This window comes from Stegostoma tigrinum, chromosome 22 (genome assembly GCF_030684315.1).
Source record: "Stegostoma tigrinum isolate sSteTig4 chromosome 22, sSteTig4.hap1, whole genome shotgun sequence".
NCBI classification, from domain to species: Eukaryota; Metazoa; Chordata; class Chondrichthyes; order Orectolobiformes; family Stegostomatidae; genus Stegostoma; species Stegostoma tigrinum.
This window is the reverse complement of record NC_081375.1, coordinates 13,541,207-13,685,385: the sequence shown is the minus strand read 5'-3', so window position 1 is coordinate 13,685,385 and position 144,179 is coordinate 13,541,207. Positions and strand designations below refer to the sequence as shown.

Below are 144,179 nucleotides of genomic sequence, written 5' to 3'. Positions count from 1 at the left end.
ATCAATGTCTAGGAAATCAATAACTATCACTTAAGAAAAAAACTGCTAGGGAAGCTAATGGGACTAAAGACTGATACACCTGGTGGGTTGCATCCTATGATATGAAAAGAAATAGCTAGAGAGGATCAGAAAACTACCAAAGTAATATTTTTGTTTAAATAGGGAAGGAGACAAAAGCAGATACTTATAGTCCAGTTAGCTTAATGTCTAGACCGATGAAGGGTCTAGGCCCGAAACGTCAGCTTTGTGCTCCTAAGATGCTGCTTGGCCTGCTGTGTTCATCCAGCTCTACACTTTGTTATCTCAGATTCTCCAGCATCTGCAGTTTCTATTATCTCTGAGCTTAATGTCTAAAGTTTTCTAGAAGATTTGTAGCTTGGTTTGTGGATGAGGTTACTCACCAAGCTGGTGAGATTGGTTGCAGACATTTCATCACCCTGCTCGGTAACATTGCCAATGTGCCTCTGGTGAAGTGTTGCTATTCTGTCCTGCTTGTTATTTATACACCTCAGTTTTCTGGGATGATTGGTATTACTTCTGGCAATGTTTCCCAGCGGTTTGTACACAGGGTCTAATTCAATGTGTTTGTTGATGGAATTCTGGTTGGAATACCAGGCCTCCAGGAATTCTCTGGCATGCCTCTGTTTGGCTTGTGCTATTATGGATGCGTTGTCCCAGTCAAATTCATGTTTCTCATTGTCCGTGTGTAGTGAGACAAGTGAGAATTGGTCGTGTCTCTTGGTAGTTAGTTGGAGTTCATCTATCTGTCTTATCAGTTTTCTTCCAGTTTGGCTTATGTAGTGTTTCTCATAGTCCTGTTTCAGTGAGAAACTGAGAAACAGAATCGGAAGTAATGCCACCCACCCCAACAAACTGAGGTATATAAATAGCAAGCAGGACAGAACACCGACACTTCACCAGAGGCGCACTGACAATGTTACCTAGCAGGGTGACAAAATGTTTGCAACCAAACCCATCGGCTTTGCGAGCATGTCGGCAACCATAGCCCAATGTCAGTTATTGTATAAAAGGCGAGTGCAACGGGACCTTGATCATAGGGCCAATGGGGCAAGGAGTGGCAGATGGAGTTTAATTTAGATAAATGTGAAGTGCTGCATTTTGATAAGACAAATCAGGGCAGGACTTATAAATTAATGGTAGGGTCCTGCGAAGTGTTGCTGAACAAAGTGACCTTGGGGTGCAGGTTCATAGTTCCTTGAAGGTGGAGTCACAGGGAGACAGGATAGTGAAGAAGGCGTTTGGACACTTGCCTTTATTGGTCAGTGCTTTGAGTATAGGAGTTGAGATGTCATCTTGTGGCTATACAGGATATTGATTAGGCCATTTTTGGAATACTGCGTTCAGTTCTGGTCTCCCTGCTAAAGAAAAGATGAGGCTAAACTTGAAAGGGTGCAGAAAAAAATTACAAGGATGCTGCGGGGTTGGAGGGTTTCAGCTTTAGGGAGAAGCTGAATGAGCTGGGCTTAATTTCCCTGGAGCATTGGAGACTGAGAGCTGACCTTATGGAGGCTTATAAAATCACGAGGGGCATGAACAGGGTGAATATCCAAGGTCTTTTTCCTAGGGCAGGGGAGTCTAAAAGTAGAGGGATAGGTTTAAGGTGAGATGGGAAAGATGTAAAAGGGACCCAAGGGGCAACTTTTTCACGCAGAGGGTGGTGCATGTATGGAATGAGCTGACAGTGGGTGCGGTGGAGGCTGGTACAATTGCAACCTTTAAAAGGCAACTGATTGATAAATGAATAGGAGGAATTTAGAGGGGTAAGGACCAAATGCTGGCAAATGGGACTAGGTTAATTTAGGGTATCTGGTCGGCATAAATGAATTGGTTCGAAGGTTGTTTCTGTGCAGTGCAACTCTATGCCTCTCTGACCCTAAATACATACTTATTTCTTTACTTTTCTAAGTTTTTTGTTTCCTAGGAATTTGACCTTAGGTATCTGCACCTTTGTACTAAGATGGCACTGTAACACGGCAACTGTAAACTTTTCACTGTACTCATCTGAGTACATATGACAATAAAGCGAATTCATTTCAATTCACATAATATGATCAAACAGAGTCAGCTTGGCTTTACAATTTATTGAAATTCTTTGAGGAAATAGCAAGCAGAATCAATAAAGAGGAAGCAGTAGATGTAATATATATGGATTTTCAGTATACATTTACTAAGGGAACACATGTTAGGCTACTTAATAGAAAAGAACCCAAGATGTTAGAGGTAGTATATCAGCATGGACAGAGGATTGACTAACTATTAGAAGACAGAGATAATGGGCATTTTCAGGATGGCAAACTGTTTAATTAGTGCAGTGCCACATGGATCAGTGCTGGGCCCAATTATTCACAATATATATTAATGACTTGGATGAAGAAAGTGAATGTACTATCGGCAAGCTTGCAGATATTGCAAAAATAGAAAGAATGCAAGTGGTGCAATGATTCAAAGAGACTGCTGAGGGCATGCCTGAGGCAATGTTGATAAGGCAGGACCCTCATGGAAACCTCAGCCAGTGCAGGAATTCAATCCAAAATTTTGGTATCACTCTTCATTGCAAATCAACTATCCACCCAAATGAGCTAACTGACCCCATTATGGAGGAATGTCTTATGAGGAGAGATTGGGTAGATTGTGCTTGTTTTCTTTGGAGTTTAGAAGAATGACGAGGTGATCTTATTGAAACATATAAGATTCTTACAGGATTTGACAGCTTAGATGTGGAAAGGACACCCCTTCTGGAAGAGTCTAGGAGCAGATGACATAATCTCAGAATAAAGAGTCATCAATGTTTAACAAGGATAAGGAGAAACTTCCTTTTTCAGGAGGTAGAGTATCTACAGAACTCTTTATCACCGAGGGCTGTAAATGCTGTGTTAAGTGTATTCAAGGCTGAGATAGACAGATTTCAATCTAAGGAATTAGTGATCGTAAAGAAGTCAGCCAGGTGGACCTCACAGAGTGTGAGTTCCCTGATTAGGGTTGTTAGTCTGGTCGAATCAAGGAGACCTGTCTGACTGATTAAAAAATGGAGTGCCAGACATTCTTACACTATGAGAGCTGGCTGTGAGGAATCAGTGTCAAGGACTTTCCACGTGTGAATAAAGGGTGGCTTGGTAATGGACACTGGCCTCTGCAGACTTATTTCAGTGGCAATGAGAGCAAAGCACATTCCTCCAGAAACTCGCTCACAACTGTTGGTCTTTGAGTTGGGGTTAGCATTTATGGCATAATGCTGTTATTTGGGAAGCTTGTTTGATTCTGCCATCGAAGGCTGGGCCCAGTATGAGGAAAGAATGCTTTATTTTTCGGGGCAAATGACAATGGGGCAGATGGAAAGCAACGAGTAATTCTCCTGACAGCTTATGGACCCGTAGTGTTTTTGGTGATTAGGAACCTAAAGTTTTCCTGAGGCACCAGATACTAAGCCCTTTCAAGAGTTGACAGATTTGGCTAAGGAATATTATGACTCCAAGCCTCCTCTATTTTGGAGATGCTTTGTGTTTACTCGGCGATTTGAGAACCAAGGAAATCCATATCAGGATTTTTAACAAGGCTACGATGACTGGCAGAGGCATATGACTTTGGTCTAACCCTTAATGAGATGCTGAAAGACCAGTTGGAATGTGGGATTAATGATGTAACCATGCAAAAATGCCTTCTAGCTGAAGCCCAACTGGACATCAAATAGATACCAGAACTGGGTTTATCATTGGAAAATGCGTATGAGTTGCAGAGTATTCTGATGGAAATGGACACCTTTGCCAGTCTGACTGGACAAGTCCAGACACCACTTGACTGAAGGTAATTGCATAGCCTCACTCAGAACATATCCCAAACAGAGGGACTCGAGGTCAGCCCACAGCAAAATCCTAAAACAAAGCCAAGCCTTGGTCGAGTGGTTAAAAGTTACTTCAGGATCCAGACTGGCAAGTCATTGTAGTTGCTGTCAGTATGTGGACTTCAGACAGCAAAGGAGTCCTACCAGGCCTAAACTGAGTCAGAGAACTCATAGATCGGTATCCACGAGAGTGTACGTTCTGAAAAGTCTACCTACACATGGTTTGGAACAGTTAAAATGCTTAGCAACATCCAAATCGGGGCCAATCAAAATAAACTTCCGGTTAAATGATCACCCAGTTCTAATGGAAGTTGATACTGGTACAGCCATTTCAGTGATGGCAGAATCAGGAAAGCAAAGGAATCATCAAACAAGTCCAGTTTGCAGAATGGGCACCACTGGTCATACCATTTGTGAAGCCAAATGGGTAAGTTCATCTTTGTGGGGATTTTAAGGAAGCGCTTCTTTTTCACAGCTGGATAAATACCCATGCCCTCGCATAGAGGATTTATACAAAAATGTGGCAGGGGGTGCTGTCCTTCACGAAGTTGGACATGAGCCATGCTTTCTTGCAATTGCAGTTAGATGAGGATTCCCAGAAGTATGCCACAATTAATATCCATAAGGGTTTGTACCAATATATGTGACTACCATTTGGGGAAATGTCAGCCTGTGCAATTGTTCAGCAGACAATGGGGAACATTTTGCAAGGTATACCCCAAGTTGCCATTGTCTAGATGACATGCTGATAACAGAGAGGAACAATAGGGAGCACTTAGACATCTTGTACATAACCCTTAGACATTTCTCCCAGGCAGACAGACACCTTGGAAGGAAAAAATGTGTGTTCAAGGCACCCTAAGTGACCTACTTGGGCTACAGATTTGACAAGATTGGGTTACACCCATTGGAAGATAAAGTGAAGGTGATCAAAGGTGCCCTGGCTCCCAAGTCTGTAACAGAGCTGAGGTCTTTCCATGGGCTGGCGAATTTTCATACATAACCTGGCCTCCATCCTGACACCTTTGCATTAACTTTTTAAAAAGTGTTAGCCTTGGAAATGGTTGAGTAGCCAAGTCAAACCTCTTGGGAAGTGAATAAACAGCTGTCATCCTTTCAGGTGTTGGCATACTACAATCCCAAGTAAGATCTGGAATAGACATATGATGCCTCCCCATATGGCATCAAGGTAGTATTGGCTCATAGGTGACCCATTGGAGAGGAATGCCCAAAAGCATAAGTATTGGCTTGCTGAAAGAAGACAGAGGGTGGTAGTTGATGGGAAATGTTCATCCTGGAGACCAGTTACTAGTGGTGTACCGCAAGGGTCGGTGTTGGATCCACTGCTGTTTGTCATTTTTATAAATGACCTGGATGAGGGCATAGAAGGATGGGTTAGTACATTTGCAGACGACACTAAGGTCGTGGAGTTGTGGATAGTGATGAAGGATGCTGTAGGTTGCAGAGAGACATAGATAAGCTGCAGAGCTGGGCTGAGAGGTGGCAAATGGAGTTTAATGCAGACAAGTGTGAGGTGATGCACTTTGGTAGGAGTAACTGGAAGGCAAAGTACTGGGCTAATGGTAAGATTCTTAGTAGTGTAGATGAGCAGAGAGATCTCGGTGTCCATGTACACAGATCCTTGAAAGTTGCCACCCAGGTTGACAGGGCTGTTAAGAAGGCATACAGTGTTTTAGCTTTTATTAATAGAGGGATCGAGTTCCGGAATCAAGAGGTTATGGTGAAGCTGTACAAAACTCTGGTGGGGCCGCACTTGGAGTATTGCGCACAGTTCTGGTCACCACATTATAAGAAGGATGTGGAAGCTTTGGAAAGGGTGCAGAGGAGATTTACTAGGATGTTGCCTGGTATGGAGGGAAGGTCTTACGAGGAAAGGCTGAGGGACTTGAGGCTGCTTTCATTAGAGAGAAGAAGGTTGAGAGGTAACTTAATTGAGACATACAAGATAATCAGAGGGTTAGATAGGGTGGATAGGGAGAGCCTTTTTCCTAGGATGGTGACGGCAAGCACGAGGGGGCATAGCTTTAAATTAAGGGGTGAAAGATATAGGACAGATGTCAGCGGTAGTTTCTTTACTCAGAGAGTAGTAAGGGAATGGAATGCTTTGCCTGCAACGGTAGTAGATTCGCCAACTTTAGGTACATTTAAGTCGTCATTGGAAAAGCATATGGGCGTACATGGAATAGTGTAGGTTAGATGGGCTTGAGGTCCGTATGACAGGTCGGTACAACATCGAGGGCCGAAGGGCCTGTACTGTGCTGTAACGTTCTATGTTATGTTCTATCCAGGAGTCTGGTTAATGCAGAGCATAAATATGCCCAGATAGAGATTGGCGGTCATATGTGGAATCAGAAGTTCCACTCAAACATTTACAGATGTAAATTTGTAACAATAATGGATTATTAACCGCTGTGAAGTCTGGTTTAAGCGGCAAGGCAATGCCGCCCATAGCTTCAGGATGAATTCAGTGATGGGCTCTAATACTAAGTGCTTATAATTATAGTTGGAACACTATCTTGGAGGTTAAGTAGTGAATGTGGATGCATTGAACTACCCCCCATTGGCAAATACACTGCCAGTGGTACCAGCCCTGGAAGGATCCATAACGGTTTTAAATTTCCTGGACACATTTCCAATCACAGGTGACAATATCAGACTTTAGATGCAGAAAGATTCAGGGGCACAACTGAAACAGTTCGTGGTGATGGGGGAAACCAAAGTGCCGTCATAAATAGAATTGAAACCATTTTAGACTCACTGAGACCAGATCACAGTAGAGGACAGGATATTACAAGATAGTGCATGGCTTAGAAAGGGTGGACGCCAGAAAGTTGTTTCCATTCAGTGGGGAGACTAGGACCCATGGGCACAGCCCTAGAATTAGAGGGGGTAAATGTAAAATGGAAACGAGGAGACATTTCTTCAACCAGAGAGTGGTGAGCATGTGGAATTCATTGCCATGGAGTGCAGTGGAGGCCAGGTAAATGCCTTCAAGGCAGAGATCGATAAATTCTTGATCTCACAAGGAATCAAGGGCTACGGGGAGAGTGCAGGGAAGTGGAGTTGAAATGCCCATCAGCCATGATTTAAATGGCGGAGTGGAGTCGATGGGCTGAATGGCCTTACTTCCACTCCTATGTCTTATCGTCTTATTAATATGGGGAGTGAGAGTGATTGTCCCGAACAAAGGTTGCTGCCAAGTACTAGCTGAATTCCAACAGAGTGATCCAGGGGTCTCCAAAATGAAGGTTGATGAGAAGTTATATCTCGTGGCCAGGCTTGGATGCAGGCAAAGTGCACAGAGTGCCAACAAGGACAAATATTACCACCAGCAACTCTGCCTCATTCATGGAAATGTCCCAGTCATCCCTGGACTTGGTTACATGTTGACTATGCAGGTCCTTTCATGGGCTCAATGTTCTTAGTCATTGTGCACTCTCACTCAAAATGATTGAACGTGCAGAGAGTTCACTCATCAAACATGGGAAAATAGAAAAACTGCACGCATCTTTTGCAGTACATGGACTCCCACAAGTTTTGGTCGCAGATAGCAGCCCATTGTTTACCAGCAGGGAATTTGAGTATTTCCTAAAGTTGAATTGGATTATACATTTAAGGACAGGTCCATACCATCCATCATCAATGGCCTGGCAGAAAGAGTAGTCCAAACTTTAAAGGCAGGTTTGGAGAAACAGCCTTTAGCTTCAATAGATACCAAACTGTCCCGGCTCCCATTTGATTGTAGGACCACCCCTCATGCAACTACATGGATAGCTCCAGCAGAATTGCTACTGGGGACAATACTCCGCACCAGATTAAATCTGATCATCCCAGACATTGGGTAGGGCGCTGTGAAATGGCATCAGGAATGCCAGTGACGGATGCCAGACTGCACCAAGCGAGAGTGAGTGTTACTACAGGGGTTGAAGTTTGGTGTATAAGCCATGGAAATAGACCTGGGTCAGATGATTGGTTGATGCTAGGTCTGGACCGGTGACATATAAAGTTCAGTTGGGAGTGACAGTCCTGAACAAGCATGTGGACTATATGAAAGCCACAAACTTGCAAATGGTGCAGGAGCAAAACCTGCCCTGCAACTTGGAACCTTTGGAAAGGCTGTCAAAACCTGTGGGCTTTCACTATCCAATAAGCATTGAAGAGACCTCTGAATCTGAAGTGGAGATGGTGGATCTCACCGCATCAACACCTTTACCACCAGAAGAAGAAAGCAAATTTCTCCCAAAATGCTCCAGGCCCATGAAGCAAGCTCCTGTGCATTACATGCCGCCCATATCCGACGCAGTCAGAGGAATGTGGCCTAGTGCTAAAATGCCTCAGGAGGCGCTACAAGAAAAAGGACTGTTGTCCTCAGATTCAAAGAGGGAGGAATGTAGTGATTGTAACGAGGTAAACTAGGTAGACCTCATAGAATATGAGTTTCCTGATTAGGAGTGTTAATCTAGTCCAATCAGGGAGCCCTGGCTAACAGATGAAAGGAGAAGTGTCAGATGCTTTCACATTCTGAGAGCTGGTTATGAAGGAGCTGAACCAGTGTCGAGGACTTTCCATGAAATAAAGGGTGACTTGCTGATGGGATACTGGCTCCTGTGCAGTTATTTCAAAGGGAATCAATGTTTATGGGAAAAGGCAGGAAAGTAGAGTTGAGGATTATCAAATGAGCAATGATCTCATTGAATGGCAGAGCAGATTTGATGAGCTGTACAGCCCACTTCTGCTTCTGCATCTTATGGTCTTGTGATTAATTCAGTGTGAAGCTGGTGTACATAGGGGTGGGCATGTTGAATCTCATCACGGTAATCTGTAATCAGTCTGTATCCTAATCATTGACTAACTTGCCAAAGAAATCTGCATCAAATCTGCAGGCCCAAAATACAAAGTCTTATTGTAAGCAAATTATCCTTAAACTGTGAACATCCACTCTCCCATTTTGCTTCTTACACAGAAATGTTTAACACTTTACTTGGAATACAGAGAAACTAACACTCAAAAGCTATTTCAATTTTTGTCTCTTTTGGTTATCAGGTATCTGAAAGCCATCACAATGCAGAAGAGTCTTCAAAATAAGCTAACTCCTCCCCTCCAAAATAAATAACATTTTCATCAGTTTGACTATGAGGTGCATCTTTGCTCTTTATAAGAATTTGTATTTAACAGTAGCAAATTATCAGCAGCCATCGTTTGTTTTCAGGGATACTACAGTTTAAACAGCTTAAATTGAAGAGCATCTGCTTATCTTTCCAAGACCTATTTGCTATTGCTCAAGACAAGTGGGAAGAATTCCTGATCACAGTAATTTGTTTGCCCCAGTGATAAGTTTACTTATACAGGATCCATTAATGAGCAAGTTTGTCTGATTTAGCGTCAGCAATGCTCTGGAATACTGCTGACCCAAGATGTTTGAGGTGTTGGATTACCAAATCTGCTGTCGAGAATTGATTTTGTTTTAATTGTCCCATTTTTCCTCAGTCATGAAAAGCACAATCAGCTTCAGGTGATCTCTGGTTGAGTTTAAATAGTCAATTGTCATACATTTCAGACAGCTTTTGCAATAATTTTACCCAAAGAAAAATGTATTTTTAAAATGTAAATTCTGGTAAGCTATTTAAATGTTGTAGATGCAATGAGGATACTCTTGATTCACCTTCATTGGCTCAGGCAAACTAATCAAAAAATTCTCTGGAAGGATAAAAGCCATAGAAAGTGTGTCGGAAGCATACAGCTGCTCAGTGTACTGAGTGTGGTTTTATGGTATATAACCAGGACAATAGTTTTCTTTGAATTTCTCATCTAAATGCTGCTCCTCAGTGATGTCATCCAAATATGTTATGTTCCATGTGCCCATTAAAAACATCTAGCTTTAGCCTGGTTTTGGGATGCAGTGGGGGAAGGGGAGATTTTGAAACTTGTGAAGTCCACGTTGATACCTTGGGCTGCAGGGTTCCCAAGCGGAACATGAGTTGCTGTTCCTGCAACCTTTGGGTGGCATCATTGTGGCACTGCAGGAGGCCCAGGATGGACATGGTGTCTAAGGAATAGGAGTTCGTCCCCGCCTCCCTAACCTGTTCTTCCTCTCACCTATCCCCTCCTCCCACCTCAAGCCGCACCTCCATTTCCCACCTACTAATCTCATCCTGCCTCCTTGACCTGTCCATCCTCCCCAACTGAGCTATCCCCTCCCCACCTCCCCACCTATACTCTCCTCTCCACTTATCTTCTCCTTTATCCATCTTTGGTCCGCCTCCCCCTCTCTCCCTATTTTTTTCAGAACCCTATCCCCATCCCCCTCTCTGATGAAGGGTCTAGGCCTGAAACGGCAGCTTTTGTACACCTAAGATGCTGCTGGGCCTGCTGTGTTCATCCAGCCTCACATTTTATTATCTTGGATTCTCCAGCATCTGCAGTTCCCATTATCTCTGTAGCTTTAGCCTTACAATTGACTTCTTCACTGCTCTACCCTTTATACCCTTTATTTCTTCACTGTTTCTGATTTCTTATACCACTTGTCTAACATCTAGTATTGAAATGATTAGTCTTTTAATCAAGATAAAAACTGAAAAATCTGAAGCCATTATCTTAGATCTCCATCACAAACCCATTTCCTTAGCCATTGATCCATCCCTTTCATTGCCTGTCAAGGGTTAAACTGGATTATTTTCTGCCTTGGAATTCTATTTGATTCTGAACAGAACATTTGATGCCATATCCTTTCTCCTACCAAGACTACCTTCTTTTTTACTCCCATAAAACCATTTGTTTCTGCAACTGCCTCAATTCAAATCAAACCCTCAATAATGCTTTATTAATTCTTCACTTGGCTATTTCTATCTTCTTCTGGCCAGTCTTCCACTGTACATTTTCATAACCATGAGTTCATCCAAAACTCTGCCTATATCCTAACTTGCACCAAGTTCCATTCACTCATCAATACAGCAACAATTTGATTTTAACCACAACCAGCCCTAAAATTATTGAAATGTCTGTGCTCATTCAATTCTGGGCTCTCACCTATCCCCAGTTTTCTTTGCTCTATCATTGATGGTTATGTCTTCAGCTGCCAAGAGCATAAGATCTTGAATTCTCTCCCCGAAGTTTTTACATCTCTACCTCTCTTCCCTGTCTCTTTGATTAAACTTTTGGTGAGCTGTCTTAATATCTAAATATGTTACTTTGTGTGAACCTTTGCTGCTGTGAATTGCCTCGGGGCATTTTACTGTGTTACGGAGAACAATAATGGGGAAAAAAATGGTTTTCTGGGGAACAATTGCTTTGTAGGAACATTACTAGTCTTCAGTCCTTACTGTCAAAGGGTTTCAACCTGAGTCTGCTGACTCTTCTAAGCTGCCTCTTCAAACAAAGGTCCATTTGTCAACAGGGCAGCATATATTAAATGCGCTTTTTATTCATTACCCTCAACTAAATCAAGGAGACTTGGTGTACAAACATTGGCATAGGCTTTTTGGATCAAGCTACCTCTTTATGTGTTATAAATTATCTCTAAAAGGTGCCATGTAAATGTAATGATTGTTGTGCAGGGTTAATGATCTAAATCTCCACCTCAGGTAGTACTTGAGTAAGAATGTTGATAAGTTGTCCATTTAGTCCAACATTTCTATTTCTTTCTGCTCATCCTATGAGTTTAAGGAAATACATGCCAACATTTTGTAGCAGTCAATAAAGTGTGGAGCTGGAGGAACACAGCAGGTCAGGCAGCATTTGAGGAACAGCAAAGTTGATGTTTCAAGTTTACACTCTTCATCAGGACTGTCATCATACACTCCTCATCTGAAACGTCAACTTTCCTGTTCCTCTGATGCTGCCAGACCTGCTGTGTTCCTCCACCTCCACGTTGTATTGACCTTAACACTTTGTAGCAGCCTATACGATATCACCAATGCAGTCAGCCAATGATTATCTTCAACAAGTGAGAATCTAACCATCATCCCTTGACATTTAATGGCACTATCATCACTAAATCCTGCATTATCAACAGCTTGGGGTTACCACTGACCAGAAACTAAACTGGTCTCGCCACATAAACAGACTATTAGAGCAGGTCAAAGGCTAGCAATCCTGCAGAGAGTAACTCACCTGTTGACTTCCCAAAGCCTGTGCACCATCCACAAGGCACAACAGAAGAACATGAGACGGTAAGGACTGCAGATGCTGGAAGCCAGAGTCAATAAATGTGGAGCTGGACAAGCACAGCAGATCATACAGCATCAGAGGAGCAGGAAAGTCAATGTTTTGGGCCGAAACCCTTTGTCAGGACTGGGGAGGATGAGGGGAGCCCAGAAATAAATAGAAAAAAGGTGTGGGGCTGAGGAAAGATAGGTGGGATGATGAAAGGTGGATGCGGATAAGGGATTGTAGTGATTTGTCAGTAGGAAAGGTAGAACAGATAGGTGAGTAGGAAGATGAAAGGGTTAGGATGGGTCAGGGAGGTGGGAAATGGGAAATGGGATAAGGATGGGGTTGGAGGAATATTGAAGCAGGTGAAGTTAATGTTCAGGCCCTTGGGCTGTAAGCTCCCAAGAAGAAATATCAGGTGTTCTTTCTCCGTTATACATTTGGCCTCACTCTGACAGTGAAGGAAGCCAAGGATGGGCAAGTCACCGGGGGAGTGGGAGGGGGAATTAAAATGGATGGCAACTGGAAGGTCAGATTGGTTGGTGTGTGCAGAGGGCTCTGTGAACTGATCCTCAAGTCTGCATTTGGTCTCCCAGATATAGAGGGGACTACATTGGGAGAAACAGATGCAACAAATCAGGTTGGATGAGGTGCAGGCGAGTCTCTGTCAGATATGGAAGGATTGTTTGGGGCCTTGCATGGAGTTGAGACGGGAGGTTTGGGGGCAGGCGTTGCACCTCATACTGTTGCAGAGAAAGGTATCAGCTGTGGTGGACTGGTTGGTGGGGAGTGTATAGCTGACATAGGAGTCGCAAAATGAACTGTCCCTGCAGAAAATGGACAGGGGTGGGGAAGGAAATATCTTTGTGGTGGTAGGCTCTTATTGTAGGTGGCAGAAATGTCAGAGGATGATGCACTGGATTTGGAGGTTGGTGGGGTGGTACGTAAGGGAGTTTATACTTATTGTTGTTGGGGGAGGGGGTTTGAGGGCAAAAGTGCAGGAAAAGAAGGAGACGTGGTTGAGGGCATCCTTAATTACATAGGAGGAAAAACTACTTTCTCTAGTAGGAGGATATCTAGGAGGTCCCCGGAGTGGAACATCTCATCCTGGGAGCAGATGCAGCGGAGATGGAAGAATTGAGAGTATGGGGTAGCCTTTTTGCAGGATGGTGGGTGAGACGAGGTGTAGTCGAGGTGGGTGTGGGAGTCAGTAGGTTTCAAAATGGATGTTAGTGGTGAGTCAGTTTCTGGAGATGGAGACAGTGAGGTCCAGGAAGGGAAGGGAGGTGTCAGAAATGGTCCAGGTGAATTTGAGGATGGGGTGGAAGGTGTTAGTAAAGTTGATGAACTGCTCGAACTCCTCATGGGAGCATGAGGTAGCACCGATACAATCATCAATGTAATGAAGGAAGAGGTGAGAGATGGAACCAGTATAGTTGCAGAAGAGGGGCTGTTCCACAAATCTTACAAAGAGGGCAGCATAACTCAGGCCCATGCGGGTGCCCATGGCCACCCCTCTGGTCTGAAGGAAGAAGAAGAAATCAAAGGAAAAATTGTTGAGGGTGAAGACCAGTTGTGACAAGCAAATGAGAGTGTCAGCGAAGGGGGACTAGTTGGACCAATGGGAGACAATGAAGCAGACGCCTTCTAAGGCCATCCTTATGGAGGATACAGGAAACAGGGACTGTATGTCCATGGTGAAGATGAGCTGTTTATGGCTGTGGAATTGAAAGTTTTGGAAAATGTGGAGAGCGTGGGCTGTGTCATGAATGTAGATGGGGGGTTTCTGGACCAAAGGGGAAAGAATGGGGTTAAGGTAGAAAGAGATGAAGTCAGTGGGGCAGGAGCAGGCAGAGACAGTGGATCAACTGGGACAGTCGAGTTTGTGGATTTTGGGTAGGACATAGAAATAGGCAGTGCCGGGTTGGGAAACTATCAGGTTGGAGGCTGTGGATGGGAGATCTCCCAAGGTGATGCGGTTGTTTATGGCTGGGAGATGGAGGTGTGACCAGAGGTAGGTCATGATCGAGGGGTCAGTAGGAGAAGGTGTCAGAGAGTTGGCATCTGGCCTCAGTGGTGTAGAGGTCAGTTCGCCATCCTACCCCAGTGCCCCATCATTGCTTGGTTTAGGAGTGAGGTTAGGGATGGAGGAAAGGGAACAAAGCGTTGTGCATTCCAATGAGGAGAGATTGGAGTAAGTGAGGGGGTGGAGAAATCTAAGCAATCGATGTTGTGGTGGCAGTTTGAGATGAGGAGGTCAATGGAGGGTAGGAGGTTGGGAGGGTGTGTCCAGAAGGATAGAGTTTGTTGGAGGTGGGAGAAGGTGTTGTTAGAGGGTGGGTTGGATTCACATTCAAAGAAATAGACGTGGAGGTGGTGGTGGCGAAAAAAGAGCTCAACATCGAGACTCATGTGGAATTTGTTTACATGTGGGCGCAGGGGAATGAACGTGAGCCCTTTGCTAAGGACTGACTGTTCAGCCTCAGTAAGGGGTGGAGGATTGAGGATATGGTGACTACCCGTCAGGGCTCAGGGCTGGGCTTGAGTGTAGAGATGGAGCAGGGAGCGGTTTTGGCCCAAAACTTTGACTTTCCTGCTCTTCTGATACAGTTTGACCTGCTGTATTTGTCTAGCTCCAGGTTTGTTGACAAGAGAGGAGTATGATGGAGTACTCCCCACTTGCCTGGATGAGAGCAGTTCCAACAACACTCAATAAGTTTGACACCATCCATAACAAAGCAGACCATTTGATTGGCACAACATCCACAACCATTCATTCCCTCCTCAGCTGATGGTCAGTAGTAGCATGTAAAACCATCGACAGAAAACGCTGCATGCCGAAATCCACCATGTCTCCTTAGATAGCACCTTCAAATCTCTTCCATCTAGACAGACAAGGGCAGCAGAGAAACAAGAACACTATCGCCTGCAAGTCCAAACCACTCACTACCCTCACATGGAAATATATCCTGTTCCTTCAGTGTAACTGTGTCTAAGTCCTGAAACTCCTTCCCCAGTAACATTGTGGGTCTACCTATAACACTTGGTTGCTGAGATTCAAAAAAGCAGTTCAGCACTACCTCTTAAGGGCAAATAAGGATAGGCAAAAATTGTTGGTCAAGCAAATGGCCCCCACATCTTATGACTGAATTAAAAAACACCCTGACATCCTGCCAAATATCATAGGTTTTGTCCTATTCATTCACAGGATGAGGGCATTGATGGCTAGGCCAGCATTTATTGCCCATCCAAAATTGCCCAGAGGGCAGTTAAGAGTCAACCACATTGCTGTGGGTCTGGAGTCACTCGTCAGCCAGCCAAGGTAAGATGGCAGTTTCCTTCCCTAAAGGGCAATAGTAAACCAAATGGGTTTTCCTGAAAATCAACAATAGATTTGTGATCATCATTAGACTCTTAATTCCAGACTTTTATCAAATTTGAACCCAGGTCCCCAGAACATTACCTGGGTCTCTGGATTAACAATCCAGTGATAATACCATTAGGCTGTCACCTCCCTCTCGTGAGGGCTTTGATTGATGGCCCAATGATAATACACATCATGGATCTTTCACATATCTTAACTACAAAAACCACTGTCTCCCAAAATGGCATCTACAATAAATATATTGTACAGCCAAACTAATGTTACAAGACTACACAATAGTGATTCCAATGTGTATAGAGTATTGAATAGTTCTTTTTAACAAAGGAGGTCTACGTAGAAAGATATTTGAAAATGAATGGGAATCTGTCTGTGTACAGTCTCCACCTCCAAAAATGAAACTGGAACAACTTAAAATAAATCATGACCTTCATAACACATTGTTGCCCTGGCATAAAGGGAATCCTGAGCTCTCCAATGACATTAGAGTGGGAAGCCAGGGTAGCATACAAAGCATATTTTTTGAACATACTGCAATAGGGAAATTGCCAAAAAACAGTCTTTACAACTTTAAAATGTAAGTAATTAATGACTAATTGTTAAGCTAGATATGTCACACTATCTTCACCATTTATACACAATGATTCTCCTGGATCCAAATTACCAAAACTTCTGGTTTACTCCTAACTCAGCCATGCATCCCATCGAAATGATAGTAAATGAGTTCCTCGAAATCTGTCAATATAGATTGAATCATTATGCAGTTGCCCAGTCAGAAAAAATTATGTGTTCACTATTATAATCAAGAGGAATTCTTCGAAGTCTGGATTCTGCTGTTGGCTTACTGCCAGCAACATATAGACAAATCAACAGCAAGCAACCAACTGTTGTCAACGCGAGAGCCCAACAGAAAAGACACACAGCAACTTGATGAGGTGAAGAAATTACAGAAAGAAAACAAGGAATCATAGGCCAGAGATAATAGGAAATGCAGATGCTGGAGAATCCGAGATAACAAGGTGTGGAGCTGGACGAACACAGCAGGCCAAGCAGCATCTTAGGAGCAGGAAAGCCGATGTTTTGGGCCTCGACCCTTCATCAGAAATGGGGGAGGGGAAGAGGGTTCTGAAATAAATAGGGAGAGAAGGGGAGGCAGATCGAAGATGGATAGAGGAGAAGATAGGTGGAGAGGAGATAGACAAGTTAAAGAGGTGGGGATGGAGCCAGTAAAATTAAGTAAAGGTGGGGAGGTAGGTCAGTCTAGGGAGGACGGACAGGTCAAGGGGGTGGGATGAGGTTAATAGGTAGGAAATAGGGGTGCGGCTTGAGGTGGGAGGAGGGAATAGGTGGGAGGAAGAACAGGTTAGGGAGGTGGGGATGAGCTGGGCTGGCTTTGGGATGCGGTAGGGGGAGGGAAGATTTTGAAGCTCATGAAATCCACATTGATACCATTGGGCTGCAGGTCCCAAGCGGAATACGAGTTGCTGTTCCTGCAACCTTTGGGTGGCATCGTTGTGGCACTGCAGGAGGCCCAGGATGGACATGTCGTCTAAGGAATGGGAGGGGGAGTTGAAATGGTTCGCGACTGGGAGGTGCAGTTGTCTATTGCGAACTGAGTGTAGGTGTTCTGCAAAGCAGTCCCCAAGCCTCCACTTGGTTTCCCTGATGTAGAGAAGGCCACAACAGGTACAGTGGATGCAGCATACCACATTAGCAGATGTGCAAGTGAATCTCTGCTTGATGTGGAAAGTCTTCTTGGGGCCTGGGATGGGGGTGAGGGAGGAGGTGTGTGGGGCAGGTGTAGCACTTCCTGCGGTTGCAGGGAAAAGTGCCGGGTGTGGTGGGGTTGGAGGGGAGTGTGCAGCAGACAAGGGAATCACGGAGAGAGTGGTCCCTCCGGAAAGCAGACAATGGTGGGGAGGGAAAAATGTCTTTGGTGGTGGGGTCAGATTGTAGATGGCGGAAGTGTCGGAGGATGATGCGTTGGATCTGGAGGTTGGTGGGGTGGTATGTGAGGGTGAGGGGGATTCTCTTTTGGTTGTTATTGCGGGGACAGGGTGTGAGGGACGAGTTGTGGGAAATGCAAGAGACACAGTTGAGGGCATTCTCGACCACTGTGGGGCTTCAGAATCATAGGCCAGTCAGCTTTCCCTTTAGGGAAGGAAATCTGCCATCCTTATCTGGTCTGTCCTATCTGTGACTCTAGATCCAGAGGAATGTGGTTCACTCTTCACTGCCCTCTGGGTAATTAGAGATGAAGATAATGTTGGCCTGGGAAGAGATTCCTGTATTCTGTGAACGAATTTAAAAAAAAGAAAAAATAATTAAACCCTTACAAAAGGTAGGAGTGGAAGAACAAGTGACATTTAGAAAATAAAAGAAAATGTAATAATTAATAGCATGAATTATAAAGGGGAAAATTTTGGTGACCAAATTGTTGGATTTTTGAAAAGGTAGCAGACAGAGTTGACAATGGGAATCCAGTCGACGTGTCTAGATTTCCAAATGAATCTTTGGTGAAGTTTCCATGGCTTAAATTACACAATAAGGTCAAAGTATGTGGAGTTATGGGACATGTGGCAGAGTGGATTGCTAGTTGGCTTCAAGATAGAAAACACAGAGTGGGAGTAAAGTGTAATTATTCAGAGTGGCAGAGATTGGAAGTGGTTTACTGCGAGGATTTGTGCTGGGGTCATAATTTATGTTAGTATTTTGGACTGTGGAATCCAAAACTGAATTTTGAAATTTGTTGAAAATACTAAATTAAAGGAAATATTCAATATTGAGTGAAACAGCTACAAATTAAAGGAGGGCTTTAATAAACTGGTGAAACAAGCAAGTAATTGGCAAATGGAAATCAACACAATAAATGTGAGGAAGTATGTTTTAGTGGGAAGTTTAGAGACGTCATATTTTACTTGCAAGGTATGAGTCTACGTGAAGAGGAGGAACAAAGAGATCATGGAGTTTAAATACACCAATTACCAAAAGGTTAGGAAGGTCATTAAATAGTCAAATCAACCTTTTGGTTTTATTTCTAAGGAGGTGCCATTAAGTGGAGGCTGAAAAGAACATTTTGTGGAGAAAGTGATGGAGGATTATAATGTTCGATTCAGATGAGGAAAATTGGAAAAGGGAATATAAATGTTAGCATGGACTGGTTGGGTCAATCAACCTGTTTCTGTGCAATCAGCCTGCTTCTGTGATCTGTTTCCTATGTACCCAAATAATCTACTGTAATCAAAGGAACATGTTCAAATATACAGAATTGGAATAGGAGGCTTCAGATTTTGTGCTGGATGTCATACTCCACCCTCCCTAAAGACTACCAAGAGTCAATTGAGTACAATATATAATTTAACATTTTCCTTTGTTGTAACCATCTGCATCTGTTTCCATACTTTTGGTAATGTTGGCAACAATTAATATGCTCTTCAAGGCTATGCTTGTTAGCACTTACTTCAAACAAAGGCTAGTTTTAAATGTTGGATAATAAAGTGTGAAGCTGGATGAACACAGCAGGCCAAGCAGCATCTCAGGAGCACAAAAGCTGACGTTTCGGGCCTAGACCCTTCATCAGAGAGGGGGATGGGGTGAGGGTTCTGGAATAAATAGGGAGAGAGGGGGAGGCGGACCGAAGATGGAGAGAAAAGAAGATAGGTGGAGAGGAGAGTATAGGTGGGGAGGTAGGGAGGGGATAGGTCAGTCCAGGGAAGACGGACAGGTCAAGGAGGTGGGATGAGGTTAGTAGGTAGGAAATGGAGGTGCGGCTTGGGGTGGGAGGAAGGGATGGGTGAGAGGAAGAACAGGTTAGGGAGGCAAAGACAGGCTGGGCTGGTTTTGGGATGCAGTGGGGGGAGGGAATGAGCTGGGCTGGTTGTGACTGACCTATCCCCTCCCTACCTCCCCACCTATACTCTCATCTCCACCTATCTTCTTTTCTCTCCATCTTCGGTCCACCTCGCCCTCTCTCCCTATTTATTCCAGAACCCTCACCCCAACCCCCTCTCTGATGAAGGGTCTAGGCCCGAAACATCAGTTTTTGTGCTCCTGAGATGCTGCTTGGCCTACTGTGTTCATCCAGCTTCACACTTTATTATCTTGGATTCTCTAGCATCTGCAGTTCCCATTATCTCTGATACAGTTTTAAATGTTATTTTGTTTACTAGCTGTGCATAGTCAAGCTTTGGGTTGCTTGATTGTCTTGAAAGGCAAAGCCTAATTGTCCCCACCTAGAAACCTAAGCATTAGTTATTGTCAGACTGTAATTACATTTGACATCATTTCTTTTTGGGAAAATGAATTTTCTATTGAGTCACAATATACTGAAAATAAAAGCAACCAACTTGGTCAGCACTAACCATGCAAAGTTCAGCAACCTTAAGCTAGGCCCACTCAGAGCAAATAAATTATTCTTATATACATTTTATTCACTACTCCATCACTTTATTCATAAAGTATTGGTTGATATTCTTAAACTTTAGTTCTAAAATCTAAAGATAATCTAAAGGAAATACCCAGCAAGTCAGACAATATCTATGGAGAGACAACAGATTTGACATTTCACATGGGATATCTTTTATCAGAATTTGAAAGGTCATCAGCCTGAAACGTTAACTAATTATTTCCCTTTGCAGACACTGATCCATTGAATATATCCAGCATTTTCTGTTCATATTTCAGACATCCAATGTCCATGTTATTTTACTTTAGTGTGAAGATAATTACTTCTGTTTCGAAATAGATACTTTCGTCTGTTTGATCACCAAGTGTCTTAGGTTTAAAGATGCATTGGCATATTCAAGATCAAAATGGCCACGGTGATCGTGAGAAGTGGATTTGATGATGCACCTTTTTTGTGACATTGCTGTACATGTTCAGTAAAGTAGAGATTTAACAAGCTTTTAAAAGGTTTTTTTATCTATTCATAAATTCATCACAGCCTCTCACTTCTGCAGAGTCTGGGGAGGATATCTATTTATAGGTACTAAGTCAAAGTAGAGCAGAAACATTTTTAAAGTGGCAACACAACATGAAAACGCTCTTTTGAAAAAAAGAATACATTGGCTTTATAAGTAGAGACATAGCATGTAACATAAAGACATTATGTTCAATATTAATGAATCACTTATTGGGCCTCAGCTGTATTATTTTGTCCAATTCTGGGCACAACACTTTAGGACTAATGTTATTAAGCTACAGTGAAGTGTAAAGATAGTTCTTATTACACAGTGGGCTGTTCTTAGGTTAGAATAATTCATGAAATGCAGTAGATCTTCCTTTAAAGGCACACATATTCAGTTTGGTATGCTCATTTTAAAATTATTACATTGCAGTTTTGTTTTAGAATTGTAGATAATAACATAAAAATAAGAGCAAAAGTACACCATAAATCTCCTTGAACCTGTTCTGTCATTCACTAAGAGCATATCTCCACAAGCATTCCATATTCCCCATTCCTTGATTCACTTACTGTACAAAATTCAAATCACTCTCCGTCTTGAATACAAAATAAAAACTGAAAGAACTGCGGATGCTCTAAATCAAAAACAAAAATAGAAATTGCTGGAAAAGCTGAGCAGGTCTGGCAGTATCTTTGGACAGAAATCAGAGTTAACGTTTCAGGTTGAGTGACCCAAGTTCTGAGGAAGGGTCATTCAACCCAAACATTAACTCTGATTTCTCTTCACAAACACTGCCAGACCTGCTTAGCTTTTCTAGCAATTTCTATTTTTGTTTTTTTTTGCTGGAAAAGCTAAGCAGGTCTGGCAGTGTTTGTGGAGAGAAATCAGAGTTAACATTTGGGTTGAATGACCCTTCCTCTGAACTTGGGTCACTCAACCTGAAACGTTAACTCTGATTTCTGTCCAAAGATGCTGCCAGACCTGCTCAGCTTTTCCAGCAATTTCTGTTTATGTTTCAGTCATGAATGCACTCAGCAACTGAAGAGTACCTAGGATGGTGACGGCAAGCACGAGGGGGCACAGCTTTAAATTGAGGGGTGAAAGATATAGGACAGATGTCAGAGGTAGTTTCTTTACTCAGAGAGTAGTAAGGGAATGGAACGCTTTGCCTGCAACGAACGTAGATTCGCCAACTTTAGGTACATTTAAGTTGTCATTGGACAAGCATATGGACGTACATGGAATAGTGTAGGTTAGATGGGCTTGAGATCGGTATGACAGGTCGGCACAACATCGAGGGCCGAAGGGCCTGTACTGTGCTGTAATGTTCTATGTTCTATGTTCTACGTAGCACGCTATGACAAAGAATCCAAAGATTCACAATCCTCCAAGAAAACACCTCAATTCATTTCTAACTGGTTGATCCTTATCATGAGATGATGAGCCTTTTCTGATATTATGACACCTTTTAAACTAGTGAAGATAGCTTCTGGTATGCTAGTCTTTATTGGTCAGTGCACTGAGTATAGGAGTAGGGAGGTAATGTGGCAGCTGTATCGGACATTGGTTTGGCCACTTTTATAGCAATTGTGCAGTTCTGGTCTCCTTCCTATAGGAAGGATGTTGTGAAACTAGAATGGGTTCAAAAAAGATTTACGAGGATGTTATATGGTATCAATGTGGACTTCACCAGTTTCAAAATCTCCCCTTCCCCCACTGCATCCCTAAACCAGCCCAGTTCATCCCCTCCCCCCACTGCACCACACAACCAGCCCAGCTCTTCCCCCCCACCCACTGCATCCCAAAACCAGTCCAACCTGTCTCTGCCTCCCTAACCGGTTCTTCCTCTCACCCATCCCTTCCTCCCACCCCAAGCCGCACCCCCAGCTACCTACTAACCTCATCCCACCTCCTTGACCTGTCCGTCTTCCCTGGACTGACCTATCCCCTCCCTACCTCCCCACCCACACCTTCTCCACCTATCTTCTTTACTCTCCATCTTCGGTCCGCCTCCCCCTCTCTCCCTATTTATTCCAGTTCCCTCCCCCCATCCCCCTCTCTGATGAAGGGTCTAGGCCCGAAACGTCAGCTTTTGTGCTCCTGAGATGCTGCTTGGCCTGCTGTGTTCATCCAGCCTCACATTTTATTATCTTTACGAGGATGTTGCCAGGATTCGACGGTTTGTGCTAAAGGGATAAGCTGATTAGGCCGACACTATTTTCCCTGGAGCATCGGAGGATGAGGGTTGTCTTTATAGAGGTTAATAAAATCATGAGGGGCATAGATAGGGTAAATAGGCAAAGTTTTTTTTCTCCAGGGTGGGGGAGTCCAAAACCAGAGTGCACAGGTTTAAGGTGAGAGGGGAAAAATATAAAAGGGACCTAAGAGGCAACTTTTTCATGCACAGGCTGGTGTGTGTATGGTATGACCCACCAGAGCAAATGGTGGGGACATGTACAATTACAACATTGAAAAGGCTTCTGGATGGATACATGAATAGCAAGGGTTTAGAGGGATAGGGACCAAATGCTGGCATATGGGATGAGATTTATGGAGGATACCTTGTTGGTGTGGGCGAGTTGGACTGAAGGGTCAGGGATAATGGGAACTGCAGATGCTGGAGAATCCAAGATAATAAAATGTGAGGCTGGATGAACACCTCCGCTCGGTTCGCAATAAACAACTGCACCTCCCAGTTGCAAACCATTTCCACTCCCCATCCCATTCTTTAGATGACATGTCCATCATGGGCCTCCTGCAGTGCCACAATGATGCCACCCGAAGGTTGCAGGAACAGCAACTCATATTCCGCTTGGGAACCCTGCAGCCCAATGGTATCAATGTGGACTTCACCAGCTTCAAAATCTCCCCTTCCCCCACCACATCCCAAAACCAGCCCAGTTCGTCCCCTCCCCCCACTGCACCACACAACCAGCCCAGCTCTTCCTCTCCACCCACTGCATCCCAAAACCAGTCCAACCTGTCTCTGCCTCCCTAACCTGTTCTTCCTCTCACCCATCCCTTCCTCCCACCCCAAGCCGCACCTCCATCTCCTACCTACTAACCTCATCCCACCTCCTTGACCTGTCCGTCTTCCCTGGACTGACCTATCCCCTCCCCACCTCCCCACCTATACTCTCCTCTCCACCTATCTTCTTTTCTCTCCATCTTCGGTCCGTCTCCCCCTCTCTCCCTATTTATTCCAGAACCCTCATCCCATCCCCCTCTCTGATGAAGGGTCTAGGCCCAAAACGTCAGCTTTTGTGCTCCTGAGATGCTGCTGGGCCTGCTGTGTTCATCCAGCCTCACATTTTATTATCTTGGATTGAAGGGTCTGTTTCCATGCCATATATCTCTATGACTTAGCTGAACTTGATGACCTAGCAGCACTCTGCAACTGAGCACTAAAATTGATTAATGATCAACTTTAAAGTAACCTTCTGTTAAAGCTGATTCTGAAAATGTGTTAATGCAAAACCATTTATTATCCTCTCTATGGGAGTTCTCACCTTCTATCTATTTGTACGGTTAGATCAGTTGAGTTTCTGGTCAAACATAACCCCAGAATGTTGATACTGTGGGATTCAGTTACGGTAATGCTATTGAATATCGAGGGTTTTTTTTTCTGAAGAAGCGTCTCGGCCCTAAACGTTAGCCTTCCTGCTCCTCTGATGCTGCTTGGCGTGCTGTGTTCATTCAGCTGTACACCTTGTTATCTCTGAATATCAAGGGTAATAGTTGGATTTTGTTTTGTTATAATTGATTGTTGTCCAGCACCAGTGTGGCATAAATATCATTTGCCACTTGTCAGCCCAAAACTGGATGATGTTCAGGCCTTACTGCATCTGGGCACAGACTGCTTCATTATCTGAGGAGTTGCAAATGGTGCTGCAAGCTTTGCAATCATCATTGAACGTCTTATAATGGAGAGAAAGCCATTGATGAAGTAGATGAAGGTGGGTCCGTTGAGGACACTACATTTAGAACTCTAGAATAGATGTCCTGGAGCTGAGATGACTCACTCCCAACAACCACACTATTTTCCTTTCTGCCAATTATGACTGCAACTGATGGAGAATTTTCCCCGATTCCTCTGACTTGAGTTTTGCTAGGTGTCCTTGATGCAATACTTGTCAAATGAGGCCTTGATGCCAAGCACAGTTAGTCTCACTTTATGTCACCTTTGGAATTCTTCTCTGTTGTCCATATTTGAACGAAGGCTATAATGAGATCAGGAGTTACATGATACTGGAGGAACCCAAACTGAGCATCAGTGAACCGATTATTGCTGAGCAGATACTGCTTGATAGCATTCTGATGACACCTTCCACCACTTTATTGATGATCTAAGTAGACAGATGGGGTCAATATTTTGATTTTTGGGTAAATGGTAATGTTGTTGCTGAATGAAACAGCATGACCAGGGGCACAACAAGTTCTGGAGCAGACATCTTCAGTACTATTACTGATATGTTGTCAGGGCCCATAGCCTTTGCAAGACTCAGTACCTCTGGCCATTTCTTGATACCACATAAAGTGAATCCAATTGGCTGAAGATTGATATTTGTAATGTTGGGGACCTTTGGAGAATGCTGAAATGGATCATCCACTCAGCACTTCTGGGTGATTATTGTTGCAAATGCATTAGCCTTATCTTTTGCACTGGTATGCTGGGCTCTACTGTCTTTGAGGATGGGGATGTTTGTGGAGCCTTCTTCTCCAATGAGTTATTTAATTATCCACCGCTTTTACAACTGGGTTTGGCAGGACTGCAGGACATAAGTCTGATCCGTTAGTTGTAGAATCACTTTCCTCTGTATCACTTTCTACTTATGCTGTTTGGCATGTAAGTAATCCTGTTTTGTAACTTCATAGGGTTGACTCCTCATTTTTAGGTATGTTTCATGCTGCTCCTGATATGCTATCCAGCACTCTTCATCGAATCAAGGTTAATTCCCTGGGTTCATGGTAATGGTAGACTGGGGGATGCGCTGGGCTACGAGGTTGCATTTTGTTCTGAGATACAATTCTGCTGTTGCTGCATCTCATGGATGCCCAGTCTTGACTGGCTAGATCTGACAGAAGTCTGTTTGATTCAGCATGGGAATAGTGCCAGACAACACAATACAGGGTATTCTCAATGAGAAGTCTGGATTTCATCGACACAAGGACTGTGATGTTATCAGTCCTATCGATACTATCCTGGACAATGCAAATATGGCAGGCTGATTAATGAGGATGAAGTTAACTTTGTTTTTCTCCCTTACTGGTTCCCTCACCACTTTCTGCAGGCTTAATCTAGTAGTCACGTCCTTTAGGACTTGGCCAGCTCAGTTGATAGTTGTGCTACTGAGCAAGTTTTGGTGGTGGATATTGAAGTCCCTGCCCTAAGTACATTCTGCACCCTTGCCCTGTGCTTCCTCCAAGTGGTGTTTAATATGGAGACTGACTGATTCATCAGCCAAGAAAGGGGCAGTACATGGCAATCAGTGGGAAATTTCCTTGCTCCTAACATAAAACAAAGAACTGTGGATGCTGGAGACTTGAAACAAATAAAAACATAATTTACCGGGGAAACACAGGTGGTCTGGCAGCATTGCTGAATAGAAAACAGAGTTCATGACAGAACGTGAGATTGTGGGAGCAGATAATATACGTGGAAGGAGGAACTCATGTTCTTAAATTGTTAAACCTGATGTTGAGTCCTGAAGGCTGTCAGGTGCCTTAGTAGAAGATGAAGTGTTGTTCCTCTAGTTTGTGCTGAGCCTGGCTGGAGCACTGCAGCAGGCCTGATACAGACCTGTTGGCATGGGAATATGGTGGGGTGTTGAAGTGGCAAGCAACTAGAAGTTTGAGTCATTTGTAAAAACAGAACATAGGTATTTGGCAAAGGGGTCACTCAGTCTGTGTTTCACGTCCCTAGTGGAGACGCATAGTGACTAGTGAATACAGTAGACTAGTTTAAATGAAATTCAGGTAAATTGCTGCTTCATCTGGAAGATATGTCCAGGGCCTTGGGAGGTGAGGAGGGAGTAGGTGAACAGCTGACCTTGGCACCTCCTCCAATTGCATGAAAAAATGCTGTTGGGGTATTGGGAGGTATCAGGAATGGACCAGGCTGTCCCAGAGAGAACTGTCCCTGTGGAATGTTGACAAGGGAGATAAGGAGAACATGTGCCTGATGGTGGCATCCTGCTAGAAGTGGCAGAGATGGTGGCTTATGGTGACATTTTCCTTGTTCATGGTTGAACTGTTGCCATAAGGCTTCATGAGGTCTGGAGCAATTGTTGAGGACACCCAAGACATCTCCTTCCTGACTGAATAAACTATGCCACCACCTCCACTGGGTCTGTCCTGCTGTTGGGACAGGACATACCCAGTGATGGTGAAGGTATTGTCTCGGGCATAGTGTGTAAGGTATGAGTCTGTGAGAATGACTATGTCAAGTTGTTTCTTGAGTAGTTTGTGAGACAGATCTCCCAATTTTGGCATTGGCTCCTGATGTTAGTGAAGAGTGCTTTGCAGGGTTGATGTGGATGAGTTTATATTTGTAGTTTCTTCTGCCTTAGTTGATGCTCAGTGGTCCATCTGCTTTCATTGCTTTTGTGAGACTTCCTCATGGTTGAAACAGCTGAGTGGCTTGCTCTGCCATTTCAGAGGGCAGCTGAGAATCACATTGACTGTGCGTCTGGAGTCACATATAGGCCAGACCAGATAAGGTCAGCAGATTTTCCTTCCTTGGGAGTTTATGCAATCAACAATGGTTTTGTCATCATTAGACTGAATTCCAAATTTTTAGCGAATTCAGGTTTCACCATCAGCCATGGCAGGTACAGTGGAAGTATGACAAATGTTTGGCTACGCCTTGTATTGGAAATGGCAAGCATTACTTTGAGTATGTGATGGAGCATAACCGCACATAAACTGTTTCAGGAATGGTTATAAAAAGGAACATTTTTCATCTATTAATCCAGTTAGGCCTGGAGATACTACTAACCTTTGAAATGCTTCCTTTAAAATCCCCAGCTCTAACCAAGTTTTTATTAAGAGTTATGAATAGTTGCCTCTCGTTCGGCAGCCACTTTTTCCAATTACACTTCTCGGAAGGACAGTGGGGCTTTCTTTCTACATCAAATGCTCTGTATAAAATCCTGCTGCAGTCATCTGCTGTAGTGAAGAAAGAAACATAGATATAGAAATTGTGAAGAAAATTAACAACGAAATAATAGTCATAATAATGCATTATATAAAATGCCAGCATGTGGCGCTGAGCAAATTTTCCTAGTTCCACTGAGTTGCTATGAGCAAATGCTGAGCTCAGAACGGACAGTTTTGGTTAGCTCCTGACAGTTGGCTGACAGATGCATTCGTTGTCATCAGAGAACACGATGTTAAACCATCCTGGCATGGTCTGATAAACACAAGCATGCATAAGATAGACTTATATATATGCATCAAAGACCGCTAACTGAGTTGTAACCACAACTGTGCTCATCATATCACATGGTGTGGTCCTTAGCAGGAATTCAGGATGGGGGCTGCCTTAATCATGACATGAAATCACCAAGTGCGCAAGCCTGTGGACAAGCATTAAATGTGACAAATGTCTGGTAAAGACAAGACTTCTCTCAGTAAATACCAGGGTTAAACTCTACATCTGACAAATCTCCTTGACCTGAAGTAAAGCCAAAGGAACAATTTGTCAGATACGATAAGCATTACTTACTGCTCCCCCACGGTTGGTATTTAATTATGACTCATTTCTTGTCACAAACTTTCTTTAATGGCTCTATTAACTCAAGTTTTACCTTTTAAACATGTTTTAATTGACCTTTAAGCGTCTGGCCTGGAATAAAATCATCTCTACATTTCTTAGCTATCATCTTTGTTTCAGAATAAAATATTTCTTTTTTTTGTGGTCTACGGTTCACCGTATATTAAAATGCCGGAGGACAAGAGTCAGGAAGATTGCCGTCTTTCTCAAGGAGGCATGATAGGGCAGCGGAGTCGGATTTTTTGGGACGTGCAAGAGTTGTACATGTGCATACTATTACTTAAATTTCCCACCCCAGATATCCACTTCGTCTCGAAGGAGAAAGATTACATCTGCAAGTCCGCTGAAGCCCCCGTACGCAAGGCGATCTGTTTCAGAGGAAACCGAAAGACGCCATGGGAGACTGGTTGCAGCCACTGTACAAAACAGGGGAATCTTCTTCAAGGGGAACAAGGAATAGGAGGATATCCGCACTCTGAACCTCACTGAAAATTTAGAAAAATAACTGCGACGAAATGGGGAAAGGATGGGGGAGAAGGGCTTTGAAACGGGGGGAGGGGGTTGGAAGACAACCATTGCATCAAATGCGGAGCAGCAGCGAAATCTTCATCGAAGGGTAGATTCTGCAATTGCGAGCTGCAGTTTGGGCTTTTTTTTTGGATCCAGCAGTGACAGTGACTCGTTGCAGTGATGAGTTTTGGAAGTGACAATTACATGAAGTAGGCTGGGGATAGTCATCCCTGAGCACCTGAGTAACCGCTGGTTGAGGATGATTCATCGTCATTGCCCACCAGATGAGCCCACACTAGATTAATTTTCAAATAATTACCCTTTTGATTTTCTGGTGGCAAATGATGCTTCCAAGATGTACTGCAACATTACGACCAGAGAGTGGGGATGGGGGAAAAATCCCTCTAAGAGTTGACAATCCTTACGTACGGGCTGCACACGCGAAGGGGGAATTTCTAACGTAATATTAACTGGGTTGCTGTGGAGACAATTTACGTTTCCTCTTATTGATATAATTTTTGTGTGTGTTGGGGGGGAGAGAGACAAAAATCTCCCTCAGATCTTGCCTGTTCAATCTGTCCAATGGAATCTGCTCGAGAGCCGGTTTTGGAGGGGGGGGACGTGACGTCAGCCGTGCGGACGCAACCTAACATCGTGTGCCAGTGGGCGGGGACCGGCGGTGGGAGCGCCGGGGTTTCTCGGAGCTCAGCCAATCGCCGGGAGCGGGGCGGAGTCTTCCTAACCGTCAGGTTTGGTTGTCGGCGGGAGTGCTCGCCCGCCTTCGGCGTTTCCTAGGCAACCGTGGCCGGCGGCCAAGTGGCTGGTGTTGGCGGCTGCGCGTGGAGGGAGCTACCCGGGACCTTGCTTCTTTTTTTTCTCACACACACACTCTGGCTGCGTGGGTGGATTGGAAATCACTGTCAAGCTGTGAGAGAAAGTGTGTGTAAGCGAGAGAGAGAGAAAAAAAAAGTTTCAGGGGGCGAGAGAGGCTTTTTATTCGCGGCGTGGAGGAACTTTTAGATCAGAGTTTGCAAGTTGCTCGTTGCTGACTGACTGAGGCTGAGGAGAGAAGACTTTTCGGGCACCATGTCTCGCACGGATGAAGTGCATCGTATGACCGAGAGTGTCTACAAGGTGAGTGAATGTTAGCCCCAGCTTCAGAGGGGTCACCTTCTGACATCTTTTATTAATCTCATGCCCCTGTTTGATGACAGCTTAATGCCAGCCAACGTTAACTTCGAACCTTTTCTTTTAAATCTTTCAACCCCACCCCCCCCCCAACCTGGCCTTTCTTTTTGTTTAATTCTGTAGTTAGTGTTCAACCTTTCTTATTCGAATTCCGAGGGGGATTCCTAACCCTGCTTCCGCGTCCCAAGGCAGACTACTTTTTTTTAAAAAAAAGACAACTATGTTTTCAGGTGCACGGTTCTATTTTTAGAAGTTTCCACTTTTAAAGAAATTTCCCAAAGCAACGCCCTAGTTCGACTTGCATTCCACAGAGAGTAATAAATGCAAAGGAAACCTTTTAAAATCTTGGTTATGAAAACGAGGGTTTTTTGTTACATCTCTGAACATCCACTGTCGAGCAAGATATGTTTAAACTTTCAATTTTTTTACTGTCGAAATGGCAAGTGTAATTATAAGTTGATTGCTGCAGTTAATTAATAGATTCGAGTTTTCACTAAGTAGGAATGGGAGATCCTGTATGGGTGTGGGTGTATTCCGGGACAGTATTCAAGGCGTGGAGTCTAGTTGATGTCATCAGATACGAAAGCAAAGCTGGGTCTGTTTCCTAATCATCGTAACCTTAAACTGAACATGCTCAATAAATCTCAAACCCCGTGAAAAATGCCATTGTTTGTGTCTAGTAATGTCGTGGAGTGTTAAATACCCACCGTGTTCTTTCGGACGTTGAATTTCAAAGCTATTTGCTCAGTCCCCCCACTCCGCGCGTACGATTTCCTTGCTTTTAAAAGAATATACAGAGTAGACTATTCCTTTAATATGATCGCTATAGTGTGGATTCTTAACTAGTCTGTAGTCGCTCAAAACTAGAGTATAAAACCAGTATGAAGTTAGCGTAAGAATATTCTGCCTTTTATTTGTACAATGGGCTTCAGTAAATTTGCAGTTTTTATGGTTTCAGTAAAGTATCTACACAGAATATTTAACATTTTTAAAGTATGTATCAGGTGTAAAGTTAATTGTTAATTAAATATCTGGTAGTATATTACCTAAGGGAAAATAAAGCAATCAGCTCATGTAAACAAAACAATATTTTCCAGTTGATTTGGAATCTTTGCCCTTTGGATTTCAACTGACTTTGGTGGACAATTCATGGTGGATAGCCTTTGACTAAAACTGTACAAAATTCAGATTCATTCTGCGTAAGCAGATAAAGAGTTAATGATGACGTTGTCCATCTGCAAGATTTATCTTCTTGAGTTTGTTTAACCACCAGAAGGCAAGCATTCATTTTGCCCTGAAGATGGTGTATGATCTCTGAGAATTGCCTGAAGGGATTGCCAACAAATAATGTTGCTGTACTTCCCCTCCCCATCCTCTGGCATACTTTGTTCAAAGTACTGTATGTGGTATGCAAATGCTGCAGTAGCAGGATTTGGTTAAAAGATGTGTTTACCACAATCAAAACCAATGGTGATTGGTATTTGAGATTTTATCGTGTCAGACTGCGTTGGTTGTATCTGCTTTGTCCACTCTGGGATCTCGTTTCATATGTTATGTCATGAATTCCCTGACTGTAGGACCTACTGTGAGATTTCAGATTAGTTTGTCATGTGATGTACCAATGCTGGCATCACACATTTCAGCTATGTAACAGAAACTTGGAATTGTCATAATATTGAACTGTTGCCAGGTTCAATTGTTACTCGAAATTCAAAGTTGTCAGACTTTTCATAACAATTAATAGAATAAAATAAGATCTTGGAATTGGGCATTAAAATTTGAGCAGAAGTGGTTTCAGATTTGCTGTATTTCACTGTGGATCACATTTTTCAGGAAGAAACCAGTTGGTGCCCTTATTGCTGTTATGCAGTGGGTGGGCAACAGCAGTGAAGTGATGGATGAGTAATCATCACTGTGAACAAAAGAAAACTGGAGATAGTATGCAGGTCTTCTTTCACTGAGAATATTATAACCTCAAAGACACTTTAAACACAACTCATCTCTTTTTTATAAAATATAAGTTTAAAGGGAGAAAACTGGAGCATCAGAGATAAAATATTTGCAACATATTACTATTGAAATACAGTAGTTTTGAGATTTGCAGAAAACACTTTTTTTGCTTCCCAGCATACTGGGTGTGTTGTATCATTTGGTTTTTGCCAATACCTCTTTAGATGGCTGTGCTGATGTACCACTTATTAAATCAGGACATGTGATAGGGTTAGGGATAAAAGTTTTGTGGCATTTGATTTGTTCATGATGACGACGACGATGATAATAACATGAAAGCACATGCAGCACATGTTTGCCATATTTATTATGAAATTGTATGGAAGAACATGGTTCCTTTATACTTCTGTACCATGACCTTCCTTTGTAGTAATACTGGAAAGGGCAGTATTGCCAGGACCAAACTAAATTGGGAGTATTTTGCATAATTTGCTTAATTATCATGGTTATGTGCTGGGAACAGGAGTAGACCATGCAACCCAAGTCTGTTCTGCCATTTAGTAAGATCATGGTTGATGACTAAAAGCAGTTAAGGAAGTGAAGGCTAATAATTTTTCTGATTCTAGAGTCAGTTAGTTTAGTTTGTTTTGGTAATTAAAAGTATGTTGGTACCCAAAGAACATACGTCATTTGAGTATTAACAGGGGAAGTTTTAAGGTTTTTGAATCTATAAAAAAAACTTACCAGTACTTGAGTAAGTTAGTTGAAAAGGTAGTTTTACTGTTGCTCCTCTTCTGAGAAATAGTAGAGAAGTTCTAGTTTTATAGAGATTTGCCTATTTTTAGCTTGGCTTTGGAGCAAATTGATGGATAAAATGAGACATCCTATAGTATACAATAACGTTGTATTATTCAGTAAACCAAGATTAAGAAGCAACTGAGTGAAAATTTGTATATGGGGCTTCAAAGGGACTCACATTTGGGCTTTCATATCGTAGAATCCCTACAGTGCAGAAGGAGCTCATTCAGCCCATCAAGTGTGCACAGACCCGTCAAAGAGCATCAGACCCAGCCTCCTGTCTTAACTCTGTAACCCCGTACTTACCATGGCTAGTCCACCTAGATGACTACTCCCTGGACACTACAGATAATTTATTATGCCCAGTCCACTTAACCTGCACATCTTTGGGCTGTGGGAGGAAACTGTAGCATCTGGCAGATTCTCATGGAGATACAGGGAGAATTTGTGTGTGGCATTTGCACAGTCACGCAAGGCTGGCATCAAACCCGGGTACCTGACGTTGAGAGGCAGTAGTGCTAACCACTGAACTAACATGCTACCTGTGCTGTCCTTATGAGATGAATGAGGATTGGACACGCAAATAAAAATGACAGACTATACATTGTTTGATATTAATACTGCGAGGACAGTCTGCTTTAGCAGTCTGGATCCACTTTCATGCTTACATTGTCATGACTTTTCTGAACTGTATGGAGGAAGTACATTTTATTTGGTTACAGTCTTTCCATTGTCTGTCTATTCCTGTATTTGCATCTTTTTGCTATTTAAAGAGCATGTGTTTTCACATATATGACCTATACTGAATTGTATTTTAAGTTTAATACAAATTACTAGCCAGCAGCAAGGAGGAGTGTGAATTTAGCTTGAATATGGCCTTTTGGTCCTGATAAATTGATGTACACACATTGAACACTGAATATATTTTCTTCAAAGAGTAGTGAGTCATTAAATCGGCACTTTCCTTTAAGTGTGAGCAAGAAGGTTAAAGCTGACTGTGAAATAATTGGCCAGATTCATGGTGGAGCGCAGTCAACTTGTGGATGATTCATACTGGGTGACTTTAGAAACCTTGAATTGTTTGTTGTAGTTACTGTGTGCTGACTGTTAGTTGGCTTTTCCTCCCATTAGTTGATTGCATTCCAAATTTAAAATATCCCATAATCAAATAGATACAAGAGCTACTTTTCAGTACTGACCCATCTGACAAGCCAATGAAAACCAAATAGTCAGAGGAAAAGTTACCAAATCATGTCTCCTGCCAAAGGGGAGGTGGGAAATCTTCAAAGTGCATTGAAGTCCACTGCCTGAGTAATGGAGTAATTAGATTTCCTTCTCTTCCCTCCAGGAAACATTTGCCGTGCACTTAGTATTGCCCCCGACAATTTAATGGAATTCAGGTGGTCATCATGTAGAGAATTCCAAACAGTTTTCCTATCTCACAAACCCATACTAGATAACTAGACTTGCAGTGTAATTATTCTTTAATAGTCACTCAGATTAATGAGCATTAATTTATATGAAGTTTTTACCTTAACCTTGAAGTGATGATCCAAAAGTCAGAAGTAATGAACTATTTTGAACAGAGTTTTTAATCATGACCAAGAACTGATGTATAAATGCTGAGAGAGGGGCTGTCTGCCTCCCTGCAATAGCTCCAGGAAACAGGTAGTAGTTCTGACAAGAACAAATTTGGACAGAGAAGACAGTATATCATTTTATAGAAAGCTAAATGTGTCCAATATGCAACACTATCTCTTTCACACCCTGAAACTAAGATGGGTGGATTTTAAGTAAGTATCTGATACTGAAACTCGCTACTTGTTTGTGTGCATTCCTTTTCAAAACAGTATGTTGAAAGGAAGTATCTCAGTCAGTATGAAACAGGATAATGCATTAATTATACATTAGGTACAGAACTGTAACATAGGTGAAAAATTAGGATATTAAGCACTAATCTGGTTTCCTTTGACAGCTCTAATTTTGAAAGTTATCCAAATAATACTTTAGAATTCATGGTTATAAAAATAAGTAGTTTTACAAACAATCTATTATTGCCATCATGACACTTCTATGGGCAATTTGTAACAGAATTACATTATAGAAATGAACTTTTTAAAAACCATAATGCAGTTGTTCATCCATTAGTGGAGCATCATGGCTCATGCTCCTGTAATTATTGTTATATGATGTAAAGCAAAGCTATACTGATTGTTTAATGACATTGAATGCTACTTTGTATGTTTATGCTTTGTAATGAGACAAATCACATGACCAGTAATGACTTATGTAACTCTTCAAACAGTTGCCGCTGTTAATAGAAGTACAAATTTCACATGAAATGGTTTGCAAGAGTTAACTGTGATTTTTGTCTAACACTTATTGTATGTTTCAAGTTTTCTGAACGATTAATATTTATAACCAGTATGTGAAAGATTTTAGAGCTGTAAAGAAAATAAGTTGAATCTTGTACACTGACCAAGAAAAAAATTTCACCATTTTGTCTTTGTAGACTATTATGGACCAATTCAACCCCAGCTTGAAAAACTTCATTGCAATGGGAAAGTCTTATGAAAAGGCACTTAGCAGTAAGTTATTTGTCCATTTACATTTTAATCATGCTTTATAACCTGATTTTATTTTTTAATATCCATTTATATTTATGTCTGCGTTGTCCTTGTTTGTTTTTCCTTGTGTAAATATGTTTGCTCATCTGCATGCATTCTCCTCTGGCTAGGTTGGTGATGTGGTTACTGACTCCTCAACAGCTTCTAATCCGAAATGGTTTTTTTGCTCTGCTTGTAGCTGTGGAGTGAGACAGAAGTGCCCCTTTTCTGCCCAAACTGTTCCCACTCAGTGGTCCTGCTAAGAATTGATGAAACTTGGTGCACCATGTAGTGGATGATTTGAATAGTAGAGGTCACTGCTGTGATTTTAACTTTTTATCGCAGTGAATTTTAGAGAGTATCTTAATTACTGTACCATTACCATCAGCTGTACAAGCTGAAACCACATTCTATAGTTAATGTTGTCAGCCAAGTAACATTATGTAGTAAACAAAACTGCAGTAAGATATTGTATTTAATATCTGTAAAATGTAATGCCTATAAAAAGATCATTTTAGCCTAGGGCTCAAATCTAAATCTTTTTATTAAGAATCTTTCATATTGCCATTGTTTCAATTTGATAGTTTCAGGTTCCTACAATGCAACTTTGACATGCTAGTGAAATTACTTTAGCAGCATATCAGAGCAATAGAAGCTCCATTTTCTGTCTCTTTCGGCAAATTGTAGAGTTTCTGAAAGAATGCTTTCAGAAATTTAGAGTTACTGTCTTCAACAGTACCACACCAGGAACATCTGTACAGAAGAGGTCATGTCACGCAATGTATTCCACTTGATTATTTTCACATCTGGATTTGGATGAGACATGCTGAGTTGTATTTTTTTTTGCCTAATGTAAGTTTTGCACTAGGTAGGGTGGATTTCTTATTTAAAAACAGTCAGTTTTGTTGCTCCTTTGTAAGTCTGTAAGATTCCTCTGTGTACTCATTCTAACAATTACTGGCTAAGTGTATGTGAATCTTTTTTGCTTGTGTTAATTTTTCACCAGTAATACTACTTGTTTTATTTTTACAATTATGCTGAAAAAGTAGGTGTCAGTGGGATAGAGATGACAAATAGACTATTGAAAATTTAGTGACTGGAAGTCAGACTCAATATGATTAGTATGCTGAATTGTTTTTAGTTGAAAGTCTCCATGATGACAGCTGTAAATAGATCATTTGTCAAATGAATTTATGGTCACACTGCATGCCCTGAGATTTCTCATTCATAATTGTTTCTTTCTCTTTTGGAGAGACTGCAATCAAAATTGAGTGAGCATAACGACAATTGTTATCAAGGAAATTCTTTTTTAGGATTGAGGTGGATATTGAACCAATGTAGAATCACATATGAATTACACATTAGCCAATATCTTAGAACAATGCAGTACAGCGGAGACCATTTGGCCCATCGTGCCAATATTGACTTTTTGAAAGAACCATTCCATTAGTCCTACTCTTGGTTTCTTTCCATAGCTCTGGAAGTTTTTCCACTTCAAGTATTGATCAATTTCACTTTGAAAATTGTCACTGAATCTGCTTGAAGTATCCTTTCAAGCAGTGGAGTCCAGATTGTAACTTGAGAGTCTGTAAGGAAAAGCTGTGAAAATGCATTGAGATTTTTGAGCATCTCTTATTAAACTGTCTCTATTAAAGGAATACAACATCAGTTTTTATAATCCCTCAATGCAAGTGAATCTTCTATCCTTGAGACTCTTCTGTTAAGACTCCTCTGTCTCTGTAAACGCTTGACAGACCTCCTAAACATGATACCTAAAACTGGACATAACACACCAATTGGAGCCTAGGCAGTGTTCTATAAAGGATCTACATAATTTGCTTTGCACTCTGTGCTTTTGTGGTCAGAGTACAGTATCACACAACAGGTAGATTGAGGTCTAGAGCTTTCAATACAGTCCCAGGGTTTACGGATGCGTATCTTAGCTGATGCCAAACAAAGAGTCTATAGCACAGAAAACAATGTCAGTTCGTTTATTTACTTGGATTGATGCAAAACATTTGTATCAAAATCTAAACTGCATGTTATAAATATCCAAGAAAATTGATGACTCTGCAATTTGGAAAGTTCTACTGTTAACAACTAAAATAATAGCATATGCAGACTACTAAAAAAAAACATTTTTGGAGCCCTAGTGAGATACTGAGTTGAAACAAGTGTACAATTTAAATGTTTCCTTTTTGATTTGATTCAGTGTTAGACTATTGTGGTAGCACATTTGCTGGTAAAAATTCCAAATCTTATCCAATTGAAATTCCACTGTTGCTGTGGGAGGTCATTAAAACACTAATACTCAGATAAATAGCAATCTTGGGGCTTGAATCTAAATCTTTCTCAAGATGTTTTCATATTGCCATTGTTTTAATTTGGATTCAGTAAGCAAGCTTTTAGTTTTGATGCTTGAAAATCCTGCTCCTAATTGCAGCCTGGTGGCAACAATTGCAAGTCTATAGATTTTGCAGTCAGGTTAAAGGAGACAGGAACCACTTCCTGGATGCCAGTCTCCTGGAATCCAAACTGAAACAACTTCAATAAAACCAAGTGGCTTCCATGGTAAATTTTTACTGGTGGTTGTAGCTATCACTAGTTCTGCTGGGAACACCATCCTAAATTTTGTTTTTTTTACTGTTACTGTTTTTCCTCAAACCTTTTCTCAAACATTACCTCAGGCCACATGGGTGCAGAGAAAATTTGGATCAAGAAAGCCAGAACAGGTGAGAAATACTACCGTATGTGCAATGAATCACAGTATATTCGTGCATGTACGGGCGTTGCATTTTGTTATTGCTCCACCACCTCATTCCATTACTGATGTTGAATTTTTTTTTAAAAAGCCACACCAGAGTAATGGAGAGTGAAAGTGTGTATTCAGAACTGTTTTTTTTAAACCTGTGATGGGCAATATGCTACTTGCATTTGAGACTGATTTGACAATATGCAGATGCTCCTTATGACAGATTATCTAACTAACATTAAATTCGAGCCCTGAATTTTTGTTTGTGACTCTTTTTATTGTAATGAATATTTTGGTTGTAATTTTATAGTGTAATGTTCAAAGTGTGACGAGGTAAATGGTTGCTGTGCATATTTATCTAAATTACTTTCCTGCTACAAAGAAACCCAAGAAATTCATGTACGTCGTCTGAAAATTCCTGTGGTAAGACTCATCACCGGAGTTGGTTCAGATACCAGGATTGTCTAATTTCGGGATCTTCCAGCCTGATTTATTAGTATGCCCTTAACACATTTGCTTTGAAATTTAGAAAAGTCTCGCTAGACTAGAACCTTTAATATTATGATGTGAAAGTAGACAAGAATTCTGTCTTTCCCTCTAGAAGATCCTTGTCAACCAGTTAGCATATTGAAGGCCTTTGTCTTGGCTAAATTACTGCCAGGCTAAGGAGATTTCATGGAAATGAGCAACAAAGAAGGGGCGGCCCACACATTGAAATTAAGTTGAGTGTGGTATTCCCTTTTTTTGGTTAAGCAGTATAATACATATAAATGTTCATATTGCAAAGTACAAGTGATCTGGAATAATGTCAATACGATTGTACTATCCTGAATTTTCAAAACTGTAGACCTGTGCAGCTAATCACCTGTAATTTCTTCTGAGATCTTTGCATAGTCTTAGTGAAATTGTTTTTGCCATAACAGAAAAGATATGTTTGTCTTAAGTTTTTTGATATGTTACCTTGAGACTGCCATACAAAACTAGTTGAGTTCTTGTACTATGGGATCAATGTTGTTAGCTCAGTGGAAATGAAAGTAATATGTTGTTCCCTTCTCATTCGGCTATAATGGACCATTTAAATCTCTGCATGTTACAGATTTTGGAAATATGTATTAAATTTAATATTTTCTCTTTTTTGGTGTTTTTTTTTAAAAGCTGGTTCTAATTTTCTTGAACTAATTTGTTAAAAATACTATCCTTAATAAAAGTGGCAATATGTATCTTTGTTGTAAAACTGGGATATGTATTGTGAAAGAAAAGTTTGGCTTTAACACAGACAATAACGCAAGTGATACTACTACTTTAACGTGTTTCATCCTTAATATTTTTGTAGCAGTAGATAGTATTTCAGAATTATTCCAGGAGTAAAGCAGCTTAGAAGTCTTTGAAAGATAAAGTCTGCAATGCATCAACAATGAATAAAACTGAATTTTAGAAATGCACACTTCAGAATTTAATTCAGCTTTGTTTTTATTTAAGTTAGATAATTGGACTTAGTTTCCTTGAACAGTATTAAAACTGACACTTCCTGTCTTCATCTTTATTGAGATTAAAGAGAATGTGAAATTGACAATGATAAACAGCAAGCTTTTTGGACCAAATGACCAATCAGTTGTTTTCCTAAATGTTCAGTAAACATTATGTAGGAATAATTAAAGTAAAAGCAATCAAACATCATGGACTATTATTGTAAATGTTCTAATTGAAGCCCATTGGTTACTTCTGTTTATGTAATTCAATTCCTGCTACTTGTCCTTTAAAGTTTATATCCCTGCACAGTGTATCATGAGAATGATCCAGTCAGCCATGCTTATACTTGTGTAACAAAAATCCAAATTACTTTATTTTCTAATTTGTGTATATGATTGACTGTTAGGTGATGGTGAGTATACCAATATATAACTTGTGCTTTGATTTTTATTATTTAGGCTGATATCTTCTGATCAATATATATCCCAGCTACACTTCACAAAACGTATATCAATATTTCAAAGATATAGTTTCTCCTACTGGCTGTTTTGCTGTTATTGCCTTCATTTTCCAGTTTAAGTCTGATAGAACCTAGAAATCTAAATGCAAAGTTAAATAAATCTACCTATAATTTGAAAGATTAATGAAATTGGTTTCTTATTTGGAATTCTTCTGTAAAATGTTAAAATGTAAAAATGTCAAAATTTGAAACCACACCAGACTGATTAAAAGAACTAGACACGTACAAAATATTGTGCATAAATGGTGTGATCTCTGAAACAAGGTAACTTTCGAGTACCCGTGCATTTTAAAGGTCTGATCAACAAATACAGTTTTTTGAAATCTCAATGTTCCAGGTATGACCTTTGCTGCAAAAGGCTATTTTGAGGCCCTAGTGAAGATGGGTGAACTTGCCAGCGACAGTCATGCATCCAAGGAGATGGGTAAGTAACCAGCATTACAAGACTATGAAATGAGTTGCAAGTCTGTACTAGTTGTAAAGGTGTAGCTTTAGTTATGATTCCAATTAATTTGGCAATAAAAAAAACTTGCTTTTATGATTTGATGAAAAGTGGAAGTGCTGCTTTAAAAGTTTATTAATGATTGTAATAATTAAGTGGTGGAACGTATTTGGACACAATTTTGTTTGAAAATATCTACATTATTCACAAGTAATAATCTCCAGCAAGTCTGGTGGAAGGTAAGAACGTAAATTACACAGGACTGATTTTCTCTTGATTACTATTCCATGATCTAACTGTGTGAGAAGTATGCATCATGTGAGGAAAGCATTGGATTTAGCTTTGTCCCTGAAAGATGGATATCTTGCCAGACTTTTGACACTTGTTGCTATATAGGATTGTTAACAATCAATGACTTTCATAGGTATTGGAGAGGTGTTTTTTTTTAGCAATGGAACCATGCCCAGACCTAAATAACTCCCTTAAGATAGGAGGGAAGGAAGGTTTTATGGTCTTGACTATTCCTGTTTTAAAAAAAAAGCCATTCTTTGTATGTAAAGTTGCAGTTTACTCTGTTAACATGCGGCCCCAAATACTTTCCGTATTGTCCTGAAACTTACAAGCTACATAAAAGTAGTTACGCATCCCATTCCCCCAATGAAATTTTAAGGAGAACAGATTCTTAAGATAGTACTTCTGTATTTTTTTTGCAAATTCTTTCCTTGTGTACATTTAATATTATGTATTTTAGGTGGTTGCTATATGAATTCCTTGTAATCTCGTACCTTCCTTCCAAGCAAGCAACCTCGCGATATTTGGGGTATAAGGTCACTGGAGACATGTGACCTGTCTCTATAATTATCTCTTATAGCTTAGTTAGTTCAGGCATTAAATCAGCCGAGTTTTATTTTAAAACTTTATGTCCAATAAGAGTATCTGAGATGTGAACTTCTAAGTTTTATTTTTAGAATACACCAGCAAGATTCTAAAACTTGGAGTATGGAATTTTAGTTCACAAATATTTGATTTTTTTTTCAACTGCAGTTGTCAAATCATACTTTAATGATGTAGCTCATTGGCATTTGCTCTATGAAGGTGATTTGCAATGGTACAACTTACATTAAAACAAACATGAGAGAATTGACCAGTACTTAAAGTGAAATGTGAATTAAGAGTAATTGAAAGAAATATAAATTGAATGTCTGATCATTGTTTATTTGTCCCTAGGATATGGGCTTCCTAGGTAACTCTGCCCATCCTTAATAGCTGTGAGAAAGCGGTGGTCGGCCTGTTTAGCAGTTTTCATATCAATTAATTGTTAAGCCACTTTGGTGGGAAGCTGGGTCAATCACATTGCTGTTTTTACTAGAGTTCAGTGTAAGACAGATGGAGTGAGAACAGAAGTTTTCCTTCCTTAAATGATTATCAGTGAATCAGGTGGATTGTTGACATCTTAGAAGAACTTCATTGTTCCTTTTGCTTCACGGGTATTGGCTTTTTACTCCTGATTTTTAATCAATTCAAATGCTAAAATATCGGACGATAAATTCTAACTTGACTTAGATAATAACGTAATTTGCTTCAAATTTGTTTGACCTTTTTCAAATAATTACTTTGAACTTATTTTAACAAGCAAGTAGTTTTGCTGAAGTGCAATACTCCTTGTCATTATAGTGTGTCTTCAGTAAAGAATTAGTTAACCTGAAATCATTGACATTCTCAATTTTGGGATATGTCCAAGCCTTTAAATAATATTTGTCAGACTTATGTGAGTAGACCAAAGTGGTGAAATTTACTGTGATAAATCTATCAAACTAGAGGGTATTCATGTTGCTACGTGAAATTAATTAATGCCTTGGTATGTGCAAACTAGTATTGGGAAAACAGAACATGCTAAGCAAATCTGGGTAGCCAGTGTTCCAAAACATTGAAGGTCGCACAGTCAAATTTTGACCCAACTAGTTACATGACCTTTGGTTCCTTTGCCCATTTAACCTCATTCTTTCTCCCAGTTCAAAGATATTGTAAATCTGAGGACTCGGATGTATTTATATTCTGATCATGTGAGTGAGAGTGGATGTTGGAACAACTTACTTTTGTATTGCTAACCAGCATACTAGTTTGCTAGTGTAGTTTTATCCCCTGATTGTTTTACTGGAGACAGCATTTGGCAATGAAAAGTTACCTACCTCCCAAGGGGTGGATAGACAAATTAGGTAACAGGCTAACTAAAGGCACTTGGAACATTCCAGTTACCTGAAGCTGGCCTCCGGTGGTAGAAAAGAAATGTCTGCCCTTAAGACAAGATTTGAGGCCCTCCCTGTCTACTGCGTGATGGTAGCCTGGCAGTTGGGGACTGTGGGACACAGCTAAGTTGTGACTCCGTTCGTTCTTTCGTTCTTTTGTTCTTTCTCTCTCACGCGCTTGCGCTCTCTCGCGCTACAGCAGGAAGCAGTTACTTCTTTTTTGCTGGATGGTCGTCTTTTGGCTGACCTTCCACTTTCAAGAACAAAAACAAGGTTGCTGAAAAAGCTCAGCAGATCTGGCAGCATCTGTGAAGGAGAAAACAGTGAACATTATGGGTCCGATGACCCTTCCTCAGAACCCAGTCCTGAGGAATGATCACCGGACCTGAAATGTTAACTCTGTTTTCTGCTTTACAGATGCTGCCAGACCTTTTGAAATTTTCCAGCAACCTTGTTTGTGTTTTTGTTCCTGATTTGCAGCATCTGCAGTTCTTTTGGTTTGCCATTTTGAAGAGCCTGCAAGCCACCCTCAATTGGATTGTGTGTTTGGCCGATTTGTGGAAAGTTACAGCTGTATAATAGCTTCCAATACAGTGTAGGCCTGGGACCCTATTTGATCCCAGTGCTGTAATCCCAATCCCAAAATTCAGATCCTACTTTTGGTCTTTACAGCTAATGTCACCTCTGTGTATTTAAAAATGTTGTTATTCTGTTAAATTTCCCTTATTATCCCTCTTCAATACCCTATGATACAAGTACGTCAGCCTTGATGTTTACTTCCAGTAACTTTTCATTAGTTATCATGTTCTGATAAGGGGGATTTTTTGGGTTCATGCCTACATTTCATCCTCATTATCTGTTGCTTTGTTGCCCACAGATCCACACACTCGTGGCTTCGGTCCCAGACCCCTTTTTGTTTCTCTCATTTACTTGTCCAGTTTAATTGCACAGTCCTTTGCAGGACATGGGGAAGGTAGATTGGAGTGGTTTTTTTTTAGTTATCCGTGACGAGTTGATATCCCTATTCCCAGCGGATAATGAGGATGAAGCATATGTAGATATAACCTGCTGATCCATTTGAGATCATGGTTGGTATTACCAATAATGTGCAGCTTATTTGCCTGCTCAACAGTTATGATGGTTGCTGATAAATGAGCATGTTTTTGATCTGTCTTTTGTATTAAGGTATCAACGAATATATTAGGGGAGTAAGAGATTATGCTGTGGAACCTTTGATAGAGATCCAAGCCTTTCTTTTTAATCGCAACAGCGGTTTGTTTCCTATTTGCACACATACTGTATCACTCCAAGGACTGAAATATGTCTTTCAAGCTTTGTATAAATCAGTTAGTTTAGGCTGCATTATTCCTTTTCTGAGAGTCTGCTGTAAATCATGATTTTCAGTTTCAAAATCTTGCTGTTTTAAAATGATTACTTCTATGTCTAGGTGATAGATGTTCTCCAAACACCACTTGCGCAAGAGAATACATCGTTTTCCTGTAGTATTTCACCTCTATTCTCTAATTATTTTCTTATTGGTATTATGCTCATCCTCACTGCAATGTATGGAATTTTGTAGCAAACAGAATGATGTTTATGCAGGGCCATATTTTGTCTTGTTTGCTGATTTCTTTTGTGTGTTATTGAAATTCCCACTATCACAAGGGATGTCACATTCTGGATGTTCCAGTGTAATGGTTAAACAAAAATGAATTAGCTAAAGTTTGACAGGCAGTTATACTGAATCCTATTTCTATGCATATTCATGGTAATAAACTCATCAGTTTAATGTATTGCTTAAGAATAATGTTACTGCTTTGTGGGCTGCTGCAGTTCTCATCAGAATATAAAAGTAGCTAAAATTGTCCTTCTGAACAGTATATACAATGCTGTCCTTTTAAGCTGCATTCAGAACTTTTTAAAAAAATGTTACTAACCCGATAGTGCCACTTTCATTTTGTAGTAAACACGTTTAAGAAATGACAATATTAACTAAAAAAGTCATTTTCCTTTTCTACATTGCGACTGTTTCGGTGCAATGTCTTAGTCAGTGTAGTTAGCACAGGTATTGTTAAAGATTGACATAATGTATTTTTGCCATAATGCTTAATGTTGCTAGCATCAATAAGATACTGACAGTGTTAAGACGTGCACATCATGTTATGCTTTAAACGTGCATTATTCTGTGATTTAAATGGCCCATTTGGCATTAGGCAGCATGACAACAGGCTGCACTTTTCTTCCATTCTGTTTTAGTTGAAAATGGGAACCATTCTTTAAAAGTTTTGAAGAGTGCGTTGTTGAAATTCTTCACAGTAAACATTGCTGGGAAAAATGCAAATAATTCATCCACTGTCAATTTTTAAACTGGTTTGGGCTACAAATGGCAAGTAACATTTGTGCCACACAAATACCAGGCTACGATCATCACCACTAGGAGACAATCTGGTCGCTGCCCCTTGACGTTCAATTGTGTTACCATCACTGAATCTCCCACTATCAATCCTGCTACACCCTTGACCAGAAACTCAACTGGACTTGCTAGGAATACTGCGGCAAGTAACTCCCCTCCTGACTCCTCAAAGCCTGCCCATCATCTACAAAGCACAAGTCAGTGTGATGGAATGCTTCAGACTTGCCTGCATGGATGCAGCTCCATCATTACTCAAGAAGATTGACACCATCCAGGACAAAGCACCCCTCTTGATTAGAACCACCTCTACAAGCACCCATTTCCTCCACCACTGAAGCTCAGTAAAAGCAGTATTCTATTGATACGATGTACTGCAGAAATTCACCAAAGATCTTGAAACAGCACCTTCCAAACCCACAATCATTTTTATCTAGAAGGTTGAGGGCATCAGATACATAGGAACACCTCCACCTTCAAGTTTCCCCTCCAGGCCATTCACCATCCTGACTTGGAAATATATTGCTGATCCTTCACTGACACTGGGTCAAAATCTTGAAATTCCCTTCCTGGTGGCTTTGTGGGATCAACCCACAATGGTGGATGGTACCAGTTCAAGGAGGCAGCTCATTACCACCTTTCGAAAGGCAACTCAGGATGGGCAATAAATGCTGGCCAGTCAGCGGTGCCCACATTCCACAAATATTTTTTAAAATTAATATCTTGAGTTGTCCTTATGTATATTTAAGACTGAGAGAGATTCTTGATCAATGGAGGAAATCTAGGAGTATTGGCAAAAGGCAGGCAAGTGGATTAAGGAATCTAAGATCAGCCATGACCCTATTGAATGGTAGAGCAGACTCGAGGGCCTGAGTAGCCTACTGTTCCTATTTCTTATGGTGTTTAATACAGTTGCACCTATTATATCTTCTTATTTCATTTTATTGATTTCCCTCTATTTGTAAATGGCAGTATTGGTAGTTGGAAGAAAGAATTGTCGTAGACTCGTAAGATTTTTGGAACTGATGTTGCAACGTAAGCAATATCTTTGATCAATGAAACCAAAAAACTGCACATGTGGAAATTAGAAACAAAAACAAATTGCTGGAAAAAATACAGCAGCTAAATTATTCTCTTACTCAGGACAGGAGCTTAAAAATGTGAGTAAATAAAACATTTCCGTAGGCTTTGCTTCAAAGCTGTCAATATGATTTGGGACTTTTATATCTTTCTTTGCTGTGTTGATTAGGGCATGTTTTGTAATGAAAGTAGTAACTGCTACCAACAGCTCTGTAAATTGTGATTGGAGGGTGAATAGCAAATAATCGTTAGATTTACGGTTAATGAAGGTCTGCCTTTATGTTGTGGGTGCCATACAAATATGTCACAAACAGCTGGTCCCTAAGAGGAAATCATGGAGTAAACTTGAAACACAATGGTGAGAAACAAATTATTGTGACATTTTAACATTGTTTGCTATTCTCAGCAAGAACAAAAAGGACTTTTTATCGCAGGATCAGAAGGTCAAATAAGTAAAAGAGTGATTAATTTATACCTTCATCAGGTCTCTGAATTTTTTTTCAATTGGACCATAGGTTAAATTTTTAAAAATAGTTTCAAATGAATTTGACTTGATTGACAGTATGTAGAAACTTTAGACTCTGCACTTTACAACAGAAGTTACTAGATCCAGCCACTATTATAGAGACATACAGTCGTAAGAGGCGTACAGAATCTTTCAGCCCATGCCGACCACGTTTCCCAAATTAAGCATGATAAAGTCGCCCTTAGGGTCCCTTTTTACATCTTTCCCTTCTCACCTGAAACCTGTGCCATCTAGTTTTAAACTCCCCTACCCCAGGGAAAAGATCTTTGCTGTTCACCTTATCTGTGCTCCTTATGATTTTATAAACCTCTAAATGGTCACTCCTCAACCTCCAACGTTTAAGGGAAAATTGTCCCAACCTATCCAGCCTCGCCTTATAACTTGAACCCTCCAGTCCTGGTAACATCCTTGTAAATCTTTTCTGTACCCTTTCGAAGTGACTAGAACTGTACACAGTACTCCAGTAGTGGCCTCACCAATGTCCTGTACAGCTGCAACATGACATCCCAAGTCCTATACTCAGACCAATGAAGGCAAGTTTGCCAAATGCTGCCTTCACCACCTATCTGTGATGCCACTTTCAAGGAACTATGTACCTGATCCTAGGTCTCTTGTTCAACAACACTCCCAGAGCTCTATCATTAGCTAAAGTCCTGCCCTGGTTTGTCCTTCCAGAATGCAGTGTCTTGCATTTATCTAAATTAAACTCCATCTGCCACCCCTCAGCTCACTTGCCCAGCTGATCAAGATCCTGTTGTACTCTTAGGTAACCTTCTTCTCTGTGCTACACCACCAAGCATATTAACCATATTTCCTATATTCTCATCCAAATCGTTTATAGCAATGACAAACAACAATGGACACAGCACCGATCTCTGCAGCACACAGCTGGTCACAGGCATCTGGCTCGATTAAACAACCTTCTACTGCTACCCTCTATCCCCTAATGTCAAGCAAATTTAATATCCAGTTGGTAAGCTCTCCCTGTATGCCATGTGATCTAACTTTACTCACCAAGCTGCCATGTGGAACCATGTCAACACCATGTAGACAAAGTTGCTTTTGCCAGCCAAGTTATTTTTTTGTAATATTGAGGTGTATTACAGAATCATTTCTGAGTAAAGCTGATCACCAACAATTTTGACTGATGGTGCAGTTGAAATAGTTCAACTTACTTTGACAAAAGTTGCAGCATCAGATCAGAAGTAGTGATTCAAGTGGGTGCACGATGTCTATTTGCTAGACATTTTGCATTATGATTTTCACGTCTGGTTATTGGATATCTCATCCCCCATTGCTGGCCATTACCTATGTGTTGAACATTTAGTTTCTCCAATCCAAAACGGGAAATATTTTCTTAATCGTTCGTTGGGCATTTATCCCAGTACATCCTGTAAACTCAATCTGATTTCATGTAACACATTGCATTCAACAAAATTCTGTCAAAGCATACTAATTGAGGGGTGGGAGGGAAATCAGCCTCCAGTTGATGCATACTTTTGAAATCAATGTTAGGAAGCAGAACTATTCCATGGAGATCCCTTCAGCCAACATTATGGTTGCTTTCCTTTCCATACCATGTGCAAATCCACAGGATTCAAATACTTTTACACCAGGGACAAGGGGATGGAAAAGACTGAGATGTATCAAAGACAAATCTTACAACATTTGAAGTGAACCCTAATGGGCAGTAAGTGCAATCACAGACGAAATGTGGAAGCATTTTCATTGCTGAAGTAATTTGAAAAACAGATTATTTGCAATGTAAATAAAATACAATAGTTTTAACTCCGGATCTAGTTATTATAAACTAAGGATAGCCAATACTAATTCCGGGTGAAAAATGATCTAACTTTAAACTGTGTAAGTACTGTCAAAGAAAAATGTCATAATTTTAAGATTTCTGTGTGGCAAAATAGTAGACAAGTTTGTGTAATGCAGTTTTGCAGCAGTGTCCCTCAGCAACTAATTTATTCAGACCATGCTGTAAATGAGTATACTGTGACTGTATACAGTGAACCCATTGCTAATGTAGCCACCTTCTCAACATAAACTGGTTCTTGTTTACCATGTTTATCACACACTCACACTGGATTGATTGGAAAGCAGACTGTAAGGGGTGAATATTATTTTTGTAAGTAATACATTATCGCTTTGGGAAGCATACAGTACTTTTCACACTGACCCTCCACACATCCCACCCAGACCCATCCCCCTATAATCCACCTAATCTAATCATCCCTGAACACTACGGGCAATTTAGCACAGCAAATCCACCTAGCCTGCAAATCTTTGGACTGTGGGAGGAAACTGGAGCACCCGGAGGAAATCCACACAGACACAGGGGGAATGTGCAAACTCCACACAAACAGATGCTCGAGGGTGGAATCGAAACTGGATCCCTGGCGCTGTGAGGCAACAGTGCTAACCACTGAGCCACCGTGCCGCCCCTATCGAGTCCCATTTTCCAACATTTAGCCCATATATGGAAAGAATGTGTTCCCAGTTTTCCCAAAACACTGAGGATTTTTGTAACTGTTAGTCGTGCAGAACACGCATGTTGTTTTACCGAGATCACATAACTGAGTGTTTATTTTACAGGGTCATAGTGCGTTACATCAAAAGATTGAGTATGAAACATTAAGCTAGCCCTGACAGTTGGCAGTCTTTTTGAATAGATGGATTTATGCACTCCTTATGTTTTACACACTTTTTTTTCTGTCTAACGGTCATATAAGATTTCTTTTTTGGCAATTTTCAGAGCTGTTCTTTGTCGACCTAGCTAATACTATTACCGAACTCTTCTTGATGTGTGTTCTTCAGAAGCCTATCCATTCCTGACTGATTGACTGAGCATGAAGGCTTTGCGTTTCTTATGCTCATGGCATACCACATTGCAAATCTCACTTTTTTTGGAATGGAAAGGTACATTCATTGCAAGACAAATAATAAACAATGTAGCTGTATATTAGGAAAAATACAGTTTCACAATAATTTAAACACAATGACAAATGTTATTAATTACAGTTTCTCGAAGTTCCTTCTTCTGAAGGAAATTAAAATATTTAATTACTGGCCTAACAAGTGTTTTGTTATCGAAAAGAAAATTGTTATATTGCCATAATGAGTTCATACCACAGAACCATACCTATTTTATTGATAATAGGATGTGCAAATAAGAATTTACATCACAAATTTCAAAGTCATTTCAATTGACCAGAACAACAAAGCAGAAACAATTTCCCTGTGGCCCAGCTCTGTTTTTCTAGGCCTGTTTATGCCATATGAGTGAAATCAGTAGCCTAGGGGCAAGTCATACTGTATCTGTTGGCAAGCATGGCCTCAAAGGAAGTGGCTAAAATTACATGATTCAATAATTAGTATCTGCATACTTATTTTTCCATCTGTCCTGAAAATCTGTTTCATATCTGTTTGAGAACCTCGCAATGAATAAAGTAATTAATGGCTTTGGAAGTTTTGATCAAACCTGTTTCACACACATTCCTAGCTAAATGTGCGTTCCGTTGGTGAATGATTTGTGGATAGTATAAAGATGGCATCCTTCAGATAAGGTAGCGTACCCATAAATAAATCTACATCATAGACTTGTAGTAAGGGATTTTGTTATCTTTAGTAATTTCCATTTAAATAATGTTTTATTAATGTGCATTATAATATCCCAAGACATCTCACATGTTCATTTATAAGACATTATATGATACTGATTTACTTAAGAGATCAAATGACCAAAAGGTGCAACTTTTCAACCCACCTAATCTTGGTCAGTTTAATTCTGCTTGGTAATTGGTAGCTATATTTTCTCTGCACTGAAGTAGAAGGCAAAACTTGTCAAACATTTAGTTGCTTTGCAAAAGCTGTAACAAGACTCAAATCTTGCATAATTCATGTTTCGCAGGGTTGAAATGTGAATTATTTTGATTGTGTCAGGGATGACTGTTGGAAGAGCTCGTAGGTTTGGTACAGCAGGAAAGATTCAGAGTATACAAATAGTGTGTTGCAGGACATAGTTCAATGCAGCTGTGGTAATCCAAATCTAAATTGTTAATTATTTGTTCTTAATTGTTATTGGCTCTCCCACTATTTCAGGGATGATGTCTGTTCAGACTTTAATGTTTCTGCCATGGGCCTTCATGTGGCAAAGCAAGTTTGCCCTTGATCCACCCATGTTTGGGATCTCCTGCCATACATACTCACGAGGTAATGGAAGCAAAGTGCAGGAGTGACTCCAAGTGTGAGTCAATTTGTTGAACATGTTATCACCTTTCTGAACAATTTATAGCATTCTCCTTCTGGTCATTAACTAATACTATGTGCTTCAGGTGAGCTTCAGTGTATCTTTTGAAACAATTTTCTTGGTCCTTGCTCCCAAAAGAAAAATTGATCATTCTTAGGGGACTTGAGGCTTGGCTGTAAGTCTGATGTATGTGTGGAGTGGAATTGTTGTTCCCAAGCTAAAATATTATAGATGAATAAAACTAGATTCTAATACCTCTGACATATTTGGATGTGAGAATTTGCATACTACATCAATGAGAAATATTATAGGATTCAACCTTTGCTTTATGATTGTGTAACTTTTTTAAAAGAAGCAGTGCTGCATGTTCCTCTGAAACAACAATTAATTTGAGGAAGATTTTGAAGCAGCAATGCCTAAACACAAAGAAATAGGCATGTTGTGAGCAAGGCGATTATGTGCAGTTGTCTCATGGCCTTGTCCCTCCTTCTCTGGAACTTCTTCCAGCACCACACCCAGTCTCAGACTCTGTCATTTTGACTCCAGCCTCTTGTGCACCCTGCACTCCCAAAAATTTGTAGTTGTGCTTTTGTCTACCTGGACTAGTTTGCAGTAGAACCTCCTCGTTTCTATCTGTTGTAAAACATCCCTTTTCATAGCCAACTTTCTTGCGCTAAAGCTTATGGTCATTCTTCACCTTTTTCTATTTGGCTAGATGCCTAGTTTCTGTTAAAGTTACCTTTAGCAGCTTTAACCTCGGTAAAAGCAAGTTGCGATCATTAAAAGTTGGTTTGATCTTTTACTGGTGGAGGTTCTCTGACATTCCTGTGCACTTGTAATTCAAGAAGAAGCCATTTTGCAAATGTCATTATTGTCGGAATGTAGCTGTGTGCCTTTCAAACCTTAGGGATAAGCTTAATGATAAAATACTACTTAAGTTTGTGCTAAACCCTTTAGAGTTAGGCGCACATCTCATAAGAGTTAGAGTTGTTACTGATGCTGGGTTGGTGAAGTTGCCGGAAGGATATTATTATAAATGCACCATAATTTTTTTGTTGTTCCAGCAGGAGCTGTATGCCCATGGAGGGAATTTCATAGATGAATTTTGACTTCCAGTTGTTTTTGTTCCTATATTTGAGTGAACTCGTGAGCTTATTTTGGCATATGACGTGTTCTATCCACTGGATGTATGTCCATAACAACATGTTTTTGAATGCAATGTTTGATTATTCAGATTTTTTGAAGTTTCCAAAATCTGTGTTCCTTAAGTAACTGGTTGAGTACAGTTTATTTTGAAAGAACTGATGATGAAAGTGAGTATTGTAGGAAAGCTACCATGGTTTAAAGCTACTCATTGAGAGCAGAGATGCAGGAATGTCGTGACATAGACACCAATAAACAAATTAGATTGGTGCATGAATAAGCTATTTCCCTGTAGCTGGTGTGTTATTTAGCAATGGGAATTGCAGTACAGTTATTAATGTCCCCTTCGAGACTTGTGCATTCTGTCAATGTTGCTCCATAACAAGGGCATTTGCATCCAAAGTTATTTTTAACAATCAATATGTGGGATCTTTTGCAACCACTGTGGGGTTGGGGTAGGTAATGGGTGAGGGGGGAGTATTTGCAATAATTTATGTAGATGGACCCATCTGTCATTTACAATTGAATGTTACAGTCCTTGCCATACCTTCACGAAATTGTTAGTGTAACCTATACAGTGTTCTCACCACAAATTCAACAATTTGGAAAAGAAAAATATGAATCATGCTATAAATATAGAATCAAGAACTATAATTTCATTCAGTGAAGCCTAAAGTATCAAATTTCATTTTGGAAATCATTTGTCCTTGAATAAACTACTGTTGTGTGTGTTTTCTATGTATTCTTCTGTCCTGATAACTGACCGAATAGTTAACCTATTTGTGAAGTTGGTCTTGTGTTTGCAGCATTGAGGTAATTGGTTAACTGAGTACATATTGCACAGCAATGTTTCGAATTCATAGCTGCAAGATATTTTGATTTGTTTTAATTCCCCATAAAAGTTGAACAATGTTTTTCCCTTTGATCCACTTTTTTTTCAAATTTCAGTCCAACATCCATGAAGTTTGAGAGGCTGTGTTTTTTCATTTGACTTTTTAATTATTTATATTTAATAAACAAAGCAGAGAGTGCACTTGACCCTGGTCAGATCAGCTTTTTGCAACAAGTTACCTTCTTAGTGAGGCCAGAATCAGCCTCTCACATCGTAGTTGTAAAATTACTGATCTTGCATGACTTGTAGATTTGCATCTAAGCTGGTTATGCTTTGTGAAGTTGAACTGTTAAACACTTGGATTACAAAGTTATAAAGATACGAAGATGAGGAGGTTACTGTGATATATATTTTGTGTAGCAGCCTTTCTAGAGCTGGCTGACTGATACTTGGAAGATATTATTTCCGAAATAATTGATGTCATATTGCTATTTGAGAGCTGAACATGTTTCAGTGATTGTCTGTTTGAAAAATAATTGGTAAAACAAATCATGAAGCAAAGGGGATCAGTGTGACTAAAACACTGCTATAAAATATTCATTATTCCAGACACTGCAACTGGTCAAGGATTACAAAATATTTAGTTTCATTTTAAATGATTGACTGACTGGATTTGTTTTTCTTGCTGTATAGAATTCCCTTTATAATGGGAGGGGGAGGAAACTGACGTGGTGAAATATAATTGTATAGTTATGTTGTGTAAGTGGTAAACAAAGTTTCTTTGCCTTTCTTCTTATTGAATGGGCTGACTAAATTACTGTATTTACCATATTGTGTTCTTTACCTTAATCTAATTTGGCAAAAGCATAAATGATCTGATGACCAATGGCTTATTATATTTTGCAAGAGTCTTATACAGTACAATAAAGCTGCCATAGTCCTAGAAGACCATAGGGCTGTGCTTTCATAAGAGAGAGTGATGACATTTGGGGGTTTAACCTGAGAGGTCACCACGCCTCAGGTCAGGGCTGAGGTCAAGAAGGTGGGACCTTTATGGTAACCTCAGTCAATATGGGAATTGAACTCATGCTGTTGGTGACATTCAGCATCATAAACCAGCTATCCAGCCAACTCAACTAACTGAACTGCGTATACTATTAGTAGAGATAACATAAATGAAGGCACAGTTAGAAAATTAATGCAGAAGTGATTGTTCTATAGTAAGAAGGTACTTTTGAAGGTCCCAGCCTTGTGTGGCATTAGAGCTTCACTTACAAGGAACAACTGATCATAGTAAAGATTTGTCCCTTTTCCATAATGATGGTGATGCCAAATCAGATCTGGTCAGAATGAGACAGTCTTGGGTACTTTTATCATCTGGATAGAGAATAGTAATAGTGAAGATATCTAAAGAATAGGTCTGTGCAGTTTTGGGTCAAATCTGATGAGTAGTATAAGGACAATTTGGAAAGGAATGGGGCAGAATTAAAATAATAACTTGCAAAAAGTTTAGGGGCAGAATGATGGCTCAGCTGTTAGCACTGCTGCCTCACAGCGCCAGGGACTGGGGTTCAATTCCACCCTCCGCTGACTGTGCAAGCTTCATACAGACATTCTCCCTGTGTCTGCATGGGTTTCCTCCATGTGCTCTGGTTTCCTCCCACAGTCCAAAGATGTGCAGGCTACGTGGATTGGTCATGCTAAATTGTCCATAGTGTCTAGGGATATTTAAGTTAGGTGAGTTAGACATGGGAAATGCAGGGGTTGGGGAATGGGTCTGGGTGGGATGCTGTTCGGAGGCGTGGCGTGGACTTGTTGGGCCGAATAGCCTGTTTTCACACTGTAGAGCTTCTGTGATTTCTGTGATTAACTGCATTAAAAAGGAAAATGTTTTTAAGCATCTTGTTATCATGGATAACTTATATATTTTTGAAGGGATTTCTACCACTGTCCAGAAATTATATTTGTTTCCAGTATTGTGCAGCACTTTCTTCCCTTCTATTCCCATTTATCATTCTCTCTGCATTCTACAAGCAGTGCACATCATTGGGCCAAGTGTCATAATTTCACTGAATCTAAAAGTAAAGTTTCTCCTATCTTTTTTTCTAGTTGAATTCTTCTGGTTTAGCTTCTTGCCTTTAATAATGCTTTACTCCTGCTGTGCTTATGTGCTGTAATTTGCACAAGTCACTTCAAAACCTCAGTTGAAACAGTGGAAGTATGAGGATAGTGTTAGCACTCTGTATATTGCTGAAACTCCTGTTTTCCCCCTGTTTTTCTCTCTTTTTCTGACCTTTTATTGCTACACACAGTCTGAGACAGCAGGTTTGCAATGATAAAAACAAAATCTGCTTTAGCCTTTTGCTTTCAGATGTTAAACTTGGCACACACATTTCATTCCAGTTCCCATGTTAACCAATCCTGTTGTTGGACTTGGACTTGTGGTGGATCATATGACTCTCTCCAATACCCCATTTTACTCTTAAAGAGATGGTTTAAAACATACCATTTTAAACTTTACATTTATATTAATCCATTCAGTAAAATGAAATCATTCCCTTCAGAGTTCTATTTTATCGGGCACAGCATTGAGTATGTGTGTTTTACATATTACCAAAGTTTCAGGCTGTACTAACTGAGAGAATTTAGTTTTTCAAGGGATGAAATGACTAACTAAATCATAATTACTGCAGTAATTGAGAATTTTTATAATTCAAGAAGAGTAAACAGTATCTAGGAGCATGTTATACTGAATTTGGCTGAAGCATTCAGAAATTCCCTTAAAACTCAATGGATTATCTGAAGTGGCACACTGGAGAAAGGAGCGGTCAGCAATCTAACCTTCATTTTTATCAGCATTGCAGCTGTTGGATTTTGAAAGAGCACATATCACAAACCCTGCTTTCAGCTTCCGTATAGTTGTAATGTACTGTATAAAATCTAATAAGTATTTGTTTTAAATGAAACTTCTTTTCAGTTAATACTGAAGGTATTTCTGTGCAGAGATAATTCATTTCTGAGTAATTCATGACATCAGGTACTTGTATTGAGCTATTTGATATTCAAACTGACAGCAATGTTTTTTCAATAGCCAGCTTATTTTCCCAGATTTGCTATTTGACTGAGTGTATCATTATAGTTCACAATGCAGTGAAGCACATGTGAAGTAGGGCTTGCACTAGCCTCAAAGCATCTCTTTTCATTTTTGTTTTAATTAGCGTTTTAGTATTACTGTTGATAAGAGTGACGACATTTTTATGCAGCAGTACTCCGGTTAGCCAGGCCAGCCTTTCAAATTGTGTTGATCTCTTAATGATCTCAGTTGGTAAATAAAAATTCCATTGGGGGGCAGATATTGAGATAAGGGCATTACTGGCACAGTTTATTGCCCATATTTTGTTGTTCACTAAAGAATGCTGGTGAGTCATCACCTTGAACTATTGCAGTCCATGTGGTGATCGTATTCCCACCATGCTGTTAGATAGTGTTTGAGAGATTTTTATTCATTTGCCGACTTCGGTAACTGCTGTATTTCTGTAATGTCTTTGACATATTAAAACATCACCAGGTATTTCATAAGAGCGTCATCGATCAAAAATGAACATTGACCCCTATGAGATATTTAGGCAGTTGGTCAGAAGGATATGCGTCAAGGGACAAGTGGTAGGAGGAAAGAGAAGTAGAGAGGAGGTGAGGTTTGGGAAGGGCTCTGGCAGCAGAAGGCATGGGTACCAATGATTGTATGATCAAGTAACCAAAGTTGAAGGACTGTAGAGATCTTGGGATGCTGGAGGGGTGAGGCCCTAAAAGGAGCTGAACCAGGATAAGAATTTAAAAATTCAGGCATTTCTTAACCAGGAATTAATATTGGTCAGCCAGTATGGGGTTGTGGAAGAAAGGGACTCGTGTGATTCAAGATCTGGATTGGAGTGTTTTGGTCACCTCAAATTTAGAAAAATGAAAATCGGGAGACCAATAAGGGTGTGTTGAAATTGTGAAGCTTAGAGGCAGCAAAAGCAGAAATGAGTGTTTCATTAGCAAATGAGCGCATTGGCAATTTTTTGCCGATTATGTTTCTTTGGTGTCCATTTGCATTGTAACTTCATTGCAACAAAATCGCTTCAGTATAATAGTACAATCCATACATGCTGAGAATGACAGCACAACACATTCCATTAAGGCAAGGAGAGCTATTTCATCTGAGGAGGCAGTCTCTCAACTTTTGGGTTTAAGATATGAGAGAATAATTGCAGGTTAGTTTCAAGCATGGTTTAAGAAGTGCTCAGATGGTTTGTTTTAATTATTTGAATTGCAGTATTTATTTTAAAAATCATCTTAATGAAGCTGCTAAAGAATTAAAGTATAACAAGACACTATTTGTGAGGGCAGATCTATATCATTTTTAATTCAGTACAAACAATGGCAATGAAGTCTTAGAAAGTGGGAAAGAAATAATGGGGCAGTAAATTAAGGCACAGAGTGCAAATGAGGGAAGAAGTTGTGCGATCTAGAGGTGGACAGACTTAGCTCTGGCAATGTTGGGTCATTGTTAAATCAAACAAAATCTTAAATTATGTTGTCAAGTCAGCTGTGTTTTAAGTATAAGGTTGTGTTGATGTGGTCACACATTGCTCTTGGCTGGCAACATCTTACGTATTCAGTTCTACTCAGTCAAACATTATATATATATATATATATATATATATATATGGAAGCAGTTCAAAGAGGCTCCGTAAGGTCGATTCATCATTTACTATGCTTCATCCTAAGTTTAGCACTTGGTACCTTTTTCTGTTTGCCAGACCTTGCTACATTTTTTTTCTGAACCACTGCAGAACTTTTGTGACTTCATGACCCGTAACTGGGGAGATGATGGCCTCGTGGTATAAATGCTAGACTATCCATTCAGAGAACCAGGTAATGTTCTGGGGACCTGGACTTGAAACTTACCATTGCAGATGGTGGAATTTGAATTCAATAAATATCTGGAATTAGGAGGCTAATGATGACTAGGAAGTCATTATCAATTGTTGGAAAAACCCATTTGCTTCACTAATAACCTTTAGTGGCTGAAACTGACATCTTTACCTGGTCTAGACTGCATTGTACTTCAGACCCGTAGCAATATGGTTTATGCTTGACTGCCCTTTAGTCAATTAGGCGGATGGATAATGAACGCTGGCCTAGCTAGAGACATCCATATCCCATGAAGGAACAAAAAAATTAATAAGGTTAACAAGATTGAAGTCTTGTATTTGGTGATTTACTGGGATTTAAGCTATGTTCCATTTGCTGAACAAAAGTGTTTTAATAAAAGCCTAAGAGTCATATACTCCGTATGTATAAAACAGAATGTTGTCATGAATCTAGTTTATTCTGAATTTGTCAACATTTAAGTACTGCTACTATCTTAAATTCTAATTTAGCCATGCTACCTCTCTGTGAACCTAACTGCCTGGCAATGGTGAAGTCTAGATTCTTTGCAGTGTTGTGAGAGCTCTGCCTCAAATGTCAGCCATAGATGTGTTTGTAAAAGGCCACAATCAACTTTCACTTATTGTTGCCTAAACTGTAAATCTTGCTTTAGTCTTAATTAAACTATTTGCTTACTGATCTGAAATGCATTTTCCTGAAGATTTCTTGTAGTAATATTGTGTGGAAGTGAAATGTTTACGGATGTTTACGGATGCTTACATTGGGAAAATGTTCAAGTGCTTTTCAATCTGACCTGGTGATCCTATAGGTTTTAACTTCCTTTTTATGGAGTTGGGTTATCTGTCAAGGTGGGTTTTTCTTTGGTAGCAAGCGAGACCTATAATGTGACAGACCAAAAAATGATCCTGATTAGAAGAAAGTAAGACTTACATTTACCCTTGGGTTTGCAAATTGGTAATCACTTGCTTCACCAATGTAGTACAGAACCAGTTCTGTTAAAGTATAACACACTGCAGTGTTTGAAACTCTACAGCTCGACTAACACCAGCAATGTAGCAATCATTTTTTTGATTTATAATAGAGGGACCTACTTTCTAATATGTTTCACAATCTATTGTTGAGACCTGTGTTTATCATTTATAAAACAGATGGTTTAGACTCTTGTATAATTGCTGTGTGTGACACATTGCTGTGCATGAGGTTCTGAGAGATATTACAAAACTGCAATTCTTTCAGTCCAAAGAAATGTAAGTGTTGTAAGAACACTGCAGTACATGCAGCTTAGAGATGCTGTAAAAGATAGTTGAAGTTTTGAGCTCCTGGATTTTATTTAGTTACCCGCTCATTTGGGTACTTTTTTTGGGGCCCTTGTTTCCTGTAAAGACTCTCTCTTGATAATAGTGCAGCTGGCAATCAGCTTGGAGTCAGCAAGACAATTTCCAAGAACCTTTTTATTTTTGTTCTAAATCCCATTTGATTTAATGCATTCATGTTGTTTATCTGGCCTGTGTTGCTGTTGAATGAAATTTCATGTGGGGAGCGAAGAAATTTCCTGTTGAGCTGTTTTTGTCTGTTCAGCATCTCCGATCCCTCTTGCTATGGTGTAAGGAAGTCTGGGATAGATAACTTTCAGTAGAGTCATACCAGACTTGATTGTTAATTCTGTTTCTGTCCACAGATGCTTCCACACCTGCCAAGCTTCCTTAGCATTCTGTTTGTTTCTTATTTCAAGCATTCTGTTTTATTCTTGCCTACGTTAAATAGGTGCCCAGTATATGGGCACATGATCGATCTGACCTTGAAACATCTAGGATCTTTGGGAAGAAAGCTTTTAGGTGGTGCAGTAGTGTTACATCCATAATTTCCCAAAATAAATGAGAAGTGAGGGTGGGTGGGAATGATTGTACAATTTGGGCACATTTATCAATTATCATGTTGATGTTTTAAAAAGGAATTTTTGAGTCTTTTTACATGTAAAAAAAAGTACAATATGCTCTTGGATTTCCAACAGAGAAGATTTTTAAAATCCGGATTAGAAAGGATATGCCTCATTCTGTTTCTCTTTTATTGAGGTTTTAGGACAGTTTTCTGAGTGCTAACTGGTGAAAACACTTTCTTACATGTCTTTATAAGGTAATGATTTCTGTTGTTAAAATGAATGAGACGTGGAGCCTTGCAATTTGCCAGATATAGATGGTGTGATGTCAGTAGTATGCTGTATCCTGATTTTCATTGGGGATTCCAGTCTGCAGAAGCCACTACAAGAACTGTCAAAACAAGCTTAGTGAAGAAATGATATGTAGATGCTAAAAGAAATTTTAAGATGCCATTCACCAAAATGGCAAGAAAGTGACAGCAATATTTTTACGGAATTGTAATTCCTCTCAGACTGCTGGAATATGAAATGATTCTGACACTTTCTTGTGGGTTTTTTCTTGCACCCTTTGAGATTCCACATGGAACTCATCCTTTGCAAAACAGATTTCCCTTTAAGGGAAATAAGGTGGAAGTAGAAATAATGTTGCAAAATTCTCTCTGAAGCTATGCCTGAAGATCTTGGGGATATACGTAATTTAAATACATATCTTGTACATGCTGTGCATGAACACAATTCTCTATAACTCTAATTGAGCAAGCAAGACATTCTATAATTGGAACTGTGCTTTCAAATCCCTGTATTCATTTGCTGAACTGATCAGAATTTAGTGTAACCATTAATGAATCCAGTTTAGCTCAAAACATTAATTACTGTTGTGCACTTTTTTTATTGAATTTATCATTGATGCTGATGAAGAGGAATTTGCACTTCAGTTCTAATTAAAAGACTTTTTAGACTAATTTATGAGATGTGGGTGTCACTGGCTGGCGAGCATTTATTGCCCGCCTCTAGCTGCCTTTGAGATTTGATTTGGTAAGATCATGGTGTGGTGTTTTTACCAATATACTGAATGCATAATACTGCATAAGTGTACCAGGTTGCTTAGACTGCAGTTGTCCACAGCAGTTCTGGGAGCAATGGCCTCATGCAACACATCCAAATGTGTATACAGCTCTTCCCTGCTCAACCACTATTAATATCTAATGAAAACAGGCGGCACGGTGGCTCAGTGGTTAGCACTGCAGCCTCACAGCGCCAAGGACCCGAGTTCAATTTCCGCCTCGGGCGACTGTCTGTGTGGAGTTTGCACGTTCTCCCTGTGTCTGCGTGGGTTTCCTCCGGAAGCGCCGGTTTCTTCCCACAGTCCAAAGATGTGCAGGTTGGTGGATTGGCCATGCTAAATTGCCGGTAGTGTTCAGCGGGGGGTGGGTCTGGGTGGGATGCTTCAAGGGGCGGTGTGGACTTGTTGGGCCGAAGGGCCTGTTTCCACACTGTAGGGAATTTAATCTTAAAAAGAAACGCATTCTGTAATTGCACATTTCTTCTATAGTCAGAAAAGCTAAGTTTCACAATCTTCAAATATGCCCTCAGAATGTGCTACCTTAATGATAAAATGCTCCAGGTTATTCAAAAATAGATGGACTAGTATTGAGGTGCAAAACTTATCCATGATGCCCCACTGACACTGAAATTCATTTAACTGTTCTAGTTTGTGCAAGCTTCTTGTGATGTAATCTTTTGCTGACAGTTCCTAGATTTCAGTGTCTCAGCAATTTGGACTTGACTAGCTGGGGGGGATTGTGTAGTAGAAAAGCAGTTTTCTGGTATAACAGTGGCCACAGTTTGTGGCTAACACCATCTCCAGTGCTTTGGCTATGATCTTTATTATGTTCAAAGTATGATTTGTGAAATTTGATAGAAGTTACCTTCATGCAGTTCGGATTCCAATAGTAGGGGTTGAAAGTCCAAGTTTCCACAAGCTCTTGTGTCACCACAGCTATGTTTATTGGAAGTGCAAAGTCACCTTTCGTAGTGCTGACCTGACTCCTTTTTACATTTGAAACACTCCACCGGGCGTGTATATCACTGTTCAATGATGATTTGTGAGCTACTTTTAGAGTCACAAATAAGAGCACACCAACTAGGGACCTTAGAACATTTAAGAAAAATGAGAATGTTGAATAGTTTTGGCTGTATATTGTCTCAAAAAGTTCAATTTCAAAATTCAATAAATGGGGAAGTTTATTCATTTAGTAAACAGAATAAATTCCCCTGATTTGCCCTCATAATGTAGCTACTGGAAAAGCAGTTTTTCTAGTTTACATGGTTTGCAGCTGCATACTCTGAATCAAGTTCACTTGAGGTCACATTCTCCGTATTTGTCTAAGAGTAATCCTTTACTGTCTGAACGCATAATAGAAAGACAGGATTGGGCTGAAGGAGGATGGATGTAAATCAAGAGGGCCATGATCACACTTTCTGCAACTTTAATTGTCAGGTAACTGAGGCTGAGGTAAATGAGGTAAGTGCCATAATGTCATGGCATCATGAAATGGATTTGGTGGACACTAGGCATTATAGACTGTTTTGCTCACAATCCTGTTTCAGAGCTTTATCTCCTTTATTTCCTCAGTGGATGATTTGGGCTCTGGGTCATGCCAATTCTCTGCTGATCCCTTCTGTTGTGCAAGACATCATCCTGTAGGAGGAAGAGCATGGTTTTTGGGTTTTGTGCCTGCTATAAATAATAGCTAGAGCTATATGGAGTCTGAGAGATGTATGTGTAATGCTAACATATTTGTGAGTTGTGCAAAGGTGGGGTAGAATGGAATGTATCATTCTGAGGCATGAGATTTTATTGCTTTAGATTTCCAGTGGTTGGGTAAGGCTGCGATGCCATTTGAGTGATGAGTGATTTGAGAGACACCTTGGGAAGATGAATTAATTGTTCTTTATCGCCTGCTTAAGGTCCTTAAACAACTGGTGATGTGTCTGCCAAGTGCTGAGAATTGACCACCGTGGTCATGTGCTTCTACTCCCTTCAGAAGCTGTTGCCTTTGTCTCCCACCTTCTGTACACATCCATGAACCACAGAGCCCTTTCTCTGCTCTGGCATTCTAGCCCACTTGTTTGCTGGTGCATCTGTGATATTAAATTCACATTCCTTTTAGAAGCTGGATGTTAGCTAGAATATATGCTCAACTGGAAGTCATCTAAGCACCCCTTGTTCCTGCAGCTAGTCAGCATTGAGAATCATGTTGGGTCAGAAATCATTTGAACCAGTAGGCAGCATGGACTTTACATATTGTCTGCCGCCGTAGAATCCAGTATGGCATGTTGCAAATTGTATCTCTAGTGTCCATTAACAATGCTCTGATCAAATCTGCTTCCTTCCTCCCTGCCAGATGGTTAGCACCGCTAGATAAACCAAGATAAAAATAATTCTATCCACATACTGATTTTATTTTTTAAATTAGTAAGACTCCCATCCCCAAGGACCAGATTCTAATTCTGAATATAGAGTCCGTACATACCAAGGGAATCATGGATTTACCGCTCATTTTCCTTCTAAGCTTTGGCCCACAATTTATTATGAGAATAATTCACAAAATCTGAACGATCCATGTGTAAATTCAGGTAAGATTAAAACCTAAACCTATCAGTCTATCTGAGTTTATGCAGTACAGCCCACAATAACCATCACAACTTAAAAATCTGTTCTGATATGTTCTTCCTCATTAACTGTTAATGCAACATGTTCTTTGCCGTTTTATTTGATTTTTGTTATGAATGCGGTGCTAAATATAGGTGTGTATGTTTGAGGATACTACATGAATAACAACTTTGTTTTTACAAAGTATTTTGACATTGGGCGTGGCAAACAGCATAGAAACCAGTTTCTGTTGGCAACTGCAACAAACAGACTTTACCTGGCTCATTTACCAACCACAAAGGTGTGCCATGAGCAGTACTTGGCTTAACTGTGATGCTCTGTATGGTTGACTAGCATGTAGATATCCTGTTAGATCTGCAAATGCTTGCAAAACCGAATATTGCTGCCTTAAAAATTAATCAAGTTGTTGCATCAAGGATAGGATGCATTATACTGAGATCGATCCAATCTTGTTAATACGCTTAGAATGGTCAGGTAAACATTCTTGTATCAGAAGCTGGTTAAAGTATTAAAGTTTACAAATGTTTACTTGATTATTACACCTCGTGAAAGTTTCAACCACTCAAGACCACTTTAACCATAGATATGGAAAAGATTTTCAGACTTCAAAACCAAATCAGCTGCATTGCTTTGGAAGCACTGTAATAAATATATATTTATGTTGAGTGCTGTTATAATTAGCAATCACATGAGCCCCACATTATTTCTTCTCTTTTCCCAATGTTGTTCCCAAAGTATAAAACCACTTCATATTTCAAAAAAAGCTAATCTGCTTTAAATGTTGATACAACATTTTGAAAGTAAACCACATAAGGACTACTAGTGACTATTTGCGACTCTTCAGGTAGTTACTGAATCAGTTTATGCTCATATGTCGCAAGATCTGGTCAACATCTTCTGGGTTGTTAGGTGACAAGTAACTTTTATGTCACACAAGTGCCAGATGTGACCATCTCTAGCCACAGAGAATTTAATCAAGGAACCCCTTCTCCTCACCCACAAAGACATTCAGTGGCAATAATGTCACTGAATTCTCATCAACATCCTGGATGTTATCTTTAACCAAGAGCTGGAATGGACCGACAATCTTAATACTGTAGCTCCAAGAGCCAGTCAGAGGCTCGGACATCTACAACTAACCCTATTCCCCTCTCTTCAAAGCCTATCCACCATCTGCAAATAACAATACTCTCCACTTGTCTGGGTGAATGCAGCTACAGGACTCAATTCCTTCACCACCCAAGACAAGGCAGCCCACTTAATTGGCACTCAGTCAAAACTTTCAGCATTCACTCCTTCCATCACAAACAAACAGTGGCAACAGTGCATACCAACTACAAAATATACACAGAAACTCATGACAGCTCTTGCAACAGCACCGGTCAGATCTCCAACCTCTACCACCTTGAAGGATAAAGCCAGCAGCTGCATAGGAGCACCACCTCCTGCAATTTCCCTCCAAGGTACACGCCATTCTGATGTGGAATTTTATTGTCGTACTGTCACTGAGTCAAAGTCCAAAAACATTCTGACAGCACTTTTTTGACCTGCTGTGGTACAATAGTACTGTTGACTTCGCTATATTGCATGGGCTTTAGAAGTTCAAAAAAGTGGCTCACCATCTCCTTTCCAGGGTCCTAGAGGGATAGTCAATAAATGCTGGGCTAGCCAGTGATGCCCACATCCTGTGGTTGATTAATAAAAGAAAATTACAAGGTAGGTTTTGAGGACATTATAATAAGAAGGAAAAGAGACATAAGTGAAGTTGAACATTCTGGTTGCCATACCTTTAATTGCCTAACACCAAAGGTGGTGTGTTTCAAATTGGGCGAGGACAAGGTGGCACTGGAGTTTAGAGACCAGGAACGAAGAGTCTATGGATGGATTTGATAGACCCAGAACCATTGTAGATCAGCAAGTGCAGTGGTAGTTGCTAAATAGATATAGATATGATTTAAGATGTGGACAGCACAGTACGAGCTCAAACTTATGAAGGCCGTAAAATGGAAGCCTAGCCAGGCGAATACTGATTTGCCCAAGTCTCAAATCTGTGCATCTTGTTAGTGTGATTTGAGTGTAAGGTCTGGTATGTGAAGCTGTTCCCATTGACAAGACAACATTTTGGACCTAATGCATGTGATAGGTCTATAAAGGGCATGTTTCTTTTTGTACTTTGTTATTCAGAGGGTAAGAATATATAAATGTATTGTGCAAGTTGGTGTTAAATGAAATAACACAAGGTGTAGAGCTGGATGAACACAGCAGGCCAAGCAGCATCAGAGGAGCAGGAAGGCTGACGTTTCAGGCCTAGACTCTTCTTCAGAAAATCAGTTCCCGGCCCGAAACATAAGTTTTCCTGTTCCTCTGCTGCTTGACCTGCTGTATTCATTCAGCTGTACACTTTGTCTGATGTTAAATGAAGATGTTTCTTACAGTAAAATATACTGAAGTTCTTTGTTGTAATTAGGTCTGTGCTGGAAATGATAGAATACAGCATAGGAGCAGAAATAGGCTATTCAGCCCACCTGCTGTTCCATTCAGTGAGATTATGGCTGACCTGATAGTCCTCAATTCCACTTTTCTGCATTTACCCCTAAACGTTGATTCCTTTACTAATTAATAATTTGCGTATCTCAGCCTTAAACATATTTAGTGACCTGGCCTTGACAGCTCTGTGCAGTAAAGAATTTCATAGATTCTCTACCCTCATCTCTGTCTTTAAATATACAGCCTTGAATCTGAAATTATGCTGTCTAGCCCTAGATTCCTGCACAAGAGTGAACAACTTTTCCACATCTACCCTATCAATTGCCTTAAGAATGTAAACTCACCTTTCATTCTTGGACATTCCAGTGAGTACAAGCCCAAGCTACTCAACTTCTCCTCCACAAAACAGTCCCTCCATTTCTGGTATCCGATTACTGAACATCTTCTGCAAGTTCTGGTCTCCCTGATGTAGGAAGCATATTATTAAGCTGAGTTCAGAGAGCTTTACCAGGATGTTGTTGGGAATGGAAAGTTTGAGTTATAAGAAGAGGTTGGGACTTTTATCACTGAAGTGCAGGTATTTGAGAGATGACTTTATTTTATAAACCTCTTTAATGAGGGATATAGATAAGGTGAATGGCAGGTGCGTTTTTGCTAGGATGGGGGAGTTCAAAATGAGGGCGTAGGTTTAAAGTGAGAGGGAAAAGACTTAAAAGGGACCTGAGGGCATCTTTTCACACCGAGGATGGTGCGTATGTGGAACGAACTACCAGAGGAAGTGGTACAGGCAAGTACAATTACAACATTTAAAAGACATTTGGACTGGGGCATGGATAAGAAGTGTTGAGGGATATGGGCCAAATGCAAGGACTAGTTCAGTTTAGGAAACTTGGTTGACATGGATGAGTTGGGTTGATGGGCCTGTTTCTGTTTCTCTAGGGTGGGGGGTTTCAAGACTTAGGGGCATATTTTAAGATCAGAGAAGAAAGATTTTTAAAAAGATGCGAGGGACAATTTTTTTTTAATATACAGAGTGGTTCACGTGTAGGATAAACCTCCAGAGGAAGTGGTGAATGCAGATACAGGTACAGTGTTTATAAGACATTTGGATAAGTACATAAGAAATATTTGGAGGTTATGGGTTAAGTGCTGGCCGATTTGGGACTATTTTAGTTTGGGATTATGGTCAGCATGGACTATGTCGAACTGAGGGTCTGTTTCCTTGCTATATGGCTGTATAAAGGCAAACGTTCCATTTGCCTTCTGTATTACTTGCTGTACTTGGATGCTAACTTTGTGATTCGTGCACAAGGACATTCAAATCCTTCCATTCTGTAGTCTTCCTCCATTTAAATAATATTCACCTCTGTTTTTCCTGCCAAAGTGCATAACTTCACATTTTCTGTCTGTAGACCTCTGCAGTCTGTGTGTCATTATCACTACTTGCCTTTACACCTATTTTTGTGTTATCTGCAAACTTGGCTTTAATGCATTTACTTTCCCTGTCTGTTATTAATATGTAATGTAAATAACAGTGGTCCCAGCACTGATCCCTGTGGCACTCCACTTGTTACAGGTTTCCATCCTGAAATGCCCCTTTATCTCAACCCTCTGTCTTCTGTTAGTTAGCCAGTACTCTAATCGTACTAATATATTAACTCCAATACTATGGGCTCTTATTTGTAGTGTAATACCTTATCAAATGTAGTCTGACAATCCAAATATATTACAGCCACTACTTCTCCTTTATCTATCTTCTTGCCACCTCATCAAAAAAGATCTCTTAGAGTTAGGGTAATTGGTTTTCCTTCAAGCAGAACCACTGAGATTTTGTTGGTACTGTCAATGAAACTATGATTTTATTGTCCTGCCTAGCAGCAGGGCTTTTAGAGCCCCATAAGCATTAGAGAATCCTTCTTGGCTTATGAGTGCTTTCTGTGTTAATCCATGTCTCTTTTTTTTATGGTACAGTGTGGATGTTGAGATCTAAGTTAAATTGCATTCCAGGAAAAAGCTCAGGACTGCTTAGAGCTTCCATGGAGGCTCGATATATTCACAAGGTGTCTGGTATGTGTCCCAAAAGTATTTTAGCCACGTTGTTGTGGGTGGGGAGAATGAATTCTCTTGTGTCTAGAGTGACTTCAGCTAAAGAAGAGCAGCTATTTTTAGAGACCATAAGCTTAGCTTGCAAAAATTAAGATCTATCATATTCTTGTGATCTTCCAAACTGCAATCTTGAAGGCAAAATTTTGCGCCTGTCTTAACAAAAGAGAAGGATGCTGCCAAGGCCATGCTTACAGAGCAGGGAACTTTGTCACTAGATGGTTTCAAAATTAATAATTCAAAAAGTCTTGGATTGACCACCAGTTTTTAAAGTTGATAAGGCACTGGGATCAGATGAGGTCCGTCCAAGGATTTTCAAGGAAGTGAGCCTAGAAATTGTGTGGTTCCTGGCCATTATCTGGCCTCACTTTGTGCATTAATAATTCTGTGATGTAGAGCAATGCATTTCGAACTCCGTCACTTAAGCCCCCCAGGGAGTGGTAGAATTTTGGAACTATATGCTGGTGCATTTAAAGCATTATTGTCTTAAATAACCCTGCGACAAGGTGCAACTGTGAAGACTTATTTTCATACCTGTCCACTCGTTTTCCATTAACTGACTAAAGTTTAATGGGTAGGCTTGCCTCTAATTGGTTAACTAGGTAAAATGTAGGGCTGAGTTAATGGGGTTGGTTGGAGAATGGGGTTATAATTGTGCTAGTCATGAAATTTCTCTATCAGCTATATCTGACTTGCCATGAATACTTTCAAAATGCTTGTTATTGAAATCTATCTATATGCATTTAGAGGTATCCGAATGGGGGAAAAGGGCAGATAGCTTGGAGACCACGCACTGTTGGACTTCTATAGGAGTGTAGTGTGTGTTTCAGAGGCTCTGGCCTCTGTTCTAATTTGCGTATTTGTAAGCTAACTTGCTTCTTAAACAGAGATAGTAAGGACTGCCGATGCTGGAGCCGGAGATAACACCAGTGAGGAGAACAGTGTGCTGGGCAGCATTAGAGGACCTGAAACGTCAACGTTTCTGCTCCTCTGATGCTGCCTGGCTGTTGTGCTCCTCCAGCTCCACACTGTTATTCTTGCTTCTTCAACATTTCAGATTCCAAATCAAGTTTGTGTGTTCACAATTTCTTGGCGTATGGAAGTGCAGAGATGTTCTCAAAAAAAGTAGTTCAAGTATATTTGTGCTAGAATATAGCAATACATATTTTAAATCTGCTTACAATATGTTTTAAAGGTTTAAATTTTTGATGCAGAGCCAGCTCCATGTGTACTTGCATTTATATTCCGTGCTGCTTGGTGGCATGACAGTAGTATATTGAATGCATTGAATAGATACAATGGCACGGAGTTTGCTCCCAAGATGATGCACTGAACCTTGAAATCTCATGGCTCACTGCACCCACCTCAAATATTGAATACTGGAAACCTTTCAGGGAGGCATAGGTGGGAGGGTGGTGGTGATGGGTGAATGGTGGGAGATGAGAATATGCAGGGTGATAATAAAATGTTGGTCTTTGTTACAGCTATATCTAAATCCATTTTAGAAAGTGTTGCTCACTGAAGGAGAACTAGCTGTAATTTTCACTTGCATAATGCTAAATTATTGCAAGCGAATTACTATTTATTTGAATACAGTTGAATAAGGCTGCAATATGTGCACTCTTGCACACCAAAATATGATAAACTCTAGGATCTAAGTTACTCGGCCACCATGAACTACCAAGTTTATGCCACTGGCCTCTTGAATATTAATTTATACATTTTGTAGGTGTGGTTAAGTAGTTACTTCCTCACTTTACAATCCAGCTTTGACTTCCTGGAGCACATGCCAAAGGTGTGTCTTACTTCATCACTCATTTTTTTTCATCTGGCTTCCAGCATATTGATGATAAAAGTACTCGTTAAAAATCTCGTGGAGTAGCACTTCTGTAAAGCAAAATAAAGTCTAAGTTAGAGGTTTTCATTCACAACAACATCAGCTTTCCAAATGCAAAATTCTTATCTCTTAGTGAGTCAATTAGTGTTTTTGGTTATGTCTGAAGGCAATGCGCAGTAACATCTTAAGCAAGGGTAACAGCCATATATTAATATTGCACGAAGCAATTTTTAAAAATGAATGTCAGGAGCAAGGCCATCCCTAATTGCCCTTGAGGCAAGTGACTTACTTGATGATTTCAAGACAGTTAAGTAATTTAGGAGAAACAGTCATATAATGGTGACATCACTGGACTTGCAATCTAGAGGCCCAAGATACTGCTTTGGGGTCATAAGTTAAAATTCGTCCATCACAGCTTGTGGAATTGAAGCTCAGTTAATAATTAAATCTGGAAATAAATAGTTATACTCAGTAATGGTTACTGTGAAACAACATTAACTGTTGTAAAATGCATCTCGTTTATTAATTTCCTTATAGGGCAGGAAATCTGCCAGCCTTACCCTGCCTGGCATATTTTTGACTCTGGTTTCGCATCAATGTGGTTAACTGTTATCTATCCTTTGAAAAGGCCCAGCGAGCCTTTGGATATAGAATAGGCAACAAAAGCTGGCGTTGCCAGCGACATCCACGTTTCACAGTAGAATTAAAGAAAAACATTTGCTGTGCATCTGGAGTTGTATGTAGGACAGACTAGTCAAGGTCAGCAGATTTTTTTCACTAAAGAACATTGGTGAACCAGATGGGTTTTTAATAACAATCTGTGATCGTTATCATGGTCATCATTATGGCGATTCGTTTAAATTCCATATTCATTAACTAAAGTTGTATTGCAACACCTTTTGGGAGATTTGAACTCTTGTGCCCAGAGTAGTAATATCTGGATTCCTACCATAGTGACAGTACCATACTGCCACTGTATCCTCAATTGGAGAGAAATAATACAAATGAGTAACAAAACTGTGTATGCTTTAAAAATAAGGAATTGAGAGCAATTTTTTTGAGAATTTTGTTTGGTATTGTTTGAGGCAATTTTTTTTGTATTCTAACTGCCTTAATCATTTTGCCCATATGTTGTGTCGATGCTGTGCTTAAAATTCTAAAATGATGGAAATAGTTATTCTAGTTTCTGTTCGTTATTTTGCAGGGGATGTTTTGTTCCAGATGGCAGAGGTCCACAGACAAATTCAGATACAGCTTGAAGAAATGGTATGTATTCCTTTTAAGGCAGTATACATACACTATCGGATTTATGAGAGCTTGTACGTGATGAGCTAACATTTGTGTCGAGAGATTTGTATAAATTAAATACTGTTTGTTTATCCCTTTCTCAGAAATACTTTTAAAACTGAAATAGCTACAAACGAATACACTTTTGGCAGATTTTACACTGCAATTAAATCATGTTGACATTTGGCCTGCAAATGATAATCTAAACTGCTGCGGAGCAGTTTTATTCAAAATAAAAATAAAAATTGTCATCTTTGCCTTTTTAAGATTTTTCATCAGTAGAGAAAATGGAATTCTTGACTGAGGGGGGGGGGAAAAAGAAGACAAAACTGAATTGTAACATGCATGCCTTTAGGATAAAAGTCCAAGTTAATTAGTGTAGAGAGAATGTATTGGGGGTGGGGAGTAAAATTATAGCTTTCAAGGAGCTGAACTTATGGAGGAGGGAATCATCACTTGCACATGACTAATCTGAGGATCCAAGGTACAATCAGTGCTTCTGCATCGTGGGTGTGTGTGAGAACGTGTGTAGGTGTTCAGGGGGTTTCTTCTACTCTTGACATTATTCAAATTAAATGTTGCTGACGTTTTCTTTTCATTGCAGTTGAAAGTGTTCCACAATGATCTGCTGATGCAACTGGAACAGAAGGTTGAGTTAGATGCTAAATACTTAACTGTAAGTTTCAAGCTGAATTCTACACCGTCACATCTTTTGATTAATAAACTCATTAATCTTTCTGTTCATTTTTTTATCATGTAATATTGCAGCAAGAAAAAACTATATTTTCAAGTGTAAAGTAAGCAGAGCATGAATTGATTACAGTTTTGTAATCTTATAGGATTCGGATTGTAAGTAAGTGTTAGGAACTTGAGGGTTGAATTACAGTTTTGAAATTGTTCCTGTCCACCTCTCATTTATTAGGAAGAGATGGTGGTTCAAAAAGCATAGGGTTGGGATGATTTTCAGGCAGACTTGGTTCCTGGAATATCTTCTGAAAGTTCTGGTTTAGTTCTCTATACTGGCTTTTCGGAGAAGATATCTCACCACAGCAGTTGCCACCAGCAGATGCTACAGACATTCTGTCATCTATTACAATGTCACTGTAGCGATGGACCTTATACATGTTAATTAAATTTTACACAGGACCGAGTTGCTGATGCAGCAAGGTTATTTCATGCAATTCTATTGCTGTAACCTTTTCTGTTGAATTCAGCTTATAAACTAGTATATCATTCACTAAAGCCAACAGCATTTCTTGAAAGAGTGGCTTCAATGTAGTGAACTGCTTACGGTGCTTCACAGCAGTCTGAGCCACATAATGAGACAGATTATCAAAAACTAGATCAGGGAGGTAAATTTTAGTGAGTATTTTAAGAGGAAAGTGTAGTAGACAAGGGAGAGATGCAGGGAAGATCTTCCAGAGTTTGGGACCCAGACAACTGAGGATTTGACCACAAATGATTAAAACTGGGAATGCACCAAAGGTCAGAATTAGAGGAGTGCAGGTATCTGAGGATTTGAGAACTGGAAGAGACTACAGAGATCAGGAGGGATAACGACCTGGAAGATTTTGAAAAACTGGCAAATACTTTAAAACCCAGTTCTTGCTTGACCAGGACCCAGTATAGGTCAGCGAACACGAATGTGATGGATTAAGATCAGGCAACCATGTTTTGGATCGCCTCCAGCTTACAGAGGGTAAAACATGGCAAAAGACCAGCCAGGAATATCATGGAATAGTCAAGTCTAGAAACAACAGTGGAGGAACTGAGAGGTGGTGCTGAGGAAGAACTGGGTGCCATCAGACGATGTGTGAAAATTAATGCTGTCCTTTTTTGGCTCAATGTGATCGAAGGGCATCACGTCAATGAAAAAAGTTTTAGAATCCCTACAACGTAGAAACAGGCCCTTCAGCCCAAAAAGTCCACACTGACCCTCGGATCATCCCATCCAGACCCAGACCCAGACCCATGTAGCCCAACTAATCTACACATCCTTTGAATACTATGGACAACTTAGCATGGCCAATCCACCTATCCTGCACATCTTTGGACTGTAGATATGGGGAGAATGGGCAATTGTCTGTCTGTGTGGAGTTTGCACAATGGGTGGAATCGAACCTGAGCCCCTGGCGCTATGAGGCAGTTGTGCTAACCACTGAGCCACCATGCTGCCCCAAGTGGGAGGGGACCAAGGACAGTTGAGGCAGTGGCGCAAGAGCAGGAAGAGAAACCACTGCAAGGGATTTGTTGGTTACAACTAGATAGACAAGAATGAAACCAGGCGAAGTCAGTTCCATCCAGTTGGATGACAATGAAGAGGGATGTTGTTGTCAATGGGTCTGATCTGAGTGGAAGCATTCAGGTGTCATGATAAACACTACAAGTCATGGTTCCAAATTAGAAAAGCAGTTCTATGAAAATTGTTGGTCAGTTAATAGATTGCTTGAGACAGTCTTTGTTTGCTGTCAGTCACTTTATATATTCTCTCAGAACTTCATAAATTCACATTACAAAACTCGTGTCTTGAGAAATTAGTAAGCTTTCAGCAGATAGTTTTGTTTTTTTAAGGGGAGAATTTGTATGTTTGTAATATTCACTACCAGAAGTGTAATACTTGTGACATGGATTGGCTGGCCTAAGCAACATTTATTTGTATTTATATAGCATATAATCCTAATGTGCTCCAAAGGGTGGTCTTAGTACTATTCCTTAAGTCTCCTATCTTTTAGCTATATTCAAACCTTACTGAATAGTGGACAGTAGAACCAAATGCAGCCTCTTTTATTGGGAGGCAAAAGCCATATCATGTATTTTTTCTGTTTTAGAAAACCTTAACATGTTCTCACCTGCATACCTTAATGCTTGATGTGAAATAGAACATAGAACATAGAACAATACAGTGCAGAACAGGCCCTTCGGCCCTCAATGTTGCGCCGACCTGTGAATTAATCTAAGCCCCTCCCCCTACACTATCCCATCATTATCCATATGCTTATCCAAGGACTGTTTAAATGCCCCTAAATGTGGCTGAGTTAACTACATTGGCAGGCAGGGCGTTCCACGCCCTTACCACTCTCTGTGTAAAGAACCTGCCTCTGACATCTGTCTTAAATCTATCACCCCTCAGTTTGTAGCTATGCCCCCTTGTACAAGCTGAAGTCATCATCCTCAGAAAAAGACTCTCACTGTCCGCCCTATCTAATCCTCTGATCATCTTGTATGTCTCTATTAAATCCCCTCTTAGCCTTCTTCTCTCCAATGAGAACAGACCCAAGTCCCTCAGCCTTTCTTCATAAGGCCTTTGCTCCAGACCAGGCAACATCCTCGTAAATCTCCTCTGCACCTTTTCCAATGCTTCCACATCCTTCCTGTAATGGGGCGACCAGAACCGCACGCAATATTCCAAGTGAGGCCGCACTAGCATCTTGTACAGTTGCAGCATGACAGCACGGGTCCAAAACTCAATCCCTCTACAAATAAAACTTAACACACTGTAAGCCTTTTTAACAGCACTATCAACCTGGGTGGCAACTTTCAGGGATCTATTTACACAGACACCAAGATCCCTCTGCACATCCACACTACCAAGAATCTTTCCATTGACCCAGTATTCTGCCTTCCGATTATTCGTCCCAAAGTGAATCACCTCACATTTATCGGCATTGAACTTGATAAATGTTATAATATATTATGTTGACACAAACCATTAGGAACTGAATCACAGCACTAGTAGTTAGAAATCTATACCATAATTATGCCTTGACTTACGTTTGTCTGCTTAATAAAATCTTGCCTTATTCCTTTCCTGTATGGACAACAAGGACTATTTTCACCATTTACGATTTTGGTAATTTACTTGCATTTTTCCTTTTAGGCAACGTTGAAGAAATATCAAGCTGAACATAAAGCCAGGCTAGAGTCATTAGAAAAGTGCCATGCAGAACTGAAGAAACTTCGGAGAAAGAGCCAGGGGAGTAAGAACCCACAGAAATATGGAGATAAAGAAATGCAGGTATGGACTATTCCTTGGTGGCTCTTCACACAATCAGTTATTTGAAACCCTTTTGGGAACATTTAAGAAAATTTCTCTGACATTAATCTCCATGCCATGGCATGGGAGTTGGTATTGGGACGTGGTGAAACTATTTTTAAAATTTTTTTTTTAGGGAGGCTGAGTAACTTAGTTATTTAAATCGCTAACTGACTGAATCAAAACCAGAATGTAATGAAAATACACTTCTCACTAAAAATCTGACACTCTGAAGATAGCTGCTATCAGCATGGAGACACAGTACAAATAATTTACAGTAAAATTGCCAATCTTGTTAGTTTTGTTCAGGAAGACCTCAGTATTGGTTGCAGTTGTTAAATGGGATTTTTGGATGGATGTTTTTCTCAGATTCAAACGTATGTGTTTGTGAGGTCAGCATGGACAAGTTGGACCACATAACAGATGAAGGGTCTGTTTCCGTGCTGTATGACTATGACTCTCTATGACTTTAAGAGTAGTGCTACATCTGACTTGTTCAATGTCAAAATCTGGGTGTTTAGAATGAAAAACTGCTCTTAATTTCGATGTGCATGTAGACTATAGACTTTATGTAATCAGAAAAAAGATTATGCTCCACTTCTTCCTGTCCCGCAGGCCTGACCAATCCCCCTCCACCGACACCCTCATCCAAAAATTGGTCCAGGAACTCCCCACGTACACCCGTGACACCACCCACGCCCTCCACCACCTCCAGGACTTCCAATTCCCTGGCCCCCAACACCTCATTTTCACCATGGACGTCCAGTCCCTATACACCTGTATTCCTCGTGCAGATGGCCTCAAGGCCCTCCGCTTCTTCCTGTCCCGCAGGCCCAACCAATCCCCCTCCACCGACACCCTCATCCAAAAACCGCAACACATCCCTCACACATGGCCCCCGCTACAACCGCCCCCAGAGGATCCCCCTCGTTCTCACATACCACCCCACCAACGTCCGGATACAACGTATCATCCTCCGACACTTCCGTCATCTACAATCCTTCAGTAAGGCATTTGATAAGGTTCCCCATGGTAGGCTCATTCAGAAGGTCAGGAGGAATGGGATACAGGGGAACTTAGCTGCTTGGATACAGAATTGGCTGGCCAACAGAAGACAGCGAGTGGTAGTAGAAGGAAAATATTCTGCCTGGAAGTCAGTGGTGAGTGGAGTTCCACAGGGCTCTGTCCTTGGGCCTCTACTGTTTGTAATTTTTATTAATGACTTGGACGAGGGGATTGAAGGATGGGTCAGCAAGTTTGCAGACGACACAAAGGTCGGAGGTGTCGTTGACAGTGTAGAGGGCTGTTGTAGGCTGCAGCGGGACATTGACAGGATGCAGAGATGGGCTGAGAGGTGGCAGATGGAGTTCAACCTGGATAAATGCGAGGTGATGCATTTTGGAAGGTCGAATTTGAAAGCTGAGTACAGGATTAAGGATAGGATTCTTGGCAGCGTGGAGGAACAGAGGGATCTTGGTGTGCAGATACATAGATCCCTTAAAATGGCCACCCAAGTGGACAGGGTTGTTAAGAAAGCATATGGTGTTTTGGCTTTCATTAACAGGGGGATTGAGTTTAAGAGTCGTGAGATCTTGTTGCAGCTCTATAAAACTTTGGTTAGACCGCACTTGGAATACTGCGTCCAGTTCTGGGCGCCCTATTATAGGAAAGATGTGGATGCTTTGGAGAGGGTTCAGAGGAGGTTTACCAGGATGCTGCCTGGACTGGAGGGCTTATCTGATGAAGAGAGGTTGACTGAGCTCGGTCTCTTTTCATTGGAGAAAAGGAGGAGGAGAGGGGACCTAATTGAGGTATACAAGATAATGAGAGGCATAGATAGAGTTGATAGCCAGAGACTATTTCCCAGGGCAGAAATGGCTAGTACAAGGGGTCATAGTTTTAAGCTGGTTGGTGGAAAGTATAGAGGGGATGTCAGAGGCAGGTTCTTTACGCAGAGAGTTGTGAGAGCATGGAATGCGTTGCCAGCAGCAGTTGTGGAAGCAAGGTCATTGGGGTCATTTAAGAGACTGCTGGACATGTATATGGTCACAGAAATTTGAGGGTGCATACATGAGGATCAATGGTCGGCACAACATTGTGGGCTGAAGGGCCTGTTCTGTGCTGTACTGTTCTATGTTCTAATCCGACCCCACCACCCAAGCTATTTTTCCATCCTCACCCTTGTCTTCCTTCCGGAGAGACCACAATCTCCGCGACTCCCTTGTCCGCTCCACAAGCCCCTCCAACCCCACCACACCCGGCCCCTTCCCCTGCAACCGCAGGAAGTGCTACACCTGCCCCCGCACCTCCTCCCTCACCCCCATCCCAGGCCCCAAGATGACCTTCCATATCAAGCAGATGTTCACCTGCACATCTGCCAATGTGGTATATTGTATCCATTGTACCCGGTGTGGCTTCCTCTACATTGGGGAAACCAAGCGGAGGCTTGGGGACCGCTTTGCAGAACACCTCCGCTCAGTTTGCAACAAACAACTGCAGCTCCCAGTCATGAACCATTTCAACTCCCCCTCCCATTCTTTAGATGACATGTCCATCATGGGCCTCCTGCAGTGCCACAATGATGCCACCTGAAGGTTGCAGGAACAGCAACTCATATTCCGCTTGGGAACCCTGCAGCCCAATGGTATCAATGTGGACTTCACAAGCTTCAAAATCTCCCCTTCCCCCACTGCATCCCAAAACCAGCCCAGCCTGTCTCGGCTTCCCTAACCTGCTCTTCCTCTCACCCATCCCTTCCTCCCACCTCAAGCCGCACCTCCATTTCCTACCGACCACCTCATCCTGCCTCTTTGACCTGTCCATCTTCCCTGGATTGACGTATCCCCTCCCTACCTCCTCACCTATACTCTCCTCTCTACCTATCTTGTTTTCTCTCCATCTTTGGTCTGCCTTCCCCTCTCTCCCTATTTATTCCAGTTCCCTCTCCCCATCCCTCTCTCTGATGAGGGTTCTAGGCCCGAAACGTCAACTTTTGTCCTCCTCAAATGCTGCTTAGCCTGCTCTGTTCATCCAGCTCCACACTTTGTTATTTTGGATTCTCCAGCATCTGCAGTTCCCATTATCTCTTATTTTGTAGTCAGACCATTTGCAATATTGGTTAAATGTAATTGTGTGGTAATCTTGATGAACACTTGTATTGTAAAGTTATTTGCTCATGAAGCTATTTTCTCAATTTACTGAAATAATTTTAGCCAAAATAGTTAGAGTTAACCCTAAAATTGATAATTTACTATTCGAAATACCTTCAATTAATTTCCACACCAAAAAAACCTGTTGCACCTAAAGCTCAGGAAAGAATTCTATCTCTGCAAAACAGAATATAATCATCAGCCATTATGTCACTTATACTTTGAACATCTCTAATAATGAATAATGTTAAATATGTTATATCTTGCTCCTAAAATGCTGCTTGGCCTGTTGTGTTCATCCAGCTTCAAACCTTTGTTATCCAAGGCACTTGTTCTTTCTTTGTTGTGGATGCCTCCACATGCCTCGTGTGTGTGTGTAAATATATATATATCGAAAAAAATACTTGTAGCTTCAACTACCACCACTGCCCCCCACAACCCCAGGGAAAGAAACATGCAATTGTCGCTTATGGAGGAATAAGAACATATTAGGAGAATTTCATTCATATGCACGTGGTTATATTTTTTCAAATTAACGTAGTACTTTTACAGTTCTTTCTTAGATGATGTCTGAGGTTCCACAAGGATTACCACTGTGACATGTGTGCAGGGTATATGTAAAATAGCTAATATTATGGTGCGGTTTCTTTTTAGCTCTCCCAAACATTTATCTCTAACCAAAATGCATTTTAAAACTTACAAGTGTAACTTTTTTTCAAAATTTAGGAGTGGTTGCTGCACCTTTCACCTCCTCCCCCTCCCACCCCAACATGCTCTTTGTCTAAAATGACAGCCAATCACAATATGAGTCATACACAGTGCAATTGGTACCAGTGTATCGCCAATACATTTAAAAAGCTGTCATAACATTTTAAATCTGTTAAATGCTCTATGTAGGTGTGCTATTTCTAAGGACAATACAAGTGACGCTTTCAAGAGTAAGAATTGGGCTTACAATGCCAGACATTTCTAGGATTCCCCTGTAATGGAGGGTTTTAGTCTGTCAAATCCTGACAGTTCGAACAAAATCACTTTGTTGTATGTTTGATTATTGTTCCTTTACAAGTACAGTATAAATGGAATTATAAAGGACTAATGTGACAAATCAAATAGGATATGAATTAGATCATGAAAAGACTGAAAAGTGTTCTTGCAATTAGAATTGCAAACACTTAGGTTTTTTTTCTAGCATTACATTAGTTTTCCAGTTGCTTCAAGCATTTTACAACTGGTTTAAGCTGTAGAAATCTTACATTTGTTTTTGCCTCTGAATATAAAATCAAGGATTCCATACTTTCTTCAACATGTTTGGCCACATTTAATGACCATGTATCTGCTAATCAAAATTTATCATTATTTTCTCTTCTGGAAATAAATTTTCTTGTTCCAAAATACATTATTTTATATTTTTGTATTCTTTGGCCTGCTGGGATAAGTGAGCTTATTCAATGTGGATAGGTTCTGGTCATGGATTGAAGTCTTGAGCTTGAGATAGGACTTTCCTGGAGCAGGCATGTATATTACTTCAGTTTTCTTCATACTCGATCTAAAGCCCAAATGACCATATGCATTGGAAAACAAGTAAATGCTATATTTCATGATAACAAAGTGTGGAGCTGGATGAACACAGCAGGCCAAGCAGCATCTTAGGAGCACAAAGGCTGACGTTTCGGGCCTAGACCGTCTAGGCCCGAAATGTCAGCCTTTGTGCTCCTCTGATGCTGCTTGGCCTGCTGTGTTCATCCAGCTCCACACTTTGTCATCTCGGATTCTCCAGCATCTGCAGTTCCCATTATCTCTAATGCTTTATTTCATGTTCAGTTTGGAACCAGCAGCAAGTGCATAATAATTGGCAAACAGGAAATCATGAAGAATGTCTTTAGAGACTTCAGTTTTTGCCTGTGGTTGTCTTGGATTGAGTGACCTACCATTCATCTGATATCTGATTTCAATGCCATGATCACCATCATGGAAGACGTTAGACGGTATGGTCAAAGAAAACGTGAGAAAAATTGGTCCTATCATGCAATTTTTGTTTAATTCCATTAGTGACTGGGAACTGGTCATCCAGAACATGCTTTTATGGAACTGTTGAATTGTTTTGTTGAATTTATCAGAGCAGCTGAACTGCTCCATTGAATTCCAAACGTCCTCACTGTTAAAGGCCTTGGTTATGCAAATAAACATAGAGTACATGTCCATGTATAAAGGTTGGCAGCAGACTTTGTCATGCTGTCTAGATTAACGATGAGATGCATGAAAGAATTGCCAAAACAACTGGGGCCTTCAGATTTCAAGTATCAGTCTGAGAATGAAAGTCTGTAGAATAATAGTGTAGCCTACTCTGCTTCTTGAATACAAGACTTGGTACTGGATGCAAGTACACAGTCAGCGAACCAGTCATTTTCATTTAAACTGCCTGGAGTCCACAGAAGATCAGATGGAGGCACAAAATATCTGACACCTGAGGTGCGTAGCCAAGCTGACATGTTAAGAGTCCACATCATGTTGAGGCAGTCACAATAGCATCAAACCCAAAGTACCAGATACTTTTTTACATTCTATGGAAAGCTGGACTCTGGAGTATGCTCTCAATGGTCAAGCACGGTATGACGACACACTGAAGGCTTCACTTTGGAGTTTTTATATCAAACCTGAGCCCTGGAAAAAGCTTGCCCAGGGCCACTGTGGCCTTGTGCAACCTTCTTCAAAAGTTAGCATGTTTTAGAAGCATAGAGAAAGTGTAAGCAGAAATGGCAGAATCTCCTTCAAAACCCAGTTGTGTGTGGTTTGCTGTCCTATTTGCAACAGAGCCTTCAAGCACAAATTGTCCTTGATATTCATCTGAGTGCATACTGTAATCCTACTAAACAGCATGTGGTCGTCTTTGACCTGAAGGACAAAATGAAACTGTTCAATTTACTGAATTTTCTACCTATCTGCTGTTTCTGCTAATCATATATGTGGCCTTGTTGAGACCTTCACAGTCCTCGTCACAATTTCCAAACAGCCCCCTTTCTCCATTTGTTGTCATCATCAAATTCTGATGTGGTTTCCTCATTTTCCAAGTCCAAGTTATTTCTGGATATCTTTTAAACCATACCCTGCAATATCTATTAAACATATCTGGCTACATTTTTTCAGTTTAAGAATCTTGCCATTGTGCATATCCTAGATCATTTGTCTCTGTGAGAACCATAATAAGATACTTGGATAGAAGAAAAAGCTTGCACTTCTACAGCATCTGTCACAATCTCAGCATGTCCCAAAAAGCTTTATAGCCAGTGGATATCTTTTGAAATGTAATCATTGCAGGAGTATAATTACATTATTCTGTAATGTATAATATTTTGTCTAATTCTTTATTAAAACTCTCTCTGGATCCTAAAGAACTGCACCCATTGGATATCTATCCTGTGATTTCTTGTAAGAGTTCTTAAAAGGTACACAGCATTTTTGCATTGACAGGATACATAAGACAGCCAAGAGGCAGGATGGAGTAGTGAAGTGGAGTTCAGGTAAATGGGGAGGGAGGATGTTGAGGATGAAAGGCAGATGCTGCAGGGGAATGTGCTGGGAACTGGTGTAAGGATAAGGGTAAGTAAAATAGGATTGTAACAGTGTCAGTATACTTCTGAAAAGTTGTACAAAAATAATTGGAGATAACTGGTATGGAAATGTGAATTTTTCCTGACACTGCATGTTGAAACATCAAGCCAACATCATTCACTTACTGTTCAACGAACTTTCTAATTTTTGTGACACTTCTCTTGCATTTATGGAAATGCTGTAAATGAGTTTTCAGTTTTTGTATTTCTTCCAAAGATTGTGCATGCAAAATCAAAAGAATGATACATATTTTCAGATCACAAAGCACAGAACAATGGTTGGTTACCTTGTAAATCAGAAAGTAGGCACTTTTTACTTTTCTATTGAAATGGATTCTATATTTCTTGTAAAATGTTTTTTGCTTTTGTCATTTTCATTGTAAGTATGGTTTGCACTTCAGATTTTGTTGCATTGTAATAGGGTTTCTATACCTTCATTTATTAACTCTACTATTTTCAAGTTGCTTATCAGCTTTGTAGATGGGTTTGAATGCTCACCAGCATTCTGTCATTGTTGATTCCCCACTGCTGTGTCAAAGTTTTGGAACTCCCTTTCTAATAACTTTGAGTGGACCTCTACCACATGGACTGCCGCAGTTCAAAAAGGCAACTCACTGCCACTGTCTCAAGGGCACTTGGGATGGGCAATAAATGGTGTTCAGTGATATCCACGTACCATGAAAGAATATTTGAAAGAATATTCTTTGTATAAAAAGATGATAGTGTCACCTGGGAAGTAAAATTGTTGACCACATTATTCCAAATTTGACAACTGCTTCTCGAAAACCAGAATTCAAATAGTCGTCATTATTCTAGAGAGAAATGCAGTTGAATCCTGTTAGTTTTGTACATTTGGTAGACTAGCATAAAAATACGCTTATTTGTCCAATCTGACAAACATATCTACTTTAACTTGGTGCATTTGGCACAAGTAAATGTTAATTTGACAATGAGTGTCACTGGATGTGGATTCAGGGAATTGGATATACCCTGAATTTATGTAACTCTGGATTTGGATCAGGTTAATGGTCTGGTGCCACTGGTTCAAATCCTGCTGTGGTGGAATTTAAAGATCTCTAATTAAAAACTGGTCTCTAATGATGCCTATGAAACAAATGTCCTAAAAGAAAGGGAATCTGTCAAACCTTTCCCAGTCAGGCCTACATATGACTGTAGACCCATAGCAATTTAGTTGTCTCTTATCTACCCTCTGCCACAGGCTGACAAGCCACTCACTTGGGGATTTTGAGGATGGACAACAAATGCTGGTCTTATCAAGGATGCCCAAGTCCTTGAAAAAAATAAATGCAGTTTTTTTTGCGCTATATTGGAAGACAGTGAGTTCACTTTCCTTTTTTTTTAGGAGTTTAATTTGGAATTTAAATGCAGTCAATTTAGACTGAACTTGATTTTTTTTTTAAATAATAAAAGTTTGACAGCATTTATCTTTCAATGGAATTTTCCAAAAGCTTAATGGAGATGTTGCTGTTCTATTATTTCGCACAGCAATGAAGCTATTCCAAGAGCACCTAGGGAAACTTGTAAATAGAACTGAAGAGGCAGAGCAAAAAAAAAATCCTGCTTAGTTCACAAAGTTCTTCAATGCAGCTGTTGCTACTGGCTGCAAATGCTATAATCGCCATCTCTAGGTGCCATACAGTGTGTGCATTCATGAAGAGGAAACCAACGTGTTTTTTTTAGAAAAAAATCATACAAGGGACGAGGGAATCGCTGGCCAGGCAGCATTTATTGCCCACTCCTAATTGCCCAGATTGCATTTAACAGTCAACCACACTGCAGTGGGTCTGGAGCCACGTGTTGGCCAGACCAGGTAAGGATGGCAGATTCCTCCCCCAAAGGACATTAGTGAATCAGATGGGTTTATCCAACAATCTGCAATGGATTGATGGTCATCACTAGACTCTTTAATTCCAGTTTTTTTTTGTATTGAATTCAAATTCCACTATCTGCCATAGCAGGATTCCAAACCCAAGTTCCCTGAACATTATCTGGCTCTGTGGATTAACTGTCCAGCGATTAATACCACTAGGCCATCACCTCCCCTTCAGGAATGACATACAAGGGCAAACATTGTGAAAATTAGTACAGTCACTTATTTTGTGATTTTTCTGATTGGAAATGTAAATAGACCATTCTATCAAATTTATGACTTACTGGGGCAAGAAAGTGGGGGAAGAGGGGAGTGCAAGTGAGGAAAGCCAAGGAAGATTTATTCTGTAGACATTGGCCAGAGGACACCGTGCCTTATTAACCCAAGGTTGCATCTCCACTTCACCCCCTGCTGTTCCAGCCCCTTATCCTCCAGTCTGGGGACATAAGCGTGGTGCACATGACTGTTCCTGTGGCCTATCATGGCCATCTGACATCAAGGACCACATCTAGCACTTGCATGCAGGCTTTTTTGGTGTTATGGATCATCACTCCAGTTGCTATGGATGTTTGAAAAACAATACTTATACTATAGGAGGAGAGAAAATTGGTTGCTAACATGCCCTCCATCTTGTCTCAATCACAACAAACGTGCCTTTTTCTGAAGAAGGGTCTAGGCCCAAAGCATCAGCCGCCTTGCTTCTCTGCAGCTTGGTCTGCTGTGTTCATCCAGCTGTACACTGTTATCACAGATTCTCCAGCATCCACAGTTCCTACTGTCTCTAAATTGTGCTACTGTACTGGCTGACTGGTACACAACATTTAGAAAAGGGCCTAGAATTAAAATCCATATGTAAAGACTATTCTTCTGAGCAAAAAGGACAATATTACACTAACATAGTTGCTAATTCCTATATGAAATGAATACAGGGTTTGAATCTGCAATATTCCATTCAGGCATGAGTATGCAGTGATGGGCAGTGAGTCATGGAATGAGTCTAGCATGACTATCATAGTCTTGCTGTCCTTAGAAACACGTTTAGATTTTAATAGTATTATTTGATCTCTGATTTATGGATATCTGAGCAATTGATAATATGGCCATTGTGTCAGCGTGAAGTGCCCATATGTTTGCTTTATGTATTGTTTCATCCTTTCAAATAATACTGTTCCGAACTATGAATTTCTGGTTTGACCTATTTTCTGTAGCTATGGCAACAGTCTATCATCAGCACATTTCTATTGGAATAATGTTGTGAGTCATGAGAAGTGACATTTCCATGCAATAATTGAAGATCAAGGATGTTTACGGAAATCCTACCAATGGAAGAATGTCAAGAAAAAAAGATTACATTTTCTGTGTGAGGTAGAATTGCAGTGCCCCTCAGACCAAAGGGAAAGGGGGTGTAAATGAGCTTTTATAATGAGAATTCAGCTTGCTTTAATTAGTCTCTGGAAGAATGCCAATGATTGTAGACCACTTCCTTCAGTAGTCATTCCCATAACCTGTTTCTGTTAACTACTACTTTCTGTAGTCACGTTCCTGATTAACCTATTCTGGAGCATTGTGCGTGCAGGTGTGGCCTGATCTGTCCCTCCTACTGCTCAATGATTTCAGCTTCAGATTTTTAATTGTACTTTGGCTGATAATTTGCTCAACTGATTTTCTTTTGAAACATGAGTAAAGATATGAAAAGCCTTGAGGTACATCTTTGATCATTGCAAGATTAGTCCTTGATTATCAAAAGCATATACACTTTAATGAACATCATGAAAGCCATTTTGCTTTCAACTCTGAATCTATATCTTGCCTTTTGCTCACCACTAAATCCCAAATTAACTTAATGTTTTGGAGGCCCAATTTAGCTACATATTTCTTATACATTTTTCTTCTATATCATGATCCTTCCTTCACAAGACAAGTGAGGTATACACTATTGTGATGCTGTACTTTTCAATTTTAGACTACCCTATTTGATTGTTTTTTTAAAAAAAAGTTTACTTTGATCTGTCAATTAAATTTCAACAGAATTGTGCTACCTTACCATTACTCCTCTATTAAATGTTAACCTTAAACAAAAATAAAATGTCTTTTGTTTTACTAGTCTGTTTCAATATAGTACAGACTTACATTCAATTTCTTCTTACTCTGGTCATATTTTTAATACTTTTTAAAGGGTTTTATATCTTTAGCCTGTTTTGCTCTGAAAGTCATGTATTGGAGAATGGTATGGTCATACTTTTGACATACCAGTATTAGTATTCCACAGAACCATGTTGAGTAGAGCATAGTTCATGCCTGTTTATTTAGTCATTACATGCTGCAAACTGGTGTAATGTTTATTTTACTAGATTTTCTTATTTTACTTTTTTTTTCTCTACATGTGTAATTTTTTAGATTGGATTTAGAATTTTCAAGTGTATTTCACTTTTTATCTTTGAAACCAGTGAAGAAAGAGATTTACTTTCTCTGTAATAAAAGATTAGTTTTGAATTCATTTTCAGAAGTAAGCTGACTCTTGTTGAACTTGTAAAAAGTAATTGCTGACATCATTCTTTGACCTTCAAAAAGCATTTTTTTTTTAAATGCAAGTTATAGTTGGCAGTGTGTTATAGAGGTTTCATTTCCTTTTGTGCTAAGTCTTCAGGATTCATATTTTGCTAGCATTTTTGTCACTGTCTCTGTATCTCCAAAAATTGATGGATCATTGGAGCAGTTTTAATAAACATCTAGACACCTATAATGTTACAATGTATATTTAAGTACTGTAAGCCCTGGGTTTAATATTGACTCACTTAACAGTGTTTCATTTTAATACTGCTAACAATATCAGTATATGCTTTAAGATTGCTTGTTTCACTTAAAACACTGGTTGCCACAGGCTTCCTTTTTCTGCAGGTTGCTCATTATGTGCCCTGGCCTTCCCTGTGTTACCTCTGTCTGGCGTTTCCCATGCCCCCTGAATTACCTCCCATTCATGCTAATTACCTGATGCCCTGACATCTTTTATTCTTCTCTAGCCACTGGTTGTAGGCTTTGTTCCTGTTGCTTGTTCTAAACTAGCATTGATGCCATGCCCTCCATCTAGTGGCAGAGATTGGGTGGTGCAGATAGTCCTGGGACTTCAGGTCCGACCTGCACTGAGCAGCTCTGCTGCTAGATAGAACTTGTTAAGCTGTAAATACGGCTGAGCGTAGATGAATGCATCTTTTAATGTATTGTACTTATTTTACATTTAGTTATGTATTTTATTTGTAAGTTATTTTATCTAGAAATGCACAGGGCTGCTCATCTGTTGTAACATATTTTAACTTATACGTCAGACATTTCTCACCCAGATAAAACAAAGGAACCCAACTCTGGGCTTCAATATTGATTTCTGTTAGCAGCTCTGATTTATTTAAACATGGTTCACTTAAAGTTATGATTTTCAGGAACACAACGCTAACTTTAAGTGAGGACTCCTTGTAACTTTTTTGTGACATTCCCATTATATTGAGAAGAAATAAACAAATTATGCCTAATTTCATACATTTTAAACTAACAATCCAGGCTGCTTCAAGTTTGCTTTCAAGATATTTTTATAATTTATTGTTATGATTTGTAATTTAAAGAATTTAAAATTGTATACATTTAACCAAATACAACTGTCAAGTTTAATTGACCTTTAAACCATTAAAGGAAGCTTGTTGTTTATAGTACGAAAAATGGAATTAAAAATTCAGAATAAAACCATTCCTGTGTCCAGAAATTTTAGTCAACGTGATACTTTAATAAAAATATCTGAACAAATTAGTGGGGTTGGACGGCTAAGTTAACGTCAATTCTGTTAACTTGGGCAACTGATATATATATAAATTGTAAAAGGTTTGGACAGATTTGGCTTCAGAAATCTGATTTAGAATTGTGGAAATTAGCATGTGCAATTAAACCAGTTATTGGTCTTTGCTAGTTAATAATTCAATTGTTCACACCTTCTAAATGTTATAATCTTCAAACCCACAACTAACACTGAATAGATATCAGAGAAATTTAAATTATGGTCATCTGTTTTTCCCGCATAAGGTTAGCATTAATTCTGAGTTTCACAGCACATTCTGCCTTGTCAAGTACAATTCAGCCTCCTTTGACTTTTAGCCATCAGGCTTGCTTGCCTCAAATACGTGCCAGGGTCTTACACCAGTTATTAGGGCTTGGAAAATTAGTTGCAAATGGTCAGAGCATTTGTCACCCTTCCTCAGATGCTAATCAGCTATGCTTTAAAAGGCTGCTTGAGGTCTTTTTATAAGGCACCATATATTGAAGTTTAAATCTTTGAGTTGAAAGAAGCAGCTATTGGGTGCCTGCACAAGGAATTATGTCTCTGTAATTACCTCCAAACATCACAGAAGTATTAATACATTGAACAGTACACTTGAAGCGCCAGTGTTTAATCAACATGTTTGCTCGAGGTTTAGGAGTTTTTGATGAAAAGTTTACTTAACTTTTTAAGTTTTATTAAAGAAAGTATATTACTTTTTAATGCAACTTCTGTTTCTCAGGTGAATTATTTATTCACACTTGTATATTAATGAGAACATATACATGAAAACAGAGCAAATAGCCAATTTCAGGAATTCTGCCCTGCAGTACTTCATGTTAACCATTACAATGGTTATTTAGTTTAATAACTTACGTTTATGTTACTTCAGTGCCGGCTAATCATAAATCCTATTTTTCTATTACATTTTAAAAAATAGTTTGTGCATTTGCAAGTATTTCTATTACATCTTGAGATAAATATGTTGTTTTGTAGTCTATCAGTTGCAACAAAATTTGATGTGATGTGCAAATAACAGATGGGAGAATGGCTGGTATTTTGAACTATTATATTTGTTAGGAAGAGGGGCATTATCATGTATTTCTTTCGACCTTTCATGACTTTATTAGCCTACAATCGTACCTTAGACTGTACTGTTATCTTCTTTAGAAATATGCATGCCGTGCTAAAATTCCATAAGTTGAAAACTTAACTCCCACTGTAACAAGATGCAAATTGAGTTCAATTCTAATCAAGTCTACTGTTATCACTTCTCCTGTTGTCAATAAAGTGCATTGCACATTGTCAGGTCGTACCATATTTGTATACACTTGACCATGACCTTATTTAACCATTATCATTATTTCATCACTATATTAATCTGTCATTTTACGTTGGCTCATCTGTTCTGAATGCAAAAATATTGCTCTCCTTTTATACTGAGCAACTCTGGATTTAATCCACAATCTCATTGGGTGGACACGTAAATTTTAGCATAAATTCACTGATATTATAGAAATTGAGCAGTTGTCAAACAAATTGCACTAATTCAACTAATAGCCTTATGATGCAGGTTGAGTCCCAATACTGCCAATTTCTTACTCGTGTAAAAATCAATTTTTCTAATGCACACAAGCAAATTTTATTTGGTAATTTGATCACACTATGGTTATGCTGTGGGAATCAATGAAGTACAAAGTGTTTAATATGAAAGAGAAAGACCAACCTTGAAGCAATGTGGTATTGAGTGCAGATTCTCTCTCTTTTTTGAGAGAAACAATGTTCTCTTGTTTCTTTAGGTATTAGTCAAAATGTTGAACAAAGTTTGAAATATGTAAACTAAATATCACCTGTCATCTTTTTCTCTGCAGCCATATTAATTTAATGTCATAATCATAGCCAGTCATTACAACTGAAAGTTTTTGCGTTCATCATGTACCATTTTTTCATCATTGTTTCCTAAATGATTTTTCTTTTGTTTTTGTTTTTTATGGTCCCTGACCTCTGCAGTTTGTGGAGACAATAAGCAAAAAGCAATCTGATCTGGATAGCTACACTGGAAATGGTTACAAAACAGCATTGAGCGAGGAACGTAGACGCTACTGCTTTCTGGTCGAAAAGCAGTGTGCAGTTGCCAAGAATAACATGGTATACCATAGCAGGGTAAGTTATTCACTAATTCTTTGAAATTATGTAAATCTAAACCGCAATTTTGCAGCTTTTCAAAAATGTTGACGAGCAATAAAGATAGAAGTTTATTTTGTATGTTCTATGTTTTTAATCCTGTCCTGAACTAAAGTAGACAATTTGTCATTAGATGTCGGTAAGCCTTTATTAGCTCAGTCAAATGACCATTCTTGATGCATCAAACTGTAATGGAGTAACAGTTGAGATGGATACTGTCCTTTGCTGATGACACGTATTACCATCTTTGCTACAAGTGGGGACATAAACCAGAGTTATTTCATTTTTTTTTCAGTTGCAATGCCAAACCACTCATTGTGGATGAAATTAGCTTATTGTCTATAGACTGAGGCGCAGAGTTAGCTTCTTGCTGATCAGTGTACAATCTTCCACCGTACTAGTATTTGATATAACCTTGATACTAAAAGCAGTGCCACATAATTGATTTAGTTGTAATGGTATACGCCCATATCAGATGACTAACACTACAGTAGATCCTTGTATTGGATATCCTGAGAAAAATGTTATTCTATCCTTTTTCATGAGCTCCGGTCCTCTGTTGCTGAAATTATAGTAAATTATCATTTTAGTTACCCTTCTTTTCCTTGCCAGTTTCCTTGTTATCCTCTGCTCTCCTGAAGACTTTGATTCCCTATCAGTGTGCAGTTCTGTTATTGAATAAAAACCGAAAGAACTGCGGGTGCTGTAAATTGGGAACAAAAACAAAGTTGCTGGAAAAATTCAGCAGGTCTGGCAGCATCTGTGAAGGAAAAAAAACAGACCTGCTGAGTTTTTACAGCAACTTTGTTTTTGTTGCATCTCTGTTATCGTCCATGCTTCACTTAAGGTTGATAGGGAGTGCCTGGAGGGTTTTTCTGCCAGTTCTGATTCTGTCCTCACCAGACCACGTAATCTGCATGAGTTATTGAATAATGATCAGGAAGGGCCCTGCCTTGCTGTATTTTACTCTTTACCAGCTAGGAGCAGAGGACATTTGAGCATCAATGATACTGTTCAGTTGTAACCACTTAACTACAGATGCAAGAATAAAATCTTGTAACATTTCATTTTACTTCTTGTAACCATTTTCCTAAAATTTAATATTCATGGAAATTTTTTTTTTAATATGTTGTGTTCTGCTAAAATTGATTAAATTAAGATTTTACTCCATGTGTTCATCTGAAGTAATCTCTGAATTGCCTTTTCTTTAACAGGGCAAGGATATGATAACACAAAAACTTCCGAGCTGGCAACAGGCTTGTAGTGATCCTTCCAAAATTCCTGAGCGGGCAATGTCGTTGGTGCAACAGATGTCTTCAGGCAATGGAGGAACCCTCATCTCTGAGCCTGTTGCTCCCTCCAAGTCAGGACTGGTTATATCAGACCCCATTCCTGGTGCTAAACCTCTACCAGTACCACCAGAACTTGCACCTTTCGTTGGTGGAGGTGGATTAGGTCAAGGTTCTGTAAGTATTGATGTTTTTGTCAAAGCTTATTTACTGTGTTTGAAATTGTTTGAACTTTAAGCATTGAGGTCTTTGAAAATAACACACAAGCAGAATCGTTATTGAGTAAAAAGGAGTATTTTTGGATCTTCCCTAATGATGCCAATCAAATTACCTGTTTTTCCTACTAACTTTTATGTAACACAAGAAATATCGCCCAATCATTCTTGAATGTCATCTAGAGGACTTCCCTGATCTCCCTACAAAAGTTCAAATTGGTTTTAATAGTTTTCACCCACAACCCTTGTGCAACATTGTATTTGGGGAAAGAAAAGCTGACTTTAAAGTGGAATATCATTGAGGGTCTCAGCTGCTGGCTGGAGAGCTGGTAAGAGACCCATTTAACTATTTTTCAGGAAAGTCCTGTGAACCATATGCCAATTTGGTGGTCATAACAAGGGACGGGGGTGGAGGGGGGAGGGTTGGTGGCTACTTCTCAGGATCCCAACTCTTCCTGATGTTTAGACCCTGATGGCCTTTGATCAAGGGGTGCACCTGCTGCGTGACAAACAGCTGCACAGTTTGGCTTGTCATGCATTCCACACGACAAGAGGTTTAACAATAGTTGGGATGCGGAAAGGCAGCAGGATTCAAATGCAACCCTGCCCCACATAATTAAATGCCTTTCCTGCCTCCAAGCTTGCCATCGACAAAAGCACAAGATTCCACCCTGTAAATCTCATCTGCTTCAACATGAGCATCTTGCTAACTAGGTGATAAACTGTGCAGGTCATTCCTCCAGCTCTTTCCATTAACTGTTTGACGTGGTTGTGAGAGTAAGAGGGTATGCATTAGATACATTTGTCTAGCTTGAAAGGTCTTTTATGGACATTGGTTAATCCTTTTAGGAGCCTATTTTCCAAAGAGCTTTCTCTCCTGAAATTGCATGTGTTTTCTTACGAATAGTTAAAGTTTCTTTTTCATTCTTGGAGTCTTTCTGGGACCTTGATCAGATGGAATTGAGTGCACAAATGGGTCTGAAAATTTGTTTTTGATGCAAGCCTTCTTGTAATTAAGTTAAATCAACCTCCTTCAGTTATCCAGTATCGGTGCTTGTGAAATCTGGACAAGAAGTGCCGTTTCACCTTTTATTGAAAAGGAAAGTTATTAAGTATTTTTACTGATTATTTTGACAGTTTTCTGTTGGGAATTAGTTGGCAGAGGATTTTGTCCATGAGTAAATATGTTACCTGGAAGTAATTGATGCCTGAGTTATTGGTTTGTTTGACAACTACAGCGGCTGATCTAAATTATTCTGAAGTGTCCTTTTTAATAGTGGATGAAGTTGGTGATTGGTGTACTGTGGAGGAGCCTCTTTAACCTCAGTATTACAAATCCTTAATTTATGAGCTAGCTTTGTAGGTGAGTCCACATCGCTGATATTACCCAGCTACACAGCTGTCTTCAAAGCTAAGACCAAGGTCAAAATGTTGACTTATTGACTTTCTATACTGTGAACAACATCCCCAGTACAGTCAAGAGTACTCTATTTTTTTTAAAGCTATAGATAAAGCTTTAGTGCTGTTTCATAATGAAATAATGACCTGAACTCACATGAACCTGATGCCCTAGGTGAGCCTTTCACCCTTTTCGCCATTGTTTCCTTGTGGATTTTTTCTAATAGCTCTAATAATAATAGTATGTTGTTTGAGCTTGCGGTTTTTCTTTAGGTCTCGCCAGTTTTCCCTTGCCCTAGCTCAACAACGTTATTCTTAACTGCTTTATTACAATAGTAAGAGGAAAAATAACTAACTTCATTCCAGTTGGATTGTGATTCCCAACAACTAATCAGGGAGTGGCAACGACATAAATCGCTTGACATCTCTGACACACAATCTATCTGGGAAGTATTTGCACAGTGCAACATACTCTCCAAGGGATTAATTTATCATGCCTTTATTAATCTGCATAATGTACACTTCATGCATTTTTTAAGGGTTAAATACAAGCATAAGTTGAAGATGTCAATCATATTCTATCTATCTAAACAGTGATTCTTGTTGGTCTGTCCCCAGCAAGACTAGAATATGTTGACTGGTTATTTACACTAAAATTAAAAGTTCTTTGAATCAATTTCAGTAAAGTGCCTGCATTTGCGGGTTTATTTCATGATTTAATTAATTTTGGCCACTTTGCTTTCTCTCGTTTGGTCTTTTGGTGCATTGATTTTCTGAATGTTGCTTTAGATTTAAAGGTAAATAAATAAATTTTGGTTATTCGTATCTGGGTCACTTAGAGGAAACTAACCTATCCATTCTACAGCCGCTATCTTTGAGTTAATAGATAAGTATTCTGTTTCAATGGAATAAAATTCTGACTAAGTATTTGTTTTTGAATTAATAGAGCCAATCTCTCTAATTGTATGTCCCTAATAATTGGTCTTTGGAGTTAATAAATAACCTATTGTAAAAGAATTGCTGATGGTATAACCAAATTTCTTTGTGGTTGACTCATTGCAGACATAACTAACCAAACTGGTAGAATAAATAATGTAAAACCTAAGGCTTACTTGCAGAAACTGATGGAATGTGCTAGTCCTCAGATTTTCAGAGCTTAATATTTGGCTCACCACTGCCCACTTTGTCGCTGCAAAGTGGGCTATTTTATGGCCAAAATGGTGTCCACGTTATATGGACACAGTCCAATTCCATGCTGTGTTGGATGCTGTTTTACTAAGAGCCAAATGAGAGGAATCCTTTATCTGCATCACAAACAGGTGTTAAGCTGTTAGCCTAATCAAAAAAGGATAGAACAGCTACTTTATTCCTATATGCAACTTTGGTTTGCATAACAAGTGCAATGCTAATTGTTTTTATTTGCAACTAACATTACATGTCATGGAATGAGAAAAGTTAATGTTCATCTTAATCTCTGCCACTCTGACCTTATTTTGACTCTGACTTCCAGGTATTATCTGGCCCTATCCTGATCTTCCCAAGGTCATGCCTTCCCAATTGTCTGCTTTTATACCTCTCAATAATAGTGAAGATTAATTACTGTGATCATCTTCTCTAGCCCCCTAATCTACCCCACTCCAGTTTCACTCAGAGACCCAACCAGTAATATTCACAGTTCCATCAAAATCAGTGATTACAAAATATGTACAGGCTGCTGCTACTACACCTTTTGAATGATGAGTTCCAGGACTTAAAGTTGCGTGCTCATCAAATGTTATCTATAAAGGAAACTTAACAAGGATTTGCATAAGTTGTTAACAGTAAGTTACCTAATTTGTAAGCCTGAACACCATGCTCTGCAGATGAAATTTTCTTTTCAGATGCTAGTAACGAAGCTAACGTAGCAAATTATTAACTATTTAAATTTGACAAATGAACAAGATTATTATTAAACAGGGGGCAAATCTTCAAGGCTGATGAAAAATGTACAACATTGAAATAATGGAAGATTGTTAATTTTGGGCATATGCATGTACGGGGATATCAAATATGCGTTGTTTGTTTCAAAAATATTATTTTTACTTTTATATAATGATAAATTAGATTGTATTCTATACTTGATTACTTATGTTTTCTTTTTCAGCGCATGATGGGCCAGGATATTCCATCAGTGCCCAATGGTGACCTGGCAAATGCAAATTCTGCAGACTATCAGCAACCTGGCCAGCCTGATGCCAAACCAAAGCCTCCTACACCGCCCCAACTTCCAAAACAACAGTCTGATGTCTATTCAAACACTCTACCCACACGCAAAGCAATGCCATTGAAAGCCAGTCCTTTGTCAGGTCAGCAACTGCAAGTTACTGGTAATATCGAGGGGAAATTAAGCAATGATATTGGCACACGTGTGTGTGTGTGTGTGTGTGTGTGTGTGTGTGTGTGTATGTACCTAAATAAATACCATTCAAGTATAAAAATAGCCTGCACTGACTTGTATGTTTCTTTAGTCAAATCTGGTATTTAACTGGGTGTGGACTTTATGCAAAATGTTTGTGAAATGTACTCATCTCCTTAATGCAACAAAAGTTTTTTTTTAAGTGTTGTATCAATCACCTTAATAGTTAAGGCTGTCTTGCCTCAGAGGTTATCTTTCATCCGAAATCACAGAAATATCTCCATTCTAGTTGTATCAAGATTAATATTTCAAAGCCTCACTGCTATTAACTTTTACATCCTGTCATTTATTCAAATAACCGCACTTAATTTCATAATTCTGCACTGTTATGAATACGTTAAAGTCACTGGTTTTCACTAGCCAGCTAAGACAAAATTTCTAGACATTGTCTTTTATTATTGCCTCGAAGTTTTCACCAAAATCTGTTAAAAGTATGTTGAACAAATAGTTTTTGATCATAGAATTTCTACAGGGTGGAACCAGGCCCTTCGGCCCAACAAGTCCATACCGACCCTCAAAACATCCCATCCAGACCTATTCCCCATAGCCCACCTAATCTGCACGTCCCTGAACACTCTGGGTGATTTAACATGGCCGACCTACCTAATCTGCACATCTTTAGACTGTCGGAGGAAACCGGAGCACCTGGAGGAAACTCACGTAGATGGGGGAGAACATACAGACTCCACACGCCCTGGGTGGGCCAAGGGCGGAATTGAATCCGGGTCCCAGGTGCTGTGAGGCAGCAGTGCTAGCCACTGTGCTGCCCCATTGCATTTGCATTGGATAAATTGCATGTTCAGCTTAGAACTGACAAGCATGTCAGTCTGATGAAGGGTCCCACCCTTGTTGACTTTCCTGCCCCTCTGATGCTGTCTGTCTTGCTATGTTCCTCCACCTCTATGCAGTGTTTCTCCAGCTCCCCACTGTGTTGAAGCAAGCCTGTAGCCTTATGGCATGGGATTGAAGCAGGTTTACTTTGCTAAAACAAAAATGAAATACTGAAGGCTGCTAGAAAACTGAAGTAAAACAGAAATTGCTGAACATACTCAACAGGTCTGAATAGGTCCGAGTTTTGACAAAAATTTATTGATTATTCAGGGTGACTTTGTTTCTTTATCAATGCTGCCTGTCCACAGAATTTCTAACATCTTTTCTTCTTCTGTACTAATAGTTTGTGCTCAGCAAAATCTGATGTAGAGCTTGCTTTTCGTATTGTTAAGATATATGGCAGTACAGTCACAACAGATACCATGCTGTATAAAAATTGAAAAAATTGTGGATGCTGTAAAGCAGGAAACTTCAGTGGATTCCAGCTGAAGTTTCCAGATATCATGCTGCCATATTTATACATGTCACAGTATCAAGGTTGCTGTTTGGGAAGGATTGTGCTGTTATTTTTGAAGTTTCTCTTAAACTGAGTTTTTGAAGTGAACTTCTAGTGAATATAGTACTAAATATGGATTAAAGGTGTCAACACACCTTTACCATAACTGCAGCATTTTTTTTATCATTCCAGTCCAAGAAGCAAGATTGCTACTGTTTGGTTTTGTATACTGGTACTATCTGTGATATCGGTTCCAATGTAGGCAAAGATGGCATTTGATTTACAACTTAGGCACTTTCTTGTTATTTACTAACCCAGTTAACCTCATGGCCCCTGGCCATTATTACTAGATCTGTAATAAAGTACTATAATTCTAGAGCACCCTGTATTTATGCACTGTCCTGGTAGTTCAGTAGTCATGAATTCAAATTATCATTGTACCAAGGTATAAAACTGACTCCACTAAATCTGCTACTTTACTACATGGCCCTAGCCATTGAAGCAGTGAAAGTTTCATAGAAATCCTAATTACTTCCCCAGTGTCCTTCAAAGGAAATTATCTGTCTTATGTGGTCTCTGCACATGTGACTGTCGTCCAATATAACAGTTCTGATGAAAGATTATTAACTTGAAATTCACTTCACAAGTACTTCCAGAGCAGCTGAGTATTTTTGGTATTTTCATCGTCTTGATCTCAGGCTTCCACAATCTGCTGTATTGTACTCTTCTTTTTTTGTTCTTTATTGCCTCTAGCATTATTGCCCCTAATAATGGGTGATGTACGTTTTTTGGCAAGGCTCTTTTTTTAAAAAAAACTACTATGCTTAGGCCAGGGTGAAACTGGAAAACAGTCAGAATGAAGCTTGGAAAATTGGAAGTATTCCTTTGTTTTGTATCTAATGTGATATCACATTTTCTCATTCTTCAGCTGAGACCAGAACTTTACCCAGATCCAGTTCCATGGCTGCTGGGTTAGAAAAAAATGGAAGAACCAAAGTGCAAGCTATTTTCTCACATCAGGCAAAAGACAATAACACATTGCTGAGCTTCAACGAAGGTGATGTCATCACGTTGTTGGTTCCTGAGGCTAAGGATGGCTGGCATTATGGAGAAAATGAAAAGACGCGTTTGTAAGTAACATTGTTTCTGTGTTCATATTTGCTCCCAATTTCATTTTCCCTTTTAACATTGTTACGCTTTGTAGACCTTACAACTGCTTGTTGACATTATGGACAGGTGATGTTTTGTTCTGTATAAGATTTTATAACCCACTAATTCTATCTCTTTTCCTAGGAGAGGATGGTTTCCCTTCTCTTACACTCGTGTATTGCAGGGTGGATTATTGCACAAGTAAGTAGCTTTTGAATGGTGCCATTCTGTGATGAGTCACTCTGAGAAGTGCAAACACAGTGAAGTTAGCTTTCCTTTCTAGGATCTTTTGTTTTGCTGGGTGCTAAACCTTCTCATTGCAATAGTTGCATCTGACCTATTTGTAACAGCACATTAGTATGGCAGAGTGTGCCATGACAACATGAAAACCAACAATTAAGATGCAAAGTTATACTATTTCTGAAAGCAAAGCTTTTTATATACACACATTCATTGCATTAATTCCATTTCCTGTGTTTATCAGGTTTCAGCAATGATTGAACAAGCAATTTGTTTATTTATTAATTGATTTCCAATTAGTTTTCTAAATTTCCAGATTAGAATGCCCACAGACTCCACTCTCTCAAACCAAACTTCTCGTTGTAGCCTATGTTGCTTATTGCTCTGCATTGTTGTTGGTGCTAAAGACCCATTTAAAAGCTTTCCTGTTAATGACAACTGTTGCCATCCCTGTTGAAGTCAATCAGTGTATATAGTTGGTCCAGAAGACATGTCATTTATGGTATTTTGTGCTATCTTACACAATTTACACTTTCAGAGAAAGCGGATGATAAAGTAGAAATGTGTTTTGTTGCAATGACGGTAGAGGAATTTCCAAAGCAACTACCTTTTGAATCAAAATTAATAACAATGCTGACATTTTCAACTAAATGTTTGTTAACATTCCAAAGCCATGTGTTAAACAAAATATACTGTTTAAAATCTGGTTATGTTCACAACTTTTATGCTGTCTGGTAAATACGTGGACTTAACATGAGTTGTATCCACTGCTTTTTCATACAACGTAATTACCAAAGTTAATGTACAACTTATGTAGCGGACTTTGCTACAAATTATTTGCAAAAAACAATTTATCTTTAATATGACTGCTTCTGAAGTGCCAAACCCTCTATTTAAAGTAATTTAATATTGCATTATCCATCTTGTCCAGTTTTCTTTCAGGTGCTGTACCTGTCTTTTAAAACCCGTTTAATCTTTCGTGCGGTGTGCACCATTCACAGCCCTTTAATCTTATGGTGCTGCAACCGCTGTTCAAAGCCATTTAATCTCTGGTGCTGCACCTGTTTTTCAAAGCTATTTCATCCACTGTTCATCTTTTCTTCAGTAGAAATTCATGTCTGACATTCTTTCAGCAAGAAAAAAAATTGCAGTTTTATTTCTTTCTACTCACATCTCCTTTATGAAAAGGCTTTATAAAAGTTAACAAAGAAACTTATGATGCTGAATGTCAGTGAATTATGCAATAAGGATCTAGAAACAGCTGGAAGTTATTCTGGTTATCACCTGGCATTTTAGGTCCATTTTCTGTCATGGCACCAAGTCTGTCCATTCCTGCTATTTCTTCATAATGTCCATTCTATTTGATTGTTTGCTTGTTTGTTTGAACTTTTGCTGTGCACATTTGTAAAAGTGAACATCTTGGATGTCATTTCATTACTTGAATTTACGTAAACTAAAAGTCTTGGAGTTGTATGGTAAATGAAAAGACTGTACATCGTACTAATCACTAGTTGTGCCCAGACCAAATTTGGAGAAGGAATTTAACAGATTTAACCAGATCCCAGAGTTATTGATAACAAAGTGTGGAGCTGGATGAACACAGCAGGCCAAGCAGCAGCATAGGAGCACAAAAGCTGATGTTTCGGGCCTAGACACTTCATCAGAAAAGTTATTTATAGAGTTATTTATATCTTCATAAATAATGTTGAGAAGTAAATTAAATGCTGAGATTTTGTATTGTCTTTCTGTCAATATTTTCAGATCAATGACTTGTGATTTTGTTTTGCCTTGCTTGTCATACTTGATTTGTAATCTACTGAATTTTTCTCGTGGCTAGATTTGTTAACAAGTTTAACATGACATCATTTTCCCCAATCCAACCAAAAAGTAGCACTTAAATTGCTTAATGATTAAGCCCCTCCTAAATGATCTTGACTATAGATCAGTGATAATGGGAGCTGCAGATGCTGGAGAATCCAAGATAATAAAATGTGAGAGATAATGGGAACTGCAGATGCTGGAGAATTCCAAGATAATAAAATGTGAGGCTGGATGAACACAGCAGGCCAAGCAGCATCTCAGGAGCACAAAAGCTGACGTTTCAGGCCTAGACCCTTCATCAGAGAGGGGGATGGGGAGAGGGTTCTGGAATAAATAGGGAGAGAGGGGGAGGCGGACCGAAGATGGAGAGTAAAGAAGATAGGTGGAGAGAGTATAGGTGGGGAGGTAGGGAGGGGATAGGTCAGTCCAGGGAAGACGGACAGGTCAAGGAGGTGGGATGAGGCTAGTAGGTAGCTGGGGGTGCGGCTTGGGGTGGGAGGAAGGGATGGGTGAGAGGAAGAACCGGTTCGGGAGGCAGAGACAGGTTGGACTGGTTTTGGGATGCAGTGGGTGGGGGGGAAGAGCTGGGCTGGTTGTGTGGTGCAGTGGGGGGAGGGGACGAACTGGGCTGGTTTAAGGATGCAGTAGGGGAAGGGGAGATTTTGAAACTGGTGAAGTCCACATTGATACCATTAGGCTGCAGGGTTCCCAGGCGGAATATGAGTTGCTGTTCCTGCAACCTTCGGGTGGCATCATTGTGGCAGTGCAGGAGGCCCATGATGGACATGTCATCAAGAGAATGGGAGGGGGAGTGGAAATGGTTTGCGACTGGGAGGTGCAGTTGTTTTTTGCGAACTGAGCGGAGGTGTTCTGCAAAGCGGTCCCCAAGCCTCCGCTTGGTTTCCCCAATGTAGAGGAAGCCGCACCGGGTACAGTGGATGCAGTATACCACATTGGCAGATGTGCAGGTGAACCTCTGCTTACTGTGGAATGTCATCTTGGGGCCTGGGATAGGGGTGAGGGAGGAGGTGTGGGGACAAGTGTAGCATTTCCTGCGGTTGCAGGGGAAGGTGCCGGGTGTGGTGGGGTTGGAGGGCAGTGTGGAGCGAACAAGGGAGTCACAGAGAGAATGGTCTCTCCGGAAAGCAGACAGGGGAGGGGATGGAAAAATGTCTTGGGTGGTGGGGTCGGATTGTAAATGGCGGAAGTGTCGGAGGATAATGCGTTGTATCCGGAGGTTGGTAGGGTGGTGTGTGAGAACGAGGGGGATCCTCTTAGGGCGGTTGTGGCGGGGGCGGGGTGTGAGGGATGTGTTGCGGGAAATACGGGAGACGTGGTCAAGGGCGTTCTCGATCACTGTGGGGGGAAAGTTGCGGTCCTTGAAGAACTTGGACATCTGGGATGTGCGGGAGTGGAATGTCTTATTGTGGGAGCAGATGCGGCGGAGGCGGAGGAATTGGGAATAGGGGATGGAATTTTTGCAGGAGGGTGGGTGGGAGGAGGTGTATTCTAGGTAGCTGTGGGAGTCGGTGGGCTTGAAATGGACATCAGTTACAAGCTGGTTGCCTGAGATGGAGACTGAGAGGTCCAGGAAGGTGAGGGATGTGCTGGAGATGGCCCAGGTGAACTGAAGGTTGGGGTGGAAGGTGTTGGTGAAGTGGATGAACTGTTCGAGCTCCTCTGGGGAGCAAGAGGCGGCGCCGATACAGTCATCAATGTACCGGAGGAAGAGGTGGGGTTTGGGGCCTGTGTAGGTGTGGAAGAGGGACTGTTCCACGTAACCTACAAAGAGGCAGGCATAGCTGGGGCCCATGCGGGTGCCCATGGCCACCCCCTTAGTCTGTAGGAAGTGGGAGGAGTCAAAAGAGAAGTTGTTGAGGGTGAGGACGAGTTCAGCTAGGCGGATGAGAGTGTCGGTGGAGGGGGACTGGTCGGGCCTGCGGGACAGGAAGAAGCGGAGGGCCTTGAGGCCATCTCCATGCGGAATGCAGGTGTACAGGGACTGGACGTCCATGGTGAATATGAGGTGTTGGGGGCCAGGGAATTGGAAGTCCTGGAGGAGGTGGAGGGCGTGGGTGGTGTCACGGACGTAGGTGGGGAGTTCCTGGACCAAAGGGGAGAAAATGGAGTCCAGATAGGTGGAGATGAGTTCGGTGGGGCAGGAGCAGGCTGAGACGATGGGTCGACCGGGGCAGGCAGGTTTGTGGATTTTGGGAAGGAGATAGAAACGGGCCGTGCGGGGTTGGGGAACAATGAGGTTGGAGGCTATGGGTGGGAGGTCCCCTGAGGTGATGAGGTCGTGAATGGTGTTGGAGATGATGGTTTGGTGCTCGGGTGTGGGGTCATGATCGAGGAGGCGGTAGGAGGTGGTGTCGGAGAGTTGGCGTCTGGCCTCGGCGATGTAGAGGTCAGTGCGCCATACTACCACTGCGCCACCATTGTCTGCGGGTTTGATGGTGAGGTTGGGGTTGGAGCAGAGGGAGCGGCGGGCTGCCCGTTCTGTGGGGGAGAGGTTGGAGTGGGTGAGAGGGGTGGAGAGGTTGAGGCGGTTAATGTCTCGACGTCAGTTGGAGATGAAGAGGTCGAGGGAGGGTAGGAGGCCTGGGGGTGGTGTCCAGGAGGAGGACTTGTGTTGGAAGCGGGTGAAGGGGTCAGTGGAAGGAGGGTTAGGTTCCCGGTTGAAGAAGTAGGCATGGAGGCGAAGACGGCGGAAAAACTGCTCTATGTCCAACCGTGACTGGTATTCGTTGATGTGTGGTTGTAGGGGGACAAAGGTGATAAAATGTGAGGCTGGATGAACACAGCAGGCCCAGCAGCATCTCAGGAGCACAAAAGCTGACGTTTCAGGCCTAGACCCCTTCTTCTTCAGTCAGTATTCCTGGAAAATGCAGGCCATAGTTTCAGTTAGGTATATTGATACACTGGAGGAATATAGTTGACAAGAATTGTTTGAACTTTGAGATCTTGGTCCTGATTTAGGAATAACATCTTGCATTCTGGGATAGCTGAAGTATTGGTCTGTTTTCATCATCTAGTCCAGAACATCTGAAAATACCCAGAGTCAGCTCCTAAACTTGCTAATTTCCTTTCATTTCAGATCCTGTATTTTCAGGTAGAATACCCCCTATTTTTAGTGGGGCATTTTCTATTCTAAATACTTTTGAAAAGTTTCAGAAAATGTCTATCTTGGAAAAATAATAAACATTATAGAGTAGATTTATTTTTAGGAAAGTTGATTCCAATAATATGGTGTTCATACCATCAAGAAGTTGTTGTAAGGTTAAATTATTTTGATTTAATTCTCCCTGTTCTGAAATGGAAATGATTGCAACACTACTTCAGTCAAAACAAGGTGTGTTAATTATAAAAGCTAATATCCAGTTTGCACTGCAACAAGCTTCTTGAGCTGGGTCATATTCTTTTCAATGTGCGCTGTCAATTTGGCATTGCTGATGAGTCCTTAAGACACCAAATTTGTGTCCTCACTGACACTGAAAATGCAAAGTTTCAGGGATAGGGTGCTGGTCTGGGTGGGCTGCTCTTCAGAGGGTGGGTGTGGACTCTGGGCTAAATGGCCTGTTTCAACATTGTAGGGATTCTATGATTCTATGAAGTATAAAAATGCCTTTGATACACTTGATTGTACCATTTAACACCACTTTTACCTATTCCTACATATTAATTTTGCCATGTTTTGTATCATGCAGTTTGAACCATCTAAAAAGCTGTAGCACTGGGAACCTCCTGCAGAAAGAAGATCTCTCCATTCCTCCACCTGACTACAATTCAACTTTAAAAATGACATCTCATCCTCTGTCCAGCTCAAGCACTTTTAAACCCAGGCCTTACAGTGTGGCAGTGCCAGGTTTCTCACAGGTATTTATAATCATGTTTTGAATGTAATTGTTGACTTTGGGACACAGTTCAAGCAGTAATGGATCATCAGTACATTCAACTGTACTGTTTCCTTTTCATGGTATTCCAGTGCAGTGCCTAATAGGTGGTGCTTGTTTATCAGACCAATAACGACATGTTGAATTAGGCAATAAAAGACCTTTAGAAATGTATAAAGTTTTTATTGTAAATCTATAGTTTAGGACAAACTCCAATTTCCACTGTTCTGTTCTAGATCCCTCCACTGTCCAGAAGCCCACCAAACTGGGGAAGATCCCGGTTCTTCAATACAAAGTCTAATAAGCGTCACATATTCTCAAATAACTCTGAGCTGTTGTGATTACCCTTAAAGCAATCTGCACTTTTAACACTAACACAACCACCAGCCAATTTGTGTTACCACCCAATGTTCACCATTACCCCATTATTTCTCTCAAGGTGAAATGTGAAATTCCTTACAGCTGGCATTTTACGATATTGTAAGGTTTTGGAATATGTGGGCATAGTGTAAGAACAAGAGTAGTCTTTTCTATCATTGAGCCTTGTTTCACTTTTCAATTAATCATGGTTGATGTTTATCATAAATCAGCCTTGATTTCATAACTCATAGCACCTTGACTCAATAAAAATCTATCAATTTTGTGCTGAAATTTACAGTTGACCTTTTCTTGCATCTCTTTGAGGCTGGTTCCAGCTTTCTATTGACTCTTATGCACAGTGAAACTAAATAGATATGTTCCCAGTCCTCCTGTTTGAAATGGTGGAGCTTTTGGCCTGAACCTTTTTTATAGTCATGTTACATCCCACATCAATATTTTTATGACATCATATTTTATCTGTGACTGAGCAACAATGATGAAAAATGTGTTACACAAATGCAAAGAAAGGGCTTCAGTCCATGGTGACATCTAACGTTGTGTTGCTGGAAGGCACTACTGATGTGACAGTACATCTCTGAAATGGGGCCCAGAAGAATGAGTTTCAATAATATGGTGTTTTGTCATATAACATGAAAACAACTGCTTGGAAACGCACTTGCTTGTTTTATCAGTAAATACAACTGTATAATTGAAAGCCCAGAGTAAACTTTGAACATTCTTAATATTCTTTTGCAGCTTTTGTAAAAATGTGATATTTAGATCTTCGTTTTAAATTTGAAAAATTGAGTTACATCAAATGTTGTCTTTGGATCATTAAGCAATACACTCATAACTTTCAAGTTGCACATATATTATCAGCAACACAGCAGAGCTATTGAGTCACTACTATTCAGCAGAAGATTAGTTTGCTCATAGCTGAGTTTCAAAAATATTCACAAGAGAAACAGAGTGACCTTCAGGATTTTAATTACAACATGGTGATTGCACACAGTGGATTTCTTCATGCTACAGAACACCCTTTAATCCAAATTTCTAGGTCATCTGTTTGTTATATATTGAAACAACTTAATAGTCTGTTCAAAGACTGTTTAAAAACCTCGTCCATTAAGTTGTGATTATCAAAAACCAGGAGTTATTTATGAATTAATTAGTACTGAAATGATTTTCTTTCCTGAAAGAGGAGTGAATTTCTAATAATCAGACATCAAGATATTTTAAGAATGTATGGAGTTTCTGCAAATTTTTATAGAAACTTTACATGTTACCATAAAGAAGATGCTGATCTCTATTTAAAAGTGCATATGTCACTGTAACTGTTCAGTTGGTAAAATTCTCAATAAATATCTTGGCTGATCTATTAAGTAGATTTGATTGCAAGGATTTAGGATGTGTCAGTAGACATTTTATTAGCTACAAAGATTTTTGTGATATGAAATACTGCAAACTGTGATAAACCAGATATTCAACTACCTTTATACTAAGTGGAAAATGACAGCATTGAATAGCTTTTCACTTCTTTTTAAATTAAGTTAATTAAGTGAACTATGTATTGGATTGAGCTGCAATCATCTAAGAATCAGAAGGTTGTGGGTACAAGCCCCTCACTATGGTGTGAGTTTCTTAGTTTATACCTCTTGAATACTTAGCAAGTGCTTCACTGTCAGAGCCGATGCCCCTCAGAAGGCATTTAAATTGAGGTTAAATTGGTGTAAAAGACTACTTAGACTTTGTTTGGAGAGCAAAGAGTTGTCTTCCCAACCTGAGCAGCACTTTTTCTTCAACCAAAACAGGGTAACTGGTTATTGTCTGGAAGTAAGGTCACTGGACCTGAAATGTGACTTCTGCATTCTCTCGCCAGGTGCTGCCAGACCTGCTGAGTTTCTCCAGAAATTTCTGTTATTGTGAACTGGTCCTTGATTGTTTTACTTCTCATGAATCGTTTTTGCACACAGATTGGGTTCTGTATTTGTCCACATTAGAACACTGTCCTTCAAAGTAATTATTGGCTCTGAAGTTCTTTTGACATCCAGAGTGTGACCCAGATGTGTAATCACAAGTTCTTCCTCAGTTTTGACTATGTTGAAAACTCGTTTTTGCAAGCAAACAAATATTTCAGATTGGAGTTAGGGTTGCCTGTTAGAGTGTACAATATGAAAGTTGAAACAAAGAACACTTGATGTGCATTCAGATTTGTCATTCTGCCAAATTGGTAATAAGACAAGTTTGCGGCAAAATAGTGTCTGAAGATTTGATACTGACATCTAGTGGATACTCTGGTAATACTGAATATTTCATTCTTTCCAGGGCCCGAAGGTTGATAATTCAAGACTTTCTTTGAAGTAAGTTTTATTTTAATTTAAATTTGTAATGAAAAGTTGCAGGGACATAATCATAAATCAAACACTTTTTTTGTAGATTAATTTTATAAGTAATAGATGGCAGGTCAAAACCAGGCTGGTTATAAAAACAAGAAAAGCTGGCAGTACTCTACAATTCAAACACCATCTGTGGCGAGAAGCAGAGTTGAGGTTTCAGATCGATGCCTCTTCATCACTGTGATGAAAAATCATCACCTGAAATGTTAATTCAGTTTCTCTGCATAAAATGCTGCCTGGTCTGTTGAGTATTTTCTTGTTTTTATTTCAGGGTTCCAACATGTATAGTATTTTGTTTTTGTAAGCCAGGTTAGCTAGTTATTTGATTTCATATTGGGCAATCAGCATAGAACACAGAATTGTACTTTTGTGAATCATCAGTCTCCACCTGCAATAATGTTGCCAGCAGCCATTTTTCTAAATACTAAAGATGTATCATCTGCAAGTAACTTCTTTATTTCATTTTATTCATGTTTTATAGAAAACGCTTAACTTGTAAAAAGGGCTGTATATCTGATAAGCCAATATTGGGGATTTTGATTAGTGTGACATTTTATTTTAAGTTTTAAAATTTTCCTAAATGTAATTTTTTTCCCCTCCTGCCTTTTTCCAAACTGTTGGACATGGTTTTGATTACTCATGATCAAATCTTTCACTTAATAATGATCATAATATCAGTAAACAATTGCACAGTGGGAGCCAATGACGAGGAGCTCGGTTCAGTCCTTCCCATGACTTTGCTTGCAGCCTTCCCTTTGGTGGTGAGCAGGACCTAAAGGGTTTCCTATTGCTAACCCAAATTATCCTGGAGCCATATGTGGTGGCATGACCGTCTAGGCCGTATGCATCACTTCCACTGGATATTGGTTCAGGAATAATGTTTGAAGGAAGGCTGCCTTCCTTTGCTAATAAATTGATGAAAAAATTGCCTTCATATTAATTATGTTATATCTGAATTTTATATTTTGTAGTTTGATTTTTTTAATTCCCTCCCAGAGTTTTGCAATTATAGGTTCAAATCGACTGAATTTTTTTTCATTGCAGTTCTGATGCCGAGATTGAAAAGTTTTGAATTTAAACTTCTGCCACATATAAGACCTCTCTAGATTAGTAAGTTGGGCATACCATTATGCCAGTCTGACTTTTATCACCTTGTCTGTCGCTGGTGACAATCACTCATTTCCCACTGTGGCTTCATGAATGGGCAAGTTCTGTCTCACTTTCTCCACAGTCCTGAGTTCCATCTGTTTCTGTGTTTGGTTCATACTAGGCGAAAAATATGTATTATTGTTTGCATTGTTTTGAAATGAGTCCAATATAATACAGGAATAGCTCTTTCAACTCTATTTCAAATTTAGGATTGTCAGGACTTTATTAAATGGCAGTTACCTCCAGAATCTATCATGGTCCTCTAATGATATTGTTACAGTGCTGTCTGCCAGCATTTATCTTCCAGTGTTTGCTGTTTTGTACTACCTCACATTTGATGGACAGAAACTATATTTCATGTTATGTGGCTGATCACTGCCATATTTCTTCCCCTCTGAGGTAGAACTCCTTCTCTTGCATAAGGGTCTCCATCAAGTGAAATCTATCAAAGTACTACATGGCAGCAAGCAGGAGAGTGACATTGGAATTGCCAGAAAAGCTGGCTAATAAACAAACAGCACCTTAACCATGCTGAATAAGCTTTACCTAAAAGCTTTATTGTCAAACAACTTAATTTTGAGGATGTGTGCTAGCTCTATTTCCCTTTTACTATTATGCTAAGAAATAGGCTGATGTTTCTGTCATCATTTCACAAACTACATTGCTGTCTGCCTTTTGGGTCTGTTCACTGTTGCACTGATCATGTACATGCTTCATTGACTCAGGGCGTTGACTCACTTTGATTCTGTGATTCATTGCTGCCAACTCCTTTGCTTGTCCTCCTTTGGCATGTAATTTACTGACTGATGTGATTACTTTTATTCCCAATGGTTGTGTTACCATTTCAGCACGGCAAGAGCAGATGTGTCATAGAAAAATACTGACAGTGCAAGCTGCAGCCAGTGATTGCAGCTTGCAGTGTAACTTCATGTCACTGATCAGCTGATGACTTTCAAAGAATTATCTTAAAGATTTAATTTTCAGTTCCAAAATCTCTTAAACAGAGAAGTTAAGTTGCAGAAGAGTTGCTAAAACCTGAAGTGTATAAATGTTTTGTTTTGATGCTGAGTCATGATGCTTGATTATTGTACCAGCCCCAGTGTTAGATTGATGTAAATTGGGCATAAGTTCCACACTAATTTTAAAGTCTGAATTGAAATGTGTCCAATCAATGAGAAATCCATCTGCCGAATGAGCCCTGGTATAAATTAATCAATTAATTAAGTACTTGTCTCCTATATAACCTAATGCGATTTTTAGATCAGAAAACCTAAAAATCTGGTCTAGTATGGGACACAGCAAGAATATCCATATTGGGTACAGAGGCCTAGAAAACCACATAATCTGTAGTACCTACACATTTTGTAGCTAGTTCAAAAACAGTGTTGAATACCTTTAAAGAGCAGTGATCCTCTAGTTTGTCAGTTGCATAGACGTGTCAGGATTGGCAAATAACAGTGAGATATGATTTCTCAAATACATCTTTTACAAGAAGAACATTCAGAAGTGATACAACAAAGTAAAACATCAAACATTTATAAAAGGTATAATCCTCATAATACAGCACAATGTCTGAATTCTATTGAAATTCAAGTTTTGAAATTTTGCAGTTAAAATAAACTACATTTCATTTTTCCTGTGACCAGATGCAGAAAAACATTTTATATTTACAACAAGCAGGTCACACCAATTTTTATTGTTTCCATTATTTGCAGCAAAGTGATGCCAAGGGGTGCCGTAAGCTCTTGCAAGCCGTTCTGTCATGGTTTCACTGCTGTGTTACTGTAAATAATCCATTGCATTAACGTGCTTTCTCTCTTTCTCCCCTCTTCAGAGAAGCTGTTGCAAATGTCAAATTGAAGCCAACCAAAACAAATGACAGATCAGCTTCTAAAGTGAACTGACTACTGACGCTGCAAGGTTATTACACTGTACACTTGCTGCTGGCAACAGATGCCAAAGATGTCTACATCTGAAACTGCATGACAACAGTGTCTTTACACTAGAATTGACCCATCTGGAGATGGTCACTAAAGTTTATGATATATCAATTGCACATATTGCTATGGAATTGCCACTTTGAAATCCCACCCTCTTATTCCTTGCTTTATATTTTGAGGGATTATGTGGAGGGAATTGTTTAATTACATTTATCTGACTAGGGGTTTGTATGGTGTTTGTAATTTGTGTTTAAGAATTAGCCGTTAGTATTTTTTTATTATATACTTTATACTAATCAGCATATAAAATAATATTTTACTACCTAGCTATTTGTGGGAATTGGTTAAATGTCAACATGTTATAGAAACTAGAGTACTGCAAAATTGAGAATTATTAAGCTAGTTATAAAATGTATACTGTGCTTAATTTCTAAATGTATTTTGGGAGAAGGAGAGTAAAGTAGAAATCAGATTATGGAATTTAATGTATATAACTGAGCTAACTTTCACCCAAAGTTACCTCAATGTGTTAAAATTTTAATGCCGCTCTTTGATTCCTTGCTGTCACCAATAAATCTTCCATATCTTTTTGAAAAGAATAATTACTCAGGTGATGGCAAAGGCATTGTATAATCTGCAGATACAGGAATTTGTACTTTTTGTAGAATTTTAGGTTTCACCTGTTTCTTTTCCACCCCAAACAAACAACACAAAAAAGCTATCAAAGGCGATTTCTCATTCCAATTTTAGTATGTGTAAGTGCTTCCTTTTGCACTTTTCTTTAACTATCAATGCTGGTAGGTTAGTTAAGCGAGTAAATATATAACTGAAGTCCCCAAGAACGAAGTCATGCCTCTGTGCTACTGAGACTGATAAACAGGAAGCATATGCTTAGGGAAACATTCGTGCTTTTGCACAAATCTCAGGGCGCAATGGATCAGAAAGAATATTTTATGCCTTCTTTCACATATTTAGCAGCATTACTTCTAAATGGGAGAAGAATTGGAATTTATTTTTGTTCTGCAAGTGGAGGAAAATTTTGCAGTTTTCAGGTGGGGCAGTTATGTGATGTGATAATCCATTCAATACAGCAATAGTTGATGCTGACATTTTTGTAAATGGAACATGTAAAGTTGTGTTGCTCACGGATTGTTTAGACGATGAAATAACCAGTATTAATGAGCAAAAATAACACACTCAATGGGTCACTTTCTTCTCATGAATGTAAAGTGTTCTGTAATCTTTTAAGAAATTCTATACGATTAGTCAGTTATGTAAAAATCTTGTTAATATGTAATGTCCCATTTATCCAATTATAAAGAATCAAACTATTGTCATCATTAAGGGAGCAGTGGTTAACTACTTAAATGCTTTATTACAAGAACCAAATGACATTTGTAATTTTCTATGAGTAAAGGCAGTGGATTAAAAATTTAAAAGAAACTTATTGTTTCTGTCGCTTTGATTTATCTTGAGCTACTTGTAGATGTTGAGAGATAAGTAGCTGGGAATTAGAAAATTACTGGGGCTCTTGTGTTTATTTTAACAAAGCAATGAATACCAAATTGAACCGGTGTTGTTTAATATTTATAGTTATTTCAAAAATGTGGCACTTCCATTCTTCCTAGTCTCTTATTCTGTGGTATGGTGGAGAATTAGCTACAGAAACATATCCACCTGCCGACTCAGTGCATTTAAACCCTCATGTTTTTCTTCAGTTCTTTATTAAACACTCATGCTTTTCCTTTTGACATTATTGCAGAAATCTGGTTTACTCGGTGCCTTTCATTTTTACATAAGCTTCATAATGTAGTAAGACATTGACTATTGTTTATAATCTGTATTGTAATGCAGATTTCAACAGCTGCCACTATTCCATAAATCACTGTTTTGTGAATTGAATTGACCCATTTGAATCATATTATTTGTAATCAAAAATGATTTTGATAGTAACTTATGCAAAATAAAATTGTTTCACTGTTTAAGAACCCTTCTCATCTTTACTTGCCTTGATGTTTTCCAGTTGAAAAGTACATTGTTTAGTTACTACACAATGGTCACTTTATCATGAACTCATATCTTCTCCAAGCTCCCAAAGCTGCGTTCTAGTCAAATGAGTGGGTTACAGTTTGTCTGTGACTTAACTGTTGTGTGTTGTTCTGGAAGACTGTTAGGATACTCTCCCTTTTGAAAACTTATACTTGCCTGCCTACTTCCTCAGTAAGCACAACTTGGATTTGAAGGTTTACTATGTGCAATAATGTGGATCCATTTATAGCATTTCACAGGACCACCATATCATTACTTACCCACTTACTGTTTTTAAAAAAGGTGTCTCGCAATTAAAAACAGTCTCATTCCAGTTCCCAGTTAATGCTTCAATACCACAATTCAGATTACAATAAAAGTTAAAATCATGGAAATATTAAGTTATAAGGAGAAGTTGGGACTTTTTTTTCCATTGACGTGTACGAGGGTGAGAGATGACTTTTGTGAAGGTTTATAAAATCATGAGGGCTATAGAGAAGGTGAATGGCAAGTGTCTTTTCCCTAGGGTGAGGTACATGAATAAGAAATGTTTGGAGGGATATCGGCCAAGTGCAGACAAATGAGACTAGTATACTTTGGGATTATGGCCGTCATGGACTGGTTGGACCAAAAGGTCTCTTTCAAAAGTATGTTTGGCTTTGTTTTTCTCCCTAGTATTAATGAGTGTATTGTAGGTTAGAAGCATTGTGAGGCTGAGTTTGAAGTTGAATATGTCAGCACTCAAGGTTAAATTGGATAAATGTATGAAGAAATAGAATATGGGAAACCTCAACATATAGATATCCAGAGCTCCACTGAAGACCAATTTAAGATGAATTCTTTTCATTGAATTGAGTGGAATTACTTTGCAGGGGGAGATAAACTTGAATTTAGACAGAGCTTTTCACAATCTCAGGATTTAAGGGCAGCCAGTTGTATTGTAGAATTTAAAGCACAAATTGAGCACACAAATGATTCTCTCAAACACTAGAATAATGACCAGAAGATTTGTATTTAGCAATGGTTCCTAAATGATACAATTGGCCAGGGTGCCCATTAAATTTCACTCCGAGGTAGGGTTGAGAGTTCTTTTATATCCACTTGAGAGTGCAGGTGGGGCCTTATTTTAAAGTTCATTCCAAAAGGCAGGACCCACTTAATACAGCAGTGGAGTGTCAGCCTAAATGTGTGCTCATGTACCTGCAAGTGATGTAAACTGAGTAAAAGCTGAACATGGTGCCAATTTGCTATTACCTTTCACACATACAAATATTTCTTCCTCCACTGTCTAGAAGTAAACAGAAAATAGGATTCCCTAGAAGGAATGTGTTAGTAAATGGTGTAACATTTGCATTAGCTTTAAGTCTGTGCAAAACAGCAAAATTCTTTGGGTATTGCAGTTAAAAGCAATCTCTGGAACCTGGTCTGGGGCCAACCTTTGAAGTGTAAGGTGCTTTCTGTTAATTAGCCTTCCAACCATTATTGAGTTGGCAAAGAATGGCACAAGATTCTAAATGAAATTGACCACTTGAAAATTTCTGCTTTCTTCTTGTAAAGTAAAAATATACCCAGGTTAGTCCAGAGAAAATCTGGTATCTTTACTACCACAAAGAAAGGAAGGATTCTTTCTTTGTGGTTAATTATGAACATCATTATTAAAGAAATGGATTAGGTAAAATAATCTTCCTAAGAGTGGATATCGTTGCAGATTGATGCTGGAAGCAGCCGTTATAAAGCACAGATGTTGCCCTTAAAGTTGACTTTATGTAGTAACCAATTCCATAGATGCCAGTAATTTACAATCCAAAAACCACAGCAAACTGGAAAGATTTATCTCATCAGGAGCACTACTTCTTCAAACATTAACATAGGCTTCTCCCTGTTGAAATTAATGCAGTAGAGATATTTTGAAATCCGCATTGTTTGTTGGTCAATGAACAGATTGTGAATGAGGCTGAGCACATGAAAGGTCAACCTAATTGATATTAAGTCTTGGAAATATTGTTTAAGTAGAAAATTGACTTGGAAAAAGACAAATCAATGTGCAAATAATTGCTATGAGGGAATGAACAAGCATTTAAACAGTGATTATAAAATCTCATGAGTTGGCACTAATTTTAAGCTATCAGATATTTGTGTACTGAACTGTCTTTGAAATGACGTGTGCTGTGGTAACCTTTGTTATAAAGGAAAGCAACAAATGGCTGTGATAAACATGGGATTTTATCTAAGTAAGTCTAAAGAAATTGTATCATCAGCTGAACCTCTAAGGGGTTTTTCGCTGTTGATCATATCACTTTTGTAAAGCTTTCAAAATCTATGCTGTATCTACAAATATTAATTATAGGAGGAATAGCACTTAATTTCAGATACAAGATTTTTGGAACAAGGTTTATTTGGATGTACTTGATGGGAAATTTCAACTGATAGAGCTCACAACTACAGGATGCAAAGGTAGAAAATAAAATATCAACTACAAATCATTACACTACAGCTAATTTTTTCTGTCCACACTGTTACATTCTTCTGTATGTAATTGCAAAGATAGGTTGATGGCATACCTGCCAATGATCGTTTAAAATATTTTCTTGAGAAACCAGCTTGAGAAGTGTTAGAGTTTCTTAATACAGAAATGTAGGTGAACAATGTAGTGCACTAACAGACAACAATCAGTAGCTCCCCATGGACCATCTATGCAGATAGCAATTCTTCCCCTGTTCCTTGCATTGTCTAATCAGACTTAGAACTGCGTCTTCCAATCAACAAAGATTCCAGCTGTTCCTCAATTGAGGAGGATGTCTACCCAGAATTGGGAGTTTTGGGCATGGAATCATGTGACTAAATAGGCTGATTCTCAACCTTCAGATCTTTGGACATACTGGACTGGGTCTCCTGCAGGATAGTAGAATCCAGAGTGCTTCTGGATTTGCTTCTTTCTATGCCCAGTTCTTCAGAAATTGTGATTGAGAGCCTGATGCAGCTTTGATGGGCAAACCGATGCCATTTTTGAGCAATTAGCAGCAAGCTGCTTCCAGTCATTGATGTCAATGTTTCCACACTTCAGGGAGATCTTCAGAATGACTTTATTAAATTTTCTTTATCTTCCTTTGGGAGACTGGCTATTTGAGCATTACCAAATCCAAGACCCTACACAATACAGTGGTTGTAGATGGAAAATATTCTGCCTGGAAGTCAGTGGTGAGTGGTGTTCCACAGGGCTCTGTCCTTGGGCCTCTACTGTTTGTAATTTTTATTAATGACTTGGATGAGGGGATTGAAGGATGGGTCAGCAAGTTTGCAGACGACACGAAGGTCGGAGGTGTCGTTGACAGTGTAGAGGGCTGTTGTAGGCTGCAGCGGGACATTGACAGGATGCAGAGATGGGCTGAGAGGTGGCAGATGGAGTTCAACCTGGATAAATGCGAGATGATGCATTTTGGAAGGTCGAATTTGAAAGCTGAGTACAGGATTAAGGATAGGATTCTTCGCAGTGTGGAGGAACAGAGGGATCTTGATGTGCAAATACATAGATCCCTTAAAATGGCCGCCCAAGTGGACAGGGTTGTTAAGAAAGCATATGGTGTTTTGGCTTTCATTAATAGGGGGGTTGAGTTTAAGAGTCGTGAGATCTTGTAGCTCTATAAAACTTTGGTTAGACCGCACTTGGAATACTGCGTCCAGTTCTGGGCGCCCTATTATAGGAAAGATGTGGATGCTTTGGAGAGGGTTCAGAGGAGGTTTACCAGGATGCTGCCTGGACTGGAGGACTTATCTTATGAAGAGAGGTTGACTGAGCTCGGACTCTTCTCATTGGAGAAAAGGAGGAGGAGGGGACCTAATTGAGGTATACAAGATAATGAGAGGCATAGATAGAGTTGATAGCCAGAGACTATTTCCCAGGGCAGAAAAGGCTAACACGAGGAGTCATAGTTTTAAGCTGGTTGGAGGAAAGTATAGAGGGGATGTCAGAGGCGGGTTCTTTACACAGAGAGTTGTGAGAGCATGGAATGCATTGCCAGCAGCAGTTGTGGAAGCAAGGTCATTGGGGACATTTAAGAGACTGCTGGACATGCATATGGTCACAGAAATTTGAGGGTGCATATATGAGGATCAATGGTCAGCACAACATCGTGGGCTGAAGGGCCTGTTCTGAGCTGTACTGTTCTATTTTACTATGTTCTATGTTCTAATACTTTGTTAGGCTGGGGTAGTGTTTTTTTTTCTGTTTAAGCCTTTTGGGATGCCCCAATTCTCTTCTCTTTGTGATCCATTTTGATGGGCACTATGAAGATTTACTTTCTTCATCATTGGCCAGTTACTGATGCCAACAGATTTGGGTATTCTGATAAGAATCCCACTCTTTACAGCCCTCAGGACCACAAATCTTGAAGTACTGAATGGAAAACTGAAGCCTTTATAAGTTTCTCTGGGTATTAAGGGTGACACATGACCACTGACTGTACATTGGGCTGTTATAGATACTGCTTAAACATGTCAGGATTTCACAAATTTCTAATCCTGACCGGCACTGGATTTTATTTTTCCAACAGAGCTCCATAACATCTTGCATTTGACCCTCAGCTTTTAATCTCTGAGGAAGTTGAGCATTATGGGGCTGTATGTGGTGTGGCAAGCAGACAAGAGGAGTTAGGGCCACAACTGGGTCAGCTGTGATCCTGCTGAATGATTGAGGAGTCAAACAATTAATTCTTATTCCTGTTTCACTGTTCCTCACTTTCAACTAACATCATTTATTTCTCCTTTTTAAATTAGTATAGCTGCTTCCAACACATAGGTGAGGAGCCAATAGCACAAATCTTTTGCTCTGTAATGCAGTCTAGAATCAGTATAATCCCACATTTGACCCAAGAATTAACAAGAACCAATTCGTCTTCAGGGGGACCTCTATTGCAAAGGTACATTGGAGAACCTTATGTTGCTGCCTTTGGAGGAGATTAAGAGGGGCCATGAGTGAGATGTTTAACATAATGTATAACCTAGATAGAGTAGGCAGGGAGGGACGGTTACAACTGGAAGAAGGGCAGAGACCCCAAAAAACACACACACATATTGGCTAGTGAAAGAACTAAAGGTGACATGAAGAGAAAACCTTTTCTCTATTGCTAATGGTTACAACATGGGAAGAAAGCACTGCCTGAAAAGGTCGATGAGTCATTATCAAAAGGGAATTGGATAAGCACAGGATGTGGAAATAATGCAGGGAAGGGGTGATGAAGAGGAACCTGCTAAGGCATTCTTACAGAGAGACCACAGTCAGGGCTACAAACCACTTATCCTCCATCTGCGGGCAGCACAATGTCTCAGTGGTTAGCACTTCTGCCTCACAGCACCAGAGACCTGGGTTTGATTTCACACTTGGGTGACTGTGTGGAGTTTCCACATTTTCACTGTGTCTGTGTGGTTTCCTCCAGCTGCTCCAGTTTTCTCCAACAGTCCAGGGATGTGCAGGCTGTTTGGATTGGCCATGGGAAGTGTGGGGTGGCAGTGATGAGGTGGGCATGTGGGTTTGGGTGGGATTCTCTTTGCGGTGTCAGTGTGAACTCGATGGACTGAATGGCCTGCTTGCACACCACAGGGATTCTATGATCTGCTAAAACCATGTAATGAATCTATTCCGGGGCAGTTCTTTACGCTGAGATCAGTTACAATTTACCCAGATCCTCATTACATGCTTGCAATTCCTTTCTTAGAAGAGTCAGGCCACTTCCCTCACATTGGGATTGCTTTTTGAAGCTCGATTATTTTGGTGAGCTTGTGATTAATATGAAACAGAAATTAACTGTCTTGTTGTGATCCTTCTGACATCTGAGTGTTTGCTGTTCATGATAAGTGCAGAAAAATGGAAATTCTATCACACCTAAATCCCTGACTTAAAGGCAAAAATAAAACTCACCCAGTTTAAAATTAAAACAAGCTTCCTGCTGGATTTAACAAAAGAACTGCATTTGTGGAAACTCCGATATACAATCACAGCCTGCCTCTTAATGGCAGGCATTTAACATTCTCCAATCTCACATAATGGGGTCTATTTTATGATTTCCATTTAGGAACTGGATGCTGTTAACGTCACTAATAATAGCTGCAGTGCTTTTCTTTTCACCTTTTTCTAATTTTAATTGACTCACTTGATATACACAGCTATAACAATAATTGTTTATTCACATTAGACAAGCCAATAATTACTGTTTGTCAATTCACTACAATAACTGAGTGGCCATGCTCAAAGTGAGAGAACCAACTATCCCGTTGATATATCCAACACAAGATCATTCGTTGAAAAACATCCCACTTAATTTCCATAGGTGTTAAATATGATCCCTACAATAGCCTGAACTAAGTAGTAGAATAATAGTAACAGAGTAAAATTCTCAAGTGTAAAAATGTGTTTTTTTAAATCAGTTACTCTGCCAGTTTGCCTGCAGGGTGTTTTGGAAGGAGTTTTTGTTTTGTCATCAATGCACAATTTTACAATTTTGCACATTTTCTGCCTACTACGAGATTTACCTGCTGTCCAGATGTATTCAAAGACAAATGTGAAGCTTTCTTGTTAAAACATTTAAAAATATGAATGAAGAAATCAATTTTGTTTCTTGTGGTTAACTAATAGTGAATTGTTAGCTTGGGTTTTTAATACCATCTGATCTATGGCGTCAATCTGTAATAGAGTTTGTGCTGGTGATGATGGCAAACGTGTTTGATATCATTGTACCAGTGAAATTGATAGCAAAATGCACAGAATTACATAGCACTCCAAACCTTGCTGTCAATTATTTTACTTCTCTGGAAGGTGCACTGTTTAGGTTTTGCAGATAACAACTGACATGATTGTGGTTTTCTACTTTAGCTCAAGTGAACTATATTCCAGAGAAACTGAAAGAACTGCGGACGCTGTAAATCAGAAACAAAAACAGAAGTTGCTGGAAAATCTCAACAGGTCTGGCAGAATGGGTCTGAAGATGGGCCACGGGACCCAGAAAGTTAACTCTGATGTCTCTCCACAAATGCTGCCAGACCTGCTGAGCCTTTCGAGCATTTTCAATTTTTGTTCCCATATCACAGAGATTCGGAGTATAAAATGTGAGGCTGGATGAACACAGCAGGCCCAGCAGCATCTCAGGAGCGCAAAAGCTGACGTTTCGGGTCTAGACCCTTCATCAGAGACTCTCTGATGAAGGGTCTAGGCCCGAAACGTCAGCTTTTGCGCTCCTGAGATGCTGCTGGGCCTGCTGTGTTCATCCAGCCTCACATTTTATTATCTTGGATTCTCCAGCATCTGCAGTTCCCATTATCACTCACAGAGATTCGGGATTGTTTTGAGACCTTTTCAGACAGGCTCTCTGCCTCAGGTAGAAACAGGTCATCGAGTATTTTAAGGTGGTGGTGGATAGATTCTCGTTTGGTAAGAGAATCAATGGTTATCTGAAGTAGGCAGGAAAATGGAAGTCGAAACACAAACAGATGAGCCATGATTTCACTCGCTCGAGGGGTCGAGCGGTCGACTTCTTATCCTAATCTTATATATTTTCATTAACTGTGAAGTAAGGAATGAGCCAGGCAGGTAAGAAAAAAGAACAAATGTAAGATATTGTAAAAAGTTTATTAGTCTGGCGAGTTAAACATGCTGCTAGCTAAATAGAAATAAAACACTGAAGAGCAGTAATGACCCGTATTGATCAGTTATACAAAGTACTAACAGCTGTGACACTTCAAAGACAACCCTGCTCACTGGTATCATGCAACTGGTCATTTCTTTAAATATAATAAATGTGTCTGTATAGCTTGATGAGGGAGGCGAAAAATTGCAACGTACACAGCGTCTCCTTGGTACTGTAACACGACAGCTTAAAGCCACACAGGTAGCAACTAATGTAGCTAGGGGCTGCACAATTTTTACATCTCTTTGGCAACATTTACAATATATTCATCAGTAGTCTGAATGGATTTACAAAAATAGTATAGAGCTTGCAGCTTAACTGGTTTTCTACACTATTCCATATCAAACGCGGAGAGGCAGAAACACAATACTCTGGGACTGAATACTGAGAGGCATGTTCAATGGGACATTTGTACTGTAACGTGAGCAAAGGATATTGATCAGCTTCATCCAAACACTTCTTATCTGATGCCCGAGCAGATGAGTACTATAAGCGGATGGCGTTATTTGCAAAAATGGTTCATTACAAATGGAGCCTGGTATAGTCTGCAGTGTCCATTCTCAGAAAACCCTCACAGTTGCCCTACGTTGGAAAGGTCAGATTTTTCCTCACTGTGACAGGGATAGTTTCCAACGTATCATAAAGTATTTCCCGTTAAAGTTAAGAGTCTGCTCCGTCTTTTGCATCGGCTTGCAGTGAAATCCTGGGAATTCCGATGAAACGCAGGCCGGCTGGAGAGGGGAAGGCCTCCCCGCGGGAGCACATGGAGGAAAGTTGGGAATTGTACACCAAAGTTATCCCCCGCAAGGTTGTCGTTAACAGTGGGGGCCCCCGGAAAACTCGCAATGAAATTGTCCAACAATTCAAAGCAGTTACAGTCATAGTGCGAAACATTCATTTGTGGTTCTGTTTTTTTCTGTCAGATCTTGTCCGTTTGCTTTTCTTAAAAATAAAATAAAATTCCCAGCCCAGGCTCAAAGCGTGAGTCATTCCCTTTCGCCCTCCTCAATACTTGCTGGAAGGAATTAGGAGAAAAGGAGGCATTAGAGACATTAGAGGTAATATTCATAGCCTCAGCACGTCCCAAAGTCAATCAAACATCGTCACTGTGGTAATGTGCGAAGGTCAGCAGTCAGCAAGCTTCCACAAACATCACTCTAATAATAACTCGGTAAAGTGTTTCTCAGGGTTTGGCTGATGGATAAATGCTGCCCAGAATATTGTGTGTCTGTGCGTGCGGTGGGGACTGAGGGAAGAAAGGTGTTAGAGAGGCCCCAAGGAAACCTAACCAGATAAATAGAAAGCGGGACATAACACCAGCGCTTCATCGGAGGCTCACTGATGATTTTACCTAGAATGGTGACGAAACGTCTGAAAACTAACCTTCCAGCTCAGCGAGCAAACTCACATCCAGGCCCCTGTTCGCCCAGGGAGCTTCGGGTTAACAACGTGTGCTGGTCTCAATCCGTTTCATGTCTCACGGGCCATACTGGTTCAGTGCTCACCGTTGCCAATTCAGAAATGGTTTAAGATCCCATGCTAGTCGTACAGTCATCGAGATATACAGCAGGGAAATAAACCCTTGGGTCCAACTCGTCCATGCCCACAGATATTCTAAATAAATCTAGCCCCATTTGCCAGCATTTGGCCCACATCTCTCTAAACTCTTCCTATTCATGTATCCATCCAGATGGCTTTTAAAAGTTGTCATTGTACCAGCCTCCACCACTTAGTCTGGCAGCTAATTCCATATGCACGCATCACCCTCTGCATGAAAATGTTGCCCCTTAGGTCCCTTTTAAATCTCTCCCCTCTTACTTTAAACCCACACCCTCTCGTTTTGGACTCTCCTACCTCTAGGAAAAGACCTTGGCTATTCACCCAATCCATGCCCCTCATGATTTTATTAACCTCTATAAGGTCACCCCTCAGCCTCCGATGGTCCAGGGAAAATAGTCTCAATTTATTCAGCCTCTCCCTATATCTCAAACCCTCCAACCCTGATAACATCTTGTCAGCCTTTTCTGAACCCTTTCAAGTTTCATAACATCCTTCCCTATATCAGGGAGACCAGAACTGCACACAGTATTCCAAAAGTGGCCTAACCAATGTCTTGTACAGCTTCAACATGACCGTCCCAACTCCTATACTCAACGCACTGACCAATAAAGGGAAGCATTCCAAATGCCTTCATCACTGTCCTATCTACCTGCGACTCCACTTTCAAGGAACTATGAACCTGCACTCCAAGGTCTCCCAATTTCAGCAACACTCCCCACCTTACCATTTAGTGTATAACTCCTGCCCTAATTTGCCTTTCCAAAATGCAGCACCTCACATCAATCTAAATTAAACTCCATCTGTCACTCCTTGGTCCATTGGCCCATCTGATCAAGTTCCTATTGTACTGTTAGGTAATCTTAATTGGTGTGCACGACACCTCAAATTTCGATGTCGCCCGCAAATGTACTAACCACGCCTCCTATGTTCACATCCACATCATTTACATAAATGACAAAAAACAGTGGACCCAGCAGCAATCCTTGTGGCACCCTGCTGGTCACAGGTCTCCAGTCCAAAAAGCAACCCTTCAACACCACCCTCTGTCTTCCACCTTCAAGCAATTTCTGTATCTAAATGGCTAGTGTTCCTTGTATTCCATGTGATCTAATTTTGCTAACCAGTCTACCATGAGGAAACTTGTCAAATGCCTTACTGAAGTCCATATAGATCATGTCCATCACACTGCCCTCATCAATCCACTTTGTTACTTCATCAAAAAACCTAACTTAGTTGGTGAGACTTGATTTCCCACACACAAAGCCATGTTGACAATCCCTGATCAGTCCTTGCCTTTTCAAATAAATGTAAATCCTGTCCCTAAGCATTTCCTCCACCAACTTGCCCACCACTGATGTCAGGCTCACTGGTCTATAGTTCCCTGGCTTTTCCTTACCACCTTTCTTAAATAGCGGCACCGCTTCCAGTTTTTCGGGCACCTCACCTGTGGCTATCGATGACGCAACTATCCCAGTGAGGGTCCCAGCAATCACTTCCCTAGCTTCCTGCAGAGTTCTAGGGCACACCTGATCAGTTCCTCAGGCTTCATCCACGTTTATGCATTTTAAGATATCCAGTACGTCATCCTCTGTAATATGGACGTTTTTAAAGATGTTGCTATTTATTTCCTCACGTTCTATATCTTCCATACCCTTCTCTACAGTAAACACTGATTCAAAATACTTATTTAATATCTCACCCCATCTCCTGCATTTCCGCACATAGGAGGTCTTGCTGACGGTTAAAGGGCCCTACTGTCTCCCTAGTTACCCCAGGGTGAAGTTCACACAGTGGTAAAGTTGGGAAACTTAGGTGAGGAGTCAGGAATTCTGAACTAGATCTATTAAAAAGGCACCTCATTCAGAATCTGACTGCATTCACACAAATGGGGAAGGGAATTCTTCTGTCCATTTGAACCCAAGATAGAGAGTGTTGTAAGAATAATTGTTTCAGCGAGACAGATGCCAGTTTGTTTGATGGGTCCCATGGATGAATCACAAGGTAGGGGTGGCAGACGCAGGTTCAGCAGTGGGGGGGGTGGGGTGGGGGGCAGTGGAAAAGAGAAGGAGGAAAAGGAGAAAGAGAGAGAGAGAGATGAATAATCAGAGGGCCAGCCCTCCCACTTTCTGCCAATGGAATGAATTGAAGATCTGGGGACACATGATACTCTAACTTGTGCCTAATTGACAGGCAGCTTGTTCATCTCAACTTATCCAGAGCTATTCACGATCGGAAGACTACTGATGGAAATATTAAGCAGGCTCACTCACAGGGATAGTGCGGCATAGTTTTATAGTGCAGGCATTTATACGCTTAAAAGCTTTATAACCATTCAATTATTTTTGGGATGCAGTCATAGTTGTTCAGTGAGGAAAAGTAATGTACAATTAAACTTTTCTTTTTTTTTGTTTAGGAAGAAGATTACAGAGTCTCCGAAACAACCTGTTTTGTTAGGAGTCAATTAAAAGAGTTCTTGCATACCTCCAGCTGGCTCAATTTCCGAGTCCAAGACGTGAGTAATTGAGAACCTAGAGACAGTGGCTGGAGAGATGGTGAAGCGGGAGAAACGGGTTTTCTGCGCCTGACTTTGCTCTGGACCTGAGGGAGCAGCGCTGGAGGCAGTGTCAGTGGAGGAACTTTCAGTCTCTAGCGATGACCGGACTGACACCAACGGAAAGTCGTCATCCCACTCAAAGCCTCCACCTGATACACATTGAAACATAGCGCAGTAGTTAAATAAAGGTCGGTAATCAAGTAGATATCCAAACCAAAAATAAATCAAACAGTTTTAGAATCACAATTATAATAATGGAACCAGTGCAACATTCAAAAGGTCCACTGTTGATAACCACTTGTTTCTCTCAGCAAGTTCATGCAATAAATCAAGATTTTACAACAGAAGGCTTTTCAGCTTGAACCCCTTGGAAGTGCAAGGTACCAAATGAGAAACACCTTCAATGATTTTCAGTGTCGACAGAAAATTACGGGCTACCTGCATGGTTTGGCTCCTGGTGGGAGAAGTTCCATGCTAAGAGCGCACAAGTGAAAACCACAGCTGTGCACAAACAGGAAGAAGAAAGTGCCAAGGTGCCAAGAGGACCTTGCTGTGAGCAACACATTTTCATCACTGAGCACTTGCTGTGAAGGGCAACAGCCAGCAGGGGTCAGCCACAAGCAGGGCAAATATGCACAGGAAGCAGTCATAGTGAGAGATTTAACAGTAAGATTAAACTGCTGTCTCTGTAATAATAAACCTGAAGCGCAATTGGTGTGTTGTCCCCCAGGTACATCAAGATACCTTATTAAGTTCTTTGAAGAATGACTGAGGGATAATTAAGGGAAGGGGTAGTAGATGTGGTTTATATGAATTCCAGAAAATGTTTTACAGCACCCCGAATTAAGGAGGATTGCTTCACATTGACAGGGAGATTACTAGAAAGTAGAAAGCCAAGCAATATCAAGTCCTCAGGTTCCCAGCCTGGTGATGAGTTTACCGAAGTGGGTCTATGTTGGTGCTGGTTTCATTTACTCTTGACATAAATGATTTGGGCTAAGAAATTGAAGGAACTATTTAACTTTTGATGTTTTAATGTGTCATTATTGGAAATTGTGACCAAGAATTTGAAGATCGCAGGAGGATGTTGATTGATGGGATGGGCAGCTACAGAAAGGGGAAAATTCATTGCATTGTGAATTAGGAATAGAAATATTATTAATATTATGAAATTTGAAATGGAATTCTGGATCAGAAAGACTTCATAAGGAGTATACAAATCTCTGGTAACAATTTGGACTTGGATAGCACGGAGACTCAGCGGTTAGCACTGCTGCCTCACAGCATCAGGGACCCAGGTTCAATTCCACCCTCAGGTGACTGTCTGTGTGGAGTTTGCATGTTCTCCCTTCATCTTTGTGGATTTCCTCTGGGAACTCTGGTTTCTTCCTGCAGGCTAGGTGGATTGGCCATGGGAAATTTCCTGAGTGTTCAGGGGTGTGTAGGTTACGGGGGGGTAAGTTGGTGTGTACTTTTTGGGCTGAAGGGCCTGTCTCCACACTGTAGGGTTTCTATGATCTGATCTGAATGTAATGAAACATCCTTAATGTCCTTCACAGATCATTATCATCAAACAACATTTAACACCACATGAGACAATATTATTACAGGCCATCAAAATTTGGATGGAGCGGTGGGTTTTAAGAAGCTTCTTATAGGAGGATACACAAATGCAGTGATTGAAGGAAGAAATTCCAGAGCCTCAGGCCTCAACCAGGCCCAACCATCTTCAACTTACATCCACCATAAGGTGAGAAGTGGGGACGTTCGCTGATGTTTTGCTCAGCACTGTAAACAAGTTCAGTTTTTCATTGGGACACTAACAGAAGAAACTTTCACAAATATTTACAATTGGGCTGTATAGATATTTTTTAAATGAACTTGTTTCAGCCATGCTGTTAAACAACTCTGGAGTAGGTGGGACTTGAACGCATGACTTCTGGCTTAGAGGCATGGACACTACCCCTCCACCATAAGAGCCTTCACAGTCAGAAGCTATCGCTTATTTTTCAACCAGTTCAAAGGTGGCATCATACAGCTCTGGAGCAGGTGGGACTTGAACCCAAGGCTCCTGGCTCAGAGTTCGGGACATTACCACTCCATTACAAGCAGCTAATAGTGCAAACTCTTATACCGTGTCCATAGTCTGTCCGACAATGTCTGCCAAATTCCTTCTAACAATCAGGAAGCAGTACTGAATATTTCCAAACCGCAGCATACTGTAAGCATATCACTCAAACTGAAGGTTTTATTGTTTAGAAATTGAGATTACTTTCTTCAGAGGCGTTCCCATCGGAAGAATTTTTGGAGGTATTCTGCCTCCCTGTTGCCGTGGAGACACTGGTCCCTTTGTTTTGCAATTCTTCAGGATGGTGCTGAAATGTTGTGTCGACATCCGGAATGTTCTGCTCACTGAGTTCACCCGTTGGACTTTCCTGAAACAAAATAATTCCATGTTTGAGGGCACATCGAGTTGTCACTGTTGTGGCTTGTCCCTGGGAGACAGCACTGAGAGAAAAGGCCGGGGAATAGCTAACATCTGGACTGACTGAAGAACTTCGGGAGTGGGTGAGTGGGACGGTGGAGAGCAGCTGGAGTTGACCCAGCGAGCAATTAGGCGACAATATTTGTGTTCAATTTTGATCACCACGTTACAGGAAGGATGTGGAGGGCGCAGCAGAAGAGATTTACCAGGATGCTGCCTGGATTAGAGGGTATGAGCTCTAAAGGGGAGGCTAGAAAAACTCCAGCTGTTTTCTCTGGAGTAGTGTAGACTGGGTGGAGACTTGATAGAACTCTACAAAATTACAAGATGCAAAGTTCAGAATTTTTTTGCCAGAGTTGCATTGTCTAATACTAGGGAGCATGCATTTAAGGTGAGAGGGCAAAAGTTCAAAGGAGATGTGAGGGGCAAGTTTTTTACACAAAGAGTAGTAGGAATATGGAACATGCTGCCAGGATTGGGTGGTTGAGACATACACGATAGGGGCATTTAAGAGACTTTTAGATAGGCACATGAATATGCAAAGGATGGAGGGATATGGACCCAGGGCAGGAAGAAGGGATTTATTTAATTTAGTTTCATGTTGAGCACAACATCATGGGCTGAAAGGCCCGTCCTGTGCTGTACTGTTCTATTTTCTATGTACAGTAACCTCCAGGGTCTGTGGTCGGCTGTGAACGTGCCAGTTCTCCATCACGTTTTTAATGCCAACAATAACACTGGCTCTGATGAAGGGTCTAGGCCCGAAACATCAGCTTTTGCGCTCCAAAGATGCTGCTTGGCCTGCTGTGTTCATCCAGCTCCACACTTTGTTATCTCAGATCCTCCAGCATCTGCAGTTCCCATCATCTCTATTAACACTGGCTCTGCCTGGAATAAGGGCATGGGCAGTAGTATTGCAGGCTGATAGTTGGGGGGGACAGACCACGATGGAGGCTATTGATGTTACACTTGTTTGGAGTAAGTGATGGAATGAGTGAGTAGCAGGATATTATACTTTTTGTATTGTTATAAGCGTTTTTCCAGGATGAGTTCACAGCGTAGTGTGGGAGAGTGTAGCTGGGTGGCCTTTGTAACTGAGGCATGGCAGAGATGGTTTGATAAACGGCACTACCGCTGATAGGGGGATTGAAGAGAAGGAAGGAGCTTGGTTGAATATCATAATTAACAATCCGTGCAATGCCTTCATCTGATGCAGAGTGAACGGTTGGGTTGCCACCAGGAATGAATCCCTCAGGTGAGGGGTCACAGTGTGTGGGCAATGTAATGGGGCAGATGGCCACAGTCACAATTTGGGCTGTTCCTCATTCGTTCTAATCAAGGACCGACTGGTTACATCTTCTCCTGCCCACCTCACGGGCCGAGAGGTTTGTCTACATTTTTTGTTGGCGGGTGGGTGCACGTGTGCCGCTTCGATCAGTGCTGCTGGCAATGGGGTGAAGTCTGACAGGAGGTGTAAAACCATGCATTGGAGCAGTTTGTAGGGTGTGCAGTGTATCCTAACAGGGACTACTGGATTTCAGATGGGCGCTCGGGATTGTGGGGGAGGGTGTTTGAAGTCCTGTATCAAGGGGAGTGCTGTGTGAATTGTCAGTGTTTGGTGTTCTTTGAGCTAGATGTTTTCCCTGTGGATATTAGAAGCTTCAGTGGGGGCTAGCACAGGGAGAAGACAGTAGTCTTCCTTTGGTCCTCCTGCCAAAATGGAATTTCCAGCCCAAAAATCTGCAAACTAACTCTGTTAAAGCAAGTGAATCCCGGTCACTGGGCTCTTGGGCCAAGCAATTAAAACTCACTGGAAAATGGATCATTTAGAGATCAGATGAGATCCGATTAGGTGACACTTAGAGATGAGACTAGTTGGAAGTGGTTTCGGATTCTGAATTCAGAAATTTTGCTATAAACTGCAGACCACAAGGATGCACAAGTACAGATGGGCAAGATTCTTAACATAACACAGATCGTTTGCTTTAAAATATTTGCTAAGAAAGAAGACTGTGTTCCGCAGTTCAGCAAAGTGACAGCATGGGCTGGAAGACAAAATCTGTGTTCCAGAGTTTCACAGTGTTAAGTCCTACTGTGTCACAGTAAAACCTAAACAAACAGAACTACCTTTGAACATTTATCAGTGCACATTCATTAATGCTACATATTCAGTCTCGGTAATAATCAACAGAAGGATCTAGAATGAGGGGGGATGCAGTTATGTAAGCAATTTGGGAGTGGGGGGGGGGGAGCAGGAGAAACCACTATACACACAGAGCTACAAACCTGGGAATTGTATTTCCAATGCTAGATACTGTGGTAGAAATTTTGCCAATGATCAGGATTAAATTAGAGAGGTGGCTGAAAGGAAAGGAGTTGCAGGCTCATTTTAAATACATCTGCCTTTGGTCCATATCCCTCAAAATCTTTGCTTAACAAATATTTATCTATCTTGGATTTAAAATGAAATGAAACAAAATTAAAATGAACAACTGATCCAGCAACCAAATATTTCCTAACAATTTCTGCTTCTGAACAACTCTCCTGAACAGTCCAGCCCTATTCTCAGATGCTGTCTCTAGTTCGAGAATCTAAAATGGATTACAGTGGAAAATAGTTTATCTACCATGTCTTCTGCTGTAACCTTTAAGACTTTAATGAGATCACCCTTTAACCTTCAAAACCTAGAGAAAACAGGCTCTGTGTAATCGCTCCTCATAACTTAACCTCTGAAGTCCAGGCAGCATTCTTGTAAACCTACATTGTGCTCCCTCCAAGCCCAAGACATCCTTCCTAAGGTGTGGTGCTCACAGTGCTCCCAGGTAGGGCTCTAAATGCAATATCGCATGTGCGTCCTTTTACTCTAGTCCTCCAGATGTAAAGGGCAGCATTCTATTAGCTTTCTTGATTACTTTATGCATCTGTTTGTGCTATTTTTAAGATCTCTGCATCTGAATCTTTGGACATCCACTGGATTTAACGTCATACCATTTAGAAAATACTCTGATTGATCCTTTTCAATACAAAATGGATAACATCACACTTGCTTATGTTGAACTCCATATGCCACAGTTTCACTAAATTCACTTAATCTATCAATGTCCCTTTGTAATTTTATGCTATTATCTACACTGTCTACAATGCTGCATAACTTTGAGTCAATCTGCAAATCATAGAACAATAGAATCCCTACAGTGTGGAAGCAGGCCATTTCGGCCCATCAAGTCCATGACCCTCTGAAGTGCATCCTACTCAGACTCACTCCCCTATCCTATCCCTGAAGTGTGAGTCAGTGCATCTGGAAGGGAAATGCAAACATTTATCTAATGGCAAGATTGTGAGGTGTGAATGGATAGAGAGACTGAGACATCAAGTACAAAATTGCTAAGAGGACTGTATTTTAAAAATAAAAGCACAGGTTCCCAAAGTTACAGATAAATTTGTATGGACTGCAGGCCACACAACATTATGAACTTTTGAGAAGCCCTGTAATTGAAAAGCGGTTGAAGCTGTAGAAAATATACGGCATCAGATCCCAGCTTGATCCCAAGGCTAAGAAACTATACTGGGGATGAAAGAGGCTTGAGAACACAGTACTATTTTCACTGTACATTCTTGACGCTACCACTGTTTCTTTTATTTCCTCCAATTCCTTATGTTTTCTCTTTGTTCACACATTCCCACTTTCCTAATCTGCCCTCACTTTTTCCCCATTTGTTGACTGAGTGTGATTGACTTTCACTGGGGCCTTGTGAATACTCACTTGCCACTGATGTCAGACCAATGAGAACCCTGGAAAAAAGTAGCAGCAAGGAGGCATCTCAAACGGGAAAAGACCTAAAATCTGTTCTGCATAGAATGTTCATCTCTTGGGGAGGAACAGAGGATATATTTTCAACCTGAGGGAGAGCAGCAGGTCAATATTACGAATGTTGTAGAATGTAAGGGAGGAGGGTATTGTGATTTATTTTCAAACTGTGGAATTTGAGTTCACATGTTAGAAGTTTTATTTTAGAGGGATAAGCATTACATAGGACATCAGGAGAACTCCCATCACCTTCAGGTAATGTCATATGATCCACTTGTTTTATCACATAACATGTAGTTCAAAGGATGGAATTCAGTAATTCCTCAGTATTGCATTGACATTATATTCAGGTCTCAGGCTTAAACCTTCTGACCCTGAGAAAGATTGACACAGCACTCATGCACAGAAACCTGAAAACCCAACACATCTTGGCTCATGTACGTAGAGTAATGAGGAAAAGTCGAGTGAAATTCAACACATGTCTAGATGATAAACAACACAAGTTTAACATGACAAAAACTGAAGTTGCTGGAAAAGCTCAGCCGGTCTGGCAGCATCTGTGAAGATAAAAAAACAGCGTTAATGTCTCAGGTCCGGTGACCCTTCCTCAGAACTGAAGTTTTATGGGGCCCAAGAGGAAATTGGAGTCTCCCTCAATTACAGTAAATGCTTCTAGCCTGACTCAGAAAACTACACGTAACCAAGGTTTTCATGAGGTGCATTCTGGTTTCTGCCTTATCCATCAGTTTTATACCTGTGCCTCTGTACCTTAAAGTTGTGAGACATTGAAATTAGCATTTTCTACTCCACCTAATGTCTTACAAACTGATAGGCTTTAAGTCATCCTTGATGGCTGGTTAGATAACTTACTATCTAAGCTGGTGCGCCAATCTAGTAAAACAAACTGGAAAGTGTATAGGATCAACCCTACCTGGTCAAAAAGGTAGACAGTGACGTCATCATAGAAAGATACGGCTTTCTTCTTTCGGTCAAGATCATCACAAAAGGTCTCACACACTAAATTCGGCAACTTAAGAAGACTTCTTAGATTCTTCCCATCATCTTTCTCTGTTACAATAATGGGAACAGTGGGAAGTTCTTCCTCACTCTCTTCGCTGTGTTCCTGAATGTTATAGATGCCAAGTTCTTCATCGGAGTCATCACTTTCATCATCATCCTCATCCTCTTCGTCTCCTTCTTCCCCATTAAAGCCCTGTCTGGGTTCTTTCTTGAGACCTAATAAAGGGAGCTCCAATGACAACTGAACTGACTGTATTTTGGGAACAATGCAGCTCTCCAACTTCTCTTCAATGTTCAAGGAATACAGTTGGAACTTCCTTGTCTCAACATCGGTGCACTGGAGCCCATCTGTTTCGCTACATTGCTCAGCTAAATGTTCTTCAAGTATTAATTCTGTGCCATCAAAGATGCAGCCTGACGTTTTGTGAGGGTACCCTTTCTTACGTGAAGATACCTGTTTCTTTAGGAGGATGTTTTCTGAATTGCAGCTGCTTTGAAAAAATCCATCATTGTTCTCCGAATTGGAGCTAGCTGCTTCATCTAGTACCTGCTTACAAACTAAATAGTCAGCTTGAATCGCCTTCTCACCATTCTCAGTTTCTAAGTCCTGCTTGTGAGACCCCTCATTTATTACAGAACTACTGAATTCTGATCGCAGTTTGGGTTCTGCTTCTGTCAATACTGGGTTATCAGGTGTAGGGTCCATCTGTCTTTCAATGAGAATAGAAACCTCTGCAGAGGTTTGACTGCTCGCTAAGCCCTCTGCAAGATCATTATCTATCTTTTGGATCACATTGCACTGCTCTAAATTTCTCCCTGCAGTCTTCAGGCTTTCAGTTTGCTGCAGGTCAGTCTGGGTGTGAGTCTGTGAAGAACCAAAGTACAGACAATCAACATCTTGTAGAGGACTAACTGTGAGGTCGCCTTCATTCAGTTCAATCTCATCTTGCACAAGGTCATCTTTCTCTGAATCTAAGGTTTGGTATCTTTCAGACTCAGCATCATAATCTGAGAAATACGCCGAGTCCCGGTAGGGATTTTTTTCGTCAATGCGCTGTGGCTTAGAGTCTGGCGACACTTCAGTGCCATCACTGCCCACCTTCAGTACAGTAACATTGCTGGGTTTGCTTACTTTGGTGAACAGCTCAGGATCCTTCTGTTCAACTGGTTCCTTCAAGACAAATTCCGGGGATTCAAAATTCTCCGTGTCATAGCCGCTGTCTGCAGCCTTTGGCTGGAGCGACGAATAATGTGATGTCGGACTATACATTTCATAGGAACTAGTTGTCGATGGGATGTCGAGAGATTCCAGGGAATCTGGAGTCCCCACAAGTTTCTGCAGAGATTTGTGAGAGAGAACAAGATCACTGCTTTCGTAGTCCTGTGTCAAGTCTGTGAATATTCCTGATGTGATATCTGTTTCATCCTCATCACTGCACCCATCTGTTCCAGCAAAGCTTACACTGGAAAGTGTCTTCATTGGAGAGCTGTCAAGCTCTTTCGATTCGACATCAGATGAAAAGCAATTGTCACTTTTGTCAGCTGTTTCAAACTGGGGAGAGCTTGCAAAGTCCCTCACTGCAGTTTCCACCTGATATGTATCACTGACCATTTCTATTTCTGAAAGAATGGCATTGCTGTCTCTGATTTCTATTTCAATCTTCAGTTCAGTTGGATTTTGAATCTCTTCTCCATCAATCTTTAATTGATCCGTCTCTTGAACAATTGCATCCAATTGCTCATTCACACCGGCTACGTCTGTATCTGGTCCAGGTAAATTCATTTCACTACTGTCCGTCTGGATCCTGGTTTTATTATAGATACCAGGGGCCGAGCTCTTCACAGCTTGGCCAAGTAAAGGGTCCACAAGGTCGTCACTTCTCGAAGAGTGTAACCTATCAGAAATGAGACTCTGATTTTCTTCTTGCTGGGCTATGTTGTGTAAAGTAGTGGAGAGTGACTGATCAAAACTTTGACTGTCCTGATCAGCTTCTTTGTACTTAGCCTTCCAGTTACAGTGCCCATTCTCTGTGTCCGTTGAATGAATCGCTGTGGAGTTGTTTGGGTCTGCTGTATGACATAATGAGAGAAGCACAACACTTCCCACCTTTTGCAGGTCTGGTTCTGAAAATTCTCTTTGAAATAATTCTGCGCCGATATTTGTCTGCTCGAGTGACTGCTTTGCTAAATCCATCTTGTTGTGATTTAGGAAATTACTGGATTCCCATGATTTTATCCCAGAAAGAAAGAGGTTTTCGTCCTCAGTGCTTGTTGAAGATGTTGTTCCCTTCCTGGATGGCAGACCAGCTGGTGAGGGGTCACCAATTGCAATTACTTTTACAGAGTCCAAATCATCGACTGAATGTAACATTGTATTTACAGAATAATTAAACACTTCATCAGCTGATGATTGGCAAGCTCTTTCGGATCCAGTTTCATCCAGTTCGTGATAAGATGTTGTGAGTAAGGAAGTGGAATCTCTCAAGGAACTTGTTACCAAAGGAGATATTCCCAAAGGGTCATCACTACTGTTTTCTCCAGCACTCTGTACTTTCCAGTTGTTACTATTTTCAGAGTAGTTCTCTAACAAATATTGATGAGCATCATCTACCGTGAATTGTTCATAGTGTGTTTGGCTCTTACTCTTGCTAAAATATTGACTGTCTTCCCAGGAATCTTGGGTTGCTGATGATACCTGACCCAAGAGGGGTTCCATGGTCAAGGATAAAGTCGGGCTGTTCTCACAGTCATCTACATTGTCCCTTCCTTGTAATCCTTGCCAAGACGACAACTCCACATGCAAGCTCGGGTCATACTCCGGGCTGTAGGAACACATTGTGTAGTCCAGGTCCATATTGCACTCAGTTGGTTCCTCGATCCGTATGTAGTATTCGCCAGTTACAGAAGGGCTGTGCGCGCTGATCACTGGTACAATGCCTGGCGGCTGCAGATTCTGTGGCATGTTAGACTGCTGCTTCGATTCATAGAAGGAGTTGGAGGAGACGGGCGAGACGCTCAAACTCAGCCTTCCCGAAGCACTGTTGGGAAAGTAGATCTCTTGAAACTGGGCGGTGCCGTGGGCCAGGCCAGCCGTAGATGGCGGAAAGTTGTCCATTTGAGTGTGGTCCCACTTATATTCAAAGTTAAGGCCTTGACTTGTCTCAGTCACTGTCAGCACATCATCCACCTCAGTGTGATAGCCATTGGTTCCAAACTGCTCCAGGAGGGGAAAGGAGGACACCTCAGCTGTGTGGCTAGTGCTGGAGCCACTCGGTTTCATTGCATTCCAGCGTTTTTCAAACTCTTCCTCTGCCTCACTGGATGCTTTTGCACAAAGGTAACTGAGAAGCAGATGCACTTCATCTGCTGTGGGTCTTTGGTCTGGTTGCAGCCAACAGAACTGCATCACTTCGTACCTGTGAGCAACATTGAGAGGATTAAAAAGTGGCTGTGGTCTTGGTGATACAAATAAGTGCATTTCCACAAAGACTATGCTTTGCTTAGAGACAGGAGTTAAAGGATAATTTCAAAAAAAAACGAAAGGTGGCACAACTATTTGTGGCAACAGAATCTATTTTTCAAACAATTTACAGCTTATGAAGACAAATATTTAGAATGCATAAGTTAGAGTATCACTGCTGTTTACAGCAACTTATCAATTACAGATCATGTTGTTAGACATAATGGGAACTGCAGATGCTGGAGATTCCAAGATAATAAAATGTGAGGCTGGATGAACACAGCAGGCCAAGCAGCATCTCAGGAGCTCTCTGATGAAGGGTCTAGGCCCGAAACGTCAGCTTTTGTGCTCCTGAGATGCTGCTTGGCCTGCTGTGTTCATCCAGCCTCACATTTTATTATCATGTTGTTAGACATCTAGTTCTCGTGTGGGTGTATGACTACTAGATTTTTGTTGTAAACGGCAGTGATTTATAAAGGTGAGATTGTACCTGGAATCTGTACGGAATTAACATTAGAACCCCTACAGTGCAGATAGAGGCCATTCAGCCCAAGAAATCTGCACTGACCCTCCAAAGAGTATCCTACCATCCACATCCTATTTCATAACCACAAATTTACTATAGCATAACCCATCTAGCCTGCACATCCCTGGACACTACAGGGCAATTTAGCATGGTCAATCCACCTAATGTGCATGTCCTTGGATGGTGGGAGGAAACTGGAGCGCCTGGAGGGAACCCACGGGGCAGAATGTGCAAACTTCTCACAGACCATCACACGAGGGTGGAATCAAACCTGGGTCCTTGGCTCTCTGAAGTAGCAGTGAGCCATCATGCCACCCATTAGGCTCTGTTCGTGTTATAAAATAATTATCATTGTGTAACTCTTGAAAAGCTATTAGTTGCTGGTTAGTTCCTGAATCAGCAAACAAACTGTATATACAAACAGTGAAGACATCAACGTACCAGCGGTCAGACAGTGGCAGGTTCAGTGAGGGTTTTGGCAGTTTCAGCTGCTGTTCTTTTATAGCATATGTCAGCACCTCCTTATCTGAACACTGGTGATAGGGCTGGTTACCAAATTCAAACAGTTCCCATAAAGTTATACCCAGGGACCTGTGTGTAATAATAAAACAAAACACTGTGAAAACAAGTCCAGAATCACAGGGAAGAGATAGTCACAATCCCCAGCATTCTCCCCTCCAGACAGTCAGCTGAATCTTCACTTTCAATCTTCTTGCGTTCTGTGCTCCCACCATCGTCAGGGCAAGGAGGGAGGTCACCAACTCATCCTGGTCAGAACAGTCATCGAGCCCTGAGCTGGTGACACCAATCTGAGCCACACTGGCTCTTCAGCCAACTGATCCCACCAGTACCCCCGAGTTAGTGCAGTTCCTGTGGTTTTATATACACATTGTAGCCAAGAGCTACAATTAATAATGGCAGAGGGTCCACTGTCCTTTCCATCACATGGCTGGACAGGAATGTCCCCAAGTCTTCCTGCCTGCCACTGATTTACAGGTTGATATGCAATCTGTCTGGCTGATCACACTTTCCTTGAACATCAGGTCCTACAGTGGGACTTGAAATGAGAGCTTAACTGTTCAACAAGAGCTCCCCATCTTCAATCAGGTTTTACTTATACATTTACACGCTGTGATTCTATGATTGTATGCGGGGGTCGAAAGCAAGGCTAGCATTTATTATCAGTCAGGAGGTGGTGGTGACAACTGAGATTGCTGTTTGATGGACGCTGCCAAAATTCCTCACTACAGGCAGAAAATATTTGCCAGTAAACTGATGCTGACGATGCCTCATTTGCTGCATTTCTCCTGTTGTTGCTGAGTTGACTTTTTAGTGAGTTCCACTTTGCTTCAAGTAGTTAACACCAGTGGAAAGTAAATTTTAAAGGTTGCAGCAGTGGCATTAAGATGAAAGGAACTGGAAGATGCTCAGAGGGAATGAGTCAAAGCTTCTTGAAGATATTGCATGTTGCTGCACTGTAACCTCAGTGTAAAATCAATGCATGAAAACATAAAGAATCAAGGAATTTTTTTAAAACAATGTTAGAAGCTTTTATGGCATTCTTTCAGCAAACCTGCTGTGTTTTGATGTGGAGGATGAAGGGGTTAACAGAGTTAATGGGAACTGCAGATGCTGGAGAATCTGAAATAACAAAGCGTGGGGCTCGATGAACATAGCAGGCCAAGCAGCACCTTAGGAGCACAAAAGCTGACATTTCGGGCCTAGAGGGTCTAGGCCTGAAACGTCAGCTTCTGTGGTCCTGACATGCTGCTTGGCCTGCTGTGTTCATCCAGCTCCACACTTTGTTATCTTGGGTTAACAGAGCTGTTGCTTATGGTCACTGCAGTTCAAAATGTTCTGTCTTGGGCCTACCCAAAACAACAATTCCCCATTAGTTTCTTGTATCAAGATTCTCAGCTCTTCTCTCTTGAGAATAGTATCTCATGTTGTGGCTTAGGGGTAATGCTCTGGCAGCACCTCTTCAATAACTGGGATCTACTTTGTATTTGGAGCCAACTAAAGCAACCACAAGTCAGATCACCTTACTGATCGCTGTTAGACATGGCAAGGTGCAGAAGCTCACTTAGCTTGTCCCAAAGCCGAGAATTATTGTAATTAAATTAAATGTGAAAAATGCATTTTTCTTAAATGAAAGAAAGAACTGAAATATATCCTAGTAAATTACGAAAATACAAAACCAAAAATGAAAGAATGCCAGAAACAAAAAACAAACTGCTGGAGAACCTCAGGAAGCCTGGCAAAATGTACAGGAAGAAAGCACAGTCCACATTTCGAGGCCAGAGACTTTTCATCAGAACTGAATGTAGTTAGGTAAAGGTAGCATGTAAGTTGAAGATGGGAGTGGGTAGGGGAGAAAAGGAGTGAGTGGATAGACAGAGAGAGAGAGAGAGAGAGAAAACCGCAGATAATAAAATGTGAGGCTGGATGAACACAGCAGGCCAAGCAGCATCTCAGGAGCACAAAAGCTGACGTTTCGGGCCTAGACCCTTCATCAGAGAGAGGGATGGGGAGAGGGAACTGGAATAAATAGGGAGAGAGGGGGAGGCGGACCTCCCTATTTATTCCAGTTCCCTCTCCCCATCCCCCTCTCTGATGAAGGGTCTAGGCCCGAAATGTCAGCTTTGTGCTCCTGAGATGCTGCTTGGCCTGCTGTGTTCATCCAGCTCCACACTTTATTATCTTGGAATTCTCCAGCATCTGCAGTTCCCATTATCTCTGAGAGAAAACCGCAGTTAGGCAGATGAAGAAATGGATATGAGTGGGCCAGGGAGAAAGAAGAGCTGATAATGGAGATCTTAAGTAGGTGAGAATGGGCTGGGTGTTCTGAAAACAGCCAATGTTAGAATGTTACTTAGAAACCCATATCAGGTCTGAATCACGCAGCAACACATTCACACACTGAATACAGTATTCAAAGCTGTAGATGGTGGAATAATTCAAATATCAAAGCAATGAAATCTCTAAGGTTATGATTTGGTGGCCTGGTTAGCACTGCTGCCTCACAGCGGCAAGGGCCTGGGTTCAGGTCCACCCTCAGGTGACTATCATAGAACATAGAACATTACAGCACAGTACAGGCCCTTTGGCCCTCGATGTTGTGCCGACCTGTCATACTGATCTGAAGCCCATCTAACCTACAATATTCCATGTACGTCCATATGCTTATCCAATGACGACTTAAATGTACCTAAAGTTGGCGAATCTACTACCGTTGCAGGCAAAGCGTTCCATTCCCTTACTATTCTGAGTAAAGAAACTACCTCTGACATCTGTCCTATATCTTTCACCCCTCAATTTAAAGCTATGCCCCCTCATGCTCGCTGTCACCATCCTAGGAAAAAGGCTCTCCCTATCCACCCTATCTAACCCTCTGATTATCTTGAATATCTCAATTAAGTCACCTCTCAACCTTCTTTTCTCTAACGAAACAGCCTCAAGTCCCACAGCCTTTCCTCATAAGACCTTCCCTCCATACCAGGCAACATCCTAGTAAATCTCCTCTGCACCCTTTCCAAAGCTTCCATATCCTTCTTATAATGCGGTGACCAGAACTGTACGCAATACTCCAAGTGTGGCCGCACCAGAGTTTTGTACAGCTGCAGCAAATCCTCTTGGTTCCGGAACTTGATCCCTCTATTAATAAAAGCTAAAACACTGTATGCCTTCTTAACAGCCCTGTCAAACTGGGTGGCAACTTTCAAGGATCTGTGTACATGGACACCAAGATCTCTCTGCTCAGCTACACTACTGAGAATCTTACCATTAGCCCAATACTTTGCCTTCCGGTTACTCCTACCAAAGTGCATCACCTCACATTTGTCTGCATTAAACTCCATTTGCCACCTCTCAGCCCAGCTCTGCAGCTTATCTATGTCTCTCTGCAACCTACAGCATCCTTCGTCACTATCCACAACTCCACCGACCTTAGTGTCATCTGCAAATTTACTAACCCGTCCTTCTACGCCCTCATCCAGGTCATTTATAAAAATGACAAACAGCAGTGGACCCAACACCGACCCTTGCGGTACACCACTAGTAACTGGTCTCCAGGATGAACATTTCCTATCAACTACCACCCTCTGTCTTCTTTCAGCAAGCCAATTTCTGATCCAATTGCTATATCTCCCACAATCCCATTCCTCTGCACTTTGTACAATAGCCTACTGTGGGGAATCTAATCGAATGCCTTGCTGAAATCCATATACACCGCATCAACCGGTTTACTCTCATCTCTGCGGAATTTGCACATTCTCCCTGGTTTTTGCTGGCTGTTCCAGCACAGTCCACAGTTAGGTCGTTTGGCCATGGGAAATTGCCCAGGGGATGTGCAGGCTAGGTGGGTTAGTCATGAGAAATACACAGATGGTGTGGGTGGGATATCCTTTGGAGGGTCAGTGTGGACTCGACTTGCTTCCACAGTGCAGGGATTCTGTGATTGAAATATGTATGTGTAACTGCACAAGAGATAAGGAGGCAGTCGATACTCTCCATGTACTGGTTTTCAGTGCTCTCTGACAGATATTTTGGGATTCAGTTCTTGGTGGGAGATTGTGAAACAGTGTTTAGATCAAATCCGTCACTTGTTTTGAATATTTAATCAGTGGCTTTCACTGAAGAATTAACCACATGCAAAAACAGTGTGGGGATGTTTTGTGTTTGCGGGTGGCACATAAGGGATAGGTATTTCACAGGAATCACAAGTAAACTGATACAGGAAAGCACTTTATGTGCTAAGTTAGTGTCATAGATACCTACAGCATGGAGACAGCCCCTTCGGCCCAAATAGGTCCATGCTGACCAAAATGTCCGTCCACGTTAAACCCATTTCTGAGAACTTGGCCCATATCCTTCTCTACCTTTCCTCTCCATGTATTCATCCAAATGCATTTTAAATGTTGTTAACGTACCCACCTCAAGCACTTCCGCTGGCAGCTCATTCCATATGCGTACCACCCTCGGTGTCAAAATGTTGCCCCTCAGGTTCCCATGTATTCTTTCCCCTTTTATCTTAAACTGATGCCCTCTCGTCCAGAATACCCCAAACCTGGAAAAAAGACTGCATGCATTTACCCTATCCATGCCTCTCAGGATCTAATACACTTCTATAAGACCTTCCCTCAGTCTCCTATGCTCTAAAGAAAGAAGTCCTAGCTTGTCCAATCTCTTCCTATAACTCGGTCCCTCGAGGCCTGGCAACATCCTCGTAAATTTCTTCTCCACTCTTTCCAATTTAATAACATCCTTCCTATAGCAAGGTGACCAAAACTGAACACAATACTCCAAGTGTGGCCCCACCAACATTCTGTACAACTGCAACATAATCTCTCAACTCTGTACTCAATGCCCTGACTGATGAAGGCCAGTGTGCCAAAATCTTTTGAACTGCCCTGACTACCTGTAGCTCTACTTTCACAGCACCTGCAGTCCAAGGTCTTCCACTCCACTCCTCAAGGCCCTACCATTCACCATGAAGTTCTTCAATAATAAAATGTACCGGCCTTGATATTCCCAATTTGTGAATACATTTTCCAGCTTTAGGTTTGTATTTCTCACACATTTGCAAGTTTTCTCTGAAATAATAGTGTAGTTCACAGTATTCCCATGTTGTGGATAGATCTACGATGTTATCAGTGCAAATGACTGTCAGTCAACAACAGCAAGACGCCTGTTGTGATTTCTCTCCGCTAGAGATTGAGTGCTCCATCAGGATTTATCATGTCTCTGTCAGTTAACACTCAGGAATCCCAACCCTAAGCAACAGCTCAGGTGAAAAGCTCATTAAGGTTTGGATTGAAATCCAGGTCCCTAGTTTGAGAATCTGAGGTGAGTGTTGGGTTCAATAGGCTTAGGCAAAAAGAAATAAAGTCACTTTTGTTCTAATTTCTCACCACCCCCTTACCCTCCACCTTCCCTACAGGTAAAGCATGCTCTCCGAGATAAGGGGGAGATTGTGCTCATTGCCAGCTTCACTTTGAGATGAGGTTAAGCACGAATATAGCTCCACCTATTACAGCTATAGTCATTGACATGTACAGCATGGAAACAGACCCTTCAGTCTAACCCATTCATGCTGACCAGACATCCTAAATTAATCTAGTCTCATTTGCCAGCATTTGTCCTATATTCCTCTAAATCCTTCCTATTCATATACCCATCCAGATGCCTGCAATTGTACCAGCCTCCACCACTTCTTCTGGCAGCTTATTCCATACACACACCACCTTCTGCATGAAAAAGTTATTCCTTAGCTCCCTTTTAAATCTTTCCCCTCTCACCTTAAACCTATGCTCTCTAGTTTTGGACTCCCCTGCCCTGTGGAAAAGACCTTGTCTAACGATCCTGTCCATGCCCATCATGATTTTACAAATGTCTATCAGGTCACCCCTCAGCCTCCGAATGTCCAGGGAAAATAGTCCCAGCCTATTCAGTCTTTTCCTTACAGCTCAAACCCTGGCAACATTCTTGTAAATCTTTTCTGAACCCCTTCACGTTTCACAACATCCTTCCAATAGCAGGAAGACCAAAATTGCACACAGTACTCCAACAGTAACCTTAGCAACATCCTGTAGAGCCACATCATGACCTCCCAACTCCTATACTCAATGCACTGACTAATAAAGGCAAGCATACCAAATGCCTTCTTCACTATCCTGTCTACCTGCAACTATTCTACTCCATCAGTGTGCATCACTCAATCCATGACAGAAATAATTGCTAGAGCATCAGTGTGTCACCTCATTGCCAAACAAATCATCTTCCTTACAGTTCTGAACGAAATTGCTTCCATTCATATTGATAATTAATTGAAAAAAGTATGACTGGCTCATGAACATACACGATTGGGATGAGGGAGTTGGCTTTTAGCAATATAAACCAGCAAACATGAACATCATTTATAATGATGCAAAGTGTGTTCATAAGTAATTGCTAATTGAAAAAATGCATCTAGAGATAGGGCGATACCTTATCCCTATCCAGTTTCCTTTGACTATCTGATTTATAGGGAGCTCACTATCTCATTATAAGAATAGATTAATGTTTGGTCACTGAAAGGTGGCATTTGAACCTACTTTTTATTTTTGTACTTCAGCCAAGACTGGTAATAGGCTGAACAAAAAGACTCATTATAGGTTACGGAGAGTGAAGGAAAAAATATAATAATTGAGACCAAAGTTCGACTCTTCATAAATAAACAAGTTGTTTTGTAATCCTCTCCAAGACTCCAATATGAACATTAGTAAACAGAGGCAATTAAAAGGTGAGCGAGATTTGGCTGTGATAATGATGGATATGCTGATCAGACTGAATGAGACGTATTTTTTAATGACTAAGATAACTGATATTTATCACCTAAAGCAATATTTAGATTATTTTTGTACATTTGGAAATACAAATCACTAGTTTAAAGAAATTTCTGTAAGGATCTGCAGAATACTAATTTGAGTTTGCTGCATGCCTTATACTTCATTCATCACCTTGTCTCTTACAAGATATCAAAATCTTCTTCCAGCTCAAAATTAATGACATTAATTTTATCCTGAAGGTTTCCTTAAAAGCATTATGATATACAATGTTAAACTACGCTCGGTTATGTAGATGTTAAAGATTCCATGGCAAACTCGCATCCATTGCTACAAACAACTGATGATCTTGTCAGTCATTCATTTACTGTTTGTAGGGTCTTTCAAAGGACTATTAACTGTTTCAATGTCCACACAGAATTGGACAATCAGCCCCTCGAGGCTGTACTATTGGATTTGTACCTCAATACCATTCACCTGCCTGTATTTTCCATCACAATTTATTCTAGCAAAAGTCTACTGATCTCAGTCTTGATAAAAAAAAATCTATTGGACGATGTTATCAGAGGATGTGAAGCAAGGCAGGGACAAACCTTGAAAAGTAAATTTGTTGGCAGTGAAGTTCTTTGGAGCACCCTCAGAATGTGAGAGCTGTCAGAGAAATGAAATCTCTTCCTTTGCAAACCCCACCTCTGCGTGAAATCAGTGACAAACTCTTATCGGGAGACAGTCCTATCCATTAAATGACTGGCAACTTTTCACAAAGTGGCATCCATTTGGGAGAGGGCACAAGAATGGTTTATGATGGGAAATGAAATGTTGAAATAGCTTCAATTATATGCCAGAATGATTTCCATTTCTATGTCCTATTCTGTAATTATTCAGATACTCCCACTATCATCGTCACCACTTGCTTACCAGATATTACTAATCTTGGTTTGATCCACCACCAGCAGGTTCCCATGAACGTCATCGATAAGCTCAGGCGCAATCCAGCGGAGTGGGATCCAGAGCTGATCAGGAGTTACAAAGTAATCTTTCTGTTGAAAATATTAAAAAGACAATGTTCATATCACTTAGGTACTAGAGAATCCCACACCAACATTTCACAGCTTTAATGTGAGTATCAGTCACTTTCAATTAAGCAATGATAAATTGATGGCTCTCCTGTCTTTTCTCAATATTGCACATTTGATTGAATATCAGAAACTGGGAAGCAGTTAAATAGGATCACCAGGGTTCTATAAATACTGTAGACACCATCCACATGCAGGAAACAACAGCTTTGATGATGCCATAAAGAAGGTCAGAGAAGAACTTTCAACTCTAGCTTTGCAAGTCACTGCCCCCTTTCACCTCAAAGAAATCAAGGCACTCGAGAGAGAGAGAGAGAGCAGAACTGTGAGACTGAGCTGGAAGATCTTCCTTGGTTTTATTGAGAGACTGGGCAGTCTGGTGAAGAACTAAGGCTCTACGATTGTTCTTGTAATTCCTTTTTCATGTCCTTTACAGCTGACAGCATTCCTGAGGAATGCAGAAAGTTAATAACGAACAGTGGGAAATCAGAATATTTTAATCACCAGTGAAGATCGCTAGCATCAGCAATAGGTATAAGTGGAGACCTCCCTAAGGATCAATGTCCCGTAAGAATCAGACAAAGCAGCTTGGATGGTTGCTGGTCTAAGTCCAACAATACTCTGAAGGTGGATGGATACATACTACAATTTGATTAAGTTATAATTGTGTCCTTTTTCTCTCCTCGCAGGCTGAGATACAATTCCTTGGAATCATACAAGTGCTAGTTCTTCATGCGCGAGCTGGGCATGGAGTATCAGTCAATGACTAGACTGTGGAGGGAAACTAGATGTAAGCTCAGAACTGTCTCTGCCCAATCTTCATCCCACACACATGGGATTGACTGACATTTTGCGACAGTGTAAGATGGAGAATGGCATATCAGTGACCCAATTACATCTCCTGACACTGACCCCCTCACTTGCCCGATCCCTACTGCCACTGGCAAACACCATTCAGGCAAATGGATTTCTGTCACCTTGTAGCATAATACCAAGATATTAATTTGCACTTGGCTATAATTATTAGAAGATAAATGAGCAGGTGCTCCATGACTATATTTCAAGGTACCAGTTTTACGGTACATTTCTGTAAGACCCTAACTTTGTTCACCTACTAACACTTGAAGCTTTTCTTGTGGGTTTTTCTGATCCTTGAAAATATTCCATCTTGGTCACATTATTTTAATTGAACTCCTGTAACCTAACAGTTAAAGCTGGGCACTGAAAAAGAACCATCTTACCTCACAAAGTACAGCATCACAGCTCAGAAAATCAATTCCATTCATAGAATTTTTAATAATTACTCAGAGTTCTGACCTCACAGACTATGGACCAACCCCTCCCCCCAAAC

At 40.5% G+C, this 144,179-nt stretch overlaps 2 protein-coding genes across 12 annotated transcripts in view; one reads left to right on the top strand and one right to left on the bottom strand.

Moving 5' to 3' along the window:
• Positions 1-29,426: 29,426 nt before the first annotated feature.
• LOC125463870 (brain-specific angiogenesis inhibitor 1-associated protein 2-like) lies at positions 29,427-111,268 on the top strand. 4 transcript variants are annotated; one of them, XM_059653663.1, is made up of 16 exons: positions 29,427-29,732; positions 35,047-35,122; positions 37,828-37,872; positions 40,220-40,306; positions 70,935-70,996; positions 71,622-71,693; positions 74,895-75,032; positions 89,508-89,660; positions 90,896-91,147; positions 94,727-94,928; positions 97,294-97,495; positions 97,659-97,715; positions 103,283-103,451; positions 106,154-106,188; positions 107,269-107,334; positions 109,208-111,268. In XM_059653663.1, exons 1-15 carry the CDS (start codon positions 29,685-29,687, stop codon positions 107,294-107,296), a joined length of 1,626 nt encoding a protein of 541 aa, XP_059509646.1. In that variant the 5' UTR covers positions 29,427-29,684; the 3' UTR covers positions 107,297-107,334; positions 109,208-111,268. The 4 variants fall into 4 exon arrangements, with proteins under 4 accessions (XP_059509646.1, XP_059509645.1, XP_059509647.1 ...); XM_059653662.1 differs by lacking the exon at positions 107,269-107,334; XM_059653664.1 differs by lacking the exons at positions 37,828-37,872; positions 107,269-107,334.
• A 7,677-nt stretch (positions 111,269-118,945) lies between these two features.
• Positions 118,946-144,179, bottom strand: part of aatkb (apoptosis-associated tyrosine kinase b) — a 374,036-nt gene continuing 348,802 nt past the window's right edge. For all 8 annotated transcript variants that reach the window (XM_048555198.2, XM_048555200.2, XM_048555199.2 and 5 more), the window contains 6 exons: positions 142,671-142,792; positions 134,872-135,021; positions 130,356-133,860; positions 125,404-125,566; positions 123,059-123,280; positions 118,946-120,032 (listed from right to left, as the gene is read on the bottom strand). In XM_048555198.2, coding sequence (XP_048411155.1) covers positions 120,004-120,032; positions 123,059-123,280; positions 125,404-125,566; positions 130,356-133,860; positions 134,872-135,021; positions 142,671-142,792 — 4,191 coding nt within the window. In that variant the 3' untranslated portion in view covers positions 118,946-120,003. The remainder of the gene's footprint in view (positions 120,033-123,058; positions 123,281-125,403; positions 125,567-130,355; positions 133,861-134,871; positions 135,022-142,670; positions 142,793-144,179) is intronic.

What these genes read in the sequence shown, in the direction of transcription:
- LOC125463870 (XM_059653662.1), top strand. Translation starts at nt 29,685, where the DNA reads ATGTCTCGCACGGATGAAGTGCATCGTATGACCGAGAGTGTCTACAAG. An exon ending in TCATGCATCCAAGGAGATGG is followed by an intron (nt 40,307 to 70,934) that starts GTAAGTAACCAG and finishes GTTATTTTGCAG; the next exon opens with GGGATGTTTTGTTCCAGATG. An exon ending in ATGGAGATAAAGAAATGCAG is followed by an intron (nt 75,033 to 89,507) that starts GTATGGACTATT and finishes TGACCTCTGCAG; the next exon opens with TTTGTGGAGACAATAAGCAA.